This window comes from Rhinoderma darwinii, chromosome 1 (assembly GCF_050947455.1).
Source record: "Rhinoderma darwinii isolate aRhiDar2 chromosome 1, aRhiDar2.hap1, whole genome shotgun sequence".
Classification (NCBI taxonomy): domain Eukaryota; kingdom Metazoa; phylum Chordata; class Amphibia; order Anura; family Rhinodermatidae; genus Rhinoderma; species Rhinoderma darwinii.
The window spans coordinates 606,525,150-606,669,328 of NC_134687.1; the positions used below are offsets into that span (position 1 = coordinate 606,525,150).

At 45.9% G+C, this 144,179-nt stretch overlaps 1 protein-coding gene across 2 annotated transcripts; it reads left to right on the forward strand.

The window, feature by feature from the left end:
- The first annotated feature begins 8,075 nt into the window (after positions 1–8,075).
- MAPK4 (mitogen-activated protein kinase 4) lies at positions 8,076–101,095 on the forward strand. 2 transcript variants are annotated; one of them, XM_075840986.1, is made up of 6 exons: positions 8,076–8,261; positions 68,574–69,919; positions 92,548–92,692; positions 96,167–96,328; positions 98,102–98,303; positions 99,930–101,095. In XM_075840986.1, the coding sequence occupies exons 2-6, from the start codon at positions 69,362–69,364 to the stop codon at positions 100,618–100,620; spliced, it is 1,758 nt and encodes a 585-aa protein (XP_075697101.1). In that variant the 5' UTR covers positions 8,076–8,261; positions 68,574–69,361; the 3' UTR covers positions 100,621–101,095. The 2 variants fall into 2 exon arrangements, with proteins under 2 accessions (XP_075697101.1, XP_075697102.1); XM_075840987.1 differs by lacking the exon at positions 68,574–69,919.
- The last annotated feature ends 43,084 nt before the right edge of the window (positions 101,096–144,179 follow it).

The window sequence follows — 144,179 nt, forward strand, 5'->3', positions numbered from 1 at the left end:
TATACAGCAAAGCATGTGATCTCATTTTTTTTATCTTATGATGACCGCAAATGTATTTACCATACATACGATACCATACCATATATACACACCTACATATTGATATTAAAGGGCTCGTCCATTTTTATGTAAGTAAAGTTTCATGGAAAGTTCTGCAGCTTTCTTATAAACTTTGTGTTTCAATTCATTTTTGATCTTTCAAGATCTTTGCTTGCTGTCAGTCAACTGGAATGGGTAGAGGGTTTGCTGCAGTTATATTCAGTCTAGACCAGTACTTCTCAAACTGTGAGGTGGGCTGCGCTAGTGAGGTGCCACCCAGTTGTTGGTAAGGGGCAGCTGGGGAGGCAGATTTGACAGAAGTGACCATAAGCCAGAGGCGTAGCTAGGTTCTCCAGCACCCGGAGCAAAGATTCAGTTTGGCGCCCCCCCCCAACCTCTTTCCCGACATCTCCTTCCCCCTCGCCATGTTTGTTTTCTCTACCAATCAATGACGTGTCATTTCTTTTCCACATTTCTTTTTATGTAACTCTAGCATAAAAACATTTGCACATTTTACAAGCAATATAGTTCTATACACAACACCGTAACCAAGCCCAGTACATATATACAGCACCAGAACCAAGCTCAGTACATATATACAGCACCAGCACAAATACAACTCAATTTAGTGCAACCCCTGCCGTATATTTATGTACGGCGTAAAACTACAGCTCCCAGCATGGCCCGAACAATGGTAAGGATATGCTGGGAGATGCTGTTTCACAAAAAATAAATCATATCATGTAGATATAGCCCACCCCTGTATATAGTGCTTCATAGATAGCCCACCCCTGTATATAGCCCCCCTGTAGATATAGCCCACCCCTGTATATCGTGCTCCATAGATAGCCCACCCCAGTATATAGCCTCCCTGTAGATAGAGCCCCCAGTAGATAAAGCCCCCCATTGATAAAGCCCCCCTGTAGATAAAGCCCCCCCATAGATAAAGCCCACTCCCGTAGATAAAGCCCCCCCCATAGATAATGCCCCCTGTAGATAAAGCCCCCCATAGATAAAGCCAACCCGTAGATAAAGTCACCCACTTTTTTATTACAATAAAATTGTAAAGGATCTGCCAGGCACAGCTTCGGGGTTAACTCCCAGAACTAATCAGTCAGCACCTGAGAATACATCCCTGAGACTGACTCCTGCTTCCACCATTCAGGCTGGCAGGCTTAGGAGTGGGAGAGCCTATAGTAACCTGGCCAGACTCAGCTAGCTCCCGCCCTCGGTCTATTTAAGCCTGCACTTCCTGTCCCTCGGTGCTTGTTATTGCTTGTGTTTCCCTCCTTGTGGTTTCCTGACCCAGCTACAGCTCCTGCTATTTTTGATCCTGCTCCATACAGACCCTGGCTTACCGACTACTCTTCTGCTTTTCGTTTTGTACCTCGCACACTCCTGGCTTGACTCGGCTCGTTCACCACTCTGGTTGCTCACGGTGTTGCCGTGGGCAACGGCCCCTTTTCCTTGCTTGTGTTCCTTTGTATGTTTGTCGTGCACTTACTGAGTGCAGGGACCGCCGCCCAGTTGTACCCCGTCGCCTAGGGCGGGTCGTTGCAAGTAGGCAGGGTCAGAGTGGCGGGTAGATTAGGGCTCACTTGTCCGTCTCCCTACCCCCTGCCATTACATAATAACAAGCCCATACCTAGTCTACCCCTGGTCCCTGACACCACTATGGATCCCCGTGAGACCCTGGCTCAGCAAATGCAGGGTCTCTCCCTACAGGTCCAGGCCCTGGCTCAGAGGGTCAACCAGCCTGATGCTACCCTGGTAGTTCCCCTCACCGCACCTCTTGAACCCCACCTCAAGTTGCCCGACCGGTTCTCAGGGGACCGGAGGGCTTTTCTCTCCTTTCGGGAGAGTTGTAGGCTTTACTTTCGTTTAAAGCCTCATTCCTCAGGTTCTGAGAGCCAGCGGGTGGGTATAATTATGTCCCGGCTCCAGGAAGGGCCCCAAGAGTGGGCCTTCTCCTTGGCTCCTGACGCCCCTGAACTTTCCTCCGTTGATTGTTTCTTTTCTGCTCTCGGACTTATTTATGACGAGACTGACAGGACTGCCTTTGCCGAGAGTCAGCTGGTGACCTTAAGTCAGGGTAAGAGACCTGTTGAGGAGTATTGCTCTGACTTTCGGAAATGGTGCGTAGCTTCTCGGTGGAATGACCCTGCCTTAAGGTGCCAGTTTAGGTTGGGTCTGTCTAATGCCCTGAAAGACCTGCTAGTTAGCTATCCCTCTTCTGACTCCCTAGACCAGGTTATGGCTTTAGCGATACGACTTGACCGACGTCTCAGGGAACGACAACGTGAACGTTTATGTGTTTTCTCCTCCGACTCCCCCATGATGCCTCCCGAAGCTCCGTTGCTTCGTTCCTCCCCGAAAAATTCAGAGATACCTATGCAACTCGGGGCCTCCGTGTCCCTCCAACAACGTAGAGAATTCTGCAGGAAGAATGGTCTCTGCTTCTACTGTGGGGACGACAAGCATCAAGTGAACAACTGTCCTAAGCGTAAGATTGCAGCCAGAGGACTTCCGCGTCTAATTGATCATCGGGGAGGTCACTTGGGCGCACAGGTATTTCCCGTAAATATGAAACGTACTAAGATCTTGCTTCCCTTTCAGGTCTCTTTTGGTGGTAGGTCTGCTACCGGCAGTGCCTTCGTGGATTCAGGGTCCTCTACTAATATCATGTCTGTGGAATTTGCTATGTCCCTTGCTATGCCTCTGATTGATTTGCCTAAACCTGTCCCGGTAGTGGGTATCGACTCCACTCCTCTTGCTAATGGTTATTTTACACAGCATACCCCTGTTTTTGAACTCCTTGTTGGCTCCATGCATTTGGAGCAGTGCTCTGTACCGTTGATGCAGGGATTATCGTACGATTTGGTTCTAGGTCTTCCCTGGTTGCAGTTGCATAATCCTACGTTTGACTGGAATACTGGGGAGCTAACCAAATGGGGTAATGAATGTTGTACGTCATGTTTTTCTGTTAATTCTATTTCTCCCCCTAAGGAGGCGAATACGCTACCAGAGTTCGTTCAGGACTTCGCTGATGTTTTCTCTAGGGAGGCCTCCGAAGTGTTACCTCCTCATAGAGAATACGATTGCGCTATCGAATTGGTACCAGGAGCTAAGCTTCCTAAGGGTAGGATATTTAATCTTTCTTGTCCCGAACGTGAAGCTATGAGAGTGTATATCCAGGAATCCCTGGCCAAGGGTTACATTCGTCCCTCTTCTTCTCCGGTAGGTGCTGGCTTCTTCTTCGTGGGGAAGAAGGATGGTGGTCTTAGGCCATGCATTGACTACCGTAGCCTGAATAAGGTCACGGTAAGGAACCAGTATCCCCTTCCTTTGATTCCTGATCTCTTTAATCAGGTTCAGGGGGCCCAATGGTTTTCTAAATTGGATCTACGGGGGGCGTATAACCTTATTCGCATCAAAGACGGGGATGAGTGGAAGACTGCGTTTAACACGCCCGAAGGCCATTTCGAATACCTCGTCATGCCCTTTGGGTTGTGTAATGCCCCTGCGGTCTTCCAGAATTTCATAAATGAGATTTTGAGAAATTACCTGGGGATTTTTCTGGTAGTGTACCTTGATGACATACTGGTGTTTTCCAAGGACTGGTCCTCCCACATTGAGCATGTCAGGAAGGTGCTCCAGGTCCTTCGGGAAAATAAACTGTTTGCCAAAACCGAAAAATGTGTGTTTGCGGTACAGGAGATTCCATTTTTGGGTCAAATCCTCACTCCTCATGAATTTCGCATGGACCCCGCCAAGGTTCAGGCTGTGGCGGAATGGGTCCAACCTGCCTCCCTGAAGGCGTTACAGTGTTTTTTGGGGTTCGCTAATTATTACAGGAGATTTATTGCTAACTTCTCGGTCATCGCTAAGCCCCTTACGGACCTCACTCGCAAAGGTGCTGATCTCCTCCACTGGCCTCCTGAGGCTGTCCAGGCTTTTGAGGTCCTTAAGAAGTGCTTTGTCTCGGCCCCGGTGCTGGTTCAGCCCAACCAAATGGAGCCATTTATCGTGGAAGTTGACGCATCTGAGGTGGGAGTGGGGGCTGTCTTGTCCCAGGGTACCAGGTCCCTCACCCATCTCCGCCCCTGTGCCTACTTCTCCAGGAAGTTTTCGCCAACTGAAAGTAACTATGATATTGGCAACCGCGAACTCTTAGCCATTAAATGGGCATTTGAAGAGTGGCGCCACTTCCTGGAGGGGGCTAGGCACCAGGTAACGGTCCTTACCGACCACAAGAATCTGGTTTTCCTAGAATCTGCCCGGAGGCTAAACCCGAGACAAGCTCGATGGGCGTTCTTTTTTACCAGATTAAATTTTTTGGTTACCTATAGGGCTGGGTCTAAAAATATTAAGGCTGATGCACTGTCGCGTAGCTTCATGGCCAGCCCTCCTTCGGAGGAAGATCCTGCTTGTATTTTGCCTCCAGGTATAATCATTTCCTCGATCGATTCTGATTTAGTCTCTGATATTGCTGCTGATCAAGGTGCAGCTCCCGGGAACCTTCCTGAGAACAAGCTGTTTGTTCCCCTGCAATTCCGGCTAAGGGTACTTAGGGAAAATCATGACTCCGCACTATCTGGCCATCCAGGCACCCTGGGTACCAAACACCTCATTACCAGAAATTATTGGTGGCCTGGGTTGCCTAAAGACGTTAAGGCCTACGTCGCCGCTTGTGAGGTTTGTGCCAGGTCCAAGACTCCCAGGTCCCGACCAGCGGGCTTACTGCGTTCGTTGCCCATTCCCCAGAGACCTTGGACACATATCTCCATGGATTTTATCACCGATTTGCCTCCATCCCAAGGCAAGTCGGTGGTGTGTGTGGTGGTGGACCGCTTCAGTAAGATGTGCCACTTTGTGCCCCTCAAGAAACTACCCAACGCCAAAACGTTGGCTACCTTGTTTGTCAAACACATCCTGCGTCTCCATGGGGTCCCTGTCAATATTGTTTCGGACAGAGGGGTACAATTTGTTTCATTGTTTTGGAGAGCCTTCTGTATGAAGTTGGGGATTGATCTGTCCTTCTCCTCTGCCTTCCATCCTGAAACCAATGGCCAAACGGAGAGGACTAATCAATCTCTAGAACAATACTTAAGGTGTTTTGTCTCTGACTGTCAATTTGATTGGGTCTCTTTCATTCCCCTCGCCGAATTTTCCCTTAATAACCGGGTCAGTAACTCGTCAGGGGTCTCTCCTTTTTTTTGTAATTTTGGGTTTAATCCACGGTTCTCCTCCGTTTCACCTGGTAGTTCCAACAATCCCGAGGTAGATGTCGTTCATCGGGAACTGTGCACAGTCTGGGCCCAGGTTCAGAAAAACCTAGAGGTGTCCCAGAGCGTACAAAAAACTCAGGCTGATAGAAAACGTTCTGCTAACCCCCTGTTTATGGTCGGGGATCTGGTGTGGTTGTCGTCTAGGAACTTGCGTCTCAAGGTTCCGTCCAAGAAGTTTGCTCCCCGGTTTATTGGGCCATATAAGGTCATTGAGGTCCTCAATCCTGTCTCCTTCCGGCTGGAGTTACCCCCGTCTTTTCGGATACACGACGTGTTTCATGCCTCCCTCCTCAAACGCTGCTCCCCGTCCTTGGCTCCCTCGAGGAGACCTCCTGTTCCCATCCTCACCCCGGAGGGGGTGGAATTCGAGGTGGCCAGGATTGTGGACAGCAAGATGGTCCAAGACTCCCTCCAGTACCTGGTCCATTGGAGAGGATACGGGCCCGAGGAGAGGATTTGGGTACCCGCCCGGGATGTTCACGCTGGGGTATTGGTCAGGAGGTTCCACCTGCGTTTCCCCAGTAAGCCAGGTCCACTTAGAAAGGGTCCGGTGGCCCCTCATAAAAGGGGGGGTACTGTAAAGGATCTGCCAGGCACAGCTTCGGGGTTAACTCCCAGAACTAATCAGTCAGCACCTGAGAATACATCCCTGAGACTGACTCCTGCTTCCACCATTCAGGCTGGCAGGCTTAGGAGTGGGAGAGCCTATCGTAACCTGGCCAGACTCAGCTAGCTCCCGCCCTCGGTCTATTTAAGCCTGCACTTCCTGTCCCTCGGTGCTTGTTATTGCTTGTGTTTCCCTCCTTGTGGTTTCCTGGCCCAGCTACAGCTCCTGCTATTTTTGATCCTGCTCCATACAGACCCTGGCTTACCGACTACTCTACTGCTTTTCGTTTTGTACCTCGCACACTCCTGGCTTGACTCGGCTCGTTCACCACTCTGGTTGCTCACGGTGTTGCCGTGGGCAACGGCCCCTTTTCCTTGCTTGTGTTCCTTTGTATGTTTGTCGTGTTTGTCGTGCACTTACTGAGCGCAGGGACCGCCGCCCAGTTGTACCCCGTCGCCTAGGGCGGGTCGTTGCAAGTAGGCAGGGTCAGAGTGGCGGGTAGATTAGGGCTCACTTGTCCGTCTCCCTACCCCCTGCCATTACAAAAATATCAAACTATTCAAACTCACCTTAATCCCGCTCCCACGCCGGCCGGCAGCAATGGAGACCTGCTCTCTTCTGCGCAGGTCTCCTGGGGGTTGAACGAAGCGTCTATGAAAGGTGCTGATTGGCTGGGCAGGATGACTTTCCCTGTCACTCAGCGCCTTTCATCGACGGAAGCGCAATGTCGCTTCACTGGTACAAAAGAGCTGAATAGCCGGGCACGGAACGTACCCGGCTATTCATTGCTTCTAATTGTACCTGTGTCCTATAGACACAGGTGCAATTATAGTGCAGGAGGATGTGGCACTGCCGCCCCCCTCTAAGTTGTGCCCGCGGCACATGCCCCGCCTGCCCCTTCTAGCTACACCCCTGCATAAGCTTGTATGAATGTAGGAGTGACCCTCATCCTTAAAGGGACCCTAGTTTTATTTTATTGCATTGTCCTTATTGTACCAGCATGTGGTGTGCCTAAAATGGGCACTGTAGTTTAAGATGCCACGTGTTGTGTGTGCTAACCTACTTTTCTCCCCAGGGATGCAGCTCTGGAGGAAGACATGTTTCTGTATAACAGATGTATGATCTATGTTATGTTTTCTTTGCTATATTATTTGTACTGTGACATGTTGTAACTTGTACTGGTACACAGGCAATGATGGGGGCTACTGTAGCTTTAATATATTTGGCACAAGCAAAAATGGCCCGGACGCCATGTTAGTTAGGGTGTTTGCTGCACCACAACTGCGGTGAGGACGTTACCAGTGTGGTGCTTAGCGTACAAAGGACGACTGTTCCTGCCTAGTGGGGTTCATTGCAGAGGCTATGGCCCAAAGAGGAAGAAGTGCCGCTGGAGTGACTATGGAGATCCCGGCCATTAGAGCATGGTGACAGCTGTATAACACAGCCAGCACCCACAAATTATGGCGCATGCACAGCTCCGGTGCCCACACCATCACTATGACGTAAATTTACGGCATTTAGCGGGAACTGAATAGTTTCCTTTAAGTAAATGTATGTCATAGGGCAGGAAGGGAAAAAAGGGGTACTCCTAACTTTTCTGGCATATCCACAGGATATACATATGGCATTTGGTACAGATTTTGATGCAGATTTTTCAGCCAAACCAGAAGTGGATCCAGCAGGAAGGAGAAGTATAAGTTCTTCTTTTATATTTCCCATTGCTATTGAATCCGCTTACAAATTTAGCTTAAAAATCTGCAACAAATTGCAATGTGTGAACATAGCCATAAAGAGTAGAAATTGTATGGTAATATGGTAGACACATAATAGTAATCAAAATAATAATCACAATATCAAGAATAATAATGGTTATAATAAAATAAATTATCGCTAACAACAATAATTCTCCTTTATTACTAATATAAATACAATATAGATTTTAAGAAAATGTAACACAACAAAGCCCATGTTGGTAGTATTGACAGCACCTGCCCAGCAGCCATGAAGTGCCCCCTCCCCTCCCTTCTCCAGGTGACTCCACAGCAGGTGGCACAGAGCAGGTGCCCGCCCAGTGATTGACAGCGTGCTGTGATGTCACTCCACCAGAACACCCCCTAGTGGACGTCTCTGGTATGGCACAGGCAGGGAGGCTGTGTGTCCTGAGAGAGCAATGAGCAGCTGATCAGATGCACACATAGGACCTGGCAGCAGGATCAGGGCAGGGAGAAGGGACCCGGGATGCATTGTATGGCTGCTGCTGCTGCTTAAAGAACAAAGCATGGAAGAAGAGGAGGGAGCAGCCTGGAGCTGCCACCATCAGCACAATGGTAAGTGCTTTGTAAGGATGCTCTGCAGCCATTCACTGCCCTCCAGTGCAATCATCTGCTGATACACAAAAAAGATTAGACACAACAGGATCATCTGCAGTTACTGTATTGAGTGAGTGTTCTGTATCTATAGGGATATTCAAGTGCCTCTTTATACATAAGATTATTTACCTGCATTAACCCTTTACTAGAAAGACCTGCCACATGACATACATTGCACTAGTGTATATATGGTATATAATAATATATTACTTCTTAGATTACAGAAAATATTAAACTGTTCATTGGGTGTTTGTGGTTATAATAAAAGTGCCGTATCCTTTATACTGCTTTATATTCTATGCTGTATACACTATGTGCACTGTATGGCATGCAAAGTCTTGTGGAACTGCAAGTCTCAGGTTGCCGTTGGCTGACCGGGCATGATGAGAGTTGTAGTTATACAGGATAAGAGATGATCTATATATTACGTGTTATCCAGGACAATATTGTATCCCGCTCTTTTTGATAATAGTCTCCCAGTTCATTCGCAGAATTGTCACTAGTTGTGAGTCAGTTATAATTTGGTCTGTCGTTGCGTTGAATCACCATAAGTATCGTGTGCGTGTTTTTATTTTTTTCTTATGATAAGACGGTTACAATTAATTTATAAACATATGGGTGTTGGAAGCTACGGGGCTATATTGTATACGCGAGTGGTCCCCAATTACGGCTCTCCAGCTGCTTCAGAACTATGACTCCCAGCATGCCCTGACTGCCAGTAGGATCCATAGGTTAGAGACCAACCAACATTGCGTAGTATGGAGATATTACATACTATGCAGGTGTTTTATGCAGGTATTTTGCTTGCTAGCTTCTGGCTTTCGTCCAGCCATTTAGCGTTGTATAGCAGGGGTGTTTATTTGCTGATTAAAATGCATGTACAGTGAAACTCCTTTAATCTGGTAATCCAGAAAGTTCAATAATCCGGCTCCCTTTTCCCCCACCACAGTGATACAATATAATATGGAATTTCAAAAGCCTGAGGGTTCTCTCACTTTGCAAGTGAGTTTAAGGGTGCATTGACACGTGGCGTACTTGCATTGTATTTGTAAACATACGCTGCGGAAAACTTTACAACGCTTGGGGAAAAAGTTTTCGGCTACGCCAGAACAAGAGAAATCTGTCTGAGTTGCGGAATATTTTTCACATAGGCATACGTTGTCGTTTTCCAGAGCGTATTTTTACGCTGCGGAAATACAATGCAAATTCGCCGCGTGTGAGCGGCCCCCTAATTATCCAGATAGCACTCGGCTGTTTCTGTCAGTGCCATAGGCCTTGGATGGAGTGGCAGGGCGTATGCGCGACCAGTGCTCCACTTAAACTCCTCCTAGCCGCAATCATGTGGCTTGGGGGAATAGGGGTCCCAGCAGTTGGACCCCCACTGACCTAACATTTATCACCTCTCCAGTGGAGAGGTGATAACCGCTTGTGGTTAGAATATCCCAGTGTAGGGGATCCCCAAGTTAATATAAACAATGTAAGGGCGGTTTCTGACGAGCCTAATACAGCACATTTTTCTGCCTATATCACAACTGCAAATCCCGGCCCAACCACAGGTCTAATGACCCTTGTTTTTGCCCAATATTCAGTTTGTTTACATGGGTGCTAATCAAGATCGATTAGCCATGTCTGCCCTGTATGTACAGGATACATCCATAGAAAGATCTGTATGTTTCCCATCCATAGAGAGCAGACATGAGCAATCGATTCTAGAACAAGTGAAAAAAAAAAGGAAAAGCCTGGTGTCCCCAAAACCAAGTTCTCAGAGACGTAATCTTGGCAGAAATATTTTGATGTCTCTTGTACGTAGTTGCAGTCTTTGAAATAAGGACCTTACCAAGGGAAAAATGTGAGGAGTTAGGGGCCAAAAGTTATCTCTTCCTTTATAAATAAGGGGGTACACATAATTTTTCAGGACTGCTTGCAATTCAAATTCAAAGTGAATCTCTACCCTTAAACATCTTTCTTTTTAAACTGTGCTAATTATTGTCTTAACATATCTTTATAGCGGTAGGAGATTCGTCGTTCTGATATAAAGCTCCAAATACCCTCCAAAGAGAGCGTTCTGACTTCCTGCAACCACCACTAGTGGGAGCTTAGGAGCTTACTGCATACTGCTTTATTATGGAGTTCAACGGAGAAACAGTACGCAGTACACTATTATGCTCCCTCTAGTGGTGACTACAGGTAGCTAGAATTTTATCATGTAACTCTATGGGGGGGATTTAAGAACTTTTCTCGTTTTATGGCATCTAAAAGTAGCAAATGGCTCAAAAGTTGCAAAAATGTAGACATTTGAGCTCTCGCTAATTTATGTAAAAGTGGGCGGAGTTTAACATAAGGCTCAGGGTAGGGCGTTGCACCAGAACAAAATTTGCTCCGACCTTTTTTAAAGATATATTATGAAATGAATAAGCACAGACTGTTGCACCTAAAAATAACATGGCGATAAAAGGTGGATATTCTATTTAAATTAAAGTTTAGGGGCAACTTTTTGTTGTCTTTGTACTGCATTGGGTTCTGGCTGCAAACACCTATTTTTTTTTTTTAATGATATATTTTTTCCATATATAGTTATTTTTTCTCATCTGTGAGAAATGTATTTGTGACTGTCAGCCTTCCTGGGCTGCTGTTAATAGAAATGTCATTTTCTGATATAGCTGTGAACACAGCAATTGATTGTGTATGTGACCCAGAGAGACAGGCGCAACATCTGCAGGGCAATTATCTCTCACCCATTCATAGAAAAGGATAAGATTGGACGTAAAATAAAGAATAGCATATGGACCCAGTGGAACCTAAATAGGCTCCTACATGACCCCAGTCGGATGCCAGATACACACTAGAGGGGTCTTCAGGGGGCTGTGGCAGTTTGCTCAGAAGAGTATATATTGTGGCCTACATTATTTTCTGCAGTTTGGTCCCAAGGGGCTATGTTATGTTTCATTCAAATGGAGCGTGTCCACGGACAAGGAATGGGCGCATAGGGTTCTTGTAGTGATTATGGGTGATGCTGGGGGCTTAAAACTTTGTGATAACGCTTTAATAATGCATGAAAAGGTGAGATCTATCTATCTATCTATCTATCTATCTATCTATCTATCTATCTATCTATCTATCTATCTATCTATCTATCTATCTATCTATCTATCTATCTATCAAGCTGTTTGTTGAGGTCTTCACAGTGTGGACCTGCTTTAGCTTTCGCTGTGGCATTGAGGAAACCTTGTGATCACCAGTTTAGGTAGCAGGCACATGATGATGTTAGTTTTTGTAGGAGTAAAGTCACCCGAGTAATGGATGTTTCCTCGCCCCTCAGCAGAATACATTATGATGTCAGTTGCTCGTACACAGAAATAGGTTTCTATCTCTGCGGCAAACCTTTCTGATTTGCGATTACTCACAGATAGCACGATAATGAAATAGTCTTAGAGTGAAATAAAAATATTTTATAGTTATCCAATGCAAAATGGCCACAGATAACCCACATTTGCCGTCATTGTTCAGGTTTGCATTGCTTTAGGGCCCCAGACTTTGGATTCCCATAGTGTAGTGCCTTAGTCCCAGTTCGGTGTCCGGTGGTCATATCACATGAAATTCCGATCCCTGCACCACTCTCTATGTTGGATGCCAGAAAAATAACAAAAGGAGTGGCTGTCATTTGACAGCCTCTTTCCTGTGCAATTAAAAGGAGTGCTGCGTGAGATGTTCTGGTCATAGGAATGTGATTCAATTTAAGGCACACTACTGTACCTTGCCTGTTGTGAAAAATATTTTTTTCTATAGGGGGCAGTATTTTAGTATTTAGTTCTAGTATAAATATTCTACCTAGGCTGTTAGGCCAATGGCTTGGACAGGAGCAGGACACAATCACATTTTTGAGACAGAAATGTGCTCACAGCAAGTGTCGCTCCCTTTTTCCCCACTCTTATACAAAGAGCATTATTCAGCAGGGGGCGATACTGAGCTTGCTCGAACCTTTGTTCTTTATTAAAATAAATATGGGGTTCATAGATTGTTGTAAAAAACCTACTGATGACTGAAATTAGGCTTTTGAAGTAAAAGTGCTCTATGGGCATGGGACAACATCTACATAGAGCTTGTATGTTCTCCTGTGTTTTTGTGGGTTTGCTCCGGGTTCCCTAAATCCTCCGACACTTGAAAAACATACTGATAGAATAAATGTTTTCTTATGAATCTGAGTTTAGAGTGCTTGTGAGATTAGATTGTGAGCTCCTGGGGAAAGGGACAGATTTGGTTGCCTTCTCTGTACAGTACTACAAAATATGTTAGCACTCTAAAAATAATACTTTCAGTTTTGGGAAGTGTCAAATTGGTAAATTGCCCAGGACCCTCAGGACTTGAGCTCAAGGCAAAACCTGTGAGTGGCTCATATAAACCTCAACTGCGCTGGACCACCAGGGACTCTATCGTTAAAGGGAAACGGTCAGGAGTCTTGAGCCCTAAAAACTGCTGACAGCGCTATATAGAGGATGGGTAGAGTAGTGTTAGTTCCATGACCAAAAATGTTACATTAATGTCCCTGTGGCTGCGCCGTAAATTGCAATTTTCCCCCGGAGGTGGCCCCTTGATGTTCAAGTGTTCCAGACTCTCCTCACTGAATGCTGCCAGTCCCACACATCTGCTCTGAATGACAGCTCCAGCGATCTTCTGATTGAACGCAGGGGTCGTCACTCAGAGCAGAGAGTGGCACTCGTGACAGCTGCGCCAGGGCCATAAAATGTCGATTTCTCGTTCATGGAACTTACACTACTCTCCCCCTCCTCTATATAGCGCTGTTAGCAGTTTTTAGGGCTCTAAACTGCTGACAGATTCCTGTCTTACTACCCTAGACCACCAGGGGCTTTACAATTAATAATATTACTGTCCTAGGCCACCAGGGGCATTACAATGAATTCTTTTACTGCCCTAGACCACCAGGGGTTTCACAATTAATTATCTTACTTCCCTAGACCATCAGGGGCTTTACAATTAATTCTCTTACTACACTTGGACGACCAGGGGTATTACAATGAATTTTTTTTATTGCACTAGCCCACCAGGGTCTTCACAGTTATTTATCTTACTGCCCTTGACCACTATGGGTTTTACAAGTATTTCTCTACTGCCCTAAACCACCAGAGGCTAATTATATTACTGCCCTAGACCACCAGGGGCTTTACAATTATTATTTTACTGCCCTAGACCACCAGGGGCTTTACAATTAATTATATTACTGTACTAGACCACCAGGGGCTTTACATTACAATGAATTATTTTGCTGTCGTAGACCACCAGTGACTTTATCATTAAACACATCACTAGTTAGGCAATGTATGGCAGTATTATTTGGGCACTGAATGGCAGTATTGTGTGGGCATTGTATGGAAGTATTAATTGGCATTGTATGGCAGTTTACCCACTTTTTATAAAATTGTCCCTGTAGTCATATATTTACTAGCTTGAAATAAATATACTGTGTACAAACATATCCATTACCCATCTGTATTACCTTCCTGTGCCTCCTACGTATATTTATCTTCATCTGGCCGTTGGATCTTCTTGAGGAATGGCACATCTGCTTTTTTGCGCTTGACGCACGACTAATTGACAGCGAATTTGCCCTTTTTTTTTTAGACCTGGAATCAAAGGCTCTTCAGTGTCCCTGTAGTGGTTATCAAAGGACACCGTGTGATTTTCACGCAGCCTCAACACCATTTAATGAACAGTTTTGAAAATCACAAAGATGAGATTTGTTGCTAAGAGATTTAATTACTACTTGCAAGGAAATACAAGGCTGCGGACTCACCTTCATGTTGATTTATTTAACATGTTTACTAGACGCCTTTCCAGTTCAAGGTCTGCTCTTATAGGGGTTGGGCGAGGAGACATTTCATGTACATTATAAAGGAGTTTTATTATACACACCCGAAGCATATATTTCTTTAAAACCTACCTCTGCTTGCTAATCATTGGCTTCCCCAAGCCCCCCTCTTTAGACTCAAGCAGCACATAATATACAACTATTCTTGCACCTTTTCCTTCTTATCTTGCATAGTTTAAATTGGAAAAATTCGACGTGATTTTCCCATGCTTTGAGTGACATAAACAAGTCTGTGCGGCATGGGGAGGTAGTCTGATGTACAGCAGATAGAACTTCTGGTAACCACATAAGTAAATGTAAGGCTGGGTTCATGCTGTGCATTTTTGTTGCGTTTTTAACATGCATTTTTTTTTGCTTTGATTGATGAACTCCCATTGAGTTACATGGGATGCTATCTGCCGAAACCCCAAAAAAACGCATTCTAAAAATGCAGCAAAAATGTACAGTGTAAAACCAACTTTACTGCAGGTACTTAGAGGGTGGTCCCAATTGTCCAATTAGACTCATTCCCATATCTACGGCAGTATTCTGCAATCTGTGGCTCTCCAACTGTTGCAAAACTACAACTGCACAGATTGATGATGCCTCACTAGGTTCAGATAATGATAATAATTCATACTGGCCTACCGTTAAGAATCACCATGAGAGAGACTTGAGATGCACCCCTCCTGAGAATATTTTTCTATGAAACCCAGCCCGTAAGTACCAGCGACGGCAGACTGCCCCTTATGATCCTTGTCATCTCAGTGCCCTAAAAATTTTTATTTCTGCAGAAAGCCCCAATAAATAGTGCCAGCAGATTGACACCCATAAACAATAAAGTCAGTAAAATACCCGACGTAAACGGCGGCAGCAGATGGCCCCCCAATAAACTTAAGTGCCAAGAGAGTGTTCCACATTAAAAATATCAGCACAGTACCCCCTCACAGTGTCAGAATATTGCTTCCCTTTACAGATGGAAAATCCTGGCTGCTTTCAGCCTCCACTAGGGGGAGCTCCCTACATACATATTTATATAGTCAATGGAAGCAATATGAAGACATACGCAGCTGGCTCCTCTTAGTGGCAACGGCAGCCTTTTACAGGAGGCTCGTTCTGCCGGTAGTCTGGCAGATCTACCTTATTTATGGAGACTCCCGAACATGTATTAGGTAAAATGAAACGAATTCAGGTGAGTGGGGAAGCAGCATCAACACCAAGATGGTTTCATATGGTTACATGGGGACATTGTAAAATTTGTTTGTGGTAAAGTTGTATTTGCACGCACCATTTTTTATATATTTTTTGCAACAAAATGACTGCAAATAGCGCAGCAGTTATGCAAAATCTGTGACGGTTTTACCGCACTTTTGTGAAACTGCGGAGGGTTTATGCCATGATTTTACACAAATACCCCTTTATAGTATTCTGTACATCATATGGTCATTTTATATGCTGGACTGTTGTTATTACATGACATGATGACATGCTGCTACCAACAGATGTCATGTTAAACGCCAGCTTTTCTGTCCTGAGAGTTTAAAGGGGAATTCCACTTTCCACAAATAAATGTTCTTTCCTTTTGTATAGTAGACAGTTATACCATTTTCCAATATATTTTCTGTATTAATGCCTCACGGTTTTCAAGATCTTTGCTTATTGATATTCAGTAGGAAAATTCATTGTTTCCTTCCATTGGATACAATTGAGGTCATGTGATGGACACACAGGTGCAGGGCTCGTTACATGACACGGCTCTGATACACCTACTGTAACGAGCCGTGCACCTGTGTGTCCATCACATGACCATGGACAGACACATTAAGGGTTATAAATACTTAAAGGGGTACTCCAGTTTCGGTAAATAAATACTATTCTTTGCATAATGATAAGTTCTTTTCCAATATACTTCTATATCAATTCCTTGTGGTTTTCAAGATCTCTGCTTGCTGACATTAATGATTTACTCCCAGGGGATAAAAATCTTTCCATGTGATGGCCACGCATGGTTTATAGTAAGGCTGCGTTCACATCTACGTCGTTATTTCTGGTTTCCTGTTCCGTCATAGGTACAGAAAAACGAAAAATAACGGCAGCGCCGGATCTGTCAAATGATGGGCTACCAAAGGAAACCATTGACTTTAAAGGCTCGTGTCGGGATTCCATCATTTTACCAGGCAAAAAGCGCTGCATGCTGCGCTATTTTGTCTGGGATTTTTGGCAGAATCTGCGAAGGAGGCTCCAACGCAGATGTGAACACAGCCTAAGTAGTAAGATATATCGCTATTTATTTCCGGTACACAGGAGATGTTACCTTTTGCATATCTGTGCCCGGTAGGATTTATGACAGTCTATCTCTGTGTTCCCATGTAGGCGAGATATTGGGGTCCCTTATTATGTTAGTGACGGTGATGTATATGGGACTTATGTCCCCACACAGTATATATTATATGTAGCTTCTCACCCGCGGTTTTCTCGTATAGTTATCCTTCAGTTCTGCCCAGTGATAGCTGTCTTCTCTGCACGCTACGCTACAAGCTTCGCTGCGATTGGCTGATGACTACTGATTTATTGTCTCCAGCTGAGCCAGTCTTGGCTTCTTTAGTATCGCCCCACTTTTTAATATTTATTGCTTTTCCCTAAATTCCCTTGTCGGTTTTTCCTCCCGTGTTCCATCTGTGTCCCGCACGTTCCCCTGTTCACGTATTCCTGTGTGCGTCTTATGTCACAGCCAGCAGCTGTCGTGTTGTGAAACTTGCTCCTGAGCAGATACAATGGCTTCTGTGCACGCTCCTGGGACGTGAGAGGACATATTACTATTTTTACTAATGCCGTTATATTTTGCAATTGATACCCTGGAGGCACCAGACTTAGAGATGTAGCAGAGTTGAATACGTCATTTAACACTTTTCAGGCTGCATCATGGTGCATTCTGAGAACTGAGCTAATATAATATATTAGGTTTACCTGCATTCCTATGTAAAGCCAGGAAAACATATCATGGCTTTCCGATCAGTGGTTATCAAATGACTCAAATCTGCTACATCTGATAAACTCAGGTCTTCTATATCTGATCATCTCAGCTATTCTGGTTCTGAAAAAAATCAGCTGAAAAAGTATCTGACAAACTTAAAGAGGGCACGTCAGCTCTCCTAACATGGCTGTTTGAGTAAATGCTTGTATTCCCCAAAAAATAACAATTCTGGAGCATCTTTGATTAGAACTCTACATTTTGCCGTTCCTCTGTTATGCCTCCTAGAAATTTATGAATAAATTGACAACTGGATGTTACTAGTTGGGGGTGTGTCTCTACGCAGGCTGATACTGTCCAATCAGTGCTGATATAGTGAGCCTGTGCAGGGACACACCCCTTTAAAAAAAGGGAACGGTAACACCCAGTTGTGAATTTATACATAAATTTCTAGGGGTAATAACAGAGGAATAGCACAATGCAGAATTCTAAGGAAGTATGTTCCAGAATTGTAATTGAATGGGAAATACAAGTATTTATTAAAATAGACATGTCAGGAAAGCCGACTGATCCTCTTTTAGACAGTCTTTTCTATGTCTGATAAACTCTGGTCTGCTATATCTGACAAACTCAACTCTCTTTTCATCTGACAAACTCAGGTCTGCTATATCTGACAAACTCAGCTCTGGTATGTTTGAAAAACTCAACTCTGCTGTATCTCACAAATACAGAATACAATATCTTACAAGCTTAGCTCCTTTGCATGCATCTGACAAACTCATTCAGTTTTTCATGTTCTCTGGGCTTTTGCTTTGTGTGGTACAGCATTAGAATTTTATTTGGTTTGATTATACCTGTGTTGGGTCATGAATAGTACACACAGATGTAGCAGAGTTGAATATATCGTTAAACAGTTTAGGGCTTTATGGTTTGTGCGTCATAATCACACACAGAGTTGAGATGATGTAGTAGATGTACCTGCAGTCCCATGTAAAACCACAAATAACACATCATGGTTTCCTAATGACTGGCATAAAATGACCAACCGAGCACTTCAACATGTAACAAGCTGATAAACTTAGCTCTGCTGCATCTGCACGAAGCCTTTGCTTTATGTCGCACAGCACTAGACGTCTATCTTGCCTGACTGTAATGTCATTGTAACGTCCTGCTGCTTAATGCCCGTTTCTGAGATGCAGTAATGACATTAGTGATGATGAATGTTTGGTCTTACCCATTACAAGACGATGCCCCCCCATGTGGCGTTATTTATAGATTCATTACATTTATACATGAATGTTTTACTTTCAAAAGGTATCCAAATTTGTGCCTAGGACCATGATGCATTCCTGCAAAAAATCAAGCTCCCCTCCCCTTTTTCTGATTGCCAGAAGGTAATTGACAGCCTCTCTGAGCATAAAAGAAATTGGTGCCCAGTACATTTGCCGTGTGCTCCAACCGTTTAGTGTATACAGCTTCTATGCAGACCTATGCGTCTCCATAATTACAGGCTACAAACAAACTCTATATAGTCTGATCCTGCAATCATGTGTTACTGAACTCCCTCTACCCCATTTTCTTAACCTAGGGGCGTGTAAACTCCCGTTTGCCACCTAGTCGTCATCCCATAGGATTTTTCGTTTTTTTCCCTTCCGAGGAGTGTTATCCAAGAGAAAAGCTCGTTGAGTGCGACTTATGCAGGACAAGTAATATTAAAAAAAATAAAAAATTCAGCGCAATTAACCGACCCCATCTTGCACATTTTGATTTTATCAATTATTTTTTCCAGGTTTAAATTGTATCTGCATCTTCAGGACGCAGATACAGTTGAATGCAATGGTAGAGAAGGAGACAGTAAGGTCCCTACTCTCATTCACTATTTATTGCCGTACGCGAGGCAGTGACGTCATCGCACTTGTCTACGCCGTGCCGCACAGACCAGAGGAGCAGAAGGACATTCTCGTCATTGGAACGGGGTTAGGTGAGTATGTATATTATTATTTATATCATGCTCTATTGGGGCTGTGTGGGGGCAGCTATGGAGCATTCTAATTTGAGGGGGCAGCTATGGAGTACTTTATACTGTGTGGAGGGAAGCTATGGGGGCAGTTATGGAAGCATCTTACTGTGTGGAGGCAGCTATGGGAGCATTATACTGTGTGGAGGGCAACTATGGGGGACATTATACTGTGTGAGAACAGCTATAGGGGCATTATACTGTGTGGAGGGCAACTATGGGGGACATTATACTGTGTGAGAACAGCTATAGGGGCATTATACTGTGTGGAGGGCAACTATGGGGGACATTATACTGTGTGAGAACAGCTATAGGGGCATTATACTGTGTGGAAGTCAGTTATGGGGGCATTATTCTATGTAGAGGCAGCTCTGAGGGCATTATACTGTGTGGAGGGTACTTATGGGGGTCATTATACTGTGTGGAGGGCAGTTATTGGGGGCATTATACTGGGTGGAGGGCAGTTATGGGGGGATTATACTGTGGAGGGAAGTTATGGGTGGTATTATACTGTGTGGAGGACAGTTACGGGGGCATTTTACTGTGTTGTGGCAGCTATGGGGGGCATTATACGGTGTGGGGCAGTTATGGGGGCTTTTTTTTTACTGTGTGTAGGGCAGCTATAGGGGCATTATATGGTGTGGAGGGCAGTTATAGGGGCATTACACTGTGTGGAGGGCAGTTATAGGGGTATTATAATGTGTGGGGGCAGCTATGGGGGCATTATGTGTGGGGGCAGTGTCGGGGTATATTATATACAGTAGTATACAGCAGGCTCAGGGGATAAATATTAATTCAATGTTGCAGGCTGCAAATAGGCAGCGTGTTATGCAAAAGGGGTATGGCCTAAATAATCGTTCATTAATCGTAATAGAGGTTATATGTTCAATTAATCGAGATTTTGATTTAGATCACAATCGCCCAGCCCTAGTTCTTGCTGTATAAATTATCACCACCAGCTTCAAAGAAAGCATCTGAGTCATTTAAGACAGACTGGTTGTTATGTTTACACTACCTAACAACTAAAGGCTTTTGTATAGGGGGGCCAGGCAGAGATTCCCTAGCTAACCAGTCTGTCTCAGATCACTCAGGTCTTCTGTTAAAAACTCAGCTGGCACTACGGACCAAAGGGCAAGGAAGGTCTTGACAGTACTCAGGCCAGGCTTATCTTTATCTCATGATGGGACTTGGCTTAGCCCAATGGCACATAATACATCTACAACTGTGCTCCACCTAGGCTTGGCCTAAGACCTTAGACGCACAATAGATCCATAATACAGCACCTGTAGCCAAGAATACGCCAATATAGTACCTCCATATACCGTATTCTGGAGATATTCTAATATGTGTGTCATGCCCATGGCTGCGGGCCGTCAGGTTCACTCACCTCCTAATGCTCGCAGCCATGAAACTGTGAGCGCTGGTCCCCATCTCCTCCTCAGGAGACTCCAGCGCTCACTTCGGCTTCTCCCGGCCGGGTCCCGTAGGGTGCGCACGCACGCTCGTGCCCGCTCTTAAAGGGCCAGCACCCACACCTGAAATTAATACTAAATTATCCCATGAGAACCCTGGACTATAAGAAGGGCCCAGCCCCTTCCTGCAATGCCTGACCGTTGTTGTCATACCCAAAGTTTGTCTAAGCAAATGGTCTCCTAGTGTTTTCCAGTTCCCAGTGTTCCCTGTACCTGTGTCCTGTATCCCGTGCTATCCTGGTTAAGTGCCGTGCTGAGCTGAAGTCGTGCTGTGCTGTATACCACGCCTGTCCTGCTACACCACGCCTGACGTCTGCCTGCTGTCTTGTCCCAGCCGAGCCTGTCTCACTACTGACCAAGTTGCCACAGGTACACTATACGAACTATAGACTGTGACCTGCGTCCTGTTGGCCAGCTGTGGCCCAGTGGGTCCACGTACCCAACGGAACAGTGTGTCTCGTCAATAGGTTCATAATAAAGACCAGTAGGGACTTTGTGTGGCGTTACACAAGGTCTTTGCAGGCGTCATTGGTGTTTGCTTGATCCCTTATACCCAATTTGTCCTAAGCATCAAGAATAGCCCATCTTCTCAGTAGTATATCCTAGAAATTGTCATCCCTGAAGAGGCAAAGATGGCAATAACGTCTCCCTGCCGTGATATATAAGTATACAAGTCATTAAAAAACAACACACAAGCTTCATTTATAGGAACCTTTCATGTCCATTCAGTATAAGGGGTTAAAATCTCTCTAGATAACGCATCTCGTCAAGTTTGGTGACATAGGTAGCACGAGATGTCACCTGACCCCTTGTACCTGTGTCAGCAGCTTCTTGGTACACGTAACTGAGATAGCTGCTAACAGGGAGCACTGTCACAGGAAGAGATGAAAATGTGATATGCAAAGTGTGAGTCGGTATAGTCATCCTGCTGCTGTCTGGATGATGTATTTGCTCAGATGATTGTCGGCTGCTTAGCAGACATACTGTAATGGCAGGAAGGAGGTGAAGGGAACAAGTGAGCCCTAATCTACCCACCGCCCTGTCCCTGCCTACTTGCAATGACCCGCCCTAGGCGACGGGGTACAACTTGGCGGCGGTCCCTACGCTGTCTAAGTGCAAGGGAGTACAACAGGGAACACGCAAGGGAATACAGTAGCCCACGGAACGCCGCGAGGAAACGGAGCGGTGAATGAGCCAGTCAGGATCAGGAAGTAGTGGAGTATACAAACGGGAGCACGGAGCAGAAGCAAGCCAGGGGCAGAGCAACGCAGGATAAACGGAACTGCAGCAAGGCAGAAGCACGGCAGAAGCAGGCTGGAGCAAGGCAGCAGTGGGGCCAAGAATCCAAGAAGAATAACACTCAAGGAGGAAGAGAAAACGGCAGGTATAAATGGACAGGGGGCGGAGCTAACTCTGACTGACCAGGCCGCGATAGGCTCTCCCACTCCTGAGCCTGCCACCCTGATTGATGGGAGCAGGTGTCAGTCTCAGAGGTCTGGCCTCAGGTGTCGACTGATTAATCCTGGGAGTATACCCAGACGTAGTGCCTGGCAGATCCTTTACAGTACTCCACCTTTTATGAGGGGCCACCGGACCCTTACTAAGAGGACCCGGTTTAGTGGGGAAGAGAAGGTGGAACCTCCTGATCAATACCCCAGCGTGAACATCTCGAGCAGGTACCCAAGTCCTCTCCTCCGGCCCGTATCCTCTCCAATGGACCAGGTACTGGAGGGAGCCCTGGATCATCCTACTGTCCACAATCTTGGCCACCTCGAATTCCACCCCCTCAGGGGTGAGAACGGGAACAGGAGGTTTCCTCGAGGGGGACCAGGACGGGGAGCAGCGTTTCAGGAGGGAGGCATGGAAGACGTCGTGTATGCGAAAGGATGGGGGCAGCTCCAGATGGAAGGATACAGGGTTGAGGACTTCAATGACCTTATAAGGTCCAATAAATCGGGGAGCAAACTTCCTGGACGGGACCTTAAGGCGCAAGTTCCTCGACGACAACCACACCAGATCCCCGACGACAAACCGGGGGTTAGCAGAACGTCTACAATCAGCCTGAATCTTTTGTACGCTCTGGGACGCCTCAAGGTTCTTCTGAACCTGGGCCCAGACTGTGCACAGTTCCCGATGAACGTCCTCTACCTCGGGATTATTGGAACAACCAGGGGAAACGGAGGAGAACCTAGGATTAAACCCGAAATTACAGAAAAACGGGGAGACCCCTGACGAGTTACTGACCCGGTTATTCAGGGAAAATTCGGCGGGGGAAGGAATGAGACCCAATCAAATTGACAGTCAGAAATGAAACACATTAAATATTGTTCCAGGGATTGGTTAGTCCTTTCCGTTTGGCCATTAGTTTCGGGATGGAAGGCGGAGGAGAAGGATAGATCAATCTCCAACTTTTTACAAAAAGCTCTCCAGAATAAGGAAACAAATTGTACCCCTCTGTCCGAAACGATATTGACTGGGGCCCCATGGAGACGCAGAATGTGTTTCACAAACAAAGAAGCTAACGTCTTGGCGTTAGGTAGTTTCTTAAGGGGCACAAAGTGGCACATCTTGCTGAAGCGGTCTACTACCACCCACACCACCGACTTGCCCTGAGATGGAGGCAAATCGGTGATAAAATCCATGGAGATATGGGTCCAAGGTCTCTGGGGAATGGGCAAGGAACGTAGTAAGCCCGCAGGTCGGGACCTAGGGGTCTTGGACCTAGCACAGACCTCACAAGCGGCGACGTAAGCCCTAACGTCTTTAGGCAACCCAGGCCACCAATAGTTTCTGGTAATGAGGAGTTTGGTACCCAAGATGCCAGGATGACCAGATAGAGCGGAGTCATGGTTTTCCCTGAGTACCCTTAGCCGGTATTGCAGGGGGACAAACAGTTTGTCCCCAGGGAGGTTCCCGGGAGCTGAACCTTGATTAGCCGCGATGTCAGAGGCTAAGTCAGAATCAGTGGCAGAAACAATTATACCAGGGGGTAAAATACAAGCAGGATCCTTCTCAGAAGGAGGATTAGCCATGAAACTACGTGACAGTGCATCAGCCTTAATATTTTTGGACCCAGCCCTATAGGTAACCAAGAAATTAAATCTGGTAAAGAATAGTGCCCAACGAGCTTGTCTAGGATTAAGCCTCCGGGCAGATTCTAGGAAAACCAGATTCTTGTGGTCAGTAAGGACCGTTACCTGGTGTCTGGCCCCCTCCAAGAAGTGACGCCACTCTTCAAAAGCCCATTTAATGGCTAAAAGTTCGCGGTTGCCAATATCATAGTTACACTCCGTGGGCGAAAACTTCCTAGAGAAGTAAGCACAGGGGCGGAGATGGGTGAGGGAGCTGGTACCCTGGGACAAGACGGCCCCCACTCCCACCTCGGAAGCGTCAACCTCCACAATAAATGGCTCCTCTTGGTTGGGCTGAATCAGCACGGGGGCCGAGATAAAGCACTTCTTGAGGGTCTCAAAGGCCTGGACGGCCTCAGGGGGCCAATGGAGGACGTCAGCACCCTTGCGGGTAAGGTCCGTATGAGGCTTAGCGACGACCGAGAAGTTGGCAATAAATCTCCTGTAATAGTTAGCGAACCCCAAAAAACACTGTAGCGCCTTCAGGGAGGCAGGTTGGACCCATTCCGCCACAGCCTGAACCTTGGCAGGGTCCATGCGGAATTCATGAGGAGTGAGGATTTGACCTAAAAATGGTATCTCCGGTACCCCAAACACACATTTTTCGGTCTTCGCAAACAGATTATTTTCCCGAAGGACCTGGAGGACCTTCCTGACATGCTCCACGTGCGAGGACCAGTCCTTGAAAAACACCAGTATGTCATCAAGGTACACAAGAAAATTACCCAGGTAATCTCTCAGAATTTCATTAATAAAATTCTGGAAGACGGCAGGGGCATTACACAACCCAAAGGGCATGACTAGGTATTCGAAATGACCTTCGGGCGTGTTGAACTCAGTTTTCCACTCATCCCCCTCTTTGATGCGGATAAGGTTATATGCCCCCCGTAGATCGAACTTAGAGAACCATTGGGCCCCCTGAACCTGATTAAAAAGATCCGGAATCAAAGGAAGGGGATACTGGTTCCTTACTGTGACCTTATTCAAGTTCCGATAATCAATGCACGGCCTAAGACCACCATCCTTCTTCCCCACGAAGAAGAAGCCAGCACCTACAGGAGAAGTCGAGGGGCGAATGAAACCCTTGGCCAGGCATTCTTGGATATACTCCCTCATAGCTTTACGTTCAGGACATGAAAGATTAAATATCCTCCCCTTAGGAAGCTTAGCACCAGGTACCAAATCGATGGCGCAATCGTAATCTCTATGAGGGGGCAACACCTCGGAGGCCTCCTTAGAAAACACATCAGCGAAGTCCTGAACAAACTCCGGAAGCGTGTTTACCTCCTCCCGGGGAGAAATAGAGTTAACCGAAAGACATGACATCAGGCAATCACTACCCCATTTGGTGAGATCCCCAGTATTCCAATCAAACGTGGGATTATGCAGCTGCAACCAGGGAAGACCTAATACCAGATCGGACGATAATCCCTGCATCACCAGTACAGAGCACTGCTCCAAATGCATGGAGCCAACACGGAGTTCAAAAACAGGAGTATGCTGAGTAAAATAACCATTAGCAAGGGGAGTTGAGTCGATACCTACTACAGGGATAGGATAAGGTAAATCAATAAAAGGCATTTTTAGAGACATAGCAAATTCCACAGACATGATATTAGCAGATGAGCCCGAATCCACGAAGGCACTGCCAGTGGCAGACCGGCCAGCAAACGAGACCTGAAAGGGAAGCAAAATTTTATTGCGTTTAGTATTAACGGGAAATACCTGTGCGCCCAAGTGACCTCCCCGATGATCACTTAGGCGCGGAAGTTTTCCGGCTGCTTATTCTTGCGCCTGGGACAGGTGTTCAGTAGATGCTTGTCGTCCCCACAATAGAAGCAGAGACCATTCTTCCTGCGAAACTCTCTACGTTGTCGAGGGGACATGGAGGCCCCGAGTTGCATAGGTACCTCCGAGTCCTCCGTGGAAGAGTGAGGAGACGGGACCTCGGGGGGAATCGCAGGGCAGTCAGAGGGGAAAACATTGAAACGTTCAAGCTGACGTTCCCTGAGACGTCGGTCAAGTCGTACTGCTAGGGCCATAACCTGGTCTAGGGAGTCAGAAGAGGGGTAGCTAACCAGCAGATCCTTCACGGCGTCAGATAATCCTAACCTAAACTGGCACTTTAGGGCCGGGTCGTTCCACCGAGAAGCTACGCACCACTTTCTAAAATCAGAACAGTATTCCTCAACAGGTCTCCTACCCTGACGTAAGGTCACCAGCTGACTCTCGGCTAAGGCAGTCCTGTCAGTCTCGTCGTAAATGAGTCCGAGGGCAGAGAAAAAACGATCAACAGAGGAAAGTTCAGGGGCGTCAGGAGCCAAGGAGAAGGCCCACTCTTGGGGCCCTTCCTGGAGTCGGGATATAATGATACCCACCCGCTGGTTCTCGGAACCTGAGGAGTGGGGTTTTAGGCGGAAATACAGTCTGCAACTCTCCCGGAAGGAGAGAAACGTCTTACGGTCCCCTGAGAACCGGTCAGGTAACTTGAGGTTGGGTTCTAAAGGTGAGGTGAGGGGTACTACAAAGGCAGCGTCAGACTGATTGACCCTCTGAGCCAGGGCCTGGACCTGTAGGGAGAGGCCCTGCAACTGCTGGGTCAGGGTCTCAAGGGGGTCCATGATAGCGTCAGCGTAGGAGAAATGGTAGACTACGTGAGGGCTTGTTATTATGTAATGGCAGGAAGGAGGTGAAGGGAACAAGTGAGCCCTAATCTACCCACCGCCCTGTCCCTGCCTACTTGCAACGACCCGCCCTAGGCGACGGGGTACAACTTGGCGGCGGTCCCTACGCTGTCTAAGTGCAAGGGAGTACAACAGGGAACACGCAAGGGAATACAGTAGCCCACGGAACGCCGCGAGGAAACGGAACAGTGAATGAGCCAGTCAGGATCAGGAAGTAGTGGATTATACAAACGGGAGCACGGAGCAGAAGCAAGCCAGGGGGCAGAGCAACGCAGGATAAACGGAACTGCAGCAAGGCAGAAGCACGGCAGAAGCAGGCTGGAGCAAGGCAGCAGTGGGGCCAGGAATCCAAGAAGAATAACAAGCAAGGAGGAAGAGAAAACGGCAGGTATAAATGGACAGGGGGCGGAGCTAACTCTGACTGACCAGGCCGCGATAGGCTCTCCCACTCCTGAGCCTGCCACCCTGATTGGTGGGAGCAGGTGTCAGTCTCAGAGGTCTGGCCTCAGGTGTCGACTGATTAATCCTGGGAGTATACCCAGACGTAGTGCCTGGCAGATCCTTTACACATACAATGCATTTTGCAGCAGAAGTATGGACTTTCTGTGCTTAAGGCATCATTTACACGAGCGTAATATACGCGCGTGCTTTTCACGCGTGTCGTACGCACCTATATTAGGCTATGGGGCAGTGCAGACAGTGCGTGAATTTTGCGCAGCGTGAGTCCGCTGCGTAAAACTCACGACATGTTCTATATTTCGCCGTTTTTCGTGCTTCACGCACCCATTGAAGTCAATGGGTGCGTGAAAACCACGCAGGTCGCACGGAAGCACTTCCGTGCGAACTGCGTGAATCGCGCAACAGCTGTCAAACTCTGAATGTAAACAGAAAAGCACCACGTGCTTTTCTGTTTACAAACATCCAAATGGAGTGTCATAATGATGGCGGCTGCGCGAAAATTACGCAGCCGCACATCATACACTGATGACACACGCAGCTGTTAAGTGCATTTTGCGCACGCAAAATGCCGCGTTTTTTGCGTGCGCAAGACGCACACGCTCGTGTAAATCAGGCCTTAAGGGGAGATTAATGCTAAATCATGTGATCGGATCCCACTACTTCTAAATTTTGTAGGGCACCCAAACCCCTTTATGGTAATAGGAGCAGAAGAAGGAAAAACCAAAGCTGCCGGATCCGATGCATAACAGAATCCAACGGCGCTTGATGGAACCCATTGACTTCGTGTTTCCGTCACAGTGTTCGTCGGTTTGCCGGACAAAATATTGAGTCATTCTGTGCTATTTTGTCTGGCAGAAACAATGGAATCTGCGACGGAGACTCGTGTGTACGAAGCCTTATAAAGACAATCTATTTCAAGGTGAACTGTGTAATACTTCATTTCCTGTGTGGTGGTGCTGCGTGAAAATGATCTTAGGAACCTCAGAGAAACCCCTAACAAAATTTCCCCAGGGAACCCCTACAAGTACCCCATCCTTACAAACCCCGAGTACCTCATAAATGTTACAGCTCCTGCTGTTTTCTAAGGAATCTCTAACTAGGTTCCAAGAAACCCCAGGGAACTCTGGTTTGGAATTATTGCGCTATACTTGGTGATGTTTGATGTCGTGCATAAGTCTTTGGGGGAAGGGTTCAGACTACCACTTACCCAATGTGCCATTTACTAGTGCTGATAGTGTAATTAATGAGCAAATAACATATTAGAGCGGAATTTGAACTATTCATACCCTCATATTTTATTGATTTCCCCCCCTCCCAGATGCACTTGAACATTGCCAGCGGAAATGTAAAAAGTTTTAACAATTAACCGTTTTTGAACCAGTGTTGCTAATCAGAATGTTAATCAGAATAATACAGGCAGAAATGATAACTTTAAGGAGGCTGTAAACACAAAAGCTCTCACCCTCAAAAAACCAATTCATGCAAGTAATATATATGGAGACTACTAGCCATGTGAATATAGTCTGTAAATGAAGCAGCTCGTTCTGTCTCTCCCCCAGCAGGAAGTCTCAGCACAATCTCTATCACACTCATAATGGGACATTTATATCATGCTTTATATTTCCTTCCATGTATTGCAGTCCTCTGTATTTATCTAGGGATTGGTTTTTGGACTAACATTTCTCTAAAGCAACTGCCCAGTGATAAGCTAATCACTGTAGGTCCAGCTGTTAAAACTCCTAGCGATGAGCTGTTATTGTCGAAGAAGTTGAGGGCGACCATGTAATATATGGTTGCAGTGAGTATGTAACAGCAGGAGCTTCTATTTGCAGAAACTCTCTACTATGATTATATATTCGAATTAGGTCCATATAGGACAACCCCTTTAAGTACAGTTTGATCAGGATGTAGTTCTTGAGCTTGGTTATTTGTCCCCTTGCTTTGTATTGTGCCTACATGACTGGTAGGTACCGCCAAATAAATTTCCAAATTGACGGAAATTAAGACATTAAATTTATTCAGACAAAGATCAGAACGTTTACCTCTCATACAGTTATTGTGTTTCCCCATGAGGGTCAGCAGAACATATCTGTCTTTCAGAACATCACGACTTTCTCTGTCAATTAATAAAAATCAATTATAGGAAACCAAGAGTCAGAAATGAATTTTGTCATGTTAATAATAGTCAGGGTTCATGTTCAGAAAGTACCTAGTAAAAAGTAAACATTTCTGTCACATGGTTTAAAAAAAAAAAAAAAAAAATGGATCTGGGAAAACTGGGTGAAAACCAACCTGACCGCCATTACTGTTCCAACAGGGTCTCTTAGTGAGTGTTCACACACTGAAATCTGTCTAGTTATACTAGTTACCGTAACTAGTTCACTCTACCATTTACTAAGCTGGTTTTTAGACTTTCTCTAAAGAAAGTGCAATTGGGTAGGGCTCCTAAACGAGTACTGAGACCTCTTCATGTGAAGAATCAATACAAATCTCAACACATGGACTGGCACAAATTTCATCTTCAGATACTTGATATAACAGAAGTCGGATATAAAAATTCTACACCTATAGGGGCATTATTATAGTAGTTATATTCTTGTACATAGGAGGCAGTATTATAGTAGTTATATTCTTGTACATAGGGAGCAGTATTAAAGTAGTTATATTCTTGTACATAGGGGGCAGTATTATAGTAGTTATATTCTTGTACATAGGGGTAGTATTATAGTAGTTATATTATTGTACATAGGGGGAAGTATTATAGTAGTTATATTCTTGTACATAGGAGGTAGTATTATAGAAGTTATATTCTTGTATATAGGAGCAGTATTATAGTAGTTATATTCTTGTACATAGGAGGCAGTATTATAGTAGTTATATTCTTGTACATAGGAGGCAGTATTATAGTAGTTATATTCTTGTACATAGGGGACAGTATTATAGTAATTATATTCTTGTACATAGCGGGAGTATTATAGTAGTTATATTCTTGTACATAGGGGGAGTATTATAGTAGTTATAGTCTTGTACATAGGGGGAGCATTATGGTAGTTATATTCTTGTACACAGGAGGCAGTATTCTAGTAGTTATATTCTTGTACGTAGGGGGAGTATTATAGTAGTTATATTCTTGTACATAGGGACAGTATTATAGTAGTTATATTCTTGTACATAGGAGCAGTATTGTAGTAGTTATATTCTTGTACATAGGAGGCAGTATTATAGTAGTTATATTCTTGTATATAGTAGCAGTATTATAGTAGTTATATTCTTGTATATAGGGACAGTATTATAGTAGTTATATTGTTGTACATAGGGAGCAGTATTATAGTAGTTATATTCCTGTACATAGGGACAGTATTATAGTAGTTACAAGGTTCGGATAGCACTAGGTAATGGTGTGGGTGCATGAGTAGGGGCCCAACCCGATCCAGTAAAGAAACAAAGTACTATGCACACCAATATGGAATTTTTTATCCAGGTAATTCATTTATTTATTTGTAGCCAGTGACAGTGCGTGCGACGTTTCGGTCAAAACCTTGACCTTCCTCAGGCTGGCGCTGTAAGATTGGCGCCTCACACAGCGGTTACCCGCCAATCTTACAGCGCCAGCCACGCAGGACCAGTATTGACTTAAGTGCCTGAGGAAGGTCAAGGTTTTGACCGAAACGTCGCACGCACTGTCACTGGCTACAAATAAATAAATGAATTACCTGGATAAAAAATTCCATATTGGTGTGCATAGCAGTATTATAGTAGTTATATTCTTGTACATAGGAGACAGTATTATAGAAGTTATATTCTTGTACGGAGGGGCAGTATTACAGTAGTTATATTCTTGTACATAGGAGGCAGTATTATAGTAGTTATATTGTTTTACATAGGAATCAGTATTATAGTAGTTATATTCTTGTACATAGGGGGCAGTATTATAGTAGTTATATTCTTGTACATAGGAGTCAGTATTATAATAGTTATATTCTTTTACATAGGAATCAGTATTATAGTAGTTATATTCTTGTACATAGGGGGCAGTATTATAGTAGTTATATTCTTGTACATAGGAGCAGTATTATAGTGGTTATATTCTTGTACATAGGAGTCAGTATTATAGTAGTTATATTCTTTTACATAGGAATCAGTATTATAGTAGTTATATTCTTGTACATAGGGGGCAGTATTATAGTAGTTATATTCTTTTACATAGGGACGGCCGGGTAAGTGTGAATTTCTTTTACTTTTACTAGGGAAAGGGCTGTCCTTCTCTCTATCCTGCACTGATAGAGAGAAGGGGCTGCCGGTTAGTGCAGTGCAATTTTGCAGCGAAAACGTGCACTGATAGAGAGAAGGGAAGCACTCTTCACCTGAATACGCAACGGCTAATCCGCATCAATTTAATGCACATTTTAGGCAAAGCCGCAACAGAATCTGCAACGCAGATTATGTGCGGCATTGATGCGGACAGTGTCCGCAGAAATACGCCACATCTGGCCATGCCCTTATAGTAGTTCTATTCTTGTACATAGGGGGGGGGGGGGGAAGTGTTAAAATAGTTATATTCTTGTCCAAAAGAGGAAACACTGAAGAGAAAGCTTCTCCCAGGATAAAACATATGTATATGTATTGTTTTTTGTTTTTTTTTATAGAAAAGCTGCCTTATTTAACTATGGAGATTTCTTATGATGAACTTCTTACTTTATATGTAACTTTCCATAAAATGCATGGAAATTAACCTTTTTGTAATTAACCTTAAGTAGCGTTTGTCATTAGTTATTTTTTAGATTGGTTTGCGTTTTCTCAGACTTAGTGGGTCTAAGATTATGTGGTGAACAAGCCTTCAGGACTGTGGTGCATTGTTACATGGGGTGTCATGTGCGTTACCAATCTCACAGCACAGAAAAAAAAAAGTCTGCAGCACAGTCACATCGCCTGGAGGTTTAGGAAAGGAACATTCATAACATTCGCTGTTTTATTGCTATTCCACATTCATTACATTTAACCTGTGACTTAACAAACATTTCCCTAGAAAAAAATTGGAAATATAAATCCTTGAGTCTCTTCAAGGAATATTCCACTTTAAGCAAATTAATGTTATTTTTTGTATAATTAAAAGGTCTACAGTTTTCCAATATACTTTCTGTATTAATTCCTCAGTTTTCAAGATCTCTGCTTGTTGTCATTGATTGGGAAAATATAGACAATCCTCTGTGTGCTAAACAGCCTGGACTCCAGATTGATACGTTTTGCCTGCACTGATACATTGTAGCAAACGATTCGAGACATTAGAGATATTTTTTCTCCTTATGTGTTTAGTTTACAAAGATTTGCCTAGACTAGATATCATTTTAATAAACCATCGGCTGGGAGACGTGCTAATGGTGTATTTACATGAGACTATTTTTTCCAAGTTTTCGGCACAATTTTTGCCGTGATTTTCGGAATCGCAATTAAACAAAAAAAAAAGAAAAAATAGCAATTTTGCCACCTTTTGAAAAATCTTTTAAAAAACACAACAAAAAAGACTCCATACAGATTTTTAGCCTCTGGATGTAAACGAGAATATCAGAAAGCAGAAACAGCAAGCAGAGATCTTGTTTATGGTGATGAATTGAAAGTTGCAGAACTCAAATATCTATTTCAAAATATCAAGATATCTCCTGTTTATATGCCTTATTATGAACCATGAACTAGGCTTCCCTTCACCCAGGGCAAAGAATAATTTTGCTGCCCAAGCCCTGTATCTAAATACCTTGGTCAGTGAAGAGGTGTGTTGTGCCCCAGGGCACATGCCCCACCAGAATACACACCCAGCAATGCCCCAGGGTATCACTATTGTATGGCTGATGAAAACTTGACCCAGTGATAATATGTGATCACTGGCGCAGCTGTCTATAGAGAAGGGGGGGGGGGCGTCATCATGAGATAATCTATCTAAGAAGGGCCTGTCACCTCTTCTGACATGTCTGTTTTAGTAAATAATTGTATTCCCAGTAAAATAAAAATTTTGGAACATATTTTCTAAGAACTCCTTGTTGTGCTGTTCCTCTGTTAATCCTACTAGAAATGTATTAAATGTAATAAATTGACAACTAGGTGTTACCATTCCTCTTGTCAAAGAGGCGTGTCCCTACACACTCTCACTGTCGGCACTGATTGGATATTGTCAATCTGTGTACGGACACACCCCCAACTGGCAGCACCCAGTTATCAATTTATTCATAAATTTCTAGGAGGATTAACAGAGGAACAGTATGCTTCAGAATTGTTATTTCATGGGCAATACAATTATTTACTAAAACAGACTCGTCAGGAGAGATGACAGGTCTACTTTAAGCTTTATTACATATGACTGAAAAACCCTGTAAGGGCCTGTTCACATGACCGTTCGCTTTCCGTTCCGGGGTTCCGTCGGAGGTTTCCTTCGGGTGAACCCCGCAACGGAAAGTGAAAGTGAAACCACAGCTTCCGTTTCAGTCACCATTGATATCAATGGTGACGGAAACATCGCTAATGGTTTCCGTTCGTCACCATTCCGGCAGGTTTCCGGTTTTCCGACGGAATCAATAGCGCAGTCGACTCCGCTATTGATTCTGCCGGAATGGTGACGAACGGAAACCATTAACGATGTTTCCGTCACCATTGATATCAATGGTGACTGAAACGGAAGCTGTGGTTTCCTTTTCCGTTGCGCGGTTCACCCGACGGAAACCTCCGACGGAACCCCGGAACGGAAAGCGAACGGTGATGTGAACAGGCCCTTACTAGTGTGCGTATACCTCCAGGATAAGCTTGTGATAGACTATAAATTCATGTATCACATGGAGTCTCCTTTATCAGCACATTGTCTCTTTAACCTCACAGTAAATCACCCACTATCCCATGGAGATGAACTCTTAATCCTCTCGCTTTCTTGGCCCGTAGATTAAAAATAAAATCTAATTCCTGATTGCCCGGCTCGTTCTGTAAATAGCCAATCCTGCCGTCTAATCTCATCTATGTGCATCAAGCCTTTTAAGAAAATTGGTGTTTGCACGTGTAATGCCCTTCACTGGAGCCAGGGGGATAAAAGTGTGACATTTATATTATCGGACGCTCGCTGGCTAGAGGACATTGCTGCCATACGTACAGAAGGACATACACAATGACTAATCCCACCAGACCGTAACACACCATAAAGAAGAGGATGAAATGTCCTACATAATAGTCTATACACCCCTCCTTATAGCAGCCATTTATTGATGTACCCGCTGGGGATTAGGCGGCTTACGCTGGATGTCTTATATTCATGAGCAAAGCTTTGGAATTTCTCTATGGGATTTACAATGGGAGCTGAGCAGTTTATACAACACACACATAGAACTGCTGGGTCAGCCATGAATCCTTTTATTCGACTGTTCTATTTCTTTACCAGTGTTCGCCTATGTTCACATTTCCGTTGGAGACTTCGTTACAATTTGGCGGAAAGAATAGCACTACGTGTACAAAACAATGGTACCCGCCATAGACCCCATTATAAGGCGGTGGTAACCGTCACCTGGTCATAGCATCCGTTATAAAAGGAAGCGACAACGCACATGTGAACAAAGAAATCAGCCATTTTCAGTCAGGTCTCCTTTAAAATTATCGTTCGTTCAGAGCTGAAGTATTAAGCACAATTAATGGAGGATCAGCATGTTCGGTTTCCCGAAACCCAAGACAGAGTCCGATTCAGTGAAGGGCTGAATAGAAGTGGCACTTGGAGGGGGGATGCGTTGCTTAGTAGACTTTTTTTTTTGTGCTAACTTATTTAGATTTAAGGACATCTTAACCCCTTCCCGCCGCAGCCCTTTTTCAGATTTTCATTTTCGTTTTTTTCCTCCCCACCTTCCAAAAGCCATAAGGTCTTTATTTTTCCGTCGATATAGTCCTATGGGGGCTTGATTTTTGCGGGACGAGTCGTAGTTTTTCGTAGCACCATTTATTTTGCCATATAATGTACTAGGAAACGGGAAAAAAATTATTTGTGGGGTAGAAAATGAAAAGAAACAGCAATTCCTCCATTGTTTTTTGTGCGTTGTTTTTACGGAATTCACTGTGCAATTAAAACAACATGTTAACTTTATTCTCTGGGTCAATACGATTACGGCGATACCAAATATATATAGTTTTTTCTGTATTTTACTACTTTTACAAGTAAAAACCGAAGTGTAAAAAATAACATTTATTTTGTGTCGCCAAATTCCGAGAGCCATACGTTTTTAAATTTTTCCGTCTATTAAGTGGTATGAGGGCTTATTTTTTGCGGCATAAGCTGTCGTTTTTAATAATTCCATTCTGGTGTACATGCAACGTTTTGATCACTTTGTATTTCATTTTTTGTGGGAGATGAGGCGACCAAAAAATAGAGATTCTGGCGTTAACATTTACATTTTTTTTTACGGCGTTCACCGTGCAGGTTAAATAATGATATATTCTAATAGTTCCGACTTTTACAGACGCGGCAATACCAATTATGTTTATTTATTTACTATGCTCTAAGGGGAAAATGGGAAAAGGGAGATTTTTTTAACTTTATTTTTTTTTTAATTTTTACATAAAGAAAACCCCTTTATTTTACTCATTTTAACTTTTTTTTTGTTAGTCCCCCTAGGGGATTTCAACCAGCGATCGTCAGATCGCTTGCACGATATACTGCAATACTAATGTATTGCAGTATATCGTGATTCTGACAGGCATCTATTAAGCCCTAATAGGTGCACAAAGATGGCAGACCTGGAGGCCCAGGCAGCCATAGCAACCATCGCCCCACCGTGATTGCGTTGCGGGTGGGGGGTGCCATGAGCTGTTAGAGGGGGTCGCCCCCCTCTTTCTAACGATTTAAATTCTGCGGTCGCTATTGACCACGGCGTTTAACGAGTTAAACTAACGGGATAGCACTCAAGCTCGATGCCGCTCTTTACTCTGAAGTGTCGGCTGTAACAAACAGCTGACACCACCATCCTATGGAGCGGGTTCACTCTGTGAGCCCGTTCCATACTTCCCCTACCCGACTTTGGCGTATGGATACGTCAAATGTCGGGAAGGGGTTAAAGAGGATTTTTCACCTCTCCTGAATTCTGCAGCTTCTTTTTAGAAATGCATGTTGTTCCATTCCTCTGTTATCCCTCCTGGAAATTTATGAGTTAACTACTTGGTGTTACCAGTTGAAGATATTTCCCTACACAGCCTGAGGGTATGTTCACACGTAGTCAACAAAAACGTCTGAAAATCCAGAGCTGTTTTCAAGGGAAAACAGACCCTGCTTTTCAGACGTTTTTTTACCAACTCGCATTTTTCGCGGCGTTTTCACGCCGTTTTTTACGTCCGTTTTTGGAGCTGTTTTCATTGGAGTCTATGAGAAAACAGCTCCAAAAACGTCCAAAGAACTGTCCTGCACTTCTTTTGACGAGGCTGTATTTTTACGCGTCGTCGTTTGACAGCTGTCAAACGACGACGCGTAAATAACAGGTCGTCTGCACAGTACGTCGGCAAACCCATTCAAATGAATGGGCAGATGTTTGCCGACGTATTTCAGACGTATTTCCAGACGTAAAACGAGGCAAAATACGCCTCGTATACGTCTGAAATTTGGCCGTGTGATCATACCCTCACAGTGTCCAATCAGTGTTGACATAGTGAGACTGTGTAGGGACACACCCCTATGACAAGGGAAATTATAACACCCAGTTATAAATGTATTCATACATTTATAGGAGGAATAACAGAGTGGCACATTGCAAAGTTTTAAGAAAAGATGCTCCGGAACAGTTATTTTATGGGGAATGCAGGTCCCATTAGAAGAATCTATGATGCAACGCTAGACAAATCCAAATAAACAGGTTCGCCAATGCACCTAGAAAAATACTACATACATGTCACTTTCTGCACTGTTTTCTACTGAAGTATTTAGTCTATCCACACTGTAATGTATAAATGGACCTGTCTCCTTTTTGGTTAACCCCTTTTTGTCAGACGGGTTCCCTGTCTGGTGGGACCCCCAGTGATCAGCTCTAATCTGTGGAGAAACCTGGCAGCAAGTGTTCAATTTCCCTGTAGCACCCCCACAGGAGAAATGAAGCATTACACAGTGCCCATTGAAAACAATGAGCTGTCCACATGATGTACAGACATGCTGGGTCCTCCACTGAGATAGATTCTCTTTCTAAAAGCTCTCCACTTTGGCAAATAGATGAGGATCCTGAATGGGGAGCCCCGGGCCCTCAGAATACTTTATTTGGGTATTTGAAAATGGGCTTTCTAAACCAGACAGCCCCTTTAAATTGTACTTTTTCCCAGTGAGGTAACTGTTCGTTCAGTGTTATAAGATAATTTTATCACTCTCGGTTTCCCAGAAATAACCTTACATTCCCTCATGTTTTTAGTGATGCACACATGTATGCAAATAGCCTAATATCACTTGCTCAGCGGCAGGAATATAATGTATCTTGGAGAAGGCATCACAGCTTTTAGAGATGTGTCACTTTTATAAATATAGATTGCTCTTTAGATCTGCGTCATGTCTTAAAAACAAAATGTTTCATATGAACTCGAAATGGTTCGCTTCTTAAAATAAAAGTACTACCGTTCATAAGTTTAGGGTCACTTAGAAATGTCCTTATTTTTGAAAGAAAAGCACAGTTTTTTTCAATGAAGATAACATTAAATTAATCAGAAATACACTCTATACATTGTTAATGTGCTAAATGACTATTCTAGCTGCAAACGTCTGGTTTTTAATGCAATATCTACATAGGTGTATAGAGGCCCATTTCCAGCAACCATCACTCCAGTGTTCTAATGGTACATTGTGTTTGCTAACTGTGTTAGAAGGCTAATGGATGATTAGAAAACACTTGAAAAACCTTGTGCAATTATGTTAGCACCGCTGTAAACAGTTTTGCTGTTTAGAGGAGCTATAAAACTGACCTTCCTTTGAGCTAGTTGAGAATCTGGAGCATTACATTTGTGGGTTCGATTAAACTCTCAAAATGGCTAGAAAAAGAGAGCTTTCATGTGAAACTCGACAGTCTATTCTTGTTCTTAGAAATAAAGTCTATTCCATGCGAGAAATTGCCAAGAAACTGAAGATTTCCTACAACGGTGTGTACTACTCCCTTCAGAGGACAGCACAAACAGGCTCTAACCAGAGTAGAAAGAGAAGTGGGAGGCCCCGCTGCACAACTGAGCAACAAGACAAGTACATTAGAGTCTCTAGTTTGAGAAATAGACGCCTCACAGGTCCTCAACTGGCAGCTTCATTAAATAGTACCCGCAAAACGCCAGTGTCAACGTCTACAGTGAAGAGGCGACTCCGGGATGCTGGCCTTCAGGGCGGAGTGGCAAAGAAAAAGCCATATCTGAGACTGGCTAATAAAAGGAAAAGATTAATATGGGCAAAAGCACACAGACATTGGACAGAGGAAGTGTAAAGGATTTGCCAGACACAGGTTCTGTGTCGACGCCCGTGGGCAATCAGTCTGCACCTGCTCCTATGTCTGTGAGACTGACTCCATCTTCCACCACTCAGGATGGCAGGCTTAGGAGTGGGAGAGCCTATCACAGCCTGACCAGACGGAGCTAGTTCCCGCCCACTGTCTATTTATACCTGCCTTTCCTGTTCCTCCTTTGCCTGTGTTTCTTCTATGCTTGTTTCCTGGCTTGCTGCTGCTGCTTGTACTACTGATCCTCTGCTTGTTATTGACCTTGGCTTTCTGACCACTCTCCTGCTTAGCGTTTTGTACCTCGCTCACTCCTGGTTTGACTTGGCTCGTTCACCACTCTTGTTGCTCACGGTGTCTCCGTGGGCAGCTGCCCCGTTTCCCTAGCTTCTGTGTACCCCTGTCCGTTTTGTCTGTCTTGCACTTACTGAGCGTAGGGACCGTCGCCCAGTTGTACCCCGTCGCTTAGGACGGGTCGTTGCAAGAAGGCAGGGACTGAGTGGCGGGTAGATTAGGGCTCACCTGTCTGTCTCCCTAACTTGTCATTACAGGAAGATTGGAAAAAAGTGTTATGGACAGACGAATCGAAGTTTGAGGTGTTTGGATCACACAGAAGAACATTTGTGAGACGCAGAACAACTGAAAAGATGCTGGAAGAGTGCCTGACGCCATCTGTCAAGCATGGTGGAGGTAATGTGATGGTCTGGGGTTGCTTTGGTGCTGGTAAAGTGGGAGATTTGTACAAGGTAAAAGGTATTTTGAATAAGGAAGGCTATCACTCCATTTTGCAACGCCATGCCATACCCTGTGGACAGCGCTTGATTGGAGCCAATTTCATCCTATAACAGGACAATGACTCAAAGCACACCTCCAAATTATGCAAGAACTATTTAGGGAAGAAGCCGGCAGCTGGTATTCTATCTGTAATGGAGTGGCCAGCGCAGTCACCAGATCTCAACCCCATAGAGCTGTTGTGGGAGCAGCTTGACCGTATAGTACGCAAGAAGTGCCCATCAAGCCAATCCAACTTGTGGGAGGGGCTTCTGGAAGCATGGGGTGAAATTTCTCCCGATTACCTCAGCAAATTAACAGCTAGAATGCCAAAGGTCTGCAATGCTGTAATTGCTGCAAATGGAGCATTCTTTGACCAAAGCAAAGTTTGAAGGAGAAAATTATTATTTCAAATAAAAATCATTATTTCTAACCTTGTCAATGTCTTGACTATATTTTCTAGTCATTTTGCAACTCATTTGATAAATATAAGTGTGAGATTTCATGGAAAACACAAAATTGTCTGGGTGACCCTAAACTTTTGAACGGTAGTGTGTGTATATATATATATATATATATATATATATACATATATATATATATATATATATATATATATACATATATATAATAACAGAAAAAGAAAGCAGCACAGCACAAAAATTAGGCATATGGTTGACAAAGATCCCATATCGGTGGATTGAAACTTTGATACTGGGGCAATAAAAAAGCCACTACTTTTTTCACACTGCTTTGGAGCACTGCCTCATTTTTTTGCTATATAATATATATATATATGATTTAATGTCCATAAGAAGCTGAGTTCTGTATTTAGATTTCTAATCATTTTCATTGGAACCAGTCAACACTTTGTCGACAGACACACCCGTAACAGCTTAGCTGAGCTCCTATATTGCAGAGGGCAGTTAGTTTTTTCCACATCAGATGTATCCATTCTAGACTACCCTCTGTGAGCTAAACAACTTGGCCTCCAGACTGATACATATTAGGCTCTTTTCACATTGCCGCTTAGCCCCTCTGTTGGGGATTCCAACACTTTTGATGGCAATAATGGCGCAGCATGCATGACGCTTCTTGCCATCGAAGCAAAGGAAAATTCGATGGAACCTTGATGGAACAATTTTTAAGTCAATAGGGTGCATCGGTCGCCACTTACTGTAGGTCCAATGTACAGTACTGTGCAAAGTTTTAGGCAGTTGTGGAAAAATGCTGCAAAGTAAAAATGTTTTCAAAAATAGAAGTGTTAATGTTTTTTTTTTTTATCAATTAACAAAATGCAAAGTGAATGAACAGAAGAGAAATCTAAATCTAATCAATATATCTAGGTGCACTTGCACACAGTTTTTGAGGGAACTCGACAGGGAGTTTGTTCCAAAGATCTTGGAGAATCACAGATCTTCTGTGGATGTCGCTTCCTCGAATCCTTCTGTCTCTTCCTGTAAGCCCAGAGAGACTACATGATGTTGAAATCAGGTCTCTGTGGAGACTGTATCATCACTTCCAGGGCTCCTTGTTCTTCTTTACGCTGAAGATAGTTCTTAATGATATTGGCTGAATGTTTGGGGTCATTGTACTGCGGCAGAATAAATTTGGAGCCAATCAGACGCCTCCCTGATGATATTGTATGATGGTTAAAAGAGGTCACCTGGCTTTCTTCTTTTATATATTTTATTTGTCTATAGTATATACTTGGGAGGGGGGTTATTTTTGTATTTTTGTATTGATGTATAATAAATTGTAAAGTATTAAAATAAAATTGTATTTTGACAAAAATAATTGCATGATATCAAGATCTCTTTTTTGGTTTAAAATAATGGTTAAAAACATGCAAGGAACCTCCACCAAGGAACTGCTTCACTGTTGCCTGCAGAAACACATTATTGTACCGCTCTCCAGCCCTTCGGAGAACAAACTTCCTTCTGTTACTGCCAAATATTATATAGTAGAGTCGCTTGGACTTGTTTCCACATCAAAGGTATGGCTTTTTGGCCGCAAATCTTCCATGGAGACCACTTTTGGCCATACTTTTCCAAACATTGGATGGGTGTACCTGGGTCCCGCTGGTTTCTGCCAGTTCTGAGCGGATGGCACTGCTGGACATCTTTCGATTTAGAAGGGAACTAAGGATGATGTATCTTTGATCTGCTGCACTAAGTTTCCTTGGCCGACCACTGCATCTATGGTCCTCAACGTTGACCGTTTCTTTGTGCTTCTTCAAAAGTGCTTGAACAGCACATCTTGAAACCCCAGTCTGCTTTGAAATCTTGGACTGCGAGAGACCTTGCTGATGCAGTAGAATTACCTTGTGTATTATTGCTGTGCCCAGTCTTGCCATGGTGGACCTGTGACATGAAACTGTCTTCCACAACCTCACTCTTGTAGAAGAGTTTGGCTGTTCTTTTAATCATCATACACCGCTGTTTCTGTTACAGTTAATGAGTGTTTCTACCTACATATGAAAATGATGATCATTATCACCTGTTTGATATAATTAATCATACACCTGACTATTATCCTACAAAATCTATGACTTTGCGCAAGAGTACATAGAAGAATTTATGCTGTTTTGAAGGCAAAGGGTGGTCACACCAAATATTGATTTGACTTCGATTTCTGTTCTTTCGCTTTGTATTTTGTTAATTGATTAAAAAACACTATTAACACTTCTATTTTTGAAAGCATTCGTACTTTGCAGAATTTTTCCACAACTGCTTAAAACTTTTGCACAGTATTATATGATGGTCCTTACCCAGCGTCATGGTTTCCATTATAGACAGAAGCCATGACCGCAGTGTGAATAAAGCCTAACATACACTGATCCGTTGTAGCAAACTGTCAACTTGGGAAGTATTAGGTTTGCACAGGTTTCCAGACTCTGGATGTAACTCCCTGGCGCCAAGCCCTGTTAATGTATGGCACTGGGAACCTAAGTTATCGCATACCTCCCAACTTTTGAATTTGGAAAAGAGGGACATTTTAAGCCACGCCCCTAACCACGCCCACTATCCGGCATCAACACATCAAATCGCGGCCAGATCCTTCTGCAAATAATGAGCGCACATTCTCACTGCGGGTCTCTAGACTGTTTGGATATCACAGATATTATGGATCCGGTTATATCGTCTTTGTGTTACTTTTCCTATCTTAGGTATAACATTTGCTCATCACGGCGGCTGCAGGACAAACCAAAAGGCTGAGAACAATGAAAGTCAAGAGGGAGACCCTGTGATGAATGACTTTTCAATTGACAGGTAGCAGAGTTACATGATGGGGATTTTTTTTTTCCAGTTGTGTAACTCTGCTACCGGTCAATGGAAAAATCATCCACCAGAGCCCCCCTGTAGATCGCTCCACACACAGCCCCCCTGTACATAGCGCCAGACACAGCTCCCCTGTACATAGCTCCACACACACAGCCCCCCTGTACATCGTTCCACACACAGCCCCCTGTACATAGTGCCAGATACAGCCCCCCTGTAGATAGCTCCACACACAGCCCCCTGTAGATAGCTCCACACACAGCCCCCCTGTAGATAGCTCCACACACAGCCCCCCCGTAGATAGCTCCGCACACAGTCCCCCTGTACATAGCTCCACACACAGCCCTCCTGTAGATAGCTCCACACACAGCCCCCCTGTAGATAGTGCCACACACAGCCCCCATGTAGATTGCTCCACACACAGCCCCCCTGTAGATAGTTCCAGCTACAGCCCCCCTGTAGATGGCTCCAGATACAGCCCCCCTGTAGATGGCTCCAGATGCAGCCCCCCTGTAGATGGCTCCAGATACAGCCCCCCTGTAGATGGCTCCAGATACAGCCCCCCTGTACATAGTGCCACACACAGCCCCCCTGTAGATAGCTCCACACACAGCCCCCCTGTAGATAGCTCCACACACAGCCCCCCTGTAGGTAGCGCAACACACAGCCCCTTAGGCCTTATTCACACGACAGAGTCCGAGTGTCGGCCGATAAAAACAGACGTTTTGCATCCGTTCCGGGCCGTGTTGCCGTTTTTAACGGCCAATTTTGACCCGTTTTGCATCCGTTTTTTTCTCTGTCCATTTTAAAATTGGATGAATTTCATTTAAATTTGTTGCACCAAGGAACTGCTTCACTGTTGCCTGCAGAAACACATTATTGTACCGCTCTCCAGCCCTTCGGAGAACAAACTTCCTTCTGTTACTGCCAAATATTATATAGTAGAGTCGCTTGGACTTGTTTCCACATCAAAGGTATGGCTTTTTGGCCGCAAATCTTCCATGGAGACCACTTTTGGCCATACTTTTCCAAACATTGGATGGGTGTACCTGGGTCCCGCTGGTTTCTGCCAGTTCTGAGCGGATGGCACTGCTGGACATCTTTCGATTTAGAAGGGAACTAAGGATGATGTATCTTTGATCTGCTGCACTAAGTTTCCTTGGCCGACCACTGCATCTATGGTCCTCAACGTTGACCGTTTCTTTGTGCTTCTTCAAAAGTGCTTGAACAGCACATCTTGAAACCCCAGTCTGCTTTGAAATCTTGGACTGCGAGAGACCTTGCTGATGCAGTAGAATTACCTTGTGTATTATTGCTGTGCCCAGTCTTGCCATGGTGGACCTGTGACATGAAACTGTCTTCCACAACCTCACTCTTGTAGAAGAGTTTGGCTGTTCTTTTAATCATCATACACCGCTGTTTCTGTTACAGTTAATGAGTGTTTCTACCTACATATGAAAATGATGATCATTATCACCTGTTTGATATAATTAATCATACACCTGACTATTATCCTACAAAATCTATGACTTTGCGCAAGAGTACATAGAAGAATTTATGCTGTTTTGAAGGCAAAGGGTGGTCACACCAAATATTGATTTGACTTCGATTTCTGTTCTTTCGCTTTGTATTTTGTTAATTGATTAAAAAACACTATTAACACTTCTATTTTTGAAAGCATTCGTACTTTGCAGAATTTTTCCACAACTGCTTAAAACTTTTGCACAGTATTATATGATGGTCCTTACCCAGCGTCATGGTTTCCATTATAGACAGAAGCCATGACCGCAGTGTGAATAAAGCCTAACATACACTGATCCGTTGTAGCAAACTGTCAACTTGGGAAGTATTAGGTTTGCACAGGTTTCCAGACTCTGGATGTAACTCCCTGGCGCCAAGCCCTGTTAATGTATGGCACTGGGAACCTAAGTTATCGCATACCTCCCAACTTTTGAATTTGGAAAAGAGGGACATTTTAAGCCACGCCCCCTAACCACGCCCACTATCCGGCATCAACACATCAAATCGCGGCCAGATCCTTCTGCAAATAATGAGCGCACATTCTCACTGCGGGTCTCTAGACTGTTTGGATATCACAGATATTATGGATCCGGTTATATCGTCTTTGTGTTACTTTTCCTATCTTAGGTATAACATTTGCTCATCACGGCGGCTGCAGGACAAACCAAAAGGCTGAGAACAATGAAAGTCAAGAGGGAGACCCTGTGATGAATGACTTTTCAATTGACAGGTAGCAGAGTTACATGATGGGGATTTTTTTTTTCCAGTTGTGTAACTCTGCTACCGGTCAATGGAAAAATCATCCACCAGAGCCCCCCTGTAGATCGCTCCACACACAGCCCCCCTGTACATAGCGCCAGACACAGCTCCCCTGTACATAGCTCCACACACACAGCCCCCCTGTACATCGTTCCACACACAGCCCCCTGTACATAGTGCCAGATACAGCCCCCCTGTAGATAGCTCCACACACAGCCCCCTGTAGATAGCTCCACACACAGCCCCCCTGTAGATAGCTCCACACACAGCCCCCCCTGTAGATAGCTCCGCACACAGTCCCCCTGTACATAGCTCCACACACAGCCCTCCTGTAGATAGCTCCACACACAGCCCCCCTGTAGATAGTGCCACACACAGCCCCCATGTAGATTGCTCCACACACAGCCCCCCTGTAGATAGTTCCAGCTACAGCCCCCCTGTAGATGGCTCCAGATACAGCCCCCCTGTAGATGGCTCCAGATGCAGCCCCCCTGTAGATGGCTCCAGATACAGCCCCCCTGTAGATGGCTCCAGATACAGCCCCCCTGTACATAGTGCCACACACAGCCCCCCTGTAGATAGCTCCACACACAGCCCCCCTGTAGATAGCTCCACACACAGCCCCCCTGTAGGTAGCGCAACACACAGCCCCTTAGGCCTTATTCACACGACAGGGTCCGAGTGTCGGCCGATAAAAACAGACGTTTTGCATCCGTTCCGGGCCGTGTTGCCGTTTTTAACGGCCAATTTTGACCCGTTTTGCATCCGTTTTTTTCTCTGTCCATTTTAAAATTGGATGAATTTCATTTAAATTTGTTGCAACACACTTCCCACTTCCCTGGTAGATAATGCCACCCAGCCCTCTGTAGGTAATGCCACCCAGCCCCCTGTAGGTAATGCCACCCAGCCCCCTGTAGGTAATGCCACCCAGCCCCCTGCAGGTAATTCCACCCAGCCCCCTGCAGGTAATGCCACCCAGCCCCCTGCAGGTAATGCCACCCAGCCCCCTGTATGTAATGTCACCCAGCCCCTTGAAGGTAATCCAACCCAGCCCCCTGCATGTAATGCCACCCAGCCCCCTGCAGATAATGCCACACAGCCCCCGGCAGGTAATGCCACCCAGCCCCCTTCAGATAATGCCACCCAGCCCCCGGCAGATAATGCCACCCAGCCCCCGGCAGGTAATGCCACCCAGCCCCCGGAAGGTAATGCCACCCAGCCCCCGGCAGGTAATGCCACCCAGCCCTTGGCAGGTAATTGCACCCAGCCCCCTGTATGTAATGCCACCCAGCCCCCGGCAGATAATGCCACCCAGCCCCCGGCAGGTAATGCCACCCAGCCCCCTGTATGTAATGCCACCCAGCCCCCTGCAGGTAATGCCACCCAGCCCCTGCAGGTAATGCCACCCAGCCCCCGGCAGGTAATGCCACCCAGCCCCCGGCAGATAATGCCACCCAGCCCCTGGCACGTAATGCCACCCAGCCCCGGCAGGTAATGCCACCCAGCCCCCTGTGTGTAATGCCACCCAGCCCTCTGCAGGTAATGCCACCCAGCCCTCTGCAGGTAATGCCACCCAGCCCCCGGCAGGTAATGCCACCCAGCCCCCTGTATGTAATGCCACCCAGCCCCCTGCAGGTAATGCCACCCAGCCCCCTGCAGGTAATGCCACCCAGCCCCCGGCAGGTAATGCCACCCAGCCCCCGGCAGGTAATGCCACCCAGCCCCGGCAGGTAATGCCACCCAGCCCCCTGTAGGTAATGCCACCCAGCCCTCTGCAGGTAATGCCACCCAGCCTCCGGCAGGTAATGCCACCCAGCCCTCTTCAGGTAATGCCACCCAGCCCCCGGCAGGTAATGCCACCCAGCCCCATGCAAGTAATTCCACCCAGCCCCCTGCAGGTAATGCCACCCAGCCCCCTGAAGGTAATCCTACCAAGTCCCCTGTAAGTTGCAACCACTCACCCCCACTTCCAGGAGAAGTCACTGACTTCAATGTCCATATAAGGACAGCGTAGTCACTGACTTCTCCTGGAGAGGAATTCCCGGCCACAGGGTCGGGGATTCCGCTTCAGAAGTGAGTGACGTCACTGTGTCCATATATGGACAGTTTGGTCACTCATTTCTGTAGCGGAATCCCCGGCCACAGGATCAGGGATTCCGCTTCAGAAGTGAGTGACGTCGCTGTGTCCATATATGGACAGTGTAGTCACTCACTTCTCCTGTAGCGGAATCCCTGGCCATAGGGTCGCGGATTTCGCTTCAGAAGTGAGTGATGTCGCTGTGTCCATATATGGACAGTGTAGTCACTCACTTCTCCTGTAGCGGAATCCCCGGCCATAGGGTCGGGGATTCCGCTTCAGAAGTGAGTGACGTCGCTGTGTCCATATATGGACAGTGTAGTCACTCACTTCTCCTGTAGCGCAATCCCCGGCCATAGAGTCGGGGATTCCGCTTCAGAAGTGAGTGACGTCGCTGTGTCCATATATGGACAGTGTAGTCACTCACTTCTCCTGTAGCGGAATCCCCAACCCCCGGCCGGGGATTGGGGATTCCAACTCCTACAGGGAGCAAAAAAAGACCCTCCTCCTCCTCACATGCACTCTGCTTTCACTCACCGTCAGAAGGCAGGAGTCTTGCAGCGGCGTTCTCACTGGTGTTGATGTCAGCCCGGGAGTGGACCAGTCCAGTCACCTGACCTCACCGGTCAGGTGACTGGACTGGTCCACTCACAGGCCGGCATCGATCCCAGTGAGAACACCGCCGCAAGACTCCTGCCTTCTTCTGATCGCTGCTACATTTTGAAGACCGGGCGGGACAGCGGTGAGAAACCGGGACTGGCCCGCCGGAATCGGGACGGTTGGGAGGTATGGTTATCGCTCAGTGCTGTACGTACATTTGCGGCGCTGTGATTGCGGTGATACAGCAGTTATGTCCTTATGATAACCCGTGTGGGGTTAATGGCTCCTAGCGATTTAACCCTGGTATTAGCAGCAACACAAGGGATGCTTTAGGGGTCAGTCCTGGGCCTAAGAAAGGCCACCAGATCTGTCCTGTGTGAATCCCAGAGGTATGCCCTACCAGCTGCCTGTGCATTTTACATGTACAGGCAGTAATGCTTTTTTAGGTAAAAGTCCCCTTGTGGGATAAAAATAAATAAATTTTAAATCAAGTTTAATAAAATAATTTGTTTAAAAATAAAAAAGAATCTACACATGTAAAATAAAGAATAAACACAATTATTTTTAATAAAAGTATTTTTGTTAAATAAAAGTAATAAAAATATGTACTAGTATATTATAAATCTCCTTAAAGGGTTTCTCTGGACACGGGACGTTTTTGCATACCGCTGACCAATCCACATCATCATTGGTGGTCCGACAGATGGACCCCGCCCGATCAGCTCTTCCGGCTGATCATTCACATTCCATTTAAAAAAATATATATCTAAATACAAATTTTGTACATAAAAATTGTACAAAAAAAAATAAAAGATTATTCCCAAGAATAAAATGTCTTACCTTCCCATAGAATAGATGATAAATATCTGATCGCTGGTTACCCTACAGATCACAAGGATTGGTAATAAATTTTAAAGTGTAACAAAACATTCGACAAACTTCTGACATGTCATAATGACATGTCATAACTTTTGATTGGTGGGGTCCGATCACTGAGACCCCCACCAATCGCTAAAACGAAGCGGCAGAATGTAATTGATTGTGTAAGCGCTCAGCCGCTTCGTGTCTGTTTGACTTTTTCCGGAAATCAATGTATTAGCGTACGAGCTCAATAGAAAGTCTATGAGCCCGTACTCCGACACATCGGCTTTCCGTAAAAGCCGAACAGACACGAAGCGGCTGAGCGCTCACACGAGCGATTCTGCCGCTTCGTTTTAGCGATTGTTGGGGGTCTCTGTGCTCGGACCCCCACCAATCAAAACTTCGGACATGTCACTACGACATGTCAGAAGTTTGTCGAACATTTAATTACCTGTTCATCTTGGGACAACCCCAATGTCCTTAAAGGGAATGTGTTGCCAGCAAAACATGTTTGTTTTTTTTAGTTAAACAATTAGTGTGTAGGTAATTAAACATTGTTCTAATTTTTTTTATTTTTTTCACGAGACAGGAAATATTATAAATTGGATTCAATTTATAATATTTCCCAGCACTGGTCACTAGATGGAGCAATTCCCAAAATTGCAGCATTGCATGTGGAAAAGCAACCACATTGCTTTATGCTGCAAAATTGGGAAAAAATCCCTCGCTCTAGTGAGCTCTCAGAATCCCCCCCTCCTTTATCCTGGCTAGTGCCGGGAGAAACGAGGGGTTTGAACGGTCTAACCTCCTACACTGTGTGTCGCCATTTTTTGAGCTAACACACAGTGTAGAAGGTTTACATACACTAGTAAAACACAATGAAACACGAACATACATAGAAATCACTTACCTGCTCCAGTCGCCGCCGCTCCCTCCGGTCCGTCCGCTCCGTCTGCTGCCGCTGCTCCATGTGCACAGGTCCGGAAGCCGCGACCGGAAGTAGTAATCTTACTGCCCGGCCGCGACTTCCGGTCCACAGGAAAATGGCGCCGGACGGCGCCCATTTAAAATCGGACTGTGTGGGAGCGGCGCATGCGCCGTATGCGCCGTTCCCACACACACGGCGTACACCATAGTGGATGGAACGGGCCCCGTTCGCAGTCCCTATGGGACTGGAGCTGCCGTATTCCATGTCTGTATGTGTCGTTAATCGACACATACAGAAATGGAAAAAAAAATGGCAGCCCCATAGGGAAGAAAAAGTGTAAAAATAGAAAAAAGTAACACACAAACACACAAATAAATATAAACGTTTTTAATAAAACCCTAACATAAAACTGATATAAAAAAGAAAATGTTGGTGACACTGTTCCTTTAAGTAGTTAAACAAGAATGTTTTAATGCAATGTCAGCAAGCAAAGATCTTATCTTCTTCATTTACATAATAATGGAAGTCGGAATTAATATGTAAATGAACATCTGGGCATAAACTTTGCAGGGGTTTGTAGTTGGGATGTAATGGGATAAAATGACAGTGAAGTTAATAGACAGGTGTCTTCAAAGAGTCAAGTAGATGTTCTAAATTTGCTTGGATGTGTGGTCCTCCTCATTCTCCTCCCATACTTCATCCTGTTCCCCCATGACTAGGTCATGGCTTGCATGAGTGATGTGTCTTGTACATGTGCCAGGCACGTATCTGCCTCATTTCTCAGGCTGGTTCCAATCCAGCGGGTGTCTTTATTGGCTTTCATTTCTGTGCTGCCTGCCTCGCTGCTCAGCGTTTTCATTTCTTTGGTGCCTGGAAAACATTTCCATACCGAACCTCGGAGGGACTTTGCTACAGCAACAATTACAGGTTCCATGTATAGGGTTCTAGGTGAGATAAAGTTATCTGCAGTAATACCGTGAGACAGTGTCGCTGTGTAAAAATCCTGAATGACAATGAAAACGGAAAACTACAGCAAAATAATATTGCATTCCATATATAGTCTTTTTTTCCCCCTTAGGCACCATTGTACATTGAATTAGGAATCTTGTACTGTTCCAGAGTCACAGGCTGTATTATGCTCCAGAGCTGTATTCACAATTCTGCAGGCTTCGGAGCTGAAGACTCCTTTCTTTTTCAGTGTCTGCGCATAGATTGCGCCAGTAAATTTGCTGTCTTGGAACGGTCGTCTTTATACCAGGCACTGTAAAGTAGATCAGCAATCACCAAAATTGTCACTGCAGATCTGGAGTACAATACAGGATGTAACTCAGGATCAGTACAAGATAAGTAATGTATTTTATGTACTCAGTGACTCCACTAGCAGAATAGTGAATGCAGCTCTGGAGTATAATATAGACTGTTACTCAGGATTTCAGTACAAGATAAGTAATGTCATGGAGTTACTGTGTACATACACCAGCAGAATAGTGAGCGCAGCTCTGGAGTATAATACAATGTGTAACTCAGGATCCGTACAGGATAAGTAATGTAATGTATGTACACAGTGACTCCGCCAGCAGAATAGTGAGTGCAGCACTGGGGTATAATACAGGATGTAACTCCGGATCAGTACAGGATAAGTAATGTAATGTGTTTGCAAAGTGACTCCACCAGCAGAATAGTGAGTGAAGCTCTGGAGTATAATACAATATGACAGCTATGGAAATCTGTGCATTTTCCGTATTATAGGTTGTACATGACTGAACCTACAGAGACCCTTTTCTTTGAGCTGATGCTACAATCAGTACATTGCCCCATGCCCCCATAGATAAACACACATAGACAAGGGTATTTTTTCTTCTGTGTACGAGGTTCGGTCATATGCTGTCAAGAACATGACTATCATCTCAAGGACACTAATAAAAGCAGCCATTAGACTCCTGAACGACATGTCCACCTTTACTTGTCACCATCTAATGCATCATTGCCCTCCAGTTGCCTACACAGCAGACATGCCATGTAAAACAATGACTGCAAAGAAGAGGGAACAATACAGAATTAAAGAACCAGCTAAGGAATCCCTCCACCTAAGAAAACCCTCCACATCTTCACCAAACTGGAAAAAAGAGGCGGGAGGTCAAAGGAAAGAGGGCAAAAGGGGGACAGGCAATATTTTATAATGTAGAGGGTAGGGTCACATTATCCCACTCCACCAAACACAGTTGTCACCCCCGCTCCCCTGACCAAACAAAGCTTACCTTTACCGCCAAAAAGAAAGACTACTTCCCCCGGTGACCATCTTAAAAGATAAGACCTCTTTCGGTTAGTTGTCCTTTCACTGCTTGCCTCAATGGCCAGCATTCTCCAATTCATTTGAATGGAAAGGTTATTACATTTGAGGGCTTATGTGTGCTAAAAATATGAGGGACTCCCACAAATATGACAATTTATTGACTGTGTAAACTTTACCTTTCGTAAATAAAAGAACATAACAATTTCTTTACTTGGGCAGCTGTAGCTCCCCTTCCCCTTTCACAGCATGCAGTCTTATAGACACAGAGAGGGAAAACTTCAGCTGCATCCCCCTCCTCGCTTCTTTTATTTATTATAGATTTTTTTGAGTTAAGGAGGTTGCTGACCATTTACAGAGAGCCTGAATGTGGGGAAAGAGGAACAACTGACTACTGGAAGCTGAGGACGATGATGCTTTCCCTAATAAGTTATATTACAATTTTTTATGTATTCACATGTACTACCGATGTATGCAACAACAAGAAAGTTATAAAAGAAATGTATGTATATATATATATATATATATATATGTTTATTTTTTATTTATTTTTTTATTTTTACAAATCTGTTACGACCTGCGACAATTTTCTGGATTACTTTCACGGTATACTTTTTACATTCCTTTTAAACTTTAACACATCTCATATAAAAATATTAGTTTCCAGCTTAGTCGTACAGCAGCATCTATAAAACAATTCACCCACTGAACTGAGAGAACAGGTATGAGGAAATGTGCAATGTAATCTCCAATAAAAAAGGGATAATCTGTGGAATATATTGCCTTCTTCGCTCTATTAAACACACAGGCGACATGATGATGATGATATATGACTGTCTGGAAAAGAGATTTAGATGCTGATTATTCAAGAAATTTCAGGAATTAGATTCAATAAAAGAATCATAGTTCTGAGGAGCTGGAAGATACTGACATGTAGCCTTCACTTACTGCAGATGGGACTAATATGGGATATATTTTTCAAACTTTTATTATATTTGCAAGCTGGAGTTCTTGCTATTGGCTGAATAAATGCTGAGATTTTGTTGACGTCATACCAATATTTATATCATTGGATATTTGTAAGCCACACCCCTTTCCAGTATCAGAAATGCCCATAAAGTACCTGAAACACCCCTTTATTGTACTTTTGCATTAACCCAGACCTCTTTGTGGTTCAGAGAAAGGATAGTGCCAAAAATACCAGGCCTGTTGAAAAGTATGCATCAGGAGAGCAGTCATGGGAAATCTGATCACTCAAATAGGCCTATTTAGATAATGGATCATACAAAAAGAATGGCTCCGCAGGGAGCGACAATGACCACAGGGGAAAGCTCCACCGAGGGTAAAGAAGGTATGAAATCTGTGTTCTAACCTGAAGCAGGAGCAGAGGGACACTCCAAATGAAAAAATGCTATTTCACCAAACACATTACCTTCTATTTGACTTAGCAATTTTTACTGTACAAGTGATATTACAGGAAAACAAAATGGGACACAGGATATGTCATAAATGTCTGATAGATTCGGGTCCCACCTCTGGGACCTACGCCTATCTCTAGAACAGAGCCCCTTTTAATCTCCTTCTATCCTTTCATCCTATTCTGTATCACATTTCAACCAACTGGTCTTTATAGACTTTGCTTTTTGCACTGGGGCACAGTCATCCTGGAACACAAAAGGGTTGAACCCCAAACTGTTCCCACAAAGTTGGAAGCAAACAATTGTTCAACATGTCTTGGTATACTGAAGCATTAAGATTTCCATAAACAACCCCATAGGATTATCCCTCCTCCACCAAACGTTACAGTTGGCACAATGCAGTCAGGCAGGTATCGTTCTCCTGGCACTCACCAAACCCAGACTCGTCCATCAGACTGGCAGATAGAGAAGCGAGATTCATCACTCCACAAAACACGTTTCTACTTCTCCAGAGTCCAGTGGCAGCTTGACACCACGCCATCCGACGCTTGGCATTGTGCTTGGTGATGTAAGGCTGGCATGTAGCTGCTCGGCCATATAAACCCATGCCATGAATCTCCAAGGGCACAATTTTTGTGTGGATGTTAATACAAGAGGAGGTTTGTACTCTGCAGTTATTGAGTCAGCAGAGCGTTGGTGACTTTTTATTCACTATGCGCCTCAGTACTCGGCGCTCCTGCTCTGTAACTTTACGTGGACTAAACTTCGTGGCTGAGTTGCTGTGGTTCCTAAACGCTTCTACTTTACAATAATACTACGTACAGTTGATGGTGGAACATCTAGGAGGAAAACAATTTCAGGAACTGACTTATTACAACAGTTGCATCTTATTAAAGGACCACACTGGAATTCAGTGATCTCTTTATAAAGACGAGGCTGGACGGCAGCGCGGAGGGCTTAAGGGGAAGCCTCCATGACTGCCATAGGAGGGAAGAGAACCAATAGGAGAAGAGATAGTTGGGGAAAGGGAGGGGACGTATAGGGGAGGGGACGGGGGGAGTTATCTGTTCCTCCCGCTGTTTTTGGCATTGAGCCGGAAGCAGCGGGAGGAACAACAGGTAGCAAATTGAGCTGCTCAGTGCGAACTGATTTACTTACCTCCCGTGGCAGTGTTAGTATGGCTTCCCTGGCCGCAATGTTCGAGCAGCTGCAGGCTGCAGCGGCGTTTCACGTTCCGGGCTGGCTGGAGGAAACAGTGGCAGTGCTAGCCCGGATCCCTCAGGCAGGCCTGTCGCGCTCTGTGTCGACAGCCGGCATAGAGGCGCCCCCTTCCCCCACCCTCTTCACGGGCGTTAGTGTTACTGCAGCAGGGGGAGAGATGGTCCCTGCGGCCCCTGCTACAATAAAACGGGGGCATCGTCGGGAGCGGTGGCTCAGGCCAGGTCACTACGCCGCTCCCGGCGGTCCCGTCCACCAGAGCGTCTGAGCCCAGACATGGCCCCGCGGGCCCGGCGTCACAGGGGAGCCCTTCTAAGGACGCTGCAGGCCAGGTTGCTGGGACGGGCGCCTCCTTCCAGGGCCTGCGTCCTGGCAGGAATCCCCAGCCGCGACGGGGCTTGGCGGCTAACAGGGAGTCGCAGGCCGGGCTCCCGATCACACCCCCGCCTTCAGCCACAGTATGCAGTGTGCAATCCACAGCCGCTCCGCATGGTGATGAGACGGCCAGGGGGCAGGCTTCCTCGAGATCGTTGGGGAGGACGACAAGATCAACGCCGACGTCGAGGCAACAAGTCCGGTCGGAGGTTTGGATCCCTACGGTCGGGTGGCAGGTGGCCGGCCCCTCGGCATGTCGGGGTCCCCATGTCGTAGATGTCGGTGTGAGCACCAGTCGGCACCAAGAGAGGATTTGTAAATTGGAGAGCTGGATGAGACGCACGCGGTCAGGATTTTCCGGCTGGCGGGAATACAGCGCCTGGGCAGCCCGGTGAGTGTGTAACTCCCACGTTACCGTATCCAGCAATTTTCATGTCGGGTTGTCAGGGTGGGGTAGTAAGCGCGGAGGTTGCGGCTGTCGATAGTGGCGTTGTCGGGCGCGATGGCTTATCGGATTTGGTGGGTTTGCGCGAGTTAGTTGGGCGTTTAGATAGGGCAGCGGCCCCTGTAGTTCCTGCGGTGTCCCCGGCGGTGGTATGGGAAGGTCATCGTGATGTATTGCCGCGGTCCGTGGGTAGTAATGTTTCGGGGGTGTCAAGAGAAACAGTAGCAGTGTCGGTTCAAACTGAGGCGCTGAAGGATGGGGATAGAATTAGGCTGGATGGTCGCGCTCGGGGGGAGGTGTATGTCTGTTTTGAGGGTCCGTTAGGTGCTCACCTGAAGCAGGAGGTGAGGGACCGTATTTGGAAAGATGAATACGTGGAGATATTTTCTCTTCTGCCGCTTGCTAAGTTCAATCTGGATAAAGGCAAGCGGGATGAGAGTAAAAAAGAAGAAGAAGAACGCCGGCGGTATAGGCTTATTCCGCAGACGTTCGTTAACTGGTCGCAAGCTTTTGCTATTTTGGCGAGCGTGATCGGAGAAAAGGCACCGGAAAATTGCTCGGCGTTGTTCTGTTATTTCGATGCCATCGGGGAGGCGTATAGGTCGTACGGTGGGCAGGCGTGGTTGCGGTATGATGAGCAATTTCGCCAGCGAAAAGCTGTACGACCGGCGATTCGGTGGGATCAGAAAGATATTGCGCTATGGTTAAGGGTTACGGCCCCGGTTAAGCAGTCCTTTCCCGGGAGCGTTGGCCAAGGAGGTCAGTCGGGTCAGTCCGGACAGGGTTCCGGTTCAAAACTTGGATTCTGCTGGCAGTTCATTGATGGCCAGTGTAAGTTCGGGGCCTCACGCAAATTTAAACATGTCTGTTCGGAGTGTAACGGCTCCTCTCATGGGGCTGCAAAATGTATGCGGAAAGGGAAGCGGTCAGGTCCTCAGTCCTCCGCCGTTGGCCAAGGGTCGGTCTCCGGTGAGGGTGGAAAGAATGGCACTGTATCTAACTGAATATCCGGATAGGGTTGCAGCCAAGTTAATTTTTGAGGGGTTTTCGTTTGGTTTTGTTATTCCCCCTCCTCCGTATGAGGTTCCGGTTACGCGGCGTAACCTTAAGTCGGCTTATTTGCACTCGGCGGTTCTTTCAGAAAAACTGTTAAAGGAAGTTTCGCTGGGGCGCATGGCCGGTCCTTTTGTCGAGCCGCCTGTTGTGAATTTGGTTGTATCCCCCTTGGGAATTGTGCCGAAGCGGGAGCCCCATAAATTCCGCTTGATTCACCATTTGTCCTTTCCCAGGGGAGCGTCGGTAAATGAGGGGATAGATCACGATTTATGCTCGGTGGTTTACACGTCATTTGATAAGGCGGTGGCGTTGGTGCGAGGGGCGGGACAAGGGGCGTTGTTGGCGAAGACAGACATTGAGGCGGCTTTTCGTTTGCTGCCTGTACATCCAGAAAGCCAACGGCTGTTGGTTTGCTTCTGGAACGGGGGGTTCTATGTCGATAGGTGTCTTCCAATGGGGTGTTCTCTTTCGTGCGCATACTTTGAGGCTTTTAGTAGCTTCGTGGAATGGGTGACGAAGGGTGTAGCGGGGGTGGACTCGTTGATACATTATCTGGATGACTTTTTGTGTGTCGGCCCTAGCGGTTCTCCTGTTTGTGGTAACCTATTGTATTGCTTGCAGAAGGTTGCGTCGGATTTCGGAATTCCGTTGGTGCCGGGTAAAACTGAGGGCCCAGTTTCCACCATCTGTTTTTTAGGGATCGCAATTGATTCGGTCGCTATGGAGTGCAGGCTGCCTGAGGATAAATTACTACCATTGAGGCAGGAGGTGAGGCAGACCTGCCGAGTAAAAAAGATCACTTTGCGCGAACTCCAGTCGCTGCTGGGGAAGTTGAACTTTGCCTGTAGGATTATGCCAATGGGTAGAATTTTTAGTAGGCGGCGGGTATCAGGGCTTCCCATCATTTTGTGAGGCTTGGTTTGGAACACAAGGCAGATCTGCAGGTATGGGACGAGTTCCTCGGGCAGTATAATGGTAAATCGTTGTGGATGTCCCCGGTGCAAGAAATGAGTGACGTGGAGTTGTTTACTGACGCGGCGGGGTCCGGGGGTTTTGGCGCATATGCGGGGGGTCAATGGTGTGCGGGGAGCTGGCAGGACAGCTGGGTGGTCAGTGGCCTTACGCGAAATCTGGCCCTGCTCGAGCTGTTTCCCATCGTGGTTGCAGCGACCATTTGGGGGGACAGGCTCAGGGATAAAAAGGTTTGTTTCCACTGTGATAACATGGGAGTGGTGTTAGCAATTAACAACTTATCGGCATCATCTCCACCGGTGGTTCAGTTGCTGCGTCACCTAGTGTTATTGTGCTTGTCGCTAAACGCGTGGGTGGTGGCGGTGCATGTGCCAGGGGTGTCCAACTGTATTGCTGATGCTCTTTCTCGCTCGCAGTGGGATCGTTTTCGTCAATTGGCACAGGGAGCGGATGCGTCCGGCTTGGCTTGCCCGGAACATCTCTGGGAGCTGGTTTCGGTCCCGTGGAAGGGTTGATTGAACGGTCGCCGGCTAGGGCGACTTGGAACGCTTATTCGGCTTGTTGGCAGCAATGGGAGGATTGGGTAAGAGTATTGGGCAACGTCTGCACGGAGCAAGACAGGTTGGTAGCATTGTTGTATTGGTTGGGTGATGCGTGGGAGGCGGGGTTTTCGCTGGCTAAGGTGAATCGTTTCGTTGCTGGTTTGGCGTTCGGTTTCAAATTACGGGGTTTCCAGGATGTATCCAAGCATTTTCTAGTAAAGCAAGCTTTGAAAGGATTGCGTAGAGGCAGGGCCGAAGCAGATCAGAGGCGACCTGTGTCTTTTGCCCTCCTTGGTTCACTGGGCGCATCGCAGGGGGCTGTTTGTAATTCACCTTATGAGGTAGATTTGTTTAGGTTGGCTTTTTCCCTCGCGTTTTTTGGGGCACTCCGAATTGGGGAGTTGGTCTCCCCTAGTAAGGCTAAGGGTGGGGGGTTGCGACAGGCGGATGTTGGTCTTTACGGGGATAGACTCGAGTTGTTGGTGCTGCGGTCCAAGACCGATCAGTTGGGCCGAGGTAAGCGGATAGTGTTGTTTGCTCTCCCGGGATCGACGATGTGTCCGGTCGCTTGCATGGGTGCGTTCAGGTCACTGGGCGAGGTGCCGGAGGCGCCATTTCTGTCTAAGTATCAATTTGATGCAGTATTCAAAAAATGCTTGGCTGTGGTTGGTGTGGGGGACGGGTGTTACTCGTCTCACTCGTTCAGAATTGGCGCGGCTACGGAAGCTGGGCGTTGGGGGTTGGATGACGAGGGCGTGCGGCGCATTGGCCGCTGGGAGTCCAATAGGTTTAGGTCTTACGTGCGCCCTCATTTGTTATGAGTTGTACGTTGTTTCTTATCATTTTCTGTGAGTTTCTTGTCCTTTCTTTCAGATCATCGCCCATGTTTAGTCTGGCTGTTAGGACATTCTTTTGTGCACTGGGGGGCACTGCGGGCGGACGTGCGCCCGGATGGCCGCCAGCTTCGCATTCCGCGTCGGGATGCGGTGTTACATTGGTTGGGATTTCGAGGTATGTTATGGAGCCGGGTATTGGCCGAGTTTCAAACATATGCTCGCCTGGATAGAGTCCCGGAGGTTTTGGTGTTACATGTTGGGGGGAACGATCTAGGGGTAAGCCCCTTTCGTGAGCTAGTGCGGGATATAAAGCATGATTTGCTGTGTCTGTGGGCGTCTCATCCGTCCTTGATGATTGTTTGGTCGGACATAGTTCCGAGGAAGGCTTGGCGCCTGGCAAGGTCGGTGGAGAGGGTTAACAAGGCCCGCATTAAGGTGAATCGGGCGGTGTCACGATTCGTTGCCAAGAATGGGGGCATTTGTGTTCGTCACAGGGATCTGGAGTCCGGGGTTGGGAACTATTGGCGTAGTGATGGGGTGCATTTGACCGAGGTTGGAATTGATCTGTGGAGCTTGGCCTTAGCAGAAGGAATTGAGAGGGCGGTGGTGGTTTGGAGGAACTCACAGGCTTAAGGTAGTCAAGGCCTGTTTCGCTGTGGCGGGGGGAGTCCTTGAGGTTGGTCAGTACAAAATGGTGGGGGGGTCGCATCGGGGGTATGCGTCCCCCAAAAAGGTATATCATTTGAAGACTTCATAGGGTGTTATCCCTTTGAAGTGGTCTTCTGGTGGTTGGAGCCATCTGCAGAGGTGAGCGGTGCCTCCGAGCTGGTTTACGGCTGGAGGTAAAGAGTTGGTGGTGGTTTGCAGATGGCTAACTTAAAGGAAAATATGGTCTTAAAATGGCTTCAAGGACTTCCCCATCTCTGTTAAAGTATTAAAAAATGTTTATGGTTAATTCTGATTCTGACCCATGTTGGGTCATGTGAATTAGAGGTGGAGTTATCCGAATGTTTCGGATTAAATTGCATTTAAATAATGTAAATAAATAAACGGCTGCTGTGGCCATTTCATATCCAACCTCGGTTGTCACGTGTCGTTATTGGGAGATGGGCAGGAAAAGGGGGTGAAGAGGTTTAGTAGGTAAAATATTACATGACTCTACTTAGGCCAGTCATGACCCATTCTATCACAAATGTTTGTAAAGACGACTGCATGGCGAGTGCTGGAACTCTTTTTTATTTTATAGAAAAATACAAAAACATATCTACAAAATTCATAACTAAAAACAAAATCTTAGCAAAAAATACATTGCTGTATATATAACACCTGACCTGGCCCGATATACTCCTCTCATACAGCCACATTCACACCTTATCCAAAACAACAACAACTAGATTCTCAAAAAAGATAAAACCAAAAACTACATAACAAAACAATAGCAAAAAAGAACCTACTCCCACCCATGCCAACCAAAGTGCACAGAAACAATAACAATAAAACAAATAAGCAACTAACACCCCAAACAACAAAACACCTTTTTTTTTTTTTTTTACAATTTTTAATTTTTTTTTTTTTATATATATTTTTTTTTATTTATTTATTTATTTATTTATTTTTTCCCTTCACCATAATAAATGTCACACACACATATCCTATCTTTCCCTATCCTTACATATCCTAACCTTCACCACCCCCAGCCGGCATCTCGCCTCATGTCCTCTCATGTCCGCGTAGTCCAGATGCTGGCCCCTACTACCACACCCAATACCCCAGCCCAGCCCCCCGCCCCATGTCCTCCCATGTCCGCATAGTCCAGGGCTGGGCTAGGCACACCCCCACCACAACCCCAACCCTCCTCCCAACCTAACTATTACCCCCCTAAAAAATGACCCTAGTCTAACAATATACAAAAGGATATACAATATATTCAATATATACACAACTAATCTTACAAAAACCATACAAATACAAAACCAAAACATTCCCGAAAGCACCAAGTTCGGTCACTTGTAAACCCTTTTTCTGCCTTTATCAAAAACAAAACAAAACACTTCTTGTGCTTACCCAGCCCATCACCAGAGAGAGAGAAGGGAAAGGCCCCCCAGCACCCCCCAGAGGCCAAACTCCACGTCCACCGCCTCACCCATCCCTATCACTTGCCTTATCTCCTTACCCTATTACTAGCCCTTCTACTGACCCTACTAAAAACTGACCCTATGCTGACCCTCACCTTTCCCTATTCCTAGCCCTATCGCTAATATTCTTTTGGTGCCTCAGTGGAACGCAGACCCCCACCTCCAGTTGAGCACCGGCGAAAACCCTCCCCTCCCCCTCATGGAGGCCGACACATTAAGGTACCCGAAAGGAAAAGCCCCTCCAAAGGCGAGAGGCTTTGGATGCCCCCAATCTGTCAACCTCCAAAGAATGCACCTTCACCAGGTCACCCATGATATTGCTAACAACCTCATCGACTAGGAGGATTTTCTTCTGAGTAGAGACTAGGCTTCGTGTATTCCATGTAAAGTGCCTAACCACTATACTGACTAGAAACAAGGTGCAGTGGTCCCTACCACCAAGGTCTCCGAACACTCCATAGGCCCACCCAGCATAGGAGAGGCTGGTTAGGCCTGGCCAACCAATGGAGGCTCCCACCCTTTTGTATACCTCTGTATTGAAGGGGCAATGAAGCAGGAAATGCTCCATGCTTTCCAGCACGCCACCACACTCCTCCCGGGGACAACCCCTATCATCAGAGTTTCTGTACTTCAAGTTGCCTCTTACATACAGTCTCCCATGGAAGCAACGCCAAGCCAGATCCCAAAACTTCTGGGGAATCCTCGCTGAATTTAAAAGTTTTAATCCCACCCCGAGGTCACTACTTGGGCAGTCTTTGAGCGCCAGGGGCTTCTGAAAGTGGGTCATCAGGACCGTACTGTCAAGAAATTTTCTCGACATGGTCCTGATCTCCCGCACTCCCAGACCCCACCGGCGAACAATCTTCAGCACCAGGGTGGCATAAGCCGGGAGATGTCCGTGAGGCGTACGCAGGTCTTTCACTTGCCCTCCTCTCTCCCATTCCTGGAAGAAAGGCAGAAACCACCCCCTGCAGGAGGATATCCACCAAGGAGCCCTCTCTTGCCAGAGGTTTGCCAGGTTGATCTTAACAAAGGTGTTTACTAGAAACACCACCGGGTTAACCATATCTAACCCGCCTAGTCTCCTTGGTAGGTAAGTAACCTCCCTCTTGATTAGGTTAAGCCTGTTCCCCCATAACAGCTGGAAGAACAGGCAATAGACCCGAGTCCAGAGAGGTTCTGGCAAAATGCACACACTGCCTAGGTAGAGCAACATGGGCAACAGGTAGGCCTTGGCCAGGTGAACTCTTTCCCTCAGGGTTAAGGACCAACCCTTCCATTGGCCGACCTTCTGGGCAACTAGATTCAGCCTACCCTCCCAGTTTTTCTTGGGATAATCACCCGGGCCAAATTCGACTCCTAAGATCTTAGCAGACCCCTGAGGCTCTGGAAGGGTGTCCGGGAGATCAAAACCAGGATCTCCGCCTCCCAGCCAGAGACTCTCGCACTTATCCCGGTTGATCTTGGACCCAGATGCCAACGAGTAACGTTCCACTTCCGACATCACCCAATCCGCCTCCCCTCTCGAGGAGACGAAAATAGAGACGTCGTCTGCGTACGCAACCACCCTCTGAGTGGCTTCCGGCCCCTCCAGGCCGGCCCCGACCCCCGCCAATGGCCCACGATCGATCCTTTTAAGAAAAGGATCAATTGCAAACACATATAGCAAAGGGCTCAAGGGACAACCCTGGCGGACACCAGACCCAACCTCAAAGGGGGTTCCAACCCAACCGTTCACCAGCGCAAAAGTCTCAGCCCCAGTATATAAGGTCTGAAGCCAATTGACAAACCCCCCCGGTAGGCCGTACCTCAGAAGGACCGACCAGAGGTACTCGTGGTCCACCCGGTCAAAAGCCTTGGCCTGGTCCAAGGACAGGATGTACCCCTTCCATCGACCAGCACTTCCCTGCTCCACTGCCTCTCTGACACTGAGAACAGCACTAATCGTGCTGCGGCCTGGAACAGAGCAGTGCTGGACCGGCGAAAGGAGCCGGGGTGCAAACTTCACCAGCCGATTAAACAGCACCTTTGCGAGAACCTTTCTGTCCGTATTGAGAAGCGCTATGGGACGCCAATTCTCAATACGGGTCGAGTCCTTACCCTTCGATAAAATAATCAAGGCCGACCTCCTCATTGACTTTGGCAAAATACCCGAGGAAAGGCACTCATTAAAAACCGCGGTCAAGAGAGGAACAAGGGTTCCTTTAAAGGTCTTATAAAACTCGGATGTTAAGCCATCCGGACCTGGCGATTTTTTAACGGCAAGCCCGTCAATCGCCAGTCCCACTTCCTCTTCCTTGATCGATTCTATCAAAACACCAAGAGCGGGGTCTACCCCTGGTTCGGGAATGGTTTCGGCCAGGAAAGCCGACATCTCATCTCTGTTTAGATCCTGCTTTCTCAAGAGGTGTGAGTAGAAGGATCTGACAACCTCCAGGATCCCTGACTTGGATCTCTTCAGGGAGCCTGTACTATCAGCCAGTCCTGTAATGATCTTACGATTCACTGACATTTTACAGTTCCTGTAGGGGTCGGGCGAGCGGTACCTCCCGAAATCCCTCTCAAGAACCAAAGATGCGTCCCTATCATACTGACACCTCTTAAGCAAAGCTTTCACCCCGGAGATTTCCTCACGGCTACCTCCGGTGGAGACTAGATGCTCGAGTTTCCTCCTCAGTTCCTGATATAGGCGGTACCTATTCAGGGACCTGAGGCACGAGAGCTGGCGGAAAAACTCTGCTACCCGTTTTTTGAACATCTCCCACCACTCTGACTTAGCACCACTAAGATCCAACAAAGGTACCTGGCTTTGAAGAAAATCCTCAAAGGCCTGTCTTATCTCCGTTTCTTCCAAGAGAGTTGAATTCATTCTCCATACACCTCTTCCCATCTGGAGGGACTCTGCAATATTCAAAGAGAAAATAATTAGACAGTGGTCGGAGAACTCCACCTCAACAACGGACACTGCTGAAGAGATGGCTTCCTCCTTAAAAAAAAACCTGTCTATCCTAGACCTACAATTACCTCTATGATAGGTGAACCCCGAGTGACCTGGGGTATGCCTGATGTGGATATCCACCAGGCGAGCATCGCTAACTATGCTATTTAATGTCACACTATCATAAGCCAACCTATCTCTGGAACCTCCTCTGTCTTGGAGTCTAACGACAGTATTAAAATCTCCTCCAAAGATGACTTGTCGGCTCGTAAAAAGGAAAGGTTTAATTCTCATGAAGATGCTTTTTCTGTCCCACTCAGTCTGGGGACCATAGATATTAATTAGTCGTAGTTCTTGCCCCCTAATGAGAACATCTAGGATCAAGCACCTCCCCATTTCTAACTCAATCATCCGTCGGCATGTTACCGGTGCGGTGAAAAGGACCGCCACACCGCTATACGGCTCAGCCGCAAGAGACCAGTAGGAGGGCCCGCGTCGCCACTCCCTCCTAGCTTTTACGACGTCTGCCAAAAGTGACAGCCTGGTCTCCTGCAAAAACAAAATGTCGGCTTCAACTCGGCCAAGAAAATCAAAGGCTGCAAATCTAGCCATATCAGACTTAATGCTGGCAACGTTAATCGATGCCAGCGTCAACGGTGCGGGTGCCGCCATCTAAGATGATTGAGTTAGACGGCTTTCCTCTTTCCACTCTGTGCTTCCTTATCTGAGGAAGACCCCTCGGAATTCCTCCCCTTTGCCCTTTTTTTGGAAACCGAAGAGTCCATTTCTTCCAAATTTTTCCCCTTCCCTTCTTTATCCTCCGACTCCAGGGCAACCTCCGCCCCCGAAACCAGTGCACCTCGCAAGGGAGGAGGTTCAGCGTCCCCGGAGACCCCTACCTCGCCCTCCTCCTTGCCTTGAGGAGCTGGAATATCCATGAGGGCTTGGTAGCGGTTGGGGGAGAGACCCAGGGGGGTGCAGGTCCTGCCTTCCCTGGTCAGGGTAGAGCCAGATGTTCTTGGCGCTTTGACGTTCTTTCCCTGTGTCCCTTTTTCTTTAGGCTGAACCCTCTCCTCCTCACCAACGCTTTCATAATGGGAGGACTGAGAGTCTTCAGCCACCTGCTCTCTCTGGATCCTCCTGATCTCCTCATTCAAATCGGCCTCCTCAAGGGCATCTGTTTCTGGGCCAGGGTCCAGGTCAGGGCCAGAGATCACCCCAGTTGCCTGGGCCTCTCTCTGCTCCCTTTCCTTTCGCCTTTTCTCCTGCCTTCGTTGATAGGAAGGGGGGGCTCTCTTAGCGTTCTTCACCTGCCCTTGGGCTCCGCCATCGCCACATGCCTCCTCACCTGCAGAAGCCACCCCACTTTCCTCTTCCACAGGTTTAGAGACAGTGTTGACCACGGAGCGTGGACACCGACTGAATGGGTGACCTAAGTCACCACACAGGTGGCACCTAATCTGGCCACACGTTGCGGCTAGATGGCCTACCCCTCCGCAATGAGCGCACTTCTGCACAGTGCAGCTGGCGCTCAGGTGTGAAGGGTCGCCACACCGGTGACACAGCTTCGGTTGCCCCTGGTAGAAGACCAAGATTCGATCCCTCCCGAGAAAAGCGGAGGATGGAATGTGGGACACAGTTTGCCCCAGACGTTTAAGTTTGACCATAAACGTCCAGGCCCCTGACCAGATGCCAAACTCGTCCAAGTTCTTCCTTGGCATCTCCGCCACCTCGCCATATCTGCTCAACCAGGTCATGATATCAACGCAAGAAAGTGACTCGTTACGGGTGAGAACGGTCACTTTGTTGAGACCACTCTGGCGGGAGATCGCTTGTACAGCAAAATCCCGCCAGCCGGGCTCGCTCTTCACCAGCTCATAATTCCCCCAGAAGACCTCAAGGCCCCCCGGGTGAACAAAGCTGATGTCGAACTCGGCCGTACCATAAGGATGTATCAAGGCAAAGATGTCACTCGCCTTGAAGCCCATCTCCAGCAGCAGCTCCACCACCCTCTTTCTAGGAGGGCACGCATCATTGCCCCGCCACCGGAGACGGACCACATTCCTCCTGGCAGCGGCCGGCCCGGTTGTTGGGAGCGACCACTGATCTCCCCTTCTCTCTCGGAAGGCATCCAGACCGTACCTCTCTATCCAAAAGGATAGGTCCCGCTGCACACCCCCTACTGTTAGGGTCTGCTTCCCCTCCCTTAAGGCCTCCAGGAGACGCTGTTGCAAGTTACCGTCCCTGGGGCCAGAGGAGAAAGAAGGGTGAGCCGGTGGTCCCCCCCTCACTACCCCAGCATAAGATCTGCTGGGAGTAGTAGTGGAGGGAGCACCCGGCCCCTCTGCACCCTTGGTTGGCACATTATCTAAAGAATTTGACACATTTTTATTACCCACGCTATTACCTATCACATTTCTAAACAAACTCTCATACATCATTTCTTTGGCCAGGTCAGGATCAACATTTTTCTTTTTTTCAATTGCTTTTGCCCCCCCTCCTCCACTTCCCACCTCCGCATCATTGGGTGCTTTTGTGGAGAGACCGCCAGATGTTATAAGCGGTACCTCCACGCTACCCTCCGCTTCATTAGTGTCCATGGCAACCAGGGGAGGGGAGACATTTACTCCGACACTGCGTTGCGGCAGTGCCAGCATCGGGTTATTAATTTCAACATATCGGACGCCGCTGCCGGGCTGGTCTGCGGCGTCCAAACCACTCCCCTTTCTCAGGGAGGGGCTTCCCACTGGCTCATCGTTGTCAGCATCGCCTCTGTCCGGGGCTGTAGCTGACTTTCCGCCTTCTTTGTCAGCCGACTCAGATGTTACAGAGCCGGCTGACATCCAGTCAGCTACATCACGGGAACGTGCTGCTGACTTCTGGTCCGCCCCGTTCACCGGCCCTTGATTCACGCTACTGGCCGGCTTCAGGGACTCGCCTTCTGTCAGCCTCGGGACCACTCCCCCTGACACGATGACACCAGTACCGCCCCCTTTGCAGAGAACGGCGTCTGGCGCCATTTTGCCCGGCCCCACGATTTTCTTCCCGTTTACCCGTTCCAGCCCCACTGCAGAAGCTGGAACTGGGGGACTTGCGGGACCTGCACCCCGAACCGAGACATCCTCTGGCCTGGAGTGCAGGGGAGACCCCAATTTAAATACGAGTCTCACCTGGGGCCTCTTCTCCTTCTCCTTCTTCTTCTTCTTTTTCTTTTTCTTTTTTCTCCCCTCATCCTCGGCTGGCAGCTCTGAGCCAAAGCAGAATCCCTCCATGGGTATTGGGGATTCCAGCTCCTGGATCTGCGTTAGTACACCCGGGGGACGCTCGTCCTCGGACTCAGAGCTGCTCCCAGACGACGAAGGCAGCCGCACATTGCTGGGCGACGCCATCCTCCTCACTCCTCCATCCTCCTCCTCGCTGCCAGTCTCCCCAGTCTCCCTCGGGACCTCCGAATCGCTATCCTCCTTCCGAGGGGACCCGGTGGAAACCGACACAGATGGTCTTAAACTTTTGTCCTCTTCTGCCACACATGTCTTCACGCTGGGGGACGACATCTCTCCAAAACGATCATCGTTCTGGAGCTTCTCCGAGAAGACGCCTCCCCCAGCGACAATCTCCTGGCGCCTTTCCTTCATCTCCTCTATGTCCTGCAACAAAGAGCGCACTTGCAGCGCGTACCGGGCCCTCTTTGCCCCGGAGGACTTGGCCGCCCTGCTTCGGGCCATTGTCAGCTCACCCCGGAGGAGCTGCAGGGACTTACCCAGGTCACGGTACTCCTGGACGTGGGCCGCCAGGCGGGAGCTAAACACCGTGACATCCTCTCCCGGCCTCAGCGATCCCCATCCCAGGGTGTCCCCGCAGCACTGTTGTTCCGGCCCCGATGGTGCTGGGCCCTCTCCAGGGAAAACCGACGCCATCTCCGATCCTCTCCTCGCGGCACCTTTTGGAGCCTCAGCCTTTGGGGGAGCTGGGACAACATTGCTGCTGCCCCTGGATGCTTTCTTCTCCCCTGAGGCTGACTGTTTCTTAGCAGCCTGCTGGCTGGTCCCTCCACCCTCCACCAGCCTGCTCCTGAGGGTGAAGGACCGAGGCTCCATCCTAGGATGGAGCCCCCTTCAGGGCCCTCTCCAAGCCCAGGTACGATGTTACAAACCTGGGCTGCTGGTATAGGAGAGTCCCTGGTCTGGGCCTGGTAGCTGGAGGCTGGATGCTGGAGCCTGGAAGCTGGTAGCTGCAGCCTGGAAGCTGGGTGCTGGAGCCTTGAAGCTGTAGCCTGGAAGCTGTCAGCTGGAGTCTGGAGCCTGGAAGCTGGAAGCCAGGGGCTGGAAGCTGAATGCTGTTAGCTGGAGCCTGGAGTCCCTGGAGCTGCTCCACAAGCGACCACACCCAAGCACACACAAACACACACTGCAGTCCTCAGTGGTGCTGGATTTTGCACCTGTGGCAATGGGACTGAATGAAACACCTAAATTCAATGATTAAGAGGTGTGTCCCAATACTTTTGGCCATAAAGTATACCTTGGTAACCTAGGTTAATAAATCTACTAATGCCAATTTCCCTGGTGATGTAGGGTAGTAGGAAGGTTACTATCAACTTCCCTGGTAATATCTGCCAACAGTTATTATAACCATGATCAGGTAGAGATGGTAGCTTCAGGTCTGCCTAGAGCACCAAGTGGATGCAATCATATAATGTGGGTGTGAGGGGGCATAGGGCAACTACTCTTCTCAATCCAGTCCAGAAGTCAGATCCTGTGTGGTATAATTCCAGGCAAGCAAAAAAAATCAATGTGACTCTCCCTTCCTACAAAGCGCACCCACAGTGCAGGTTTTAGATGACCACTGATGGATGGTCTACGTTCTGTCTTTTACCCGCAGGGACCAGCCCTGTCGTTGCCTCTGCCCATGGCAGGACACGTGTTAATGCCTTTTGCCCTCCAGTTAAGTGTTCATGATTGTTTCAAAGCATGTAATATAATGACGACTTTTCTGAATGACAACGCTACTTGTAAACCTAGATAACCTATAGGATTGTTCTGCTAGAAAAATGCAGGTGAGCAGGGCTAATGAATTACCAAAGGTCAGGCTCCGACACTGCGGTAAATTTCACGTCAACCTTCGCACAGTAAGAATTAACATAAGCAACTACCATTTATTGTCTTATCAATTCAATCAATCTTGTTCTTGCTTTCAGAGAGAATGATAAAGAGACAACTCAAGGCTGGCTGCAGATCACAATGTAGGTCTCTCGCAGAATTGGAGTCTTCTACAAAGATCAAGGATCACTTGCTAGAACAGTACAAGACAAGAGCTGAGCAATGACGGTGGCATCAGAAAAGTGTACGGCTCCGCTGCTGTGACGGGAAGCAGGCTTGGGTTGCACGCTGCTCACTTGTGTTCTCCGGCTTCAGGACGGATTGCATCACCGAGAGGGAGATTAAGAGAAGGAGAATAAGCTCATTCATTAATTATCACCGGGCTGACAAGCATGGGAATAACGGGAATGTTTTCTGGCAAGCGGTGATGCTACAGGTCTGTAGACATTCAACGGAAGCTTAGAAACTAAGAGTGGTTGGAGCCAGTGTCTTGAAAGATTGCACCACACAATATTACGTCACGGCCTTGGTTGTCAACGAGATGAGTATAAAACCAGCAATCTACTCCTTTGTGAAGCCAGTACATGGCAGGGAAAGGCTGAGATACTCTTTAGCGGGATAACATAGTTATGTTTGGATGGAAAGAGCCTTAACTGGAGATACAAGAACTATTGAAACCTTAGTATAAATTTTAGCTTCATCAATGAAATTTCTCAATTAGTAATTTTTGTAATTTTTTTTTTTTGTATATTTTCTTATTGAAGTCCTTAAGGAATATCCTATTATTGTCCGGTCAACTGGTTTGACAGAAAGTAGCTTTTCGACCTGTGCTTGGCCTATATTTTGAAAAAACTCTACCCATAATTTGAAAAACATTGGCGTTGTCATGGCAGAAAAGTGTGATTTTATTGCTAACGTGTACGGCTATGATTTGGGTAGTCACTTTGTAGATTTTAAGCCATTGGGTTTTGGGGCCAATGGTCTTGTTCTTTCTGCAACCGACAGCAAAAATTCTCGAAAAGTGGCTGTGAAAAAGATTACTATTAGTGACTGTCGGAGTATGAAGCATGCCTTGCGGGAGATTAAGATCATCCGACGTCTAAACCATGACAACATTGTGAAAGTTCACGCTGTGTTAGGACCCAGGGGGGCTGACCTTCAAGGAGACCTTCAAGGAGACATTTTCAGATACAATGTGGTTTACATCATTCAGGAACACATGGAGACAGATCTTTCTCGGCTGTTGGAACAAGGGCCACTTAGTGAGGACCATGCCAAGCTTTTTATTTACCAGCTTCTACGGGGTTTGAAATACATCCATTCAGCCAACGTTCTCCACCGGGATCTAAAACCAGCCAATATCTTGATCAGTACGGAAGACCTCGTACTTAAAATCGGAGACTTTGGGTTGGCTCGTATTGTGGACCAGCATTACTCACATAAGGTATCTTTCTTGAATTTTATTTATGTTATTAACGATTGCTTACTAGGTGCCATGAAGATAGGGAGATCTATTGAAACCACATAGATTGGTGGACAATCCAAATCCTCGAATCGCAAAAAGTTTTGTAAAACTATTATATACTAGATATTATATAGATAATAATTTATTAGATATCAGACATTATATTGTGAGATTTTGAAGAGATAAGATAAAGACTTTATTGATCCCAAGAGGGAAATTAATAATAGTCACACAGTATGCTCCATAAAAAACAGCAACATCACATATACCGGTCATTCCTAACACACAATTAATATATGTACTTTCAGTAAAATTAGGGCTCGTCCACACGCTGCGGAATTGCCATGTTTTTTCCAGATGGAATTTCGGACGGAATATACGCAGCACAATACAATAGCAGCATAGTGGGTGAGATCTAACAAATCTCATCCACACTGTGTAAAAATTCCAAGCAGAAATTGACCCGCGTATTTTTCGCACCACAGCATGTCCATTCTTGCGGCAGAAAGTGAATTGAATTGCTGCATTTTTCAGTGGAGATGTCTCCATCTCCTAACATTGGGAGAAACGCAGCAATTTACGCACCATTTTCTGATGTAAAAACCGCAGGAAATGCTGGTTTACTGCCGCAGCGGGATGTCTGCGTTTTTCAACGGAATTGCTGCAGAAATTTTCTGCAGCAATTCTGTTGTGTGTGTACCTAATGGTACCAATAATAGAAAAATATGAATATAACCATACAATAAAAAATTATTAAAATAATTTAGATCCTGACCCTATAAAAGTGGAAGAGTATTCCACTAAGGCTTCATTCAGATGAACGGGAATTACATCCGTGCAACGCGCGTGATTTTCACGCGCGTCGCACGGACCTATATTAGTCTATGGGGCCGTGCGGACATCTGCGTGATTTTTACTCAACGTGAGTCCGCTCAAAAAAAGTCACGACATGTCCGTTCTTTGGGCGTTTTTCGCGCATCATGCACCCATTGAAGTCAATGGGTGCGTGAAAACCATGCATGTCACACGGAAGCACTTCCTTGCGAACTGCGTGATTCGCGCAACAGCTGTCAAAAGGATGAATGTAAACAGAAAAGCACCACGTGCTTTTCTGTTTACAAACATCCAAATGGAGTGTCATAATGATGGCGGCTGCGTGAAAACCACGCAGCCGCGCATCATATGCTGATGCCCCACGGAGCTGTTAAGTGGTTTTTGCGCACGCAAAACGCTGCGTTTTTGTGTGCGCAAAAACTCCACGCTCGTGTGAACCCAGCCTAAGAAGGATCTGCTGACAAAATATATAAGATCAGATTAGTTGGGGTCCAGGAACTTGGACACCTGTCGAAGTCTTAAACAATCGGGTCATAGGGTTCGGAGAAAAAGGAGAGCACTCATAGGTTGCGTTAACTTCTAGTTCAGTGAGTATCTGGCTGCACATGTGTGGAATACCTGTTGAATACAGTAGAATATAGGAATATCTTTATGGCTGCCCCAAATCATCTATGACATCAAAGCAATTAAATCCACTTTTTGTTTTTTACTTTTATATATCAGATCTGTATCCTTGAAATATATTTTATAAACAGCAGGATAGGAGATTGTCACCTACGTAGTTTGCTAAAGAATCGTTAACTCCAAGGTTACTAAATATTACAACTTCTTTTAAGATGAAATGCTGAAAAGCGAAGTTTTGAGAGATGTTTAGGACTATAAAACCCCAGCAATGTAACGACATGCTGGTGGTTCAGTACCTTAAAATCTAGTGATAGGTTCCCTTTAAACCCAGATTGCTAATTACTACTTTCCCGTACCCTGGAAGATGCCAGAGCGGTAAAACCTAGGGTTGGGCGAGAGACTTAGGTGTCACGTGCCATACATTTGTGATCAGCTTTTTATATCGACTTGTGACTGGGCCACACAGAAGTGTAGCTAGGGTAGGACTGGTAGGGCATTTGCCCCAATTACTCTGTCTTGGCCAGGGTATTAAAGGGGTTGTCTGGGCATGGAGCATTTTTTTTACAAGATAGGTCATCAGTATATGATCAGTGGGGTCCTACAACCGGACAGCGCACCGATCAGCTGTTCCGGCTGCCTCCGGGCACCAGATGCTATGCAATGGTCCGTGCCGGATGTAGAAGACTCCGACCACTGTATAGTGGCCGTTCTACAGCACTGCTGCTATTCAAGTGAATAGTTGCAGTTCTGCAGCGTGGCTGCTATGCAGAGTACAGAGCCATCTGCTTTCGGCAACGACCACTGCATAACATCTGGTTCCCGGAGGCAGTCGGAATAGCTCATCGGTCCGGTGTCTGGGTGTCGGACCCCCACCGATCATATGCTAATGACCTATCCTGTGGACAGGTCATCAGTATGAAAAACCGCCCCATGCCCAGATGGGATACAGGGCTAGGGCAGCAAACTCATGCCCCTGGTGAACAAAGCTTAGCTACACCTCTGGGGCTACATACAGCAACTTAGAGATAAAAAAAAATCTGCTTTTTGACTAAAGCTGGCCATACACATGAGGTAGCGGACAGCCAAATGCTCGTTCAGCTGACAGCAATTTCATCCTACTCCACCAAAAACATGTACAGTATTCTTGGTCAGCGTATTTTTATTTCAATGGGGGGGACGATGACCAAGCTGATGTCCGGCTCTTCTGGCAGCAGCTAATTTCCAGTGGTAACTACGATTCGGGAATGTTGAAATCCAACATGCCCTATCCCTATTTCTCCTGACATCTACTGTGAAGAAGAATCGGGAGGCCCCCATACGCATAAGGCAGTCCGATCCCGAAATCCTATGTGTATGGCACTTTAGTGATCAGTGGTGGTCCCATCCCAAAGACTCCTATTTAAGACATTTTTTTAGATGTTTAGAGGTGAACCGTCACTTTAACATAGATTTCCTTCGTAAGCTGTTGATATTGCACAGAATGCAATGTACTCCTCTAATCCACTTCCGGCTGATTTATTCTACACGAAAGACACCGCTGATGATCACTTTATGTTGGCGAATATGAGTTCAGGCCGTCATGTGACGAGAACCGTAAAATGTGCGGCATGGAACTTGTGTTGCCTTTTTTTTGCATTGTGACCTTTTAAAGGGCCAGTAAATGTTTTATATCATTATAATGTTTCCAATAAAAAGCCAGAGAATTTTATGATCTGAGAAAAATTTGTAATGATGAATTCCTAGCATTCCGTAAGTGTCGTCATGAACAGGTGTATAAAAATATGATTGTGAAGCAAATGAGATTAGACACTTGTTACAAGTTTAGGTGTAGTGTTTTTAGATATAGCCTGTAGCAATAAAACAGTTACATTCCTTTAAAGGGCCAGTACACCGAAATATGACTCCTTATAAAACTGCCACAACGTTACAGGATGAGCGAAGATAAAGGAGTGATCAAGGGATGTGGATTTTTTGGGGGGCGTCCTATCAGTTATCCTATTAAAGAACACTATGGTTAGCTTCCCTTCAACCCAAAGTGGCTGATAACAGGGGACAACAGATTATAATGACCTAAAACTGTGAAAGGAGAACATATACTGTATTGAAAAGCTGAGTTCACAGAATGCGGATTTGTCCACCGTGGATTTTACTGCAAATTTGCAGATTTACCAAAATCGTGGCAAATCCACAACAGAATTGACATGCTGCAGATGCCCTGAATTTTGAGCAGATTTTTCGGCTACATGTGGATGGGGTTTTGAAAACCCTATCCACATGCTGTGTATTGCAATTGTTTCGGATTTTCAGCTTAAAATGTGTACCGAAAATCTGCAACAAATCTGCAACGTGTGAACACAGCCCTAATGGCAATTACAATGTTTCCTCCATGTCACAGACAAGATGGCTAAACCAGCTATACAATGTGAGGACGCCACAGTCAACTCCCCATACTTCAGCTTCTTTAATATGACATTGACACATCTCCAATGTTTTGAGATGAGAATTTGCATTCTTTTCCAAGTTCATTTTTAAAATTCCATAATGTTTTCCATAACACAGCCAGCCACTGTGCCCCATAACACAGCCAGCCACAGTGCCCCTATAACAGTGTTACCTATAGTGATGCACCCATAATAGTGCTACAGCTACAGTGGTCCCGTAGCAATGACATCGACTAAAACCTCTTAAACAGGCAGCCACAGGGCACCCGTAATAGTGAAGCCCGCTAGAATAGTTAAAGCTACAGTAGCCCCACATCATCAGCAGCTAAGAGACCGCTTAAGAGGAACCTGTCACCAAGATCAAGCTGCTCTAAATGCGATAATGATCATCTAGAGCAGGGGTGGGCAAACTTTTTGACTCGCGGGCCACAATGGGTTCTAAAATTTGACAGAGGGGCCGGGCCAGGAGCATTTGGAGGGAGTGTTTGGGCCGGATATACTAAAGCATTAAATGTAGTGTGTGCAAACCTCATAGCACAGTAAGAACACTACAACCCAATTTATTAACTGTCTTTCAAATGTGAAAAATAGCCCTTATCAGTTAATAAATTTGTCTCAAGGAATATGCAAGATATGGCATTTACATACTATTTCGCAGATACTGGGAGGAGGAAATGTAAATAGATTAAAATAACATACGCACTGTGATTTATCAAGAAAAAAGTTCTGTTGACTCTGTAAATTAGCTGCCAACCTCTGAGCAGTAGCCGCCCGTTCTTGTGTTGACTGCTTGCTAGCATAGTTTGCATGCTTCGTGGCAAAGTGACGGCTGATATTGTACTCTTTGAAAACCGAAGGGCTTAATGGTGACGTGAAACGAAGTGAAAATTAAAGTGAAATAAAGAGAAATACGCGCCACATTAACCCCTTAATGACCGGGCCATTTTGCACGTTAATGACCAAGGATTATTTTTTGTTTTTTCATGGTCGCATTCCAAGAGTCGTAACTTTTTTTTTATTACGTCGACATAGCCGTATAAGGGCTTGTTTTTTGCGGGACGAGTTGTATTTTGTAATTGCACCATTTTTAGATGCTTACAATATATTGATTAACTTTTATTAACTTTATTTTAGGAGAGAATTGAAAATAAGCAGCTATTCCAGCATTAATTTTCACGTTATAAATTTACGCCGTTTACTATGCAGCGTAAATAACATGTTAACTTTATTCTATGGGTCGGCACGATTACAGGGATACCAAATGTGTAAAGGTTTTATATGTTTTTTCTACGTTTGCACAATAAAAACCTTTTTAGAAAAAAATTACTTGTTTTTGCATCGCCGCGTTCCAAGAGGCGTAATTTTTTTCTTTTTCCGTCGATGTGGCCGTACGTGGGATTGATTTTTGCGGGACAATGTGTAGTTTTCATTAGTACTATTTTGGGGTACATAGGACTTATAGATGAACTTTTATTTTATTTTTTATGGGGGGAATGGGAGAAAAGAGAGAATTTTGCCGTTGTTTTTTGCGTTTTCTTTGGACGCCGTTCATCCGGCGGTTTAATTAATGTGTTCATTTTATTGGTCAAGTTGTTACGATCGCGGGGATACCATATATGTGTATGTGTGATTTGTTTTGACCGTTTTATTAAATAAAACCACTTTTTGGGGCAAAAAAGTAGTTTTATTTGACTTTGACTGTAATTTTTTGTATTTTTTTTTTCACAAACTTTATTTAACGGTTTTACTTTTTTTTTTTTAGTCCCACCAGGGGACTTCACTATGCGATATGCCGATCGCATATATAATGCTTTGGTATACTTCGCATTATTGCCTGTCAGTGTAAAACTGACAGGCAACCTGTTAGGTCATGCCTCTGGCATCGCCTAACAGGCAGATGCTGAAGACAGACCTGGGGGTCTTTGTTAGACCCCCGGCTGTCATGGAAACCCGACGGCGACCCGCGATTTGTTTGCGGGGGCGCCGATCGGGAGACAGAGGGAGTTCCCCCCTCTGTCAAACACATTAAATGCCGCTGTCACTGTTGACAGCGGCATTTAATGGGTTAAACTGCCGGAATCGGCGCGTGCTTCGATTCCGGCAGTTGCAGCAGGAGCCAGGCTGAGTATAACAGCCGTGCTCCTGCCGCTGATCGCGTGGGTAAACTGTCAGTACCCGCGCGATCACAGGACGGATATATCCGTCCTCCTGCGCGAACTAGCAGCTGCTGAGGACGGATATATCTTGGACAAGTTCGGCGGGCCGGATTAAAAAGCCTAACGGGCCGTATGTGGCCCGCGGGCCGTGTGCGTGTGTGTCCCCACCCCCCGGCGCTCTATGATTGACAGGTTTTTCTCTACTCTATAAGAATAGACCAGTTAAACATAGTGAGCCAGGGGAGGGAAGTAGGAGGGGAGCCACCCAGTGAACACTTGTCCCTGAGCCGGGTACATAACACAAGCCGTGTTTTCTTGCAAGTGTGGCCGTGCTCAAGAGTTAATCATAGCTGATTATGATCATGATCTGTCACTGTCATGCTGCCTGTGGTTATGGCAGCATGATCTTGGTGATAGGCCCCTTTAACATGGCCAGCCACAGTACCTCTTGAACACAGCCAGCCACAGTGCCCCATAACAAAGCCAGCCACTGTGTCCCATAACAAAGCCAGCCACTGTGTCCCATAACAAAGCCAGCCACGGTGTCCCATAACATGGACAGCCACGGTGTCCCAAAACAGTGCCAGCCACAGTGCCCCATAACAAAGCCAGCCACAGTGCCCCATAACAAAGCCAGCCACAGTGTCCCATAACATAGCCAGCCACAGTGCCCCATAACAAAGCCAGCCACAGTGCCCCATAACAAAGCCAGCCACAGTGCCCCATAACATGGACAGCCACAGTGCCCCATAACATAGCCAGCCACCATGCCCCATAAAATAGCCAGCCACAGTGCCCCATAAAACAGCCAGCCACAGTGCCCCATAACCTAGCTAGCTACAGTGCCCCATAACCTAGCTAGCCACAGTACCCCATAACATAGCTAGCCACAGTGCCCCATAACATAGCTAGCCACAGTGCCCCATAACATATCCAGCCACAGTGCCCCATAACATATCCAGCCACAGTGCCCCATAACATAGCCAGCCACAGTGCCCCATAACATAGCCAGCCACAGTGCCCCTTAAAACAGCCAGCCACAGTGCCCCTTAAAACAGCCAGCCGCAGTGTCCCATAAAACAGCCAGCCGCAGTGGCCCATAACATAGCTAGCTGCAGTTCCCCATAACATAGCTAGCCACAGTGACCCATAACATAGCCAGCCACAGTGCCCCATAATGTAGCCAGCCACAGTGCCCCATAACTTAACTAGCCACAGCGCCCAATAACATAGCCAGCCACAGTGCCCCATAAAACAGCCAGCCACAGCGCCCCATAACATAGCCATCCACAGTGCCCCATAAAACAGCCAGCTACAGTGCGCCATAAAACAGCCAGCTACAGTGCGCCATAAAACAGCCAGTCACAGTGTCCCCATAAAACAGCCAGCCACAGTGGCCCATAACCTAGCCATCCACAGTGCCCCATAAAACAGCCAGCCACAGTGCCCCATAAAACAGCCAGCCACAGTGCCCCATAAAACAGCCAGCCACAGTGCCCCATAAAACAACTAGCCACAGTGCCCCATAAAACAACTAGCCACAGTGCCCCATAAAACAGCCAGCCACAGTGCCCCATAAAACAGCCAGCCACAGTGCCCCATAAAACAACTAGCCACAGTGCCCCATAAAACAACTAGCCACAGTGCCCCATAAAACAGCCAGCCACAGTGCCCCATAAAACAGCCAGCCACAGTGACCCATAAAATGGACAGTAAGGGTATGTGCACATGACCTCTTTTCAGACGTAATGTAGGCGTTTTAAGCCTCGAATTACGCCTGAAAAGACGGCTCCAATACATCGGCAAACATCTGCCCATTGCTTGCAATGGGTCTTACTATGTTCTGTGCCGACGACCTGTCATTTTACGCGTTGCTGTCAAAAGACGGCGCGTAAAATTACGCCCGCGTCAAAGAAGTGCAGGACACTTCTTGGGACGTAATTGGAGCCGTTTTTCATTGACTCCAATGAAGAACAGCTCCAATTACGTCCGTAAAAGACGCTGCGAAAAACGTGTGCACTTGTAAAAACATCTGAAATTCAGGAGCTGTTTTCTCCTCAAAACAGCTCTGTAATTTCAGACGTATTTGGCGTTGTCGTGTGAAAATACCCTAACATTCCCAATAAGCTGTTCCAATGAGGCCACTCGCACAATCACCTATAATTTCCTTTTTTATGTGCCAAGCTGCACAATTGAGAGCATTGGCCTGGAAAAAATGAAGGGTTGTATCCGGGGGCATCAGAGCGGTACAGAGATTCGGGACTCTGAATAAATCCAGGACACCTGGGAGGAACCCACTGGAGAAGGAGGGATTTTGGGATTAGCTGCAGTGATACATTATTTTTTTATTGGGGGTTATGGGGGCTCAATGGTTGGCAATATTGTTTTTGCTGCACTGGGGTCCTGGATTCGAATCCTACTAAGGGCATCATCGGTATGGAGTTTGTATGTTCTCCTGTGTTTGCGTGTGTTTCCTCCCATGCTCCAAAAACATACATATAGGTTAATTGGTTTCCTATAAAATTGGCTCTAAAGTGTGTTTGAGAAAGGGGAAATTGGATTATGAGCTCCATTGGGGACCGGCGCTGATGTGATTGATAACAATCTCCTGTACATCGCTGCGGAATACGTTGGCGCTACAGAAAATAAATAAATACAAGTGTTATGCCGCGGAATACCCCCATAAGCCTTAATACAGTGGAGGAAATAAGTATTTGATCCCTTGCTGATTTTGTAAGTTTGCCCACTGTCAAAGTCATGAACAGTCTAGAATTTTTAGGCTAGGTTAATTTTACCAGTGAGAACTAGATTATATAAAAAAAAAAGAAAGAAAATCACATAGTCAAAATTCTATATATTTATTTGCATTGTGCACAGAGAAATAAGTATTTGATCCCCTACCAACCATTAAGAGTTCAGCCTCCTCCAGACCAGTTACACGCTCCAAATCAACTTGGTGCCTGCATTAAAGACAGCTGTCTTACATGGTCACCTGTATAAAAGACTCCTGTCTACAGACTCAATTAATCAGTCTGACTCTAACCTCTACAACATGGGCAAGACCAAAGAGCTTTCTGAGGATGTCAGGGACAAGATCATAGACCTGCACAAGGCTGGAATGGGCTACAAAACCATAAGTAAGACGCTGGGTGAGAAGGAGACAACTGTTGGTGCAATAGTAAGAAAATGGAAGACATACAAAATGACTGTCAATCGACATCGAGCTGGGGCTCCATGCAAAATCTCACCTCGTGGGGTATCCTTGATCCTGAGGAAGGTGAGAGCTCAGCCGAAAACGACACGGGGGGAACTTGTTAATGATCTCAAGGCAGCTGGGACCACAGTCACCAAGAAAACCATTGGTAACACATTACGCCGTAATGGATTAAAATCCTGCAGTGCCCGCAAGGTCCCCCTGCTCAAGAAGGCACATGTACAGGCCCGTCTGAAGTTTGCAAATGAACATCTGGATGATTCTGAGAGTGATTGGGAGAAGGTGCTGTGGTCAGATGAGACTAGAATTGAGCTCTTTGGCATTAACTCAACTCGCCGTTTTTGGAGGAAGAGAAATGCTGCCTATGACCCAGAGAACACCGTCCCCACTGTCAAGCATGGAGGTGGAAACATTATGTTTTGGGGCTGTTTCTCTGCTAAGGGCACAGGACTACTTCACCGCATCAATGGGAGAATGGATGGAGCCATGTACCGTGAAATCCTGAGTGACAACCTCCTTCCCTCCACCAGGACATTAAAAATGGCTCGTGGCTGGGTCTTCCAGCACGAGAATGACCCGAAACATACAGCCAAGGCAACAAATGAGTGGCTCAAAAAGAAGCACATTAAGGTCATGGAGTGGCCTAGCCAGTCTCCAGACCTTAATCCCATCGAAAACTTATGGAGGGAGCTGAAGATCCGAGTTGCCAAGCGACAGCCTCGAAATCTTAATGATTTACAGATGATCTGCAAAGAGGAGTGGGCCAAAATTCCATCTAACATGTGTGCAAACCTCATCATCAACTACTAAAAATGTCTGACTGCTGTGCTTGCCAACAAGGGTTTTGCCACCAAGTATTAAGTCTTGTTTGCCAAAGGGATCAAATACTTATTTCTCTGTGCACACAATGCAAATAAATATATATAATTTTGACTATGTGATTTTCTGTATTTTTTTAAATATACTCTATCTCTCACTGGTAAAATTAACCTAGCCTAAAAATTCTAGACTGTTCATGTCTTTGACAGTGGGCAAACGTACAAAATCAGCAAGGGATCAAATACTTATTTCCTTCACTGTATATATTTGAATAGAATGTCTTGACCGTAACGAGCACCTAAAACAGCAGCTCTCGGCTCAGTACTTGCTTAATTTTCTTTCCATGCGATATGTAATGTCCTTTTGCTGTCCTCACGCCTATAGGTGAATGAATATGGTGCAGCGTTCATGTAGAAGTGCAGGGGAATATACTGTACACTTTATGTTAAGATCAGGGGCTGCCGGGTGAATGCTGTGTCTCTGTTCTCCCTCTCCAGAGCTACATCCAGAATAAACTGTCCTGAATATTTCATAGTGTTATAACGCAGGCCTGACTTGCTACAGGTTCGCTCTTTGTGATAAGAGGCAGTTATGTAATAAAACATGTTATGATTAATTCGTTTTATTATCTTCCCTGTTTTTTGTGGGGTCATTCACTCGTTTGTTTGAGTAAAATTGAAAAAAACTAAAATTCTTCAGTTTTACCAGCACTGGACATTGCATCCCTCCCACACTATTGAATGGATATGGTCAGAATGTAAAACTTAATTTCCCCTGTAGCGGCCAGATGTGGCAACAAATGGAAAGGTGGGCCAGCAGATATTCATGAGACAACCCCTTTAAAGGGGAATGTGTCCCCAGAACAGATGTCTTCAAGTTAGAGCATCTATAGGAAGTACATAAGAACACATGAAATATAAATGAATGTGCCCCCTGGCTCTGAGGCGAGAGGCATTACGTGCTGGCGGGCTCGCCACCGTGGGGCCATGTGATTCATTTTCATACAGTGCACAATTTAAATAAAATTTCTATCCTGGTGACCGACTCCTTTAAGCTGATCGTACACATTAGATGAGAAGCACCAACGATGCAGCCTATCAGTCAAACAGAAGGACCACATTTTCATACAACGGCAGGTTTGATAAACCACTTTGAAAGATCTGTTTCTAATATGTTGGTTGATTGAGAATGTTTGTACCATTTCCAGTGTACATTTCCATTGAAAACTTGATCCAAGTATGGTCAACTAAAAAGTACCCGAGAATGAGACGCACAAGCCTAGCGACCCACTGCTCGAAGTCCTCTGAGGCTACGCTTTCTCAATTTCCAGTGGTTGCTGGAAATTGTGCTTACTGTAGTCCGCTCTCGTTGGTTGACATGGGAATGTCCAACTTGACAACCATGAGTATAGGCACAAAGTCCTCGTTAATAGAAGAACCTCCATTTACTTGAGGCCTCCTCTTCCCTGGAACACTGGCACTAATAATTGGTTGGGAAGCCTTCTTACACTGTCTGGGCTCTCTCACTTTTTTATGTCAGAAGCAGATTGGTTAAGCTTTAGGAAGTCCAATGTCTCTTTAAGCAGTCAGCAGGCAAAGTGCTTAGTGGCAGGAACTACTACTCTCAGTGGCATGAACCCCAGAGCAAAGGGCACTGAGCAACATGTAGATTACCCAGCAGGTTGCTTAAGAATAACCTGGATTTTGGAGTGGATGTAGTGTAAGAAAAATGGCCACTCCAGGTTTTCTCCCTGTCTGACTTAGAGTCCAGGTAAAGCTCCTACTTTAATTAAAGGAAACCAACTGACTTGGGCAGAAAAGCGAGTTATGTGTGAGCTGCATGAAGGTGAAGTGCTGAGTCTGGTGGGCTTTTCTGAAGTGGAAAACTATTGTCAGAAACTGCACGGTTCCTGGGTGAGCAATAAACTGAGTTTTGGTTACTAAAAAAAAAAGGCTCTCAAGAATTTCTGTTTGGCTGAAGAAAGCATATCTATTGTTTTTTTTTTCCTTTTGGACTTTATTTGTGGCTGGAAAAACACCCTGTTTAATTTGCTCTGAATAAAACCCTGTACTGTTACACCAAATCCCGCTTGTGGTCTACCTGTCTGACGCTGACGAGGCTACACTCTCTAATTCCTTCTCTTGGTTGGTGGGTGTCTAAAGTGGGCTGCTATTTCAGACATTGTCTACTGCTCCTAGATACTTCTCTAAGGACCTCAGTAGGAAAGGCTAAAGCTGCCATTTCGGCTAACCATCCTTTAAAAAAAGTAATGCAAACGATCATTCGCGATGGCCGACGTAAGACTTCTTCTGCGGGTTTAAGGATTCCAGCCGTGGCCGACCAAAACTAACTGAGTATTCGGCCGATCATTTGCCACTTTGCACAAGCGTTAGGGAGTCAGGTTTTTTAAAGACTGACTCCTCTGATTGCCAAGTTTAGTCTCTTCTGTTGTTTGTAAGATCGTTCGCATGAACGATCACACAGAAGATTGATCTGCGGCTGATCCTTATCTTTTGTGTATGGCCGGCTTTAGGCGGAGACTGACCTCTCCAACCGAAAATCAATTTTCATGTTTTTAGTCTAGGGATTGACTTTATCAGTGTTCTTGTCATTTATTTTCATTTTGAGAGAGATCAGTCTCTCACTATTAGGTTTCCTTGTACATCAATAAAAAGAAATCTGGTATGAAGAGATTAAAGCAGCAATCTGGAATTATGTAAGGATTATGTCATGGCCTATATCCCCAGACGTGTTTCACTGGCCTAAATGAGGTCTATTCATACTTAGAAAAGTAGAGTTTATGTAAAGACTTCAGAATCGCTCAGGTTTCACCTTTCATGTTTATTGTCGCAGAAGATGTAGGCGAAAACGTCTTTATCCAGTGTGATGACCCCTCATATAATCCCACTGTTCTGCTCAGTGCATATATGGATTAGGCTGAGTTTTACGTGAGTGCATTCAACTTTATCTCAGCCTTAACCCTACCTTGTAAAAAGTTTCATCATTTTACTTTATAAAGACAAGTTAAGTGATTTTTTTTTTATAGTTTATGTTGAGATGAGAGTATGGAAATGAGAAATACCTGTGGAAAGTTTTAAAACTAATCTCTGCGAATATTGCATATATCCTGTGTATCGGGTGATAAACTGTTAATAATAAATTGTTAGGTAATCCTCTTATCTCACGTTCTATCCAGGGAGGATGAACAGCAGCCTAAGAGTAGGAGAGGAACCGCAAAAGAGGATGTGGAGCAACCGAGGTGGAAGTGAGGAGCAACTAGTGACGAGGAGAAGGCAAGGAAGAGAAGAGGAGCAGGCAGGGTGTAGGAAGAGCAGGTGAAGAGGTGGAGGAAAGGAGCAGCTAGTAACGAGGAGAAGGCAAGAAAGAAAAGAGAGAAGTGGAGCAGGAGTAGTAAGAGCAGGCTAGGGGGTGGAAGAGAGAAGTAGCCTTTAAGGAAAGGATCGAAGTGGAGCAGGCAGGGAGAAGGAAGAGAAGAGGAGGAGCAGCTAAAGATGAAGGGGAAAAGGAAGAGAAGAGAGAGGAGGAGCTGCTAGGGAGGAGGAGCAGCTAGGGAGGAGGAGAACAAGAGCAACCAGGAAGCAGGGACAGAGAAGAAGCCTTCAGGGCAAAAAAGTAGGACAGCCGAGTAAGAGAGTAGCAGCTAGGAAGGAGGAGGAGCAGTCAAAGAAGTGGAGGAGAGTAGGAACAGCTAGGGAAGAGGAGGAAGAAAGGAGGAGCAGCCAAGGAGGTGAGGAGCAGCCAGGGCAGTGGAAGAAAAGCCTAATTGGAGGAGGAGAAGATAACGAGGAGGAGCAGTCATCCAAGGAGGAGAGAAGAAACTGCTGTCAGGAGACCGGAAGTTTTAAAAGATGGCAAGGGGAGGCTATTTCTCACATCAGAACATACCAATTTTACAGGTGTTTTACACACATGACAGTAGTAAATGTCCACTGATGTGTATGATATAATTATACTTCTTATGGATGAGCAGGACATGCATGTTTGTATTGCACTGTGTAAATGTTTTCTTTCTCTTTCTCCCATGCAAGTATCCGTCTCTAAATTGACACAATTTTCAGGATAACGCGATAAGAAAGGAACACTGCACATAATTCCCAGAAAAAGCATATAATCAGCAGAGCGCTGCTCAGATGCCGCTCATTCTCTATCCTCATGTGCTCTAAATCTGTGAGAAATCTGACAACTGTAACAATTGTGGAATATTCCAATATAATTCAGAATCCAAAGCTTTTTTGATTTTCTTTGAATTGGCGGGATCCGCTGATAATCCAATATCTATGTGTCCTAGACATTGGTGGTTGTTCACCAGTTTTATTAAGATGACATTCAAGTCAATGGTCGTAAATCCTTTTAACCCCTTAATGACCAGGCCTTTTTGCGCGTTAATGACCAAGGATTATTTTTTGTTTTTTCACTGTTGCATTCTAAGGGCTTACTCAGATGAACGTGATAAACGTTCGTGCAACTCGCGTGATTTTCACGCGCCTCGCACGGACCTATGTTAGTCAATGGGTTCGTTCAGACAGTCCGTGATTTTCACGCAGCGTGTGTCCGCTGCGTAAAACTCACGACATGTCCTATATTTGTGCGTTTTTCGCTCATCACGCACCCATTGAAGTCAATGGGTGCGTGAAAATCACGCGCAGTACACGGAAGCACTTCCGTGTGGCGCGCGTGATTCGCGCAACAGCAGTAAAAACTATGATTGAAAACAGAAAAGCACCACGTGCTTTTCTGTTTACAAACATACAAACAGAGTGTCATAATGATGGCGGCTGCACGAAAATCATGCAGCCGCACATCATATGCTGCTGACACACGGAGCTGTTATGGACCTTTTGCGCTCGCAAAACGCCGCATTTTTGCGCGTGCAAAACGCACACACTAGTGTGAATCCGGCCTAAGAGTCATAACTTTTTTTAAATTCTGTTGACATAGCCGTATAAGGGCTTTTGTATTTTTTTTTGCGGGACAAGTTGTATTTTTCAATTGCACCATTTTTGGGTGCATATAACATATGGTTTAACTTTTATTAACTTTATTTTGGGAAATAATTAAAAATAAACAGAATACAAAATTATTCTATCGGTCGGCGCGATTACGGCGATACCAAATATGTAAAAGTTTTATGTTTTCATACGTTTGCAAAATAAAAATCCTTTTTTTACCATCTTTTTTTTTTATTGTTTTTGCATCGCCGCAATCCAAGAGCTGTAACTCTTTTTTTTTTTCGGTAAATGTAGTCATATGTGGGCTTGCTTTTTGTGGGCCAAGGTGTAGTTATCATTGGTAATATTTTGGGGTACATGGGACTTATTGATTAACTTTTATTTTATATGGGGGGAATGAGAGAAAAAAATGAATTTTGCTGTTGTTTTTTGTGTTTTTTTTTTTTTTTTTACGCCATTCACCTGGTGGTTGAATTCATGTGTTAACTTTATTGTTTGAGTCTTTACGATCGCGGCGATACCATATGTGTATGTGTTTGTTTTTTTGTTTTTTTACACTTTTACTAAATAAAACCACTTTAAGGCTATGTTCACACGGGGTATTTTGCCGAGTTTTTTGACGCGGAAACCGCGTCGCAAAACTCGGCAGAGACGGCCCGAGAACGCCTCCCATTGATTTCAATGGGAGGCGTCGGCGTCTTTTTCCCGCGAGCAGTAAAACTGCCTCGCGGGAAAAAGAAGCGACATGCCCTATCTTCGGGCGCTTCCGCCTCCGACCTCCCATTGACTTCAATGGGAGGCAGGAGAAAGCGTATATCTCGCTGTTTTATGCCCGCGGCGTTCAATGGCCGCGGGCGAAAAACGGCGCGATAATTGCTGCGAAAATCGGCGTGCAGGGAGAGGAATATCTGCCTCAAAGTTCCAAACGGAATTTTGAGGCAGATATTCCTCCCCCAAAATACTCCGTGTGAACATAGCCTTAGGGGAGAAAAGTAGTTTTATTTAATTTTTACTGTAATCTTTTGTTCCCCCCCCCCCCCATAAACTATGAGGGGGTGTACATGGCTGCAACAATATTTAGGTAGATGGTACGTCTCAAAATAACATCCACATGAGCGCCAGGACTTAAGGGGCTCCCAACAGGACATTGCCCAGAGCATCACACTGCCTCCACAGTCTTGTCTATCTACTCCCCATAGTGCATCTTGACGCCATCTCTTCCCCAGGTAAAGATGCACACGCACCCGGCCATCCACGTGACATTTAGACCAGGCCGCCTTCTTCCAGTGCTACATGGTCCAATTCCGATGCTCAGGTGCCCATTGTTGGCACTTTTGGCAGAGGACAGGGCTCAGCATGGGCACACTGACCGGTCTATGAGTACACAACACCAAACGCAGCAAGCTGTATTGCACTGTGTCTTCTTACATTTTTCTATCATAGCCAGCAGTGAATTTTTCAGCAATTTTTGCTAGGTCTTCACTCCCCACGCGCATAAATGTGTCTTGGCCACTCAGTTCACTGATTTTTCTTCCTTGGACCACTTTTGATAGGTACGTAACACCGCATAGCGGGAATAACCCATAAGACATGCCGTTTTAGAGATGCTCTGGCCCAGTCGTCTAGTCATCGCAATTTGGCAAAGTTGTTCAGAGCCTTAAGCTTACCCATTTTTCCTTCTTCCAACACATCAACCTTAAGAACTGACTGTTCACTTGCTTCCTAATATATGCCACCCCTTGACAGGGGCCATTGTCACAAGATAATTTTATTCACTTCACCTGTCAGTGGTTTTAATGCTATGGCTGATCAGTGTATATCAAAGTGCAAACAAGTTTAGATGTTGGAGAGACCCTTTAATGCCCATATTTCATTTGGATGGAGCGGCCCAGTATTCAATAAACTTCTACGGTTCTATCCTCTCCGACTTTTAATCCGCTGCTCTATTCAATGTCCTGTTCTCTTGGCCGGTACATAGCATCTAGTGCCAGCTTGGCTGGACAATGACTGCGGAACAAATATCAGCGAATCAGCATTCATCAAGTATTGTGGTTTCTCTGTTGGTCACTATGTTCACTCTGTGCCCAACAATCGGCATTTATTACTGTTTGCACTTGATTGATGAGGTCAGCGCTGGCCTCCGTGGTCCGCACAAACACAACCCGATTCAACAGAAGCTTAGAAATTCTCTACTGTAAGCAAGTAGAATTGGCATAGTGTTACAGATCGACGTTGTCCTTGACAATTCTCTCAAGATTTTGCATGGCCAAGATTTGCTTGTTTTAGCTGAATATTGATTCTTGTTAACCCTTTGAGGAACATGATCATAGTTGTGTCAACAGTATTGCAGTACCATGCAGGTGTTCAGTCTTGGTTAAAGGTGCATGTTCATTTTGTTCAGGAACGTGCCTGCTTCCTCACTCCCCAATGAAGCGTTGCCACCCAGATCAGGGGCGTAGATATGGTTGGCTACCATGGTATGTGCCCTGAGTGCCAAGGAGGTGCCAACAAGCCTCTTTGCCTCAGCCAGTTTATTAAGTTACAGGTATGGGGGCAGCAAACGAAACCTTTGCCCCATTTGAAGGAAAGTCTAGCTATGGCTCTGACCCAGATAGCATATTGAAATTTCACACATTAACCTTGACTGCAGAGCACTGGAGATTTCATTATTTTTATTATGACCTCATTATTCCCAGTGTTGCCGTCAGTCACCCTCATCAGTGTGCTATATGGAAAGCATAGGTCTATGGAGTTGGAGAGCTACCAGATGGGCCAACCAGATAATAATGTGTTGGCGTGAAATTAACCAAATAGCCCTCCACTGAAGGAATATGAAGCATAGTATTTGCTTGTTAACTTCTTGCTGATTGAATACTGATAAAGGCTAACAAACCATAGCATTGAAAAGGGATGATCTTATTGCTGCACCCGTCACCTTTTTGTTTGATATTTAAAAAGTCGAAACTCAAAATCTAAAAATATATCATAAAATCTTTACGGCCTAAAAAAAAGTGTCTGTTTTCATTCATTTTCTGCCAGAAAATGAAATCTGTACTAGAGGACACTAAAAACATTAGACTAATTTGATAACACTCTGCTGCTCCTCTGCAATGTCTGATTCAGCAGTGCTAATGGTAACAGTGAGCCAGTCAGTTGGATCCGTTCCCAGATAATGCGTTCCACTTGCACGGCGTGTCGGAGAGATGGAGATTAGAACAATTGAAATATCTAATCTATTAATGGTGCTGTCACTACAACAGGAATGTTAACACTGTCCATTATCAACTCGCTGGCAAGTTTTAACATTTGTAATTTGTGGGTATCGTATGGAATTTTTTTTAGGATAAAATATCCAGGGTATATTATTGTAATGTTCCAGTTTTATAGCGATTGCTTAAAGGGTTTGTCTCATGAAGAAAACCCAATGTCATATGCACAGGGAATATAAACATCAGAGAGGGGGGTAGTACGCTTGGTACTCGCCTCTATGAGCAAGAGTGGAAAGTGCTAACAAAGAATGTTTCTCACCTTGCAAACATGGATGGCCACTACCCTACAGTGGTGGCTTCCAGGGGCGTAGCTAAAAGCTCATGGGCTCTGGTGCAAGAATTCAGCTTGGGCCCCCCTACCCCTCCCCAACACCACAAGACCCCTGCCGCGCCTATGGCCAGCCGCCTTGCGCAACAGCCCCCCCAGTATAATTCCCCCCATAGCCACCCTCACACAGTATAATGCCCCCCGTAGCTGCCCCCATACAGTATAATGCTCCCCATAGCTGCCCCCATACAGTATAATGCTCCCATAGCTACCCCCCACACACAGTATAATGCCCCCCCATAGCAGACCCCATACAGTATAATGCCCCTCATAAATTCCCCCATACAGTATAATGCCCCCATAGCAGCCCCCACACAGTATAATGCCCCCCATAAAGTATAATGCCCCCATAAAGTATAATGCCCCCATAGCAGCCCCATACAGTATAATGCCTCCATAGCTGCCCCAAACAGTATAATGCCTCCCATAAATGCCCCCATACAGTATAATGCCCCCATACAGTATAATGCCCCCAAGCAGCCCCATACAGTATAATGCCCCCTTTAGCTGCCCCCACACAGTATAAAGCCCCCATAGCTGTCTCCCTACAGTGTAATGCCCCCATAGCTGCCACCATATCAGCCCCCCAGACTGTATAATGCCCCCATAGCAGACCCCATACGGTATAATGTCCCTCATAGCTGCCCAACACAGTATAATGCCCCATAGCAGCCCCATACAGTATAATGCCCCTCATAGCTGCCACAATGTCAGGCCCCCATACAGTATAATGCCCCTCATAGCTGCCACCATATCAGCCCCCCTCCTTATACAGTATAATTCCTCCATATGTGCATAATAGAAAAATAATAAAGTTACTTACCTATCCCCGTTCCCATGACGGGTGGAGGAGGAGATCCTTCTCCTCCTTTGCCCTGTGTTATGAGTGACTCGGCGCAGACAGGCGCGATGATGTCACTAAATCGCCCCTGTCTGCGCCGAGCGGCTAATAGCTCACGGCACAGTGAATGCTGGAGGAAGGAGCCGTCCGCTCCTTGCTCCAGGATTAAATTCAACTGGATCTGCATCCTGAGGATGCAAATACAGTTGGAAGCAGGACCTCGGTGAGTGTTTCGCGACCCCCCCAGAGGTCTTCACACGACCCCCCAGGGGGAGTGCGACCCACAGTTTGTAAAGTATTGTGTCGTGCAGTTTGTGTTTGCGGTGGAGAGATTAGAGGGGGGCCTGTAATTTAAAGCCCCCCTCTCCTCTCTCCACCGCAAACACAGACAGTACAATACAACAGATAGTACAATACAACACACATACATTACGGGCACCCTTTGCAGCTCACCTGCAGTCTTCCATACTCTTCCGCAGTGGCTGGAATGCCCCCTCACGTGACGTCGCGGTCACATGGTACACTGAGTGTACCATGTGACTGTGACGTCTAAACAAACCATGCCCGTAACCAGGAAGTCCCGGCATCACGGCACATACAAAATTTGTATTAGCGCGCTGCGTGGCTTGGAGGCCTGGTCGCAACTGCGACCGCTGTGACCCCTATAGCTATGTCACTGGTGGCTTCATCGAAATAAGAAGTTGTCTTGATTAGAGACTCTCCAACCAGCTGATCATTTTTGGGTAGTGTGGGTAATTATCCTAGACTCTAAAAGGGGATAACCATACTTAAGCATCATTTTGTGGAGTTGTTGCCCCATGTAGACCCCCCCCCCCCCACACCTCAGTACAGATCTCTCTGTTCCTTAGGGAAAAATACAGTTCGGAAGAATAATCTCTAATTGGTGGTTCAATATTGAGGCCACTCTTTGCAGAGCTCATCCAAAATTCATCTTTAGAATAATTAACCTTGAAGAAATCTATTCCATAAATGTGTCAATGACCGGTTTCATTAGGCTATCCATAGGCATTAGAGGAGGATAAATAATGGTTCATGGAATAAATTTCACCCAACTGTTGTACAAAATTGGTCAAATTGTCTATTACAGAAGACCTGAAAGAATTCCACCTAAATTTATCTTCTGAACTGTCCTATAGATATGGTCAGAGACCGAGACAAATTCTTATAAATGTTCAAAATGAGTATTGGTGGTGCTCTCTTTTGCAACTGAAAGGCTTAAACAATTGTGGTCACATGCACAAGACCTTCACTGAAATCAATGGGAGTAGGATGCAACATATTTATTATCATCTTTCCACTGGCCATCTGACGCATCTTTCCACTGGTCCACAATTACTGTTCACTGCCTGTTGTAAAGATGACACTTCCTATAATGTAAATCACCCGAGAAAGCTCTGTGCAAACATCTTATCTCTCCACACGCTAGACCCCCAGCTCCTTCCACTGAGCAGTCGTTGGTCATCTCCGACCAACCTTCATGGCTGCCTGAGTCTGTCTTAACCTGTTGAACAGCCTGTGTCCCCCCCAATGACAAAAAACACTGCCGCAGCCTGTGGTCAGCTCGCCGTGACCCATAGCTACCAACACCATGCATGTGACTCAACAAAACTTATAACACAAGGGCTGGGAGGGTAGACTTGCTTCAGCCAGTAGGTAGAAAATAACACTACTGTAACTTGACCTGCCACCTCCTTAATTCCCCCTATGCTTCCCAACACTTAAACATCTTACCCCATCACCTGGCTAAACTTACTGCCGAAACGCCTCCTATTATTTTCCCCAAAAGCCACCTAGACCACTGGGTGTTGCCAGCCATGCAACCAGTGTCATCTTAGCCCCTCGATCCTTTATGTATCCTTACCACTATCTATCCCTATTACCCTCTTCTAGGTGGCCAAATGACCCACCTTATGATTCCTTTCGGACATCTAAGGCCTGCTCATCACTCTTTCACAGAAGGTGTGGTACATTTTTTATGTAATGTTAGTTAAGGTTACTTTACCCAAGACAAAATCTTACGCCGGATGCGTAGAATCCTGACAGACTCTATTGACTTTAATGGGAGTCCGTCAGGGTCTGGTATTTTTAAATGCAAGAATGCCTCTGTAGAATCCGCTGTTCTTGCCATCAAAAATACCAGAAATGTTAACTGAAACCTTGGCAAACCCCATTAACCAGACTTGCCAACAACAGTCCTGATTTTCGCAAAATGGCAGATTTTAATATAATATACATGAGAAGGGTAGTTGCTGATCGTCCTGTGAGAAAAAGAGCGGGACATAGTGTCCCGAGATTTGAATGTTGGTTTATATGCATTAACGCTAGTGGGTATCGGGCCTTGGTTTATAAAAAAAATCATAATCTATTAAAAACAGTTCTGACCGCAGTTAAACAACGTATCTCTCTTCCTTCCATGTCATACTTACAGGGGTCTAGGACATATGGGGACTTATTGGTACTGTATAATCTTATATGGTGGCTTTGGAAGGAGATTTTATTTGACCCTACAGAACTGCTATTGTATGAAACAAGGAAAGAAAACCACCGGTGATCACCATGTAATGCTTTAAACTTTTTAATATTGTCTGATATGGAGGGGCTGTGACAACCTCAAAATACAACCTCATGAAAAAGAGTGATTGATTGCATTTTATTCATTTCTGGAAAAGAGTTTAAAAAAAAAAAAAAAGCTTAATGTAGAAAATACACTAAAATACACTAGTAGTCCTTCCCTTTATTCCTCTCTTTTGATCTTAGTCTGTCTCATATTGCAAATTAAACTAATAACTGTGACCTTTTTCTAGCTCTATTGCAACTGGCTGCAGTAGGTACCCTCCCTCATTGTACTTAATGCACTTAATGCAATAGACCAGGCTTGCTAAACCATGCCCCTTGTATAGCCCTTTCCTCACAATTGTTGAAAATGGGAGAGCTCAGAAGGCAATTAACTCCTGTGTTTCCTGCAAGATTTCTACAAGACTGTTTGAGGAGCAATCCAAAAACGAACTATAAATTGACCAACGTACCCAAACAAGGCAAAAAGTTAATACTGGAGATACCCTTTAAAAATTAATATTCATTATCTTTCAGGGTTATCTCTCAGAAGGGCTGGTGACTAAATGGTATCGATCTCCTCGCCTTCTCCTCTCACCTAATAACTATACCAAAGCCATTGACATGTGGGCAGCCGGGTGCATATTAGCAGAAATGCTGACAGGACGAATGCTTTTTGCAGGTGAGTAAATTTAGCTATATGTTAATTATAGCTAACCTTGTGCTCAAACGCATTTTGTATGGGCATTAGGTGCTCAGCAATAATATGTTCCTGTTATGCAGCATGTACGTTACCAACATAAAATAATTATCCTCGGCCGTTGAGGCTATGTACACCTTTGAAAATAGTATTTTTTCTTGTTATTTTTTTTATATCAGTGTGTTTGGTGCAACTTTTTAATTACTTTTTATTAAAAATTATTTTCTTTTTGAGATACAGCTGCGTTGTATCCTGTATACAGAGCAGCTGTATCTAGCGCTGAAACCTGTATCGGTCAGGTCAGCGGCACTGACGGGTTTAGTGTCAGCGGGTCCTGTGTGTCTCTGATATGCAGGATTTACTGGTTATCGATCTTATCTAAGTTATGAACTTAGATGTGATTGGTAACAGCTTGATCCTACGTGTCAGCGACACACTGAACCCGCTGACACTAAACCCGTCAGTGCCGCTGACCGGAGGGATACAGGTTTCAGTGCTAGATACAGCTGCTCTGTATACAGGATATAATCAGCTGTATCTTAAAAAGAAAAAATAATTTTTAATAAAAAGTGATTAAAAAGTTGCACCAAACACACTGATACACATTTCTTGTAAAAAAAAACAAAACGTTTTTCAAAGCTGTACATAGCCTTTGATTCTAGTCTGCTTTTCTGCTTTCTGCTTTTGTGTTTTCACTTAAAAAAATCTGTACCTGGATGATTATCTCCCTTATACAGATGCTGCGTCTAAAGCTAAGTAAGGGGGATACATATAAAACTTTAACAAGCTTTTTATCGGCGTTATAGTGTCATCATACACAAGGTGCAACATATATGGCATCGCTATACATAGGAGAATTGGAGGATTCATTTTTGGGGTAATTATTATTTATTCGACAAACTACCTTAATTTGGGAACATGTTTGCCCCTGTTTAGACAATTTTTTCCTAAATAATACCTACAAATTAATTAATATCAGCTTAATTTTTAAACAAAAAAACTCTAATGTGTCTCATGAAAAAGGGTTAATTTTGTTTGGGCAGACTAAAAAAAGAATATCCTCTTTAGAATACAATAATCCAAAAGGTAAAATCAGGGGGATTAAGGTCCAAAACACCCTCAGTCATAAAAAGGTTGACTTCCTACCCTCTAATGATAGTGAGATGACTCCGCTAAAAATGTCCAAGTTTATACGGCAAAGCTGACAAGTAAGCTACAGAAAACTGGAATTGTCAGCCTATTGTGTCTGCTTTAGTGGCCAATGTGAATAGTCAGTGCAGTCACATAAAGAAGCACCACCAAAAATGAAAAATGAAAAAATATTACTAGTAATTTCATAAGAATAACCTGATGTAAATAATATGTCATTCTGTGATGAAAACATTCCCTTGAAATTCTCCAAGAAAACCAGTGAGGGGGAATAGAGAAAGTTGTCACACTCCAGTTGCTATCGGAGAGCGGGATTGAATGTACAGCAGCAGGGATTTGCCTATTTGTCCCTTTGGTTCCAATCACTATGTACTTAAGGGAATGTGTTGCCAGCAAAACATGTTTTTTTTTTTTTAGTTAAACAATTAGTGTATAGGTGATTAAACATTGTTTTAATTTATTTATTTTTTTCACGAGTCAGGAAATATTATAAATTGGATTCAATTGGATTCTAATTTATAATATTTCCCATTGCTGGTCACTAGATGGAGCCATTCCCAAAATTGCAGCATTGCATGTGGTAGAAGCAACCACATTGCTTTATGCTGCAAAATTGGGTAAAAGCCCTCGCTCTAGTGAGCTCTCAGCATCCCCCCCTCCTTTATCCTGGCTAGTGCCGGGAGAAACGAGGGTTTGAACGGTCTAACCTCCTACACTGTGTGTCGCCATTTTTTGAGCTAACACACAGTGTAGAAGGTTTACATACAGTAGTAAACACACACTGAACACAAACATACATAGAAATCACTTACCTGCTCCAGTCGCCGCCGCTCCCTCCGGTCCATCCACTCTGTCTGCTGCCGCTGCTCCATGTGCACAAGTCCGGAAGCCGCGACCGGAAGTAGTAATCTTACTGTCCGGCCGCGACTTCCGGTCCAGAGGAAAATGGCGCCGGACGGCGCGCATTTCAAATTGAACTGTGTGGGAGCGGCGCATGCGCCGTTCCCACACAGCGGCGTACATGTTAGTGGATGGAACGGGCCCCGTTCGCAGTCCCTATGGGACTGGTGCTGCCGTATTCCATGTCTGTATGTGTCGTTAATCGACACATACAGAAATGGAAAAAAAAATGGCAGCCCCCCATAGGGAAGAAAAAGTGTAAAAATAAAAAAAAGTAACACACAAACACACAAATTAATCCAAACGTTTTTAATAAAGCACTAACATCTTTAACATATTAAAAAACATTTTGTGGTGACACTGTTCGATTACGTGACTGGGTGTATATTGCGTCTAACTCCGCCCAAAACTGAATGTTTCGTTTTGTGTGTCATTTCCCTTTAAAAAATAAACTTTTGTACAGAAGGATCTGAGTTTGATGTGAATATTTGTCCCTTCAGATTTAACCACCTATCGCAGTTTTTTTTTTTATTGCAGCAAATCGTTAAATAAGCCTGATGTAGCTTGCTTTCTTAATTGCTGTGCCGCACATCGTTTGCCACAGCAGGATAATTAATTCCCACATGACTCATTACCGGCTGAAAAAAGGGATAGCATCAACATGAATGTGAATTTTTTACTACTCTCCATTGATTCTCAAACCACACGTCTTCCAACCCTTAAGTGTCAATCATGTGGCGAGCCTAACTACTGTTTATATCTCATTAAAGGAATCACACCTATTCTTTTTCTGTCCTGCACTCCTTAGTTTGTTTAATGTTTACTATAAAAGAATGAAATAGGCAAAAAAATTGTATTAACGTCGCCACCTAGTGTGTGAAAAATCTAAAAATCTTATATGTCATTAAAGAGGTCGTTTATCAAGACAACCCCTATTTAAATTGAAGGTGGGTCAGCAATAAGCTGATCGCCGTGTGTTTGGTTGTTGCATGACCCCATCTATGACATTCATATGCAGTAAGTGGACAACCCCTTTAAAGGGGTTCTACAAGATTAGTAAAACATGACTGCTTTTTCCAACAAGTGCCATACATGTATTGCAGCTCCTAGAGCTAAACTGCAATAACACTAACAACCTGTGGACAGGTGTGGTGCTGTTTTTGGAAGAAAGCAACAATGTTTTTCTAATCCTGGACAAAGCCTTTAAGACATACAAATTAAATAGTTGTAGATTTGCAGGCTGGGTCACTCACAGATGCTGATAACAAAGGGTCCAGAGTGTGTAGTAGTGAACTAGAAACCCCTTCGTTGCAGGTTGGAAACCTTCACAATCCTAAACCGAGCTATTTGGGAATCATTAGAACCTATTTAATGATTGATAAATGTATCTTTTCTATGGTCGTCTAGGAAGTCATGAACTGGAGCAGATGCAACTGATTTTGGACACCATCCCTGTCATTCACAAGGAAGACAAGGAAGAACTGCTGAAAGTGATGCCTTCATTTGTCAACTCCAACTGGGAAGTCAAGAGGCCACTAAGAAAACTGCTGCCTGAAATGAACTTGGAAGGTGGCTGCTATTGGTTAACATGTCAACATAAGGCCTTTTTACATTGCCCAATTATCGGGCAAAGGAGCGTTTACAGAACGCTCGTAGCCGATCATTACCCTGTGTAAACAGGGCAACGATCAACCGGCTGATGGTATCGTTTATTAAGCCGAAAATATTATCGTTGTCGGCAGCACATCTTCCTGTGTAAACATGGAGCTATCCTGCTGACATAATGGAAATGTATGGGGATAAGCGATCGTTGTAATGAGCGCTCTTCCCCATACATATCTCCTTGTGAATGGAGCAAACGAGCGCCGATCAACGAACTGTCTCGTTGATCGGCGCTCGTTTACACGGTCCCAAGTCGGGCCATGTAAGAGGACTCTTAGGGCAAAGCCACATGTGGCGGAATTGCTCTTGAATTCCGCTGCGGACACTCCGCAGCGTTAATCCGCAGCGGAGCCGTTTCTTCATTGCCTTCCACTTCTTTTTAGTAGGCTTCGTTTAGACGAGGCTGAAAATTCCGTTGCGGAGCATAGGGTGCGGTGCGGAATTTGTTGTCCGCAGCATACAATGGATGTTGCGGACCACTTGCGGCCTGGTTGCGGACTCATTGCGGAAGTTCTCCATTGACTTCAATGGAGATTCTAAATTCCGCAATGAAGTCCGCAGCTGTCATGCACATGTTATGTGTGCTGCGGATGCGTCTTGCTTTTTTGACATGACATTTCTTCATTCTGGCTGGACCTATGTATTTCTAGGTCTACAGCCAGACTGAGGAAGTCAATGGGGCTCCCGTAATTACGGGAGCGTTGCTAGGAGACGTCAGTAAATAGTCACTGTCCAGGGTGCTGAAAGAGTTAAGCGATCGGCAGTAACTGTTTCTGCACCCTGGACAGTGACTACCGATCCCAATATACAGCAACCTGTAAAAAAAATAGAAATTCATACTTACCGAGAACTCCCTGCTTCTGTCTCCAGTCCGGCTTCCCAGGATGACGTTTCAGTCTAAGTGACGGCTGCAGCCAATCACAGGCTGCAGCGGTCACATGGACTGCCGCGTCATCCAGGGAGGTCGGGCTGGATGCCGAAAGAGGGACGCATCACCAAGACAACGGCCGGTAAGTATGAAATTCTTTTACTTTCACTAGGGAAAGTGCTGTCCCTTTTCTCTATCCTGCACTGATAGAGAGAAGGGAAGCACTTTTACCGCAGTCCGCAGCAGCTAGTCCGCATCAATTTACTGCACATTTTGGGCAGATCCGCCGCAGAATCTGCAACGCAGATTCTGTGCGGCATTGATGCGGACAGTTGCGGAGAAAATCCCGCCACGTGTGGGCATGCCCTTACTCTAGAAGTTCATCTACCACACATGGCACCTCAACGATAATCTTTGCAAAAGCAAATACATTTAATTGTCCAAGAATTCGGTCAGGTCCACGAAAACATAGACTATAAAGAAGTATGCACCCCCCTCTTGGGTTTTAAACATACTACTTATTAATAATAAATTAACAACTTGGTCAATTAGACTGGATACTGTGGTATTGTTGGATGTAAATAGTGGTGTCCAGATATCTGCGGCCTCCAAGATCTGCCACCTGGGGCTAAAACTCCTGAAGAACATAAAAAACTATTTGTTTAAGAAAACTTTAGATAAAGTTCGAGAACTCTTTAAAGGGTTAATATACTTTCGTTTAAAGTGCAAAAACAAGACGCATAATCTTAATAAACATCTACTCCTCATAATAACTGCAGAGTATAAACATTGTTTTATTTCTAATCCCTCAGCCATCGATTTCTTGGAGAAGATTTTGACCTTTAATCCAATGGACCGTTTGACAGCTGAAGCCGGTCTGCAGCATCCATATATGACTCCATATTCCTGCCCAGAGGATGAGCCCATATCCCTGCACCCCTTCCGCATTGAGGATGAAATTGATGATATTTTACTAATGGAAGCAAGTCAGAGCCAGTTATCCAACTGGGACAGGTGGGACATGGTCCTTCTCCACAAAATGATATGCGTAATAGCTGTCCATATCACTGTTCTATTTCACTAATATTCACCTAATTCTTTGTCTGGAAAGAACAATGCAGGAGATTAAACTTCTTGGAGAGCTATAATGGGATAACTCATCAATGAAGGTCTTGTCCCACCATGATCCGGGAGCTCCTAATTGTGTTACGGATCTCCACCCTAGTTGACTGATTTAAGACCTGGTAAGCAAATGAGGACCTCTTATAAAGTGTCAGTCATTTGTTGTAACAAATAACGGACACCTTAAAAGATGTCCTCATTTGATAAGGTTGAAAAAAGACACAGGTCCAACCTATAATCCTACCGTGTTGATCCAGAGAAAGGCAAAAAATCCCATGAGGTGGATCAGTGCCAATTTCCTCATTAGGCTGGGTTCACACGAGCAAGTTACGTCCGTAATGGACGGAACGTATTTCGGCCGCAAGTCCCGGACGGAACACACTGCAGGGAGCCGGGCTCCTAGCATCATAGTTATGTACGACGCTAGGAGTCCCTGCTTCGCTGCAGGACAACTGTCCCGTACGGTAATCATGTTTTCAGTACGGGACAGTAGTTTCACGGAGAGGCAGGGACTCCTAGCGTCGTACATAACTATGATGCTAGGAGCCCGGCTCCCTGCAGTGTGTTCGGTCCGGGACTTGCGACCGAAATATGTTCCGTCCATTATGGACGTAACATGCTTGTGTGAACCCAGCCTTAGGGGAAAAATTTCTCCCGACTCCAAATAGGACAATCAGAATAAATCCCTGGATTAACTTTCATTCTCCAGAATCTAGTACCCATAACTTTATATAGTATATTTTTCAAGAAAGGCATGAAGACCCCTCTTGAACTTGCTCAATAAATCAACTATCACAACATCCTGTGGCAGAAAGTTCCATAGCCCATAGTCTCACTGCTCTCACAGTAAAGAATCCCATCTGTGATTTTCCTTTAGACGTAGTGGTGCCCTCAAGCAAATGGCCAAAATCTTACAAGATTGGCAGAAGATGTTGGCCATATGTATACTACTCCAAACATATTGGTCCATGAGCACAATCGCCATCTGTGTATAAATATAACATCAAAGCAGTTTTTTGAAAAATCTCTGCTAAACTTGTGGTACGAGTCTTTTCCTGGGCTCAGACATAAACCTGGGCTAGGAGAACTGTGTTATCCCTATATTGCCATGTGGGGGAAGGGTACCGATAACTACATCTTTGAGCACTAAAAATGTTTTCCGTTTCTAGCTTTTACATGGGGCAGGATACACCACGAAGCATGAAAATCTTCCATACCCACCCAGAATAGTGGGTTTTTTTTATGATAAAGAATTTTTTGATACATTGGATACCTGTACCATTGGCTACTTTTTTAAAGGGGTTGTCAGCCTTGTTATAGCATTATGTTGTAATAGAGCGAGAACTCCAGCAACCATTTTTACACTAAAGTCTACAACTGGGCAACTAAAAAAAACAAAATGTGTTCCCTCAGTCAAAAAAAGCTAAGAAAAGGAAAAGAACAAAACAAAAAAAACAACAACATAGATTTAACTGAAACTGGTGTTTGTTTTATCACTAATAGTATATTTTCTTACAGATATCAAGTAAGTTTATCATCTGACATGGACTGGAGACAAGATCAGAGCCTTGGTATGAGTGATGTTCAGCGTGATCCCCGTGCTGGGTCAGGATCACAAGCAGAAGAAGCTCAGGTTGATCCTCGAAAATACTCTCAAAGTAGCTCAGAAAGATTCCTAGAACAGTCCCATTCATCAATGGACCGGGTTTTTGAGGGAGACTGTGGCAGGTCATGTGAGTATAAAGTAGGGTCTCCTTCTTATCTGGATAAATTATTATGGAGAGATAATAAACCACATCACTATTCAGAACCTAAGTTAATTTTAGATCTTTCCACCTGGAAAAACAACACAATCCCACCCACTGGAGACCTTGCACGGGAAGAAGAGCCATCAAACCTCTTTTTGGAAATTGCTCAGTGGGTGAAGAGCACCCAGGCTGGTCTTGAATGCCCAGCAAGCCCTGTTTGCGAGGCACAGGAGGACCATGAACAATGTCAACCATGTCCTACTCAGCACACTCCAAGCGATATCTCCAAGGATGTTGAATCTTCTTTCGATCTGGATGTTTTTATTACCAGGGCACTAAAATTATGTACTAGCCAGGAAGAAATGCCAGACAACAAACTCAACGATATCAATGGGGCTTGTATTACCGAACATCCAAATGATATAGCACAGAAGGAAGTATTTCAGAAGGACAGGTGGTAAGAGGAGTGGTTGGACCATAGGGTGGGATTTTTGAACTTCACGGACAATATAACCAATGGAAAATAGTACTGAGCACATTTTTTAAGCCAATGGACAAAATATTGTCGTTTTTAGCGATTTACTTATAGACGCCTCAAATATCTCAGACCGCATTTGAGATTGAAGGCAGTAACATGTTTTCTGTATCTGTATACGGCTGATGTAATCTCATTACATAGCAAAAATTGTAATGCCTTTTATTTAAAGGCTAGCAAATATCACTGCTCAATATTTGATGCCTTACAATAATACTCGATGAATGGAGATTTAAAATTTTTGGTGCAGACATAAATAATCAAAGATTTCCTTATTCTACATTGACTTACATTTTCCCTAATCTCTTGTATATCAGTTATCATAATTTTTCCGACTAAAATTTAACTGTAAAAAATATTAGCAGTGTCTAAATATCTCCAAAAAAATAGAAAGTGTTCAGAATGGAAATAAAATTTTAATATATTATTAACCTCATTTTTTTCTGTTTTTGGTACATTGTGGACAAATTTTATTTTTCATTGTTTTAGAATATTTTTAATTTTTTTAATTTTTTACTAATCAGAATTTTTAATTTCACAAATTGATCCAATTTATGAAATGAGTTGGTACAAAAAAACTTAAATATCTATAAGATTTAATCTGATATACCATGCAGGCTGTATATTTTTAGATGGAAAAATATTCTAGTAAATATGAATTACAGACAAGTTTTTCAGGATCTAAATAATTTAACCTTGTGTTTTAAAAAGTTATTTGAGATCTCTCTGGTGTTAAAGAGGTTGTCTTATCATAGATATTCCCTTACAGAATGGAGCGGCAGCAGAGATCACCTGATCACCATGGGTCTGGCTCCCCGGCAAACAGCCGATTTTACCGGGGAAAACTGCGGCCTGCCAGGCATCTCCCGTGCAGGAGAAATGTGATATTTCATGACAGCCATTCATATCTGCTCTAACAGAGCAGCTATCCGTTCTGGACTATACAGGGAGGTCCCGAGCGAGCGACTCCCCTCCATGTTGTCCATATGCCGTAATAGGGCATATGGGCCGAGATGGTCTTCATGAGACAACTCTTTTAAACATCAATCGGGTATAGTTTTTGCTTTTTTTGGTCAATCTTTTTCTTATATATATATATTGACTTTTAACGCATTAAATACACAGTGGCAGGAAACTTTATCATTACTTTTCAATGGCTTTTGTTGTGTGATATCACGCTGCAGCAAGTCATCGCAGTCAAGATAAAGATGGCTACATATATATATATATATATATATATATATATATATATATACTATTAATTTAGAAAATAATTTGAATGGTTGAACTCTGAACACGTTAACCATAAGCCTGTGTCACAAGGTCATAATAACCCCTGAAATTCTTTTGAACCGAACAGAAATCCTAAGGAAATTAGGTTGAGTAGTAAGCGTGTGTGGGGGAAGGAGGGGGTAAGGGTCTCAGTGTTCGGGTCGTAATGCAGATCCTAAAATGTGTCCCATATTACGACAATGTGAAACCAACCTAAAAAGAGTTCCTATGCTTTCTGTATTTTTCAGATTTTTTTCTCTTCACGTTTTTTGCCGCAATTTTTGTTGGGTCAAACCATGGCAAAGCACTGCATGATTTGTCTGCAACATGTGAACACACCCGAGGAACATGGAGTAGATGATATCAGTTTCATTCACTTGTTGATTCATTCAAACAATCGATCAAGTCTCGATCGAGTCTAAAAGCTGAACACGACAGATTTTCTGGTTTTGTAAATATTCTGCTGCTTTTTTCTGATTTCTCTACAGTTTTGATTTTTTGTAAAAAAAATGAGGCTTTATATAATTGTCAAAAATACGACATAAACCGCTCGAAATAACAAAAATGTTAACAGAAATCTAATTTTTAGCAGGACAAAACGTATTTGTTTACAAAAACGTATGCGTACGAAAAGAAAAAAAATCCATATGTATAAAATATCAATACACTAAATAATATAGCGGCTTGTGCATAAAAAATGTTGGCGAAGAGAAATGTCATAACTTAATCTCTCAAAATGGCGCATAGACCTCCGCCTTATACATAACAGCAATTCGGTACCTTTTTTTTTTATGTTGTTCTGACTTAAAATAGATGAAAGACTTCTCTTTCTAATATACTTTGTGTTTCAATGCCTCACCATTTTCAAGATCTCTGCTTGCTGTCAGTAAATAGAAAAATACAAATCCTGTTTACATCCAAAAGCTCAAAACACACTTTGACCTAGTCCTGCTCATACAGCTGAGAGTTTGCTACAATTGTATCTAGTCTAGACAATGCTCATAATAGCAAGCTATCAGGACAGGAGAGTATTTGTGCTGCTGATGTACGGCTATGCCGGATAGTTTTTTAAACGGATTCCGACAAATCCTAACAGACCCCAATTATTGACTTTATAGCTTCAATGGGAATTTTCAGTGGGTGAAATTGCAATCCACCTCGCTGAAAACAAAGAAGTGACGTCCTTTCTTGACTTGTTTCCTGCGGCGTATTCTGCCCCGAAAACAAGGCGAGGTAGCCACATGCAGATTATCCCCATTGAATGGGGCTCATCTACTTGAAGAACGCGTCTGGTTTTACCCTCGGACTTCTCTGCCGATTCCACATTGGATTTTTCCTCAGGAAAAAATCATCATGTGAACAGAGCCAACATGTCTGATGTGGTCTTGTATGAGTTAATGTGCTGGATATTAAGATTAGCGCATTTACTAATGCTTCTTATAGACAAAGAAAGATTTCCAACCACAAGATTTTTCGACAGACTGAACCTCTGACCCCCTCCCCCCATTATTATGTAATTCTTGTCCAATTTGGGCTGCTACAGTAAACTTCTTCAGTAGAATGTATTACATTGTAGTGAACAGTGTACAGTGTTTTCAAGGGACTTTACAGGGGCCTATAACACAATATTAAAGGGGTTGTCCAAAATTAGAAAATCATTGCTGATCTCTACCAGAAAAAGCACCACACCTGTCCACAGGTTGTGTCTGGTATTGCATCTCGACTCCATTGAAATAAATAGGGCTGGACAGGTGTGGCGCTGTTTATACAAGAAAGCAGCCATGTTTTTCTTATCTCGTACAACTCCTAAAGGTGTTGTCTGATTTGGACTGTCACTTTGTTCCCCTGATAATAAGCTGATCACAGGATATCCTGCTGAGGAAACACTCAATAATCAGTTGTAATCTGTGGGGACCTCCGCAGCAAATATTCAATTCCCCCCTACCACAGGGGAAATGTGGCATTACAGAGTTCTCATTTAGAGAGGACCTGTCAGCTATTCTAATATGTGTATTTTAGTACATAATGTTAGGGTAAGGCCACACGAAGCGGCCCTGACACGGTCGCAACGCGACCAACAACCGCGCTGGCACTATGTAGGAGCGGCTGTCCATTACCTCGTTAAGGAGTATTCCAGTTACATGCGCATGCGCCGGAGATAGCCGAGTGCAGTGTTCGGCTTTTTCCGGTGCTGCCATAGAGAATGAATAGGGGGTAAGTTGTTGTAATTTGTAAAATTGTGCGGCTGTAAAGGGCGTATTAATTCATGGCCGCATGATTTTGTAGATAAAGGGACAGTTTACCCGCGTTAACGTGCGGCCACTAACAGGCTGTTTGACAGCCACACCGAACATGGTGCTGGCGCGGTTGTTAGCTGCGTTGCGACCGTGTCAGGGCCGCTCCGTATGGCCTTACCCTTACCATTCCACTTGTGAATGGGGCGTGCCCCTTCACGGTCTGACCCTGTCCAATCAGATTGTGTAGGGACACACTACACTCTATTGCAAAAGAAAAATGATAATATCCAGATGTCAATTTAGTCATACATTTCCAGGAAGAATAACAGAGCAACAGTACAACGCAGAGTTCTATGAAAAGATGCTCCGAAAATTCGCATTTAATAGGGAATATAAATATCTACTAAAATATGAATGTCAGGAGAGCGGACCACATACCTACTACGGTGTTTGAAAATGATTTTTTTTAACCAGATGTTAGCCATATAATCATGCTAACATTTTTCCACTGTTCTCGTACTGCTAGTTTGTTTGGTTCCCCGCAGCTCTGTGTGGATTCATCAGAGTGATCACATGACTGTCGTTGCGCATTTGACTGAGCAGCATGTATTACCAAATTACGGCAACTGCAGAAGAAATGTAGTATTAGGCCCCCTGCACATGACCATGCTCGTAATCACGGTCAAACTCGCATTTGCGGGCCGTGCTCCCGTATAAAGTATGGGAGCACGGTCTGTAATAAGCGAAAAATAGGACATGTTCTATCTGTTGCGGAGCCTTTCTACGGCGCGGACACCTTCCCATAAATATACGGGATGGTGTCCGTCGGCCATAGAAATTAATGGGTCCGTAATTACGGACCATAATTACGGACGAAATCTACGGTCGTGTGCATGGCGCCCATGTGTTTGAATAGCTCACCACATAGCATTCCCTTAAAAAAAGGGGAAATGTAGTGCCGTGTTGAAAACAATACATTCAGTCAGTTTTTACCAAGCTTTATTTATGCAGTTACTGATGCCATGCAGAATTCTGGCAGAGCTGAATGATCGCTCCGATGGGATCTAAAATACATCTATGTTACTGGGAAAGCTGGGTGACCATTAATAGATATGACTAAGTACTTGTTAAATAGAATTGTTGCAGCACTAATACAGAAGTGGAGGCAGTATATACTGTAGCTGGAGTTCTAATTGCTCTACGCTCACATTTATAGACCTTTATATGGGGCTTCATTGCAAAATAAATTTTTACCTGTTGTAACCATTTTACCGGATGTAACGCTGTGCTGCTTGGCAGAAACCAGTATGAGACCAGACTGCATAAGCCGAGAGTAACCTGTATGGAAGGGGTCGTGTTCTGCCAATGTGTACAATGTTCTTGCTGTTGGTTGTGATATTGTGCGGTAGTTGAAATCTGTGTCAATTCCAATATGAATTGTGCAATTTGGAAAACTCCTAACAGAATCTGATCTATTAAAATAACACTTACAGTGCAATTGTGTGGAGTTTTCTTCTTTATTTATATTTTAGTTGTATAAGCAGCACAAATTCAAAATATTAATAAATCAGGAGCATTTCTTATAATGGAGCCTTGTGCCGTTTCGTATTATTCTTCCTGGAAAGGTATACATAAATTCACAACTGTGCGTTGGCATGTCCTCTTTACTAGACCAAGCTGATTGGTTCTCCTTACTCCACCAGATGAGATGTCAGGACCTCTATACTACACCACACAGGAGAGCTGACAGCTCCTCTATACTACACCACACAGGAAAGCTGACAGATCCTCTATACTGCACCACACAGGAGAGCTCAGATCCTCTATACTACACCACACAGGAGAGCTGACAGCTCCTCTATACTACACCACACAGGAGAAGTGACAGATCCTCTATACTACACCACACAGGAGAGCTGACAGATCCTCTATACTACACCACACAGGAGAGCTGACAGATCCTCTATACTACACTACACAGGAGAGCTGACAGATCATCTATACTACACCACACAGGAGAGCTGACAGATCCTCTATACTGCACCACACAGGAGAGCTCAGATCCTCTATACTACACCCCACAGGAGAGCTGACAGCTCCTCTATACTACACCACACAGGAGAGCTTACAGATCCTCTATACTACACCACACAGGAGAGCTGACAGATCCTCTATACTACACCACACAGGAGAGCTGACAGATCATCTATACTACACCACACAGGAGAACTGACAGATCCTCTATACTATGCCGCACAGGAGAGCTGACAGATCCTCTATACTATACCACACAGGAGAGCTGACAGCTCCTCTACACTAGAGAGCTGACAGATCCTTTATACTAAAACACACAGGAGAGCTTACTGCTGCTCTATACTACATCACACAGGAGAACTGACAGATCCTCTTTACTACACCACACAGGAGAGCTGACAGATCCTCTATACTACACCACACAGGAGAACTTACTGCTCCTCTATACTACACCACACAGGAGAACTGACAGATCTTCTTTACTACACCACACAGGAGAGCTAACAGATCCTCTATACCTCAACACTCAGGAGAGCTGACAGATCCTTTATACTACACCACACATGAGAGCTGACAGATCCTCTATAGTACACCACAAAGATGAGCCGACAGGTCCTCTCTACTACACCACACAGGAGAGCCGACAGATCCTATATACTGCACCACACAGGAGAGCTGACAGATCCTCTATACTACACCACACAGGAGAGCTGACAGATCCTCTATACTACACCACACAGGAGAGCTGACAGATCCTCTATACTACACACAGGAGAACTGATGAATCCTCTATTATATACCACACAGGAGAGCTGACAGATCCTCTATACTACACCACACAGGAGAACTTACTGCTCCTCTATACTACACCCCACAGGAGAACTGACAGATTTTCTTTACTACACCACACAGGAGAGATAACAGATCCTCTATACTACACCACTCATGAGAGCTGACAGATCCTCTATAGTACACCACACAGGAGAGCCGACAGGTCCTCTCTACTACACCACACAGGAGAGCCGACAGATCCTCTATACTGCACCACACAGGAGAGCTGACAGATCCTCTATACTACACCACACAGGAGAGCTGACAGATCCTCTATACTACACCACACAGGAGAACTGACAGATCCTCTATACTACACCACACAGGAGAGCTGACAGATCCTCTATTCTACACCACACAGGAGATCTGACAGGTCCTTTATACTACACCACACAGGGGAGCTGAAAGATCCTCTATACTACACCACACAGGAGAGCTGACAGGTCCTCTATACTACACCACACAGGAGAGCTGACAGATTCAATATACTACACCACACAGGAGAGCTGACAGCTCCTCTACACTAGAGAGCTGACAGATCCTCTATACTAGAACACACAGGAGAGCTTACTGCTGCTCTATACTACATCACACAGGAGAACTGATGGATCCTCTATACTACACCACACAGGAGAGCTGACAGATCCTCTATACTACACCACACAGGAGAACTGACAGATCATCGATACTACACGACACAGGAGAGCTGACAGATCCTCTATTCTACACCACACAGGAGATCTTACAGGTTCTTTATACTACACCACACAGGGGAGCTGAAAGATCCTCTATACTACACCACACAGGAGAGCTGACAGATCCTCTATGCTATGCCACACAGGAGAACTGATAGATCCTCTATACTACACCACACATGAGAGCTGACAGATCCTCTATAGTACACCACACAGGAGAGCCGACAGGTCCTCTATACTACACCACACAGGAGAGCTGACAGATCCTCTATGCTATGCCACACAGGAAAACTGATAGATCCTCTATACTACACCACACAGTAGAGCTGACAGATCCTCTATACTGCACCACACAGGAGAGCTGACAGATACTCTATACTACACCACACAGGAGAGCTGACAGATCCTCTATACTACACCACATAGGAGAGCTGACAGATCCTTTATACTAAACCACACAGCAGAACTGACAGATCCTCTATTCTACACTACACAGGAGAGCTGACAGGTCCTTTATACTACACCACACAGGGGAGCTGAAAGATCCTCTATACTACACCACAAAGGAGAGCTGACAGATCCTCTATGCTATGCCACACAGGAGAACTGATAGATCCTCTATACTACACACAGGAGAGACTACAGATCCTTTAAACTACACCACACAGGAGAGCTAAAAAATCCTGTTTACTGCACTACACAGGAGAGCTGACATCTCTATACTACACCACACAGGAGAGCTGACAGATCCTCTATACTACACTGCACAGGAAAGCTGACAGATCCTCTATACTAAACCACACAAGAGAGCTGACTGATCCGCTATACTACACCACACAGGAGAGCTCACAGATCCTCTATTCTACACCACACAGGAGAGCGGACAGATCCTCCATACTACACCACACAGGAGAGCTGATAGATCCTCTATACTAAACCACAAAGGAGAGCTGACAGATCCTACATACTACACCGCACAGGAGAACTGACAGATCCTCTATACTGCACCACACAGGAGAGCTGACAGATCCTCTATACTACACCACACAGGAGAGCTGACAGATCCTCTATACTACACCACACAGGAGAACTGACAGATCATCTATACTACACCACAAAGGAGAGCTGACAGATCCGCTATACTACACCAGACCACACAGGAGAACTCACAGATCCTCTATACTACACCACACAGGAGAGCTGATAGGTCCTCTATACTACACACAGGAGAACTGACGAATCCTCTTTACTACACCACACAGGAGAACTGACAGATCTTCTTTACTACACCACACAGGAGAGCTGACAGATCCTCTATACTACACCACTCAGGAGAGCTGACAGATCCTCCATACTACACCACACAGGATATCTGACAGATCCTGTATACTACACCACACCAGAGAGCTAACAGATACTTTATACTACACTACAGAGGAGAGCTGAGTGGTCCTGTATACTAAACGCAGGAGAGCTGACACCTCCTCTATATTACACCACACAGAAAAGCTGACAGATTCTCCATACTACTCCACACAGGAAAGCTGACAGATCCTTTAAACTACACCACACAGGAGAGCTAAAAAATCCTGTTTACTGCACTACACAGGAGAGCTGACATCTCTATACTACACCACACAGGAGAGCTGACAGATCCTCTATACTACACTGCACAGGAAAGCTGATAGATCCTCTATACTAAACCACACAAGAGAGCTGACTGATCCGCTATACTACACCACACAGGAGAGCTCACAGATCCTCTATTCTACACCACACAGGAGAGCGGACAGATCCTCCATACTACACCACACAAGAGAGCTGATAGATCCTCTATACTAAACCACAAAGGAGAGCTGACAGATCCTACATACTACACCGCACAGGAGAGCTGACAGATCCTCTATACTGCACCACACAGGAGAGCTGACAGATCCTCTATACTACACCACACAGGAGAGCTGACAGATCCTCTATACTACACCACACAGGAGAACTGACAGATCATCTATACTACACCACACAGGTGAGCTGACAGATCCGCTATACTACACCAGACCACACAGGAGAACTCACAGATCCTCTATACTACACCACACAGGAGAGCTGATAGGTCCTCTATACTACACACAGGAGAACTGACGAATCCTCTTTACTACACCACACAGGAGAACTGACAGATCTTCTTTACTACACCACACAGGAGAGCTGACAGATCCTCTATACTACACCATTCAGGAGAGCTGACAGATCGTTCATACTACACCACACAGGATATCTGACAGATCCTGTATACTACACCACACCAGAGAGCTAACAGATACTTTATACTACACTACAGAGGAGAGCTGAGTGGTCCTGTATACTAAACGCAGGAGAGCTGACACCGCCTCTATATTACACCACACAGAAAAGCTGACAGATTCTCCATACTACTCCACACAGGAAAGCTGACAGATCCTCTATACTAAACCACACAAGAGAGCTGACTGATCCGCTATACTACACCACACAGGAGAGCTCACAGATCCTCTATTCTACACCACACAGGAGAGCTGATAGATCCTCTATACTAAACCACAAAGGAGAGCTGACAGATCCTACATACTACACCGCACAGGAGAGCTGACAGATCCTCTATACTGCACCACACAGGAGAGCTGACAGATCCTCTATACTACACCACACAGGAGAGCTGACAGATCCTCTATACTACACCACACAGGAGAACTGACAGATCATCTATACTACACCACACAGGAGAACTGACAGATCTTGTTTACTACACCACACAGGAGAGCTGACAGATCCTCTATACTACACCACTCAGGAGAGCTGACAGATCCTCCATACTACACCACACAGGATATCTGACAGATCCTGTATACTACACCACACCAGAGAGCTAACAGATACTTTATACTACACTACAGAGGAGAGCTGAGTGGTCCTGTATACTACACGCAGGAGAGCTGACACCTCCTCTATATTACACCACACAGAAAAGCTGACAGATTCTCCATACTACTCCACACAGGATAGCTGACAGATCCTTTATACTACACCACACCAGAGAGCTGATAGATACTTTATACTACACCACACAGGAGAATGACAGGTCCTCTATACTACACCACACAGGAGAACTGACAGGTCCTCTATACTACACCACACAGGAGAGCTGACTGATCCTCTATACTACAAGACACAGGAGAGCTGATAGAACCTCTATACTACACCACACAGGAGAGTTGACAGCTCTTCTATACTACACAGAGGAAAGCTGACAGCTTCTCTATACTACACCACACAGTAGAGCTGACAGATCCTCTATACTACACCACACAGGAGAGCTGACAGCTCCTCTATACTACACCACACAGGAGAGCTGACAGATCCGCTATACTTCACTACACAGGAGAGCTGACAGGTCCTTTATACTACACCACACAGGAGTGATGACAGATCCTGTATACTAAACCACACATGAGAGCTGACAGATCCTGTATACTACACCACACAGGAGAGCTGACAGGTCCTCTATACTACACCACACAAGAGAGCTGACAGCTCCTCTGTACTACACCACACAGGAGAGCTGACAGGTCTTCTATACTAAACCACACAAGAGAACTTACAGGTCCTCTATGCCACACCATACAGGAGAGGTTTTGGCTTCTCTATACTACACCACACAGGAGAGCTGACAGGTCCTCTATACTACACCACACCGGAGAGCTGACAGATCCTAAATACTACAGCACACAGGAGAGGTTTTGGCTCCTCTATACTACACCACACAGGAGAGCTGACATGTCCTCTACACTACACCACACAGGAGAGATGACAGGTCCTCCATACTAAACCACACAGGAGAGCTGACAGATCCTCTATGCTACACCACACAGGAGAGCTGACAGCTCGTCTATATCACACCACACAGGAAAGGTTTCGGCACCTCTATACTACACCACACAGGAGAGCTGACATGTCCTCTATACTTCACCACACCGGAGAACTGACAGATCCTCTATACTACACCACACAGGAGAGCTGACAGATCCTCTATACTACACCACACAGGAGAGCTGACAGATCCTCTATACTACACCACACAGGAGAGCTGACAGCTCCTCTATGCCACACCACACAGGAAAGGTTTCAGCACCTCTATACTACACCACACAGGAGAGCTGACATGTCCTCTATACTTCACCACACAGGGGCAGCTGTGTCATTTGATCTCAGTCTAACCACCAGAATAGACTATGCTCTCATATGTAGAAAGGAGGTGATTTTTCCTGTGTAGATAACTTCCTGTAAACTGCTGGATTCTGTCATCACCTATCAAATCCCTCGTGGCAGCTCTGAAACACTTCCTCTCCCCCTTGCTCCACCCTCCGTGTTCCTCTCTATGTCCCCATGCATATGCGGCAACCCAGAGGGGAGCGTGGAGAGGATGGGAGTAGTAGTGGTAGTAGTAAAACATGGTGTTCCCAGTGGCTAGGGTCTTCTCACCAATCTTCTCTCACTCCCAGGGCTGGCACAGTGAAGAGGGGGTGCACTATATGATGATGATGGTGGTAGTAGTATTCCCCCGGGGCACACCCTTGGATATTTGTCTCCCTGTCCTTTGTATTTTGGGGTGCCCTTGAAGGTGTAGTGCAATGAGGCAGGAGACAGGGATGTTACTTGGTGAACTCACTTTTACTAAAGGGAGTAAATTTCCACACAGTTCTGGTTGCAGCAGATTTCATAGGAAACAGTACAGGTCTCACTTCTTTCTTTTCCCTTCCGATTAGCTTTTCTAAATATGCAGTTCCCAGTTGCAGGGTGCACAACTTTTTTGGTTGGTAATTTCCATCTGCACGGTACCAAACTATTAACTTCAGAGCAGCATGGAAGCTGCAGGAATTCTAGGTTAGGCCAGTGACCATGTGAGGGCCTGTTCACATCCGCCTTGGCTTTCCATTTCGGGGTTCCGTCTGAGGTTTCCGTCGGGTGAACCCCGCAACGGAAATTCAAACTGAAACCACAGCTTCTGTTTTTGTCACCATTGATATCAATGGTGAAGGAAACATTGCTAATGGTTTTCGTTCATCACCATTCCGGCAGGTTCCCGTTTTATTGACGGAACCAATAGTGCAGTTGACTGAGCTATTGATTCCGTCGGAAAAACGTAAACCTGCTGGAATGGTGACGAACGGAAACCATTAGCAATGTTTCTGTCACCATTGATATCAATGGTGACGGAAACGGAAGCTGTGGTTTCAGTTTGACTTTCCGTTGCGGGGTTCCACGATGGAAAGCTCAGACGGAACCCTGGAACGGAAAGCGAACGGTGATGTGTACAGGCCCTAATCAAGTCTTAGGTGTGAAGTCTAATGAATATTCCCCTCACAAACTCTCCTTCAGCTCCTCCTGAGAGGTCTTCCTTACTTTACCTCATCCTGCCCCAGACTCAACTGTCAACAGGGAGGGGTCAGCCAACCCAGGCTGTAGCTCCATCCACTTTTCAGAAGCATCTTAGAGATGCTCTATTATGAACCTGCCCTGTTTCCTGAGTCCAAAATCTGCCAATTATTTTCTTAAATGTACATATACAATAAAGTGCACTAGTATAGAAAACATGTTAACATCATATATACACTTAAGTAGTGTAACTACTGTACACTACACATATAGTGCTCCTGAAGAGCTCATGTCTGCTCTATCTAATGGAGCCGGAGTGCAGTGATATAATAGGTGAGTCCATTCATTGATTAGCTGCAGTACTACAACTCCCTTAACTCACACTGACTGTCTATACTATCTGTGTGCAGAATTTGTGTATTTCTATGAGATGCTGTTGCTCACTGTCTCCTTGTGTAAAAACTGACATGGAAAAACTCAGTAGCAGGAGGCAGAGGAGATAGGCTAAAGCTGCATCACATAGGAATACACTGAGACTCTGCAGTGTGAGGACAGCAGTTCTTTGTCACTTATCTATCAAACTTGCTGCACTTAGATAGGACTCAGAGCAGAGCAAGTGCAGTGTGACTAGACTCCACCCCTCTGCAAAGCTAGAGGCATCATGGGAAATGTAGTTTACATTTGGTGAATCATATTAGAAAGGAAGAAGGAACCAAGACGGCAGACAACCCCTATAAATGGTACATCAACTAAACAGGTATACATAAGGCATACACAGGAGCCTTTACATTATTTCATAATAGCCTATGCTGCACTATATAGGCATAAAAAAAATCGCAAACATAAATCTTGACAATGATGAGGAATTGAAATACAAAGAATATTAGAAAGTTTAGAATTTTTTTGTATTAGAAATAAAGCTTTTTACAGTGATTAAACTTTTTTACATAATACCGGAAAACGTGTCGTATCTGTCTTCTTTTTTTCAAGAGATAGTTCCTATGTGTGCGTGTTCTGCTGACCAGGGACATTAAATATTTGTTGGCTGATCCACCCTACTTTTCATGAAATCGATGGTGGGCCAAAGACAATAGATTCAAACATTGACTAGATCAGTCAAGAAAAATCACGTGTCTCTAGTCTGCTTTAACCCCCTAATGACTGCGCATATTCCTCTTTATTATGGTAATTAATGGTACTTATGCTACAGCAGTGCCTTTTCACCTTGCTGTGTCATAAAACAGCCAGGCTCCTGCTCTAATGGGTGGTATCACAGTTACCTTTGATCCCGCCTGTTTAACCCCTTAGATGTCTAAAGACAGCTGGGCTTCTGCTCTAATAGGCAGGATCGAAGTTACCTTAGATCCCGCCCATTTAACCCCTTAAATCCTGCTGTCAATAGCATCTAAATAATTTCAGGGGGAGGGGGCTTCATCTGTCACCCTATTGGCACCCCAGCGAATAGAATGTCTGTTAGTTTTACCATACCTCCCAACTTTCAAGTATCGTAAAGAGGGACAACTTATGCGGCGTGGCAAGTCTTTTTCCTTTTAAAGGACGAGTGTCACGAAAAAAAAATTTTTTATATCAATTTGCTTTTAGTGTTTTATTTTAAAAAAAAATATTTATTTGTGTGTTTGTGTTTTACTTTTTTTATTTTTTAACTTTTTCTTGTCTATGGGGGCTGCCATTTTTTTTCCATCTCTGTATGTGTCGATTAACGACACATACAGACATGGAATACGGCACATACAGCCCCATAGTGAATGCGAACGGGGCCCGTTCCATCCACTATGCTGTACGCCGTCTGTGTGGGAACGGCGCATGCGCCGCTCCCACACAGTTCAAATTGAAGGTCTTCGGCCGAGCGACGTCCGGCGCCATTTTCTTGTGGACCGGAAGCCGCGGCCGGACAGTAAGATTACTACTTCCGGTCGCGGCTTCCGGACTGTGTTCTGAAGCAAGCACGAGGAGCGGAGGGAGAAGACGGACCGGACGGACCAGAGGGAGCGGCGGCGGCAGGAGCAGGTAAGTTAGGTCTGTGTATGTACGTGTTTTAGTGTGTGATTACTACTGTATGTAAACCTACTACACTGTGTGTTAGCTGAAAAAATGGTGACAGACAGTGTAGGAGGTTTGACCGTTCAATCCCCTCCTTTCTCCTGGCACTAGCCAGGATAAAGGAAGGGGGATTCTGTGAGCTCACTAGAGCGAGTGTCTCTTATCAAATTTTGCAGCACAAAGCAATGTGGTTGCTTTACCACATGCCAATGCTGCAATTTTGGGAATTGCTCCATCTAGTGACCAGCACTGGGAAATGTTATAAATTAGAATCTAATTTATAATATTTCCTGACTCGTGAAAAAATTAAAAAAATTAGAACAATGTTTAATCATTTATACACTAACTGTTTAACTAAAAAAAATAAAAAAAAATTCTAGTGGCACATTCCCTTTAAGCCACTCCTATTGTCCCGCCAAATACTCGCTCATACACACCTGGTTCAGCCCAAACAGTATCATGCTCTTATAGAGGCTCCCCACAGTATAATTCCCCCATCGAAAACCCGGCACAGTATGCTACCCCATAGTCCCTCCCACACAGGATAATGCGAAATAGCTGCCCCGACACAGTATAATGCCCCCATACAGTATAATGCCTCCATAGATGCACCTATACAGTATAAAGTCAACACAAATGCCACATACGGTATAATGCCCACACAGATGCCGCCATACAGTATAATGCCCCATAGCTGTCCCCATATAGCATAATGCCCCCATAGCTTCCCTCAAAGTATAATGCCCCATAGCTGCCTCCATACAGTATAATGCCCACACAGGTGCCCCTATACAGTATAATGCTCCATAGTGCCACAATGCCCCTGTAGATAGTGCCACAGACTATCTACTGTGGCACTCTACAGGGGCATTGTCCTCATAGATTTTGCCAGTGCCCACATACCAACACAGTGCCCAGACATTAAGTGCCAGTGCCCACATATAAAGTGCCAGTGCCCACATAGTGCCACAGTGCTCATGTAGATGGTGCCCATATAGTGTCACATTGCCTATGTAGATAGTGCCACACCCCACTTGAGGATAGTGCCACCCTGCCTGTAGATAGCACTAACCCCCCCCCTGTAGATAGCTCAATTGGGGTTCCCTCTAGGAGAGGAATCCCCAGCCATAGCATCAGCCATGCAGTGGCCTGGATTCCTCTCCAGGAGGAGCCCCTGACGTCACTGTCCATATATGGATAGTGACACCAGGGGCTTCTCCAGGAGCGGAATCCCCGGCCAGAGCATTGGCAACGCTCTGGCTGGGGATTCCGCTTCAGGAAGAGCCCCTGACATCACTGTCCATATATGGATAGTGAGGTCAGGGGCTCCTCCAGAAGCGGAATCCCCGGGCAGAACATCGATAACTCTCTGGCCGGGGACGTCAAGGGGTTTTCCAAGAGAGGAGTCCCTGGCCAGAGAGCTTGCGCTGCTCTGGTATGGGACTCCATAGTTGAATGCTGAAGCAGGGAGCTGACGGTTCCCTGCTTCAGCATTGGATTCAACTGTATCTGTGTCCTGAGGATGTAGATACAGTTTAAACCGGAATATACCACCGGCCATCCGGGACAGCGGGATGCCGCCGGAATCTGGGACGGTTGGGAGGTATGATTTTACACTGAACAGAACTTTCACAGTATCTTATAAAAGCGATCAAATTATCACACAGTAAAAAAATTTAAAAAGTAGTTTCATGAAGTTACTAATAAAGAAATGGAAACTAAAAAAAAGAAAAAAAAAACATTATTTCCTCTTTACAAAATGTTTTATTTTACTTTTGTTTTTCTTTAAAAAAAACCTACATAATTGGTATCACAGTGTCTGTAGCGACCCGAACTATAAAACCATTATTTAAGATGCAGGGTGAAGGCCGTAAGAAGTAAAATAAAAAGACAATATAAGAATTTCTGTTTTTTGTTCAGCCTACCTTCTAAAAAAAGCAATAAAAAGCGATCAAAAAGTCACATGTACCAATAAAAACGACAAGTTGTCCCGCGAAAAATAATCAATCATACAGCTATGTCGGCTGAAAAATGAAAAGTTAAGGCTCTTAGAATATGGCGACCCAAAAACAAATATTTTATAAAACAGTTTATTATGCAGAAGTAGTAAAACATAAAAAAATATATAAATTTGGTATCGCTGTTATTGTAGCGACCCGCAGAATAAAGCTATCATGTTATTTATACCACCTGGTAAATTAGATAAATTTAAGAGTCAAAAAATAATTGCGAAATTTCTGGGTTTTCTTTCATTTATCCCTCCAAATCAGTTAATAAAAGTTAATCAATAAATTATATGTATCCCAAAATGGTGGCAATAAGAAAATACAACTTGTCCCTAGTTCATCAATTGAGGTGAGAGCATAGCTTGTCATCCAGGTTTCCCAGACCACTGAATGGCACATCTCTGTACTTACTCTCTGCAATGATGTGTCCCCTGCTCCTGCAGCATTGTATAATTTAGCAGATCTGCAAGTCTCTAGGAAAGTTGGAATAGCATGTCAAAAATACACTGATGACATCACATGTCTGACAAAGCTACATGTGATTTTTGACATGATGGTTTGCTCAGTGTATTACAGGTAAATTTATTAGTAAAATATTGTCACTTTATATCCGCAATGTGCGTCACGTTTTTGTTTGCTCGACTAATTTTAAAGCTATTTGCTTTCAGCTTGTCTCATTTGTGTTAGTTCAGTGATTGAAGACCAAGATAAAGCTGTGTGCGGAAACAGAATCCAATACAGAACTTATTGACCTCTAAAAAAATATCCACAATTTTGAGAAGTACATTCAAAGCTGACATTTCATAGAGGCAAGGCCACCAGACTGCTAGCAGTGATAGGAGGCCTGGCACTGAACTGCTCCTGCATTTTGTCCAGTGGCGGGCCATCATAAGGGCGGTTCGGGCGGCTGCCCAGGGGGCCCATGGCCGCCCAAACCGCACATAGTCTTAAAATCATAAAAAACGATGCAGTGCGCTAGCGCTGCTGATGGCCTCTGCTGATGAGGAGATGGGGGGTGGCAGGGAGAGCCATTGCAGGGGCAGGCTGGGCCAGGATAGTGATATAGATATGCTAGCAGACATGCGGCGCGATAGGCACGTCTGCTCGTGGTAGAACATGACTTTCTGATGCTGCACGCGCCGCCAGAGAGGAGCAGGAGACCACTCTCTTTAGAAGCCGCGGTCCAAAGAGAAGAACAGAGCAGTGAGGTTAGCGTGGTACTGCCTGTTCATCCTCCTGCCCCAACCAACATTAAAGAGATCGGCCGACTCTAGGGGGGATTATACAGCAAGTGGGGGGTCTAACCATCTAACTGACTGCAGAGGGCTGATTTTTTTCATCCAGCTTCTTAGAAGCGTCCTGCTCAATCTTCGGGCGGATTACGCCCGAATCTCCCATTGAAGTCAATGGGAGGAGGAATCTTCCTGCCGATGGGACCCGCCACGCAAAATCCGCCATGTGAACTGGGCCTTAGATAGTTCGATTTCCCCTTGCAGCATAATCCCCCCATAGAGCCTTCAGTAGTTATTATACTACAAGGGGAGGTCAGAGCGTCTGACTGACTGCTGAGGGCTCTATGGGGGGGATATATTTTCCTCCAAAATAGCCGTCAGCATCAGACGCTCAGGTGCCCACCCCCCATACAGCTCTCAGTAGTTATTTTACTGCATGGGAAGGGGTGACTGACTGATTAAAGTGTAATCAAACTTTTAACATGTCATAGTGAAATGTCAGAAGTTTTGATCGGTGGGGGTCCAGGACGACCAGCAGAGACCAGGTTTATTCCTCTTGTGTGTCTATACGATCTCTTTTCTCTTCAGTAGTCTTCAGATTACATCCCCGCAGCTCATCGCCTGAATACATTATTCATGATCTTGTTATTGCACCAAGGAACAGACATTTCCTGAAGGCAGAAAAACTGCAATAAAGCAACTGCACGGAACTCTAATAATGAAGCGTCATCTGGGGAAAATACATATCACCGGATGGAAGACAATATGAAGTGTGACTGCTGGAGAAGGCAATTATTAGCTCTGTGCACCCCTGGTCACATAAAGGAAAGGTGGCGGAGGGAGACAACAATTTCTATAAGATAAGAGGAAAATTCTGCGGCAAAAGAGACCATTAAATCCTCCTTCCATACATTTATTATATAGTTTGGTTAATTTTATGTTTATTTCCCTTCTTTCTATAACTATTTAGTGTATTCTATAGAATGTGTAAGCTCTGGTTACCTAGCAACCACCTGACTTTCTGTCTGAATGACTAAGGGTATGTGCACACACAAAATCAAAAACGTCTGAACATATGGAGCTGTTTTCAGGGAAAACAGCTCCTGATTTTCAGGCGTTTTTTTAATCAAACTCACGTTTTTCGCAGCGTTTTTGGAGCTGTTTTTCTATAGAGTCAATGAAAAACGGCTCGGAAAACAGCTCAAGAAGTGACATGCACTTATTTTTCATGAGCGTCTTTTTACATGCCGTTTTTGGAAAACGAAGCGTAAAAAAACGCCCCATCGGAACAGAACACTGTATTTCCCATTGATATCAATGGGGAGATGTTTGTAGGCATTCTGCTTCCATTTTTTTCAGGCGTTTTTCGAGGTGTAAATGTCCCAAAATATGCCTGAAAACACTACATGTGCACATACCCTAAGGGTATGTTCACACGGCTTATTTTCGGCCGTTTTTCAAAAACTCGGAAGCAGAACGCCTCCATACATTTGTGCATTGATTTCATTAGGAAAAACGGCGTTCTGTTCCGACGGGGCGTTTTTTACCAAGGCCGTTTTATAAAAACGCCCGTGTAAAAAAACACCCACGAAAAGCCGTTTTTGGGGCCATTTTTCATTGACTCTATAGAAAAACAGCTCCAAAAACGTCCGTCACCAACAACATCCAGCCACTCATTCCACGCCTTACCGTACGTTGCCCAAGTGGACGGGGCAAGGGATGATCTCACGAGGGGGACCAGCTGAGATCCAGCATCCTCCACAATGTATCCGGGCAGCTGGCCCCTACCATGTCCGCCTGTGGGCAAAGTGAACGGGAAACCTGCCAATTAAAACGTGACAAAGCATCAGCTATATTATTTTGGACACCTGGAATATGTCGGGATCTAAACTGTATGTTGTGTTGGAGGCATCTTAACACCAGACGCCTGATCAACACAACCACAGAGGGGGGGGGGGAGAAGTTAAATGGTTAACGGCGGTAACAACACTGGAATTATCTGACCAAAACACCACTGATGAGTTAGATAATCTTTCCCCCCACAGCTCGATGGAAACTATGAAGGGAAACATTTCAAGGAGCGTCAAATTACTGCACCCGCCACGGTCGCACCAGGAATGGGGCCAGGGGGCCGCACACCACGAAGAGCCCAATATTGCTCCAAAGCCGGCGCAGCCTGCTGCGTCCGTAAACAACTGTATCTCATGGTTGGAGACCGGGGGTGCCCTCCAGCATGTTCGCCCATTATAATCCGATACGAAATTTAACCATACCTGGAAATCGCTCCTGAGGGCTGAAGTAATATGCACGAAGTGCGTTGGGGACCTGATGCCGGAAGTTGCTAAAGACAAATGGCGTGAGAAAATGCGGCCCATCGGCATTACTCTACTCGCGAACACCAACAAGCCCAAAAGCGTTTGGACTTGGCGGAGATGTAACATTTTGCCAACTATAGCCGCAGACAAGTGTGACCATAATTTTAGAAACTTGTTGACCGGTAAACGGAACACCATTTCAACAGAATCAATCTCGATTCCTAAAAAGGACAACACCGTGGTCGGACCTTCAGTTTTTTCCTCCGAAAGGGGAATGCCGTTAACGGGTGGCTAAACTACAGAAAGAATTAAGTAAAAATTTACAACGTGTCGATGAGGAGGGGCCTACGAAAAGAAAATCGTCCAAAATAGTGTGTTGTGGATGAACAACCCGTTAATTCCCTCAACACCCATTCTAAGAAGGAACTAAAAATTTCAAAATAATAACAGGAAATGGAACAACCCATGGGAAGGCACATGTCATAGTAAATTGCCCGTCCACCTGGCAACCGAGCAGGTGGAAACAATCAGGGTGAACAGGTAATAACCGAAACGCAGACTCCACGTCCGATTTAGCCATAAGGGCTTCTCGGCCAGCCTGGCAAACTAAATCTACCACTTTATCAAAAGAGACGTACGAGACAGCCGACAGGTCTTTATCTATCCTGTCGTTGACCGAACTTCCTTTTGGGTATGACAGGTGGTGGATTAAACGGAATTTGCCGGGCTCCTTTTTGGGCACTACCCCTGAAGGGAATACGCGCAGGTTAGGAAATGGTAACTCTGAAAAAGGGGCAGGCCATCCGGCCCAGCTCCAATTCCTTGCCCAACTTATCTGTAATAACGGATGGGAAATCTGTAGCTGATTTCAAATTGTCCGCAAATAAGGGTGACGGGTTGTAAATGAAAGGAATAAAGAAACCAAATGAGAAACCTGTTCTAAACTGGGCGGCTTCCCCCATCTTGTGATACTGGTGTAGCCATGGTAACATCTCTACCACGCGTATTGGGGTCCTCGATCCTACCCATATTATTGGGACGCGAGGCCTGGGCTCTCCGACGGCTACATCGGACGTCTGGGTGAGCGCTCCCACAAGAAGAGCATTCGTGTTTAAATTTGTATGATCCATAAAATTTACAGTGGCCTTCGGTGTAGAGCCAGCAAGAACCAGTTCGCTTAATGTTGTGGGCCCCGACCCTGCTGGAGATCCGCCGAACGCCGATGGAGAGGGAGCCGATGGCTGAAAGGGGTGCTGTGACATCATAAGCCTTAGCCAAACGTCTGTTGCCTTGGTATCCCAACCTACCTCTGGTTTTTGCGACATACACCTGCGGAACTCCTCGTCGTAGCGCCACCAAGCTGCACCCCCATGGGACTTGTACGCGCTATAAGTAATATCTAGGTATACAAATAGCTGGAAGGATTTTTCGGGGCAACTCTGAGACACTACACAACCCAATACCGCAAAAGCTTGCAACCAATTATTGAAGGTTTTAGCCACTTGAGGCTCCGCAGGAACCCCCATTCAAAGTGTCGCTCCCTGTCGACTGTCGCCGAATCCACAGACACCAAGGACCAAATATCAACGTATTCATTACGTGCTATTTTTTCCCTGGTATCGTCGGACAAGTGAGCGCCGAGGAGGGGGGGGGGGATACCACAAAAATAAGTATCCCTGAAGGCGGGCAGGGAAGGACCTGCCATCGATGTGGATGTTTCCACTAGTGTTTTCCCAGCCTCCACCTGCGAGGCCGGGGTGGCTGAGGCCGCTGGATTACCCGCCAACAGGGATCGCAAAACATTAACTATATCAATCCCCAAGCCCTAAGGCAATCATACTCACCGTGTCCATATGACGATGCCGGAACCAGAGCCGTTAAAGGTAGAGGGGGAGGAACAGGTGCTGAAGTTGCTACTTGGACCTACGCAATTCTTGGTCTTGCCGACCGACGGCGATTGGACGAGACATGGCTGTCACGTGGACTGCCGTGGTGAGACGACCCAGTGCGAGAGCTCACCGAATTTGAACCTGAAGATGAAGGTGACCTCCTATGCCGCGTGCGACGTCTGCTTGAACGATGAGATGAACGGCGTCTAGATGACCGACGAGAGCGGGAATGACGAGTACGGTTGGTGTCCCTGGAGCTTACTGACGATGCCCGCTCACTATTTTCTGCCAGCACATAAGCAGCGCTTGGTGGAGAGGGTGGTGGTGCTTGTTGCCTCACCCTGGGTAAATCTTGCTCACATGGGAAGAAATCCTCATCACTGTCTCCCAAGGAACAATCAACCCCATCATTCAGTGGGGGGAGGTGACGTTTCGTGCCAACCTCCGATGACAGTACCTGGGGGGATGTGCTGCGGGGTCATGCCCCCTGTGCCGCTTCCTGCGTTCCTCCTGTAGGCTGGTGGAAGGGGAGACCCCCTTGGTAAATCCACCGTGTACGACACTCCAACAGCCACCTGCGCGATGGCGGGGACGGCTGTGCTCCTCGCGGCACCTGGGCGAGGCCTAGCGCGGCCCAGGCCGGTGGGAGACATTAAGCCAGGAAACGGAGGGATCACGTCCTCGTCCGGCCCGTCTCGCGAGAGTTGCGGTAGGGCTGTGTTCTGTGCATGCGCGGCCTGTCTGGCCGATGCGGAGCGGACTCAATGGTCGTTGGAGGGGACAGCCGCACTGGCTGCCTGGAGCGGCGAGCGGGGAGCGTACTGGGTAAGGAGGATTCTGGTGCCACAGTCTCGCTCAAGAGAGACTGCAGCCATACAGAGCACTTGTCCTGGAGGCGGAGGCGAATACTCTCCTCAAGCTCTTGCCGGTTCTTGCAGACACTGAAGCGCCTAGGGAGAGTGTCAGGGACTGCAAGGGGTTAAGAAAGGATGGAACGGTTTAAATGATGCCCAGGACCGGGATTGGTGAACAAGGGGTGAGAGGGGCGTGGGGCAGAAAGCCCTCTTACCTTCAAGCTGCAGTGGAAGAAACACCTTTGCTGCTGTGAGGATTCGGAGCGTAATCCTTCAGGACGATGGAGGAAGATCTGTTGCGGAAGGTGGCACAGCGGGTAGCGTTGGAGGGGCCTGCCTGGCTGGAATCCCTGATGGCGGAGGGAGAGAATCGAGGATCAGAGCGTGGCATGGAACAGCCGGGAGCGGCTACCCGAGGTAGGCTGCAGCGCGTTATACGCCCCCCGGTTCGTTTGAGCCCTAGCCCCGTTGCTGTGCGGGGCGCAGTGACTGCTGCACCGTCGTGCGGTGGTCCCAGCATGTCCCCTAGGCCTATGTCGACTGGCGCTTCGTCGGTCGACATAGTGCCGCCCTCCCCCCCGTCCACTCGTCACGCTGGCGTCCCTCCCCATGGCGGTAAGAGGGCTGCTGTTAAACCGGCACAGGCACGGTACAACCCGCCTCGAGCTGCTGGTGCGGGCACGGAGGCAGCGGCCGATTTCCGGGACAGTGGGGTGAGTATGGCGGGCCCAGGTGACTGGTCCGACATGGTCGCTTACCATGCGGCATGTTCACGGGAGCTGGGACTTGCTTCCGGTTCCTGTGAGCAGCCGGGGTCGGCGCCATCTTTCCCTGTTCTGTTCTCTGTGCAGCCGGAAATGGCTGTGGGGAGAACAGAGGCGGGACGTCCTGGCCGGCGCAGGTCGGCCAGGAAACAAGATGGCGGCGCCCATAAAAAGAAGATGGCGGCGGGTTCGGGGAAGCGAGCGGTGAGTACTCAGCCCAGCCCTGGGGTGGGGGCTTCGGCTGTGCCTGCTGCTTCTCCACCCCAGTCTCCCCCGGTCCCCTGTCAGCAGGGGTCAAGGCCGGGGGGGGGAGTGTGCTAGGGAGGATAGGGTCGAGGCAGTGGCGGGCCCGGTTTGCCCTTCTCCTGCCTTGTCTCATTTTTCTCCTGCAGGTCCAGTGAGGGAGCGTTCCAGGCGAGGGAGGAAACGCCGGGCTGGAAGACATCGCCGTCACGGCCATCACAGACGTCGCAGATCAGGTGGCGCAAAGAGGCATGGTCGGCGGTCTTCCTCGTCTTCCAGCGATGGATTCTCCTCCTCGTCAGCGACAACAACATCTGCCTCATCAGGATCGTGGAGGAAGTCGTCGCGGAGATCGTCACGGCCGCAGAGACACAGTCGACGACGGGAGGTGCGGCGCTTGTCGGTGGATCGTGAGCAGCTGTCCCAGGTTGTCCCTCCCGCCGGGCCGGTGTAGGAGGTTCAGGCCGTGGATCCAGTGCCGCGGCAAGTGGCTGAAGGACCCTCTGGAGTCGATGGGACCTCTGGGAGCGGTGAGTCGGCCTGCGGTGACGCATGGCTTAATAAATCTAATGCATCGGGTGCGGATCTGATTTCTGTTTTAAAAGCTGTGGTGGCTGGGTTAAATGTGAATGAGGGAACGTCGGTTCCCTCGGTGCCACCAGAGGGGGCGAAGCTCCCGTCTGAGAGAGAAAATGCTTTACCTAGTTTGACGTTTCGAGATTCATTGTTTTGTGGGGTCGCTCCTCTCGGGACTCATTTGTCAGCTGAGATCAAGGACAAGATTTGGAGGAATGAATTTGTGGATATTTGGTCCTTGGTCTCGGTGGAGCAGGTGACTGTCGATAAGGAGCGGGTCTTTGAGAGAGGTTCAAATAGGAAAGCTAAAGTCGTTAAAACGTTTGGCAACTGGGTACAGTGTTATGCTACACTGGCTCATGTTATTTGCCAGCGCTATCCCGGGAAAGGGGCCGAGTTGTTTGTTTATTTTGACACAATTTTCAGCGCCCACAGGCTGCACGGTGGTGCGGCCTGGTGGCGATATGATGAAGAATTTCGGCGTCGTTTGGCTTTGTCGCCTGATATTAGTTGGGCGACGAAGGCAACGGACGTGTGGTTGCAGCTTATCTTAGCGCAAGGGAGCAGGCAACAACGCCCCTTTCCCAGTGCGGCCGCAGCTCCGGGCCCCGCCCCTGGAGTTGCGGCCGCTAGGCCCACGGGTGCCTGTTGGCTCTACAACGAGGGCCACTGTCGTTTCTTTGCCACATGCAAATTCCGACATGAATGCTCCATCTGTGGGGGCGCTCATGCGGCGCTCCGGTGTTTCCGGAGAGGTAAGCAGCCGGTTAAGGCACCTCCTTCCGGCGCAGCGGAGAACGCCGGTGAACGTTCTCGAGATGGGCCCATGGTTAGAGCGGTACCACAGGAGGCGGGAAGCAGAGGTGCTCACTAGCGGGTTTTCGTTTGGTTTTGAGACTCCTTTTGAATATTCTGCGACATTGTCATTGGCTGACAATTTGAAGTCGATCAATGAGAATGTGGGCATTGCGCGGCTAAAATTGGCAAAAGAAGTGGAATTAGGGAGAATGGCAGGTCCATTCAGCGAGCCGCCGTATACGAATCTGCGAGTTTCCCCCCTTGGTTTAGTTCCAAAGAAGGAACGAGGAAAGTTTAGGCTGATTCATCACCTTTCCTTTCCTCGCGGTGGTTCTGTTAACGACGGTATTTCTAGGGCGGAGGCGGCGGTTTCGTATACGTCTTTCGATGTTGCAGTAAGGCTGGTACAGGCGGCTGGACAGGGGGCGTTGTTAGCTAAATCTGATATTGAAGCGGCCTTTCGTTTGCTGCCGGTTCATCCGGAGTGTTTTCACCTGCTGGGTTGTTGTTTAGATAAAGGGTTTTACGTGGATATGTGCCTTCCAATGGGTTGTTCAATATCATGCAGTTACTTTGAGATGTTTGCGTCATTTTTAGAATGGGTAGTTCGTTTGGAGTCAGGTTGTGACTCGGTCATTCAATTATCTGGATGATTTTCTTTTTGTAGGCCCGGGGGGCTCTGGGTTGTGCAGCACGTTGCTGAGAGTGTTTCGACAGGTGATGTCGCGTTTCGGTGTACCTATTTCCGAAGATAAGACGGAAGGTCCTTTAACTGTTTTGTCATTTTTGGGTATCGAAATAGATAGCGAGCGGATGATTTTTCGCTTGCCCGATGATAAATTGGCAAGGCTAGTGACGCAAGTTGACCAGGTCATGGGGTCGAAAAAAGTGACGTTAAAACAGTTACAGTCGTTAATGGGATTGCTGGTGTTTGCTTGTCGTATAATTCCAATGGGTCGTGTTTTCTCTAGGCGTTTGTCTTTAGCCACTAGAGGTATCTCGAAGCCAAATCATTTTATCCGGGTAACCTCTTGGATGAAGAAGGATTTGTTTGTCTGGCATTCGTTTTTGAGTTCGTTTAATGGGAGGTCGGTGTGTCAGGACGCGGAGTTGTCTAATGTAGACTTGGAATTGTTTACGGATGCAGCCGGAAGTGATGGTTTTGGAGCAATTTTGGGCCGAAGTTGGTGTAGGTCCCCTTGGCCCTTGCATTGGAGTGATTTGGGAGTTTTACGTAATTTGACGCTATTGGAATTGTTTCCTATTATAGTTGCAATAGAGTTGTGGGGTAGCGTGATGGTGAATAAGAGGATTGTATTTTGGACAGACAACATGGCGGTGGTGCATGCGGTGAACGGGTTGTCGTCTAGTTCATTGCCGGTATTAGCTTTATTAAGACGGTTGGTTTTGAAGTGTTTGCGTTTGAATGTGTGGTTTCGTGCGAAACATGTTCCGGGAGTCCGTAATGTGATGGCTGATGCTTTGTCTCGTTCACAGATGTCCCGGTTTCGGGAATTGCACCCGGCAGCTTTGGCAGAAGGGGTGTCCCCCCCCTTCACTTATGGGCCCTGGTCGAGGACAACTTATGAGGCTGTTGAGGGGTTCGGTGGTACCGGCGACTTGGAAGAGTCATTGCAGAGCGTGGGATCGGTGGTTGGAGATTGCGGGGAGTAACTTCCCATCACAGGATGGGTGTCACCTGGACGTCACGTTAGCAAGTTTGGTACAAATACGTCAGGAAGGGGGTAGTGCGGCCACGGCGAGCAAGTTTTTAGCAGGGGTGGCCTTTATGTTAAAATTGTGGGGATGCAGAGATGTTACAAAAGAATTTGTAGTTCGGCAGTCTTTAAAAGGGTGGAAAAAAGAGGCGCGTTCCAGGGACACGCGGCGGCCAGTATCTTTTTCGCTTTTGGGTCGGCTTCTAGCCGTTTTATGTTTTTGTGTGTCGGGATGAATATGAAGTGTCCTTGTTCGGCGCGGCGTTTTCTTTGGCTTTCTTTGCCGCATTACGGGTTAGTGAGCTGGTTCCGCACAGCGTGGGGGCAAGCGGTGGTCTTCTCGGATCGGATGTGGTGACGTTGGGAGATTCTCTCAGGGTCTGTGTGCGGAGGTCAAAGACTGACATGGTAGGGAGGGGGGCTTGGCTGTCGATTGGGAGGATTGAGGGGCAGTATTGCCCGGTAAAATGGGTCCAGGAATTCGTGTTGGTCCGAGTGCCCGGGGCTCAATTCTTGATCCATCAGGATGGATCCGCAATGTCGCGTTTTCAATTTGAGGCGATTTTTAAGGCCGGTTTGAAGTACCTGGGTTTGCCACTGGGCGAGTTTGGTACACATTCGTTTAGGATAGGGGCGGCAACTGAGGCGGATGCCTTGGGCTTGGATTCGGCGGCTATCATGAGTCTGGGTAGATGGCGGTCTAGTAGCTATAAGTCATATGTGCGACCTGATTTGGTTTTAAAGAGTGTGTAAGCTGGAAATTTTTATAGTAAAAATGTTGCCCCCCCTTCCCCCCCCCCACCCCTGTTTTCCTTCCTTGTTTTATATGGAGTGTTATGTTAATCCTGCCTGTATCTTCATTTGACCGGAATGTAGCTTAATTTCTTTGTTAGGGTCGCGGCGCCCCCAAGTGTGGATCTTGGGGCATTCGTACGTGCATTGGGCAGCGGTTCGAGCGGGACGGAGGCCGTTAGGTCCGAATTTGGGCCTCTCACAGGCCGACGTCCATTGGAGAGGTGTCCGGGGATTACGGTGGGTGCAGTTACTGCCAGAAGTAGTGGCAGTTACAAGGCACACGTACGGACCTGTTGTCCTGATGATACATGCTGGTGGAAATGATATCGGCCAAGTAAAAATGGCCGAGTTATTGTCATTTATACGGACTGATTTGGTGCGTTTTCAGGACCTGTTCGCCCGTTGCGTGGTAGTTTGGTCTGAGATAGTGGCGCGCAAAGGTGTGGCGAGGAGCGAGGAACATGGCAGCGTTGGAGAGAGTGCGCAAGCTAATTAATGTGCGGGTGTCGCGGTTCATTCGCTCTATAGGGGGCTCGATATCTTTTTATTGGACCTCTTGGATGGTGCCGAGAGAGGGTTGGAGTTGCTTGGTGGGGGTGGTCGGGGGACTGAGTAGGTTTCTCAGTTCCCCCTTCTTGGCGGAAAGTACGGCAGATGAAGACGGAGGTAGCACCCTACATGCCCGATGGAGACAGGGAGCATCGGCATTTCAGGAGGAGAGAGAAATAAATATATATATATATATGTCTTCATGCCGATGTTTTGTAAATAAGAATAAAGCTGTGGCCACTTCCACATTTCCATAAAGAAGGTGTTGGTGTGTTGATTCAAAGAAGGATGGTTAAGGTCCTGGGCAGGTAAAGTGGATAATGGGTCCTTGCAGTCTTGCAGACACTGAAGCGCCTAGGGAGAGTGTCAGGGACTGCAAGGGGTTAAGAAAGGATGGAACGGTTTAAAATAATGCCCAGGACCAGGATTGGTTAACAAGGGGTAAGAGGGGCGTGGTTAAGAAGATATAAGGCAGGGGTTTGGAGCAGAAAGCCCTCTTACCTTCAAGCTGCAGTGAAAGAAACACCCGCCCTCCCTCCCCTGGTGGTTTTGTTTTTTGTTTTTTGAAAGATTTTTCTACGGTGATATTCTTGTTCTGGCGTTTTTCAGTTTTTTTCGTACATGTCACAGCTGGCGGAAAGTACGGCAGATGAAGACGTGTGTTGTGGTGTGTTGATTCAAAGAAGGATGGTTAAGGTCCTGGGCAGGTAAAGTGGATAATGGGTCCTTGCAGTCTTGCAGTCATGTTGTTACAGGTAAGTGTACTCACTGTGACACTGTGTATTCACTGTATACATGTAATGGCCAAAAGAGGAAGATGTCTGCCCGCCCTCGCCTTATAAACCCAGAAGGGGAGGGTGGGTAAGACCGCCCCAAAACTACCCAAAAGACGCCCAGTGGGCGGGTGCCCTCTGTCCTTATAGGCCCTATGGCCCAGCATATAACTTGGACAGCCCACCCCTAGCAAGATATATCTCTCCTTTAACCCCTTCAATGCCACACAGTCATGGGCCCAATGGCTAATAAGCCTGAGGGCCTCCAATTCCCGGCATCCCCTTCTATCCCCTGTGCTCCTCTATTCCCACCCACATTGTGCATGAGCTGTGTAGTGTACTTCCCCCTACCAGTCGTGTGATTTGATGACGCGCCGTCACGGAGAACCCTTTTGGTCACCTGGGCCCGTGTCACTGCGTCATCACTGCTGAATGAACTACAGTGCTTCCGGGAACACGTGACTGTGTTCTCAATCCGCGAACGGGGACACTTTAGTAAGAAGCAGTGCATTAGTAAATGACTCAATATAGAGTTATTGGCATATAATTTTATTGCGCTGGATAACCCCTTTAAGCTGCTCAAGACACCGAAGACGCTTTTGAGTTACGTCTTACAAAAGGGGCGTAACAAGGGCGTGGCTTGTTAGTCTCAGCTGTATGACATAACCAAGATAGGTCTTATATCAGGATTATGTTGCTATTGAGACATTTATCATGAGATACTGTGATGACAATATTTATATAGCAGAATTTGTTCTTGCGACACAATATTATAGATTTAAGAATAATTTTCAAGGACACTCAAGACCTGCAGGAACATGCGCAGACAAGAGCAGATCAGGCCTCTGTACTGACAGCCAAAGGGTCTCCATTACCAGCACTATAAAATCCCCTGCATCTTGTAAAATTCTGCCTACCGGCCGCAACCTCTAGAGGGAGCTTACTGCACACAAATATATACAGATGGGGGAGGGATGTCGGGTACTAATTTTAAAGTTTCAAATGTTGGAGGTTATGGGTACAGTTAATGTCCTTTCCCTATAGGTCCGACATACAGTCTCTGTCCAGGTATAGGCCCAATCACGCTATGATAACACTGCATTGCCGGAGTGCAGGATGTGCTATTACAGAGACACAGGCAGAGAAAATCTTTTCACAGGTGACCTGACACTTTCACTAGTTGACACAGATATAAGATAATTATTATAGTTTTTCTTTATCTTATTAAAATGCTCTAAAGACGCTAATATAATATTCTGGGGTTCTCTTTTAAAATGGGTTTCTATGATTTGCCCGAGGAACCATATTCTATACGCTCCCTCGCAACACTGTAGGAAAAATCACCCATTAAATTCAGTGAGCATTATTTTCACTTTAAGGCTATGTTCACACGGGGTCTTTTGCCGAGTTTTTTGACGCGGAAACCGCGTCGCAAAACTCGGCAGAAACGGCCCGAGAACGCCTCCCATTGATTTCAATGGGAGGCGTCGGCGTCTTTTTCCCGCGAGCAGTAAAACTGCCTCGCGGGAAAAAGAAGCGACATGCCCTATCTTCGGGCGCTTCCGCGTCCGACCTCCCATTGACTTCAATGGGAGGCAGGAGAAAGCGTGTTTTATGCCCGCGGCGCTCAATGGCCGCGGGCGAAAAACGGCGCGATAATTGCTATTCATACGGAGTATTTTGGGGGAGGAATATCTGCCTCAAAATTCCGTTTGGAGCTTTGAGGCAGATATTCCTCCCCCAAAATACTCCGTGTGAACTTAGCCTTATTAAATGAAACAAAAACCCTGCGTATTAGGACAATGGATCAAATTGGTCAGAATTTATACTGGCTGCCCAGATAAGAAATAGACAAATAAATAACGAGAGCATCACGCAATAAGAACGCCATCTCAGGTGTCTTCATTTTTAATACAAAATGTTCTGTTCATACAGCAGCACCTCATATACCCCCGGGCCCCAGCCTCATTTGGGTTTTAAAGCAAATGTAAATGTCATACATTGACTGCCCTCTAGTGGTTATAGTTTGAAACTATAAAAATAGAAAAAAAAATGTACACTACAGTATCCATACGCTATTAATATGGATATAAACATATTTTTCTCCGATTTATTATTGTATTGCACCTTATTATTGTATTACTACCAGACATTAAACATTTAAAGACATTATACATTTAATGAGATTTAACCTGTTGTTTCACGTGAATTTTAAGAATAAGCTGTCATATGTGTACATGAGGAATAACACTATTTCTGAGTATCAACTCTTCGGTTGAATAAATAGTGAGAAATTTAAAGTCAAATAATGCTGGATCTTATTTTTCAATGTGTTTTCTAGATCCGTGAGCAGTCTGTTTAGTTCATCAACAGAAACAAAGTAAATCCTGTACCTTCTGTTCTCATGTCTGATGTAGTAAGATCTTCTCCAGGATTAGTTTGTCTGTTTTGGAGATGCGATTGTCGAGATACTCCATATTTTGGCTGCAAAAAACCCTTTGTTGGTGCTCGATGCTCCGGAGCACCTGGATCTGCCTTTCAAAAGCCGCTGTGTAAATGGAATTTTACGACTGTGTGCACACCGCTGATACCCCCATTTGGCTATGGGAAAATATGTAGCCCTATAACAATAACACAAATGAGGCTTACTTTATTTATAACGTGGGTTGACACGAGGTTCGGCCACAGCAGTATTATATTTGTTTATTTTCTTGCTTTTATTTATAACAATCACCGATTGCAACAAAGTATTCCTAAATTATTACCCGAATGCCAGCCCGCCTAAGGCAGGGCATGAAGATCAGCTCTCTACCCAACACCGCCACGAGGAGGGTGTGCACTCACCACTGCACACACCTAATCCCCACGACCACCGGTCAACCTCCTCATTGCCTCCTCCATACCATCCTGGAGCCCGGACAAAAATATGTCCAGACCGATATCCATCAAGTGCACCTCGTCCTGCAGTAGCAGACACCTGTTGTCTCCCTCAAGCTGCCTGTGCCTGATCACCACGCCACCACCAGCTCTAACAAACCTCGAGACCCTGGTATTCAAGAGGCGCCTGCCCTGCTCAATGGCATGCACGTCTCTGGCCCCTTGCCATACCGCAAGGTATTACCTCCGACCAGACCAAAACTAAGTCCTGGAAAAATGACATGAACCTTTCCAAATCCGATTGTATGAGAGCAATCAGCTCTCCCAAGCGGACAGAACACAAATCATTACCCCCAACGTGGATCACCAACACTGTAGAAATGGAACGATTCCTGCTGAAAGCCACCACCACGGGCAAAACGTCCAACCATCTCAAGCCGCTGAGCCCCCTCCAGCGAACATCGACCCCCATCAGACCCAGCGAGAGACCTCCTGGTCGTATGGCCGCTCTCCGCTCTGCCCAGAAAACATAAGAGTGCCCGAGGATCCAAATGGTGGGGCGTGAACCTGAAACAAGAAACACAGTTTAATGCAAGACCAAGTCAGGGCGGATATATCCGGCAAAGCAATCAGACCGCCAACGACCAATACGGCGGACTTCGTCGTCGGTCAAGCCAAGGCCACTAGCAGTGGTAGCCGTGCCAATGCGGAACAAATGTGTCCCAAATTCCTTGGGCGAGAGGCCCGAACCCGCTAGTGCTGATCTAAACACTGACAAAAATTGAAACCTAGTAAGGGGTTTTCCATCAATGTGTGACAGGATTTGAGAACCCACCGACCTGGAGTGCAGGTAACAGAACACGGCCTCCACTGGGCATGCAGGCCCGGGTACGGGCCACAGGGAAACCCAACAACCTCTGCCAAATACATCCGTCTTAGACTTGCGTATGCGAAAATGGACCCCCGAGCTGGACAACGCTACATCCTCAAATAGCAAACCCCCGGGTCATAAAGAGCTAATAGCTATTAGTTCCGAAATGCGCAGCGCACCAAAAAAGGCTAAGATGATGGCTGCAGTAAACAGGGAAACCTCAAACAGGGAAGAACATATGTCCGGGAGGACCGCTAACAACTTAAGGAGTATAGGATAAGAGACTGGCTGTCTAGCTTCCCGCCTTACTGCAGACTTCTTCCACCCCTTAAAAGCCTGGGTAATGAAAAAGGATTTTGTGACATCTGGCTAGGAGCGCAAGTTAAAGAAAAAGGCCAAGCTGGCGAGGTGGTGCTGGGCGCATATGCCGGACACACCCCGGGCTAACAAGAGAGACAGATATTTCAATACATATGACAACAAGGGGCCGGCAGCCGGACCTAATTCGCGCAACCCCACCACATACAGCCATTCATTCCCTTACTGTATGCCGCACAGGTAGACGGGGCAAGAGATGACCTCACGAGGAGGACCAGCTGAGATCCAGCATTCTCCATAACGCATCCGGGCAGCTGGCCCCTTCCACATCCGCCTGAGGGCAAAGCGCACGAAACACCTGCCAATTAAAGCGTGACATAGCATCAGCCATTCTATTTTGCACACCTGGAATGTGGTGAGCCCTGAACTGTATATTGTACTGAAGACACCTAAGCACCAAGCGTCTAATCAACACAACAACCGGCCATGAGGAAGAAGATAAATGGTTAACAGCATGAACCACACTAGCGTTATCAGACCAAAATACAACAAGAATTAGACATTGCCACCCCCCATAGCTCAATATCCACTATAATGGGAAACAGCTCAAGGAGCGTTGAATTTCTGCACCACCCACGCGATCGCCACGAATGGGGCCATGGGTCCACGCACCACGCTGAGCCCAGGGGTGCCCCGAACCCAGTGCTGCCAGCCGCGTCAGTGAACAGCTGTAACTTCTTGTTGGATGCCGTGGGTGACCTCCAACACGTACGCCCATTGTAATCTGCCAGGAATGTGAGCCACACCTGAAAATCACAACGCAAGGCTGAAGTTATCCGCACATAATGCAACGGGGAATGGACACCGGCAGTGGCTAGGGACAAACGGCGGGAAAAAATTCTGCCCATGGGCATGACCCTGCTGACAAACACCAACAGGCCCAAAAGCGATTGGACCTGTCGGAGCTGCAGCTTTTTTACCGACATAGCAGCTATTAAGTGGGAACGCAATTTAATCACTTTATCCTCCGGTAATCGAAAAACCATCTGCAGCGAATCAATTTCGATGCCCAGGAAAGACAAGACCGTGGTGGGCCCCTCGGTTTTCTCTGATGAAAGTGGCACGCCAAAACGACTGGCTATCCTACGAAAAGAGTCTAACAACATTCGGCAATGAGCTTAGGAGGCAGGGCCAACGAAGAGAAAATCGTCTAGGTAGTGTGATGTGGAGGACGAGCCTGTGACATCCCTTAACACCCACTCAAGGAATGAACTAAATACCTCGAAGTAGAAGCAAGAGATCGAACACCCCATGGGAAGGCACATATAGTAATAATAAAGGCCGTCTACCTGACAACCCAGGAGGTGGTAACAATCGGGGTGAACTGGTAACAAACGAAAACCAAATCAACTGCCCTGTCGAACGACACATAGAACACTGCGGCGAGGTCTTTCTCAATCCCATCATTCACGGAATTGCCTTAAGTGTAGAACAGGTGATGGATTAGACGAAACTTGACAGGCTCTTTTTTGGGTACAACACCGAGGGGAGAAACGCGCATGTAAGGGAATAGTAGATCAGTAAAGGGGCCTGCCATCCGGCCTAGTTCCAATTCCTTGTCTATTTTCTCCGCTATAACTATATAATTCCTTGGCTGATTTCAAATTGCTTGAGAACGTGGGCGAGGGGTTATAAACAAACAGGATATAGAAACCAAAGGAAAAACTCGTCCTAAGCAATGCGGCTTCCCCCATCTTGGGGTACCTGTCTAACCATGTTAGCATCTCTAACACGCAGACTGGGGTCCTCGATCCTACTCGTATTATTGGGACGGGGGGCTGCGGTAGTCCGGCGGTTGCAACGTACTGCGGGGTGGGGGCCACCGCAGGATGAGCCCTCTTGTTTGAACTTGCAAGAACTGTAAAACTTGCAGTGGCCCTCGTTGAAGAGCCAGCAAGTCCCGGTCCGCCTGTTGCCGAGGCACCCAGCCCCTGTGGCCAAGCCGCCGGACACGTAAGGGGAGGGGGCCCCCGGCTGAAAGGGGCGCTGCGACATCATAAGCCACAGTCATACGTCCGTCACTTTAGTATCCCACCCCACCTCTGGTTTTTGTGCAATGCGTCTGCGGAACTCTTCGTCATACCGCCACCATGCCATTTCCCCATGGGACTTATACGCACTGAAGATGGTGTCTAGGTAGACGAAGAGTTGGAAGGACTTATCTGGGAACTTTTGGGATACTACACAACCTAAAACCGCGAAGGCCTGTAACCAATTATTAAAGGATTTAGCAAACTTAGGCTTAGAGGGAACACCTCTTTCAAATCGGTGCTCCTTGTCGATTGTTGCCGAATCCACCGACACCAAGGACCAGATATCAATATATTCATTCCTTGCTATCTTTTCTTTGGTATCTATACCGCAAAAATACGTATCCCTGAAGGCGGGCAAGGAAGGAGTAGCGGTGGACGTGGATGCTTCCACTAATGTCTTACCGGCCTCCGCCTGCGAGGCCGGTGCCACTGAAACGGATGGGGCGCCCGCTAACAGGGATCGTAACACAGACAACAATTCTGAATCAGTAGATCCCCCCGTACCCCAAGCCCGAAGGCAATCCAACTAACCAAGTCCTGTAGCTGAAGTAGGAACCAGCGCCGTCGAGGGTGGAGGTGGAGGAGGAGGAGGTGGAGGAGGAAAAGGTGCTGAAGCTGCTCTGTACCCTCCGTGTTCCGTAATCTCGTCTGACAACGACCATGAGATGAGCGGTGGCTATGGTGCCGCCTGTCGCGGCTGTGTCGCGGACTGCGGTGGGTAGACGAACCAGTGCGCCAGCTTGTGGACCTAGAGCTTGAAGAAGGCGATCTCCTGTGTGTCGGGTACGGCGACGCCTGGAACGGCGCGAAGAGCAATGCCTAGAAGAGCGCCGTGAGCTGGAGCACACCGATGAACCACGTTCTACATGTTCAGCCAGCACATAAGGTATGCCCACTGCAGCATGGGGAGCAGGGGAAGGGTTCTGCCTCACCACTGGTAGATCCTGCTCGCAGGGGAAGAATTCGTCGCCGCTGTCCTCCAAGGACCCATCTTCGTGGTCGTCCAGCGGTGGAGGTGAGGTGTCATGCCAGCCTCCGCTGGCCGACTCTAGTGGGCGGTGCTGTGCAGCCGGTTCACTGCCCGCAGCTGTCCTGAAAGCTGGGGGCAGCGTAACCCCCCCTGGAAGATCCACAGTGGTGGCAGCGGTAAATGCAGCCTGCATCCTGGCTTGCAAAGCCGTACACCGCACGGCCACCAGGCGAGCTCTAGCCCGTCCCAGGCTGGAGGAAGCGTTTTAGCCCGGTGTTGGAGGAATAACCTCCTCTTCAACGCCGGCCACCAAGTCTCGCGAGATTTGCGGCGAGACTTGAGGCCGGGATCCCGACTGCGCATGTGCCAGCGGTCTTGCCGACACAGAGCCAGCTCTTGGTTGGAGGGGGACAAGCGCACTGGCGGCCTAGAGCGCCGCGCAGGGAGTGTGTTCTGAAGAGAGGACTCCGGTGCCACAGTCTCGTTGAGGAGAGACTGCAACCAGACGGAGCCCTCATCCTGGAGGCGGAAGCGGATTATGTCCTCTAACTCCTGCCGTTCCATTGTCAGGTAAGTAATAGCAAGGTATGTAACTCACTGTTATACTGTGTGTCTGACAAGTGACGGCCAAAGAGGAAGATGCCCTCCCACCTTTGCCTTATAAACCCAGGCAAGGAGCAGGGGGTAATTAGGCCTCTCTGCAGTAGCGGAGTAGTAACTGGCCAAACAAGAGTCAATGAAAGTCTTTAGGACAAGAGTACCTGGATAGAAGATTTGGCAGACACGTGTCATGGCAGACACTTGGCACAGATGATACCTGGCACAGATGGCACTTGGATGAATTCGACTCCGACACAAGACTTCACACAGGAACAAACGCAAATACTAGATACGGGATACAGGATACAACCAAGAATACGCGGCAACGCTCAGGCAAGGTGGAAGTGGGCAGAGTCCTTTTTAAAGTCCCAGGTAGGTAGGGATTGGACAGGGACTAAGTTACAGGTGCGCGCACTGGCCTTTTAAGACCGGGGGCGAGTGAGTACGCACACCCTAGGAGTCACAGCAGGAGGAGTGAGCAGTGTGTGCCGGCGTCTGAGGAGCTCACTGGTCTGCGGTTGCTGGAAGGTAAGTGCTGCCGGCTCCCGGTTACCTATCAATGCCCCTGACGCTCTAAGTCTGGCCCGCTGATAAACCACATATACTCCACAACTGGTTATTCTTGTGCGATAAAATAATAATTTCCCCAGTTCCCACAACAAGGTCCTAACATTTTTTTCTATTTAATTTACATGTTACTCATTATCCACTGCAAAATATCTATTCCCAGTAGACATTTGTTTTTTGATCTGCATCTAAACCGGCATTTATGTTTTATTACATTACCCATATTATTTTTCTGAAAAGTTCTCTCCTTATTTTTTGGGCGCTATTGTTTTAGCTATTTAAACTGCTATTATTGTCTTTGTGTTTATCCTTGGAAGGGGTTATCCCCGAAACATGTTATTGTTGGACTTTTTAACAAATAAAACAAAACTATTCTTTGCAATTGGACAGCACAAGTGTTTTGGTTTTTCACTATTTTTTTTACTGTATTACTCTAAATTATTGAAGGATCTCTCATGGCGGTACCCCCAGCACCTGTAGCTTCTTCAAGGCTGGACAATATATACCTGCTGTAATAGTTGAGAGTTTACACACAACAAAAAGTGAGAATCTTCCCAATTGTTTTTAATCCACATTTTCTGCTAAGCAATATTACCCTATGTGACGCTCTGCTTTTTCCCCTTTCTCGCCTAATAGTTGTTAAAAGGGTCCATTCATAATAAGCAGATCACAAAGTGTCCCCCTGCAAGGACCCCCAGCGATCAGCTGTAATCTGTGAGGAAACCCAGCAGTAAGTGTTCCGTTTCCCTGCAGCGCCACCACAGCGGGAATTAAGCATTACACAGTGTTCATTCATATCAATGGGATATCCGTAAAATACAGGACTGGTCCTCCAGAGAGAGACGCTCTTTGTAACCACTCTCCACTCTGGCCAAGAGATGAGGATCCTGAACAGAGGCCCCCTCTTGGAATTTTGAGTTAGATTTTGCTCTGCCTGCACACCAATTTTCGCGGTGTTTTTCGTGGCGTTTTTCACTTGCGGACATTGAGCGCCGCAGGCAAAAAACTCAGCGAAATACGCTTTCTCTGCCTTCCATTGATGTCAATCGGAGGTCAGAGACGTAAATGAAGATAGGGCATGTCGCTTCTTTTTTTCCCGTGAGATGATTTTTCCGCTCGCGGGAAAAAACTCCTCCGCCTCCTATTGAAATCAATGGGAGGCATTTTCGGACATTTTTTGGCGCGTTTTTTGACACGGTTTCCGCGACAAAAAACTTGTAAAAAAAACTCTGTTGAACTTACTCTAAATGTGGCTGTTCTTCAGGTTCACAGCAGAACATTTTATACTGCATTCAGTCGGCTATAAAGTTGGGATACAGGGCGACATTTGGTTGCTTTTGAGAGTTACCGTAAAATTACAGGATTGCTGCAAACCTCAATGTTTAGCACTGGATAAAGTTTGGTGGAGGCCCCTGAGGAATAAAGGGTAGGGGCCCCAACATAATTTTAGTTTTTATTAAAGATAGTGCACAACAAATAGGCTAAATTCAAAGATATTAAAGAATAGCTCCATATTACAGCATTCTGCAATTCATTTATTTATAGATTCACACAAAAAGACAGATACCACGATGGATCCCAATGGATCCCATAAGGCTGGGTTCACACGACCTATTTTCAGACGTAAACGAGGCGTATTATGCCTCGTTTTACGTCTGAAAATACGGCTCCAATACGTTGGCAAACATCTGCCCATTCATTTGAATGGGTTTGCCGACGTACTGTGCCGACGACCTGTCATTTACGCGTCGTCGTTTGACAGCTGTCAAATGACGACGCGTAAAAATACAGCCTCATCAAAAGAAGTGCAGGACACTTCTTTGAAACGTAATTTGAGCCGTTCTTCATTGAATTCAATGAAGAACAGCTCAAATGATCGGCCGTCAAAGACGCCTCGCATAATGCAAGGAGGAGCTTTTACATCTGAAACGACGCAGCTGTTTTCTCCTGAAAACAGTCTGTCTTTTTCAGACGTAAAAGCCAGTTATCGTGTGCAGATACCCTTATAAGTCCATGCAGCCCATAGGGTGCCGGTGGTATCCATCATATGACGGATCGAGCACTGCATCCTGGTTTTTGTTATTTAACCCAGACAATCCTTGATTATCATCATTACCAAATTAAGTAATTGTGTAATAGGACAATGGATTTAAGGCCTCGTTCACATCTGCGTTGGAGGCTCCGTTATGTGCCTCCGTCACAGATCCAGCCAAAAATACCGGAAAAAATAGCGCTGCATGATGCACTCTTGTCGTCCTTGTCTGCCGAGAGCTGAGTAGTGAGAGCTTGCGCGCACGCATGCATGCACAGCACTGATGCCGCTGCTGCTAATACTCCTTCAGCCACGGAACAGAAGAAGAATATTTCACATTCTTGTTCTCCTCTTCTGTTCGGTGGTGGCGGCGGAGCTGCGCGTGCGTGCACGCACACACTCTCTCTAGCTCTTGCTGTGACACTGTCCGTAGCTGATTGGACAGTGTCACAGCGATATTAACACGCCACCTTGCCAATTAAATGCCCCATTGACAGTTAAGGGGGTTATTTAAATATCGGGTAACAAATATAAGGGCACCGATATCTAAATAACGGAGATGGGTAGAATTTTTTTTAAAGTGCCCCAGGATTTGTGCAGCCCTGCATATTACATGCTGCACATGTATGGGCAGGTGAAAGGTTCTCTTAAAAAACATATGTAACTGCCCCCTAGTGGTTATAGTTTGTAACTATGGAATTCAAAGATGACACTGCCGTTCAGGAAGATAACACTATGTTCACACGCAAAAGTAAAAACGGCCGTAAAATATGGAGCTGTCTTCAAGGGAAAACAGTCTCTGATTTTCAGCTGGTTTTAAAGCATCAAACGTTTTTTGATGCGTTTTTTTTAGCCGTTTTTGGAAATGTTTTTCTATTGACACAATTAAAAACTGCTCAAGTAGTGACAGGCACTTTTTATTACGGGGCATTTTTTTTAAGAGCCGCATAAAAACACGCCCTGACTGAATATAAACATTTTTCTCAGAGCTTGTATATTATTTTGTGACAAAGTGAGTTTATGTGAGAGTTTATTAGGGGAGATATAAAACTGATGCCAAAGAGCATCATTATACTGATGCCCTTCTGAGCTCTCTAACACTTTGCTGTACTTGAATTTCCAGTTAAAGAAACCATTAACCAAGTATAAGTTATATATTCTTCAATGTCAGGAAAAAAACCTTATGTGGCAGCTTGTGGGTGCTTGTTCAAATAACCCACAGTCCATGAGGTCAGGTCACCATATGTCACAAAATAATATTGCAGCATTTGATTCAGAGTCGCCCACAGATCAATACCTTGTCAATAACTGTCAGACATAGTGCTCCTCCACTATGAATACCAGCCCCAGTACCCCTTCAGTGCAAGCTACGGTAACCCCCATTTGTACTGGCGATAGTTGACCATCACTACCAGCAACAGTAGTCCAGCAGTAGCATAACGAGCGTGGTTGCAGTGGGTGCAACCGTGACCGGGCCCGAAGAAGAAGAAGGGAAATTACAGGGGATCCCCTCTGGCTGCCACATAAGGCCCCGGCAAAGGTCTGCGTCACGGCACATAATAGGTCCTGACGTTGGGTAGCATCAGGACTTACGTATGTAACGCAGCAAGACGTGTGCTGCGTCGCATATAAAATCCTGGTGCTGTCCGTTGTCAGGACCTTATATGCGCCGTGGCATGAGGTAAAAGTCTAAGAGGATCAGGGACAGCCACTTGCGGACAAGAGAAGAGGTGAGTAGATTCTTTTTTTTAAATAATGTCTAATTGGCAGTTGTGGATTTGGTACGTTAGTGGGGAGGGGGTAGATGGGGCTATGGGGCCCGGCTTTAACTTGTTACGCCCCTAAGTACCAGCCATAGTGCCCCATCAGTGTTAGTCGCAATGCCCTAATAAGTAAAAGCCCATGTGCACTCATCACTGCTATTCACAGTGCCCAAATCAGTGCAAGCCACAGTGCCCCTTTAAAGGGAATGTGTCGCTAATTATTATTATTTTTTTTTCCCTTCAGTTAAACAGATAGTATTTAAGTGATTAAACATTGTTTTAATTTTTTAATTTTTTTCACAAGTCAGGAAATATTATAAATTAGATTCTAATTTATAACATTTTCATGTGCTGGTCACTAGAGGGAGCATTTCCAAAAATTGCAGCATTGCAATGTGGTAAAGCAACCTCATTGCTTTATGCTACAAATTTGGTGTAGACACACATGCTCTAGTGTGCTCACAAAATCCCCCCTCCCTTATCCTGGCTAGTGCCAGGAGAAGGAGGTGGTTGAATCTTCTAATCCTCCTACACTGTGCATTTGCTCAGAAAATGGCGGCACACAGTGTAGGAGGATTAGATACAGTGGTAATCAGACAGTATAACACGAACATAATACACACATCACATACACAAACATAACTTACTTGCTCCTGCGGCCGCTCCTGCCTCCGATCCTACTCCTCGCGTCTTCCCTGCCTGGAACATATGTGTAAAGGATCTGCCAGACACAGCTTCTGTGTCGATGCCCGTGGTTAATCAGTCTGCATCTGCTCCTAGGTCTCTTAGAGTGACTTGATCTGCTACCACTCAGGCTTGTAGGCGGAGGAGTGGGAGAACCAATCACAGCCTGGCCAGGCGGTTCTAGCTCCTGCCCTCGGTCTATGTATACCTTCATTTGCTTCTTGTCTTTGCCTGTGATTCTCTCTTATTTCCTGGCTCTGCTGTTCCAGCTATTACTATTGATCTCAGCTTCATTTTGACCCTGGCTTTACTGACTACGCTCCTGCTCTGCGTTTGGTACCTCGTACACTCCTGGTTTGACTCGACTCGTTCACTACTCTTGTTGCTCACGGTGTTGCCGTGGGAAACTGCCCCATTTCTCTTAGCTTCTGTGTACCCTTGTCTGTTTGTCTCTCGTGCACGTATTGAGCATAGGGACAGTCGCCCAGTTGTACGCCGTCGCCTCGGATGTGTCGTGCAAGTAGGCAGGGACTGAGTGGCGGGTAGATTAGGGCTCATCTGTCTGTCTCCTTATTCCGTCATTACAATATGTCCGGAAGCCGCGACCGGAAGTAGTCATCTTACTGTCCGGCTTCCGGTCCACATGAAAATGGCGCCAGACATCGCTCTGCCGAAGACCTTCCTTTTGGACTGTGTGGGAGTGGCGCATGCGCCGTTCCCACACAGACGGCGTACACTATAGTGAATGGAACAGCCCCCGTTTGCATTCTCTATGGGGATGTATGTGCCGTATTCCATCTCTGTATGTGTCGTTAATCGACACATACAGAGATGAAAAAAAAAATGGCAGCCCCCATAGTGAAGTAAAAGTAAGAAAAAGGAAAAAAGTAGAACACAAAAACACAAATAAATAAAATGTATTTTAATAACATACTAAAAGCAAATTTATATAAAAAAATATTTTTTTCGAGACACCTTCCCTTTAAATACCAACTATAGCATACCTCCCAACCATCCCGATTCCGGCGGGGCAGTCCCGGTTTCTCACCGCTGTCCCGCCATCCCGCCCGGTTTTCAAAATGTCCCGCTGGGCGCTGCATCAAAACAGCTGATCGCTGCTGACTGCAGCAGCGATCAGAAGAAGGCAGGAGTCTTGCGACAGTGTTCTCACTGGGATCGATGCCAGCCCGGGAGTGGACCAGTCCAGTCACCTGACCTGTCATCTGACCTCACCGGTCAGGTGACTGGACTCGTCCATTCCCGGGCTGGCATCGACACCAGTGAGAACGCCGCTGCAAGACTCCTGCCTTCATCTGACGGTGAGTGAAAGCAGAGTGCATGTGAGGAGGAGGAGGGTCTTTTTTGCTCCCTGTAGGAGTCGGAATCCCTAATCCCGGCTGGGGATTGGGGATTCCGCTACAGGAGAAGTGAGTGACTACACTGTCCATATATGGACACAGCGACGTCACTCACTTCTGAAGCGGATTACCTACCAGGGGGGATGTGGCATTATCTACAGAGGGAAGTGTGTGGCAACAAATTTAAATGAAATTCATCCGATTTTAAAACGGACAGGGAAAAAAACGGATTACAAAACGGGTCAAAATCGGCCGTTAAAAACGGCAACACGGCCCGGAACGAATCGGAATGAATGCA

What these genes read in the sequence shown, in the direction of transcription:
- MAPK4 (XM_075840986.1), top strand. Translation starts at nt 69,362, where the DNA reads ATGGCAGAAAAGTGTGATTTTATTGCTAACGTGTACGGCTATGATTTG. An exon ending in ACCAGCATTACTCACATAAG is followed by an intron (nt 69,920 to 92,547) that starts GTATCTTTCTTG and finishes ATTATCTTTCAG; the next exon opens with GGTTATCTCTCAGAAGGGCT. An exon ending in AGGACGAATGCTTTTTGCAG is followed by an intron (nt 92,693 to 96,166) that starts GTGAGTAAATTT and finishes ATGGTCGTCTAG; the next exon opens with GAAGTCATGAACTGGAGCAG.